Source organism: Struthio camelus, chromosome 13 (assembly GCF_040807025.1).
Source record: "Struthio camelus isolate bStrCam1 chromosome 13, bStrCam1.hap1, whole genome shotgun sequence".
NCBI classification, from domain to species: domain Eukaryota; kingdom Metazoa; phylum Chordata; class Aves; order Struthioniformes; family Struthionidae; genus Struthio; species Struthio camelus.
Window position 1 is genome coordinate 6,390,361 of NC_090954.1, and position 117,347 is coordinate 6,507,707.

Sequence of the window (117,347 nt, forward strand, 5' to 3'; positions counted from 1 at the left end):
ATTTGCTGTATATGAAATTGAGATCCATTTAAATTCCACACCACACCATCAAACTCCGCTGAAAGGCATGGCCTGCTCAGAGCTATTACAGGAAGCGATGGGATTTAGCACAATAAGGCTCTATTCCCAGCTCCACCACTGTCTTGTTTGACCTTGGGGAAGCCATTTAAACACTCTATGCTGTTTAGTCATCTGTAAAATTAGAATATTACTATTTACCTACCTCCAAGAGATATAGTGAAGGTCACTGTTTGTGAAATACTTTGAGACCTTCGGGGGAAAAGACCTTACGTCACGTCCACTGGTTTCTGAACAATACTGTGACCCTGATCCTGCAAATCTCATGTTTTTAACTGAGCCTGAAGGAAGAGATCCCACTGACCCAGGGCAAGCATGCTTCCGGATCAAAACCAGCAGCTGAGATGAATATTTTTCAGGACTGTGAACAAAATAATGTTTCTTGAAAACTAAGCTGAATCATCTCTGCAAGTTCGTCTGTGTTTTAAGTAATGATTTGGCCTATTTCACACTTGAAATAACAAAATGAATAGCCCTGTGACTGCTGAACTCTCCACAGTGTTCATTTTTTAAATGACAATGACACCGAAAAAATTTTAATTGATCTTGCCAGCCATTTCCTTTGGAAATATGCTACAAACTGCAAGACTAATCAAACTCTGCTTAAATGAAAGCAGCCTTGCAATTTGATGTACACAGTGGCTTTTCAAAGTGCACCTCGTCGTACCTATTACTTCTTTACCCAGATGTTCAGGATCTGCTCTGCAACAAGATGCTAATAGATGCCAGTTGAGGAAAGTGTTTGAGGTGGGCTGGACCCTGTGCTGGACAGCCACGTAGCTGGCTCCAGAGCTCGGGGTCCTTTGCCCTGGCCCACCCACCATGTGCTGGGAAAGGGCTTTTGGACAGGAGGAGAAACAGCTGCTCAGCTGGGACGGTCAGGAGATGTGCCTGACCCCAGAGGCTGCCCTCCTGTCCCAGACCAGCCACCACTTGCACTTTTTGGAGTGTCTCCCCGACAGGGCAGCGCACAGAAATGGCCGAGAGAGCTGTTGTACATTAAGCAAAAACTTGTCTGGATTAGTCTGGGATTTAACTGCACTTGGGAAAAGGAAATCACTGAGCGCAAACCAAGTAGAAACAAATATACAACCAATGTGAGCAGACATATGATTAAAAAAAAAACCACAACAATAACTTCATGCTACAAAGATGGGGAATCTTTCACACTGCATTTAGTGCAGCCCACTGATTGCACTGATTTATTTTCAGTGTGCATGCGTAACAAACAGGCGGATGGAGAAGCAAGCTAATAGAGACTGCGATACTGTGATTCATTGCCCTTTCTTCTGTGTATTAAAGGTAGTTGTCTTCATGCTTAAATCTTGATGGCTCTCCTGTGAGAGTATTACACTGATGTGGCATTTCAGCACTACCGATTATTTTCCACCCGGCTTCTCCAGACCACTGGCCAGAAAGAGAAGACTTTCTGAGGGCAGCAATCCTAACAGATTTCCTAACAGAAATCCTAACAGAATAGTTAAAACCAAGCATAGCGATACCAGCACAACGCCGGATTCCCTGGCTCTCTCCAACGCCCACAAAGGTGTCTTCACGCAAATACATCATTGGGCGAAGCAAAAATACACATTTTAAACCCCTCAGCCAAACAAACAGCTGAGTATTTATCTAACCTCATAAATATAAAAGCAGTGACAATACAAGCAGAAGTTACTGCTGGAAGCATCGGTACGGAGGTCCCTTCAGCCAGCAAGGGCACGGACACAGGTCTGAACACGACTGGCCTACCTTGAGTCACCACAGCAGAGGGGCCGCTCTTCTATATGTATATATATGTATGAAGATATACGCGTAAACGCACAGTGCAAGGGAGTCAGGACGCTGTCTCTGACGGGGACCCACCGCACGGCCGGGGAGCGTCGCTGCGCCACCAGCACCATTGCAGGCCATGGCCGGACGCTCTCGGACGTTGCCTGACTCCTCAGGGCTGTTTTCAGGCATCGCTTTCTTGACAGCGCTGAGGTTTCTCCAGAATTTGCTGTATCATTAACCTGAGCTTGGCTTTGAACCAGAGCTTTAAGAGTTTATATGAGTAGTAGCTAAAAGGCATTTAATAGCACACTGCAGCCAATAAGCAATGAATTATTTAGAATATTTTACTAAGAATAATTGCTGTTTTTAAAGAGGTTTTTTTTTCCTCATCCTCCCTGGGGTGCGTAAACGATTTCACAGTAGTAATAACAAGTTAAAAAAAAAAAATAAAGCCACCTAATAATGGCTGCTTGGGATCAACTAAATCATGATGCAGAGGAGAAACTGAGTATCTCAAATGTGGTTTCAGTGCATGCTTTAAATTAAAGTAAATACATAACCACAGACAATAAAGCAAACACGGTGCCAAGAGTCAGGTTTGCAGCCAGCCAGCGCAGGCAGGACCATGCACGCAATCTCCAGGGTTTTTAATATATTCGAACTCTCCTAAAACACTTTAAAAAAGAGAATTCCTTCGGGCCCTGTGTCTGTGAACTAAAGGCACGTTCACTGATCTTATCTCACAGCAGAAGGGCACCAAAGGGATCCAGCGCGGTCACCCCACTGCAGGGCCCACGCAGCTGCGGCCTCCGGACCCCAAAATGGCGGCCGCAGCCTCCTGGCCCCAAAATGGCTGCCGGGGCGGGGGACAGTGTCCACTGGGACCTCCCAGCGGCCCCTTTCGAGAGCGCCCTCCTGGAAACATGGTGGCTGCCTGATTTAAAAGGAGCAAAAGGACCTGCTTCGCCCAGGCCCCAGAGGGGTCCAGCAGAGAAAGGCGAAATAAATCCACCTCCAAGCGTGAGAAACTCAAGTTCACAGACAATCCGGGGCTTTCTGCAATTGCCAGTCGTTTCCTCTGAATTACAAATGCTTCCTCTAATTAATAGTACTCTGCTCCTTGACCGTCTACTAGTGATAAGCTCTGGGCAAAAGACCTAGAGCAAGGCGCCTCGTATTGATTCCTACATTGATTTTTTTTATCTGTTTCCCTGTTGTTATTGTAGATGCAAATGGCTGGTAATGACTCAGCATTATGACTGCTCCATTCAAGTGACATTTAGGGAAAAGCAGTTTAATCAAAGGGCCTACCATGGGTATTTTCCCTCTCCTTTTTTTTTTTTTCTTTGATAAGTGGAAGAGAGAGGGGAAAACAATCTTTTCTTTAGAAACGCAGTTTTATCACATAGGACAGCGCCACAGGAATACCGCCCTTAGCAACAAAGCGCCTGCTTTTTTTCCTTCATTTAAATGATATTTGAAACGCTGCGAATTTCCCTCTGCAGCATGAAGTACCGCACACAAATCAGACCCTTCTCCTCGGGAAACGCGGTCGGGGAGTGGTTGTTATCCCCAGTTCACAAAGACGCGGTGTCTCCTCAGCCGCTACCGCCGCCGCCCCGCAGCCGGGGCCTCGCGCCGCCGCCCCGGCCGGACGAATGCCCGCAGCCAGCCTGGGACCAGCGGCGTTTCCACGGGGCAGCGGGAGCAACTTCCGTCACCTACATTCAAATCAGTGAGTTTCTGATTTTTTGGGGATTTTTTTATTTTTTGTTACCACGATTTTAAAAGCCTGAAAGCTGTCGTTTGCTTCATTTTGCATGTGCGTTTCCAGAATCGGTTTGAAAAAGGACACGTATTTCTTCCTTCTGCTAATTCCACTGCTCTCGGCTTGCTCTGACTAGATAAAATAACTTGCTAAACGACTCCAGTGAGCCCGTAAAGGAGCCCAATCTGCCGCCTGCCCGGAGAAGAGACCCGCGGGCAGGAGGACCGGCCGCCCCAGAAGCGGTTTGCTTTAAGAAATCAATTAAGGGCCAATTGTGCGTGTGGGCTAGCGATACGCATCGCAGGCCAGGTTAACGGCGAGTGAAATTCGGAGGCAGTTGCGTAAAAACCATCAGTGTCAATTCAGAGAGGTTGTGGTGTCTTTCTGGGAAATTTGGTGCGCCTGGAACGGCTCTCTGCCACCCTCGGCACTGGAGCTGCAAGGCGACATACGCCCCACATTTAGTGCCATATTCAGATACGGTCTAAATATCCTGGCAGAGCTAGTAAAGTTGAGAGGGGATGGAGAAGAACGAGAAAGAGGAAAAAAAGGAGAATATTTTTTTCCACTATATTTGCTCGGAGACTGGTGAATTTTGCCACATCCCCAGAAAATACTAGCAAAGAAATACTACTTTTAGTCAAGCCTTTCAGTGATTTTTTTTCTTGCTGTTTGTTTCACTCTGCTCCTAATATACAAACAACACACAGCTGAGTACAGGCTCAGCACGATCCTCAACATGACTTTGTCAACAAAAAACAGAATAAAAAAGGCCAAGAACCCAGAAGCACTAAATAAATTATAGCTGTGATTTAAAAAAAAAAAAAAGAAGAAAAAAGAAAAAATAAGAGAGCCCTGTACAAAATGACCAGTATTAGAGCCTGTGGTAAAGCAGCACACCCTCAAGTTTTCTCTTCTGTCTCACCAAGTTCTGGACAGTCCAACTAGAAAGTCAGAGAGTGTAGGTTTTTTTGGGAAATTCTTGACATTTTCTGTTTCTGAATGGGCCAGGAGATATCCTGAGAACAGCCTTTCCCATGGCATTTTGGTATTTCTCTTCTGGGAACCAGCACAGCACAGAGAGGCAGGGATGCATTTTTCCCTCGCGGCTGGCCCAAGGAGCGCTGTTTCGCACACAAGCCCTGTGCCGCCTCCAAAACTGATCTAGTCCCGTTATGAGGGACGGTGTGAAATGCTCACACTGTGATCCCTGGCTTTGCAAATCAAAGCAAGTAACGTAATTCCTAAATAGCGAGGGATAATATTTTTTTGCCAACTTTTGTGATGTTTCACACATTTATTACTGCAGCTGGAGAGACTGTTTATTTTTCCCCTGAAGAACAGACAAGCTCGCGAGCAGCTGGTTACACTCATCTTAAGCAGAAACCTTCTTCAGAAGAAGCTGTCATATCTCACTGCGCATTTGTGTGCTTGCTAACGAAGCCCATGGAAGAACGGGTGCAGCTTGTGTTTGGAGAACCGGCGCAGCTGAATGTCGCCTGAGGTTGGACCACCAGCTCTCTGGGCACGCCCACCTTACACAGGTGCCCCAGCAATGGCCAGGATGCTCCCATCCTGTTCGCACCAGCACTGTATGAGCCACAGTGGTTTGGGAACAACCCACTTGCTCACCTAGGAACTAGGCACCTGCTTGCAGTTGCTGCTAGTGAGATTAATGACACTAAATCAGGGTCATCTTAGTGTGCCTTAACTTGTGGTTCATGGAAGAAGTTGCCTGTATTACCCAAATATAAGTGACTGTCAGAGGAGGGAAAGAAATTAGTAAAAAGTGGGACAGAGGAAAAGTTCCTGCTTCCTCGTGGTTACAGATCTGCAGGCTCAGAGGCAGGACGAAGGAAAACCAGAGCACCACGGGGTTACACCTATTCCTGCAGAAAAACAGAGCAAGGAAAAGTGAATGTAAGAAACCTAGAGGTGTAACTGCAGAACATACATCACATTAATCTGATGGCTTTCCTAGATGTCTAGACTATCGTTGGAGCTGTTAGGAAGCTGGCAACATTCGAGCTCCTTGAGTCAGTCTTGCTCTTTTTTTACATTGGTAATAAGATTCTTTTCATATTGTGCACTGCCGGAAAGTCCCATTTGCATGCAGACAGCTGCTTTGTTTATAGACACCATTCAAAAAGCAGATAAACATGACAGCTCACTTTAAGTAGAGCAGCAAACATTTGTTAAAAGGATAGTTTCCAGAGGTATTCCTAGAGCTCTCGACTTTACTATTTTGAAAGGCAAAGCCTTGTCCTTAAGCAAAGACAAAAATCCCATATGGAAACACACCTGGAGAAGATTCTGAAAAAAAATCCTTAAACCTGAATAATAGACTGAAAATCAGTAGCTGCCATTAACGTTAACCAGAACTTCAAGTCCTGAACTAAACAGACTGTTCCCTATGAGTGGTCGAGAGGTCGTTTTCAAAGCATAAGAAAGCTGACTTGCCTTTAGCACTGAAATAGTCTGAACAATACCATATTCTTTTTAAATCCTTCCTTTCAGATCTGCAGATTTAAAATAAAGATTAAGGAATTACATCAAAACTGTCACCCATTGAAAACAAAATCCATAAAAAAAGGCAATTTAAGAGTGTTCCTTCCTAAACAGTTTTTCCCTGGTCTATCACAATAGGAGTCATTGTATGGAACAAAACGAAGGGTGAGAAAGTTACCTCAAACACGCATTTCAAATGAAACACCATTTTCACCCCAAATGGAATCCCTACAACCTAAACTGAAAGCAAACAGGTAAACAAAGACAAAAACAGTCAAGGGAGGGGAGAACAAAAGAGGCTTTATTAAAGTTATTTGTATATGTTCAGTAAAGCTCCTTTTGTTCAGGAGCGATGCACAAGCTGCACATGTCGTGCCGCTGGTTCATCATCGTCCCTGCCGCACAGATGGGACCGGCCGCTTCCTGGCCGCAAACACACGCTGCTGTTTGTCGCAAGAATCTGGTTTATGAATCAGCCACTGTCACGCAGACGGCAGAAGCGCCGACGTCCTCTGCTCTCCCGCTCGCACAGACGCGAGCTGGAGGGCCACAATGAGACCTTGTCCTGAGGATAAAGTTGCTCTTGTACAGCAGCTGCCGAAAGCCCGGTGCCGTGGCCATTGCCAGCAGCCCTACAGAGTCATCACCCCATGTGTCCTCGAGACCTAGCAGCAGCAGCCAGAGTGGGGGGCATCTGAAAGCCTTTAGTCATATACTTTTAATTTGGTAAACATTTAAAGTATTGAAATTGCTGGCACCAATATTCAGGGGTAAAGACCCATCAAAAGGCAGAAATCAGAGCCAACATAAAATTGGCACCCAGCACCCCAGTGTGATCAATAGCTCATAAAAGGGATTGCAGATGCAAAGCATGCACGAGGGTCTTGCAGGAGAGCTGCACATTGCATGCGGCTGCACCGCTGCAGGACCCCACAGCAGCGGCACCAGGAACCACAGCCTCAGCCACTGTCCTCCTTGCCAAACCATCCAGCAAACTGCACCCTACGTGTGACCTTAAAAAAAAACCCAGGAATTCACAACAGCTATGCTTTGATTGATTGAACAACCTGTAGGAAACAAAGCATTTCCTCATACCTTCAGCTAATTATTACTACCTGTAAGACAGGTAGTAGCAGGGTGACTGCGTGACAGTGCCAACGAAACCCAAACAGCTAGGCGAGGCGTGTAGAAAAACTTTAGCTCCCTCAGTTCATAAAGCTGCTGTTCTTCCACCTTCGTTTCTCCAGAAAAGAAGAAAAACCTCCCTTCCACTCAGCACAGCAGCCCCACGGCCTCCCATTTAAAATAAACTCATCCCAAATCCACGTTCCTTGGGGCATAGCAAAGCACACAGTGCCCTCTCCTGCCAGGAGCTTCTGCTTTTTAAATAGTTCCCCCATCCACCCTTTCTGCCTTAAATTATTAAAATTAATTCATAGCTTTCTTTTTATAAAGTGTTTATCACCAGCTGCTACCGAGCTTGATAGCATCCTGCAGTTTTTCCTCCCGGGGACTTTGGGCTCCAGGCAGCTTCAGCAGCCCAGCCCCAAACCAGACCCAACTGTGACATCTAGCGGGTGTTTGGCTGAACACTGCGGTTCTGGAGGGAAAAAAAAAAAAAAAAAAGAGCCTCGTTTTCCTTTCCCACCCATTCCTGCATGCTGGCAACATGAAACCCTTACATCTGACAGTGTCTTTCCCTCTTTCCCCTGGAAGGACTCCAGGGCCCTCGCTGAACTCCAAGGTGTGCAGGAACAGCTCCGGCCACCACCGAAGGGGCTGCAGGGGCCGGAGCAGAGCCAGGCTGGGAGGCAGCAATGCCCTGGTCAACTGCAGTGCTGCGATGAGCAAAAGCTCAACATTTCCCTGTTCTTTGCTGGAGTTACAGGAGTGAGAAGCTATTCCTATTTTTCCAGTAATTTGACCCCAAAGCACCTGCCCTGCAGTCTCTGTGGTTCTTTCCAGCTGAAGACCTCCCTATCCACACACAAAAACATTAGGTTAGGGAAATAGGTCAGTATACAGGATTTCCGGCAAGCCCAAAAGCTTGAAAAGATCAAGTTCTTACAGCACCTAGCAGCATACACGTTTTCCTCCTGTATTAGGACGTGACAACATCTCTTTGCAAGAACAAGCATCATAAAAAGGCAAACAATATGATTTAAATAAAACCCAATTAAATTGTTTAAGTGATGAGTGTTTGCTTTTTATTATTTTGTTTCTTTTTTTTTGGTAAAAAAAGAAAACAATGTTATTAGGCAATATAGGCCTGCAGCCAAAAATTTTGAGGAATTCAGACCACTGGACCAGGCAAGCCAGTAAGCACCTGGAACCGGAGTCTGTCAAAGAGCCAAGACCGATTTGTCCAGGGTCTTTTTTCTGCAGGTACAGAGAGAGTATTTTCTTTTTTCCCATTTATTCAACATATCCAGCACAATAAATAGCACAGAGTTCAGGAGGGGAGTTCAGACTAGGCAGTCCTGGTTTTTAGGTATTACCTTTCCCCCCCCACACTGGTTTTCGTTCTTCTCTAGCAGAGCTCGAGAAGCACTTGGCTCTCTGCATCCACTGCACACAGCTATTTCAACACACCACTGGAAGAGCTGTGGCTGGGATAAGGAGATGCCCCACACCTCTTCCATTAGCTATGTGCAGGTGACTGTGGTTTGGCCCTGGTGAGCAATTTGTCCGTACCACCAGGTTAGAGAACAGAGAGTGCTGGTAAATGTGGTTTACGAGAACAGAGCCCAACTATCATCAGCTTTTGAGACAAGAAAGTTACATGCTTTTATCTAGTAATCTCAAACATGTGCAGGCTTCGGTAATTCAACATCCTTTTTGGAACAGTCGCATCTTCTCTGTCCACAGCACCAGTGTTACCTTACAAAATATGAACTGAGTGTACTCTGTTCTCTCTTTCAGAGATCAGAAAAGATGCACAGGAGCAGGCAGCTGGCACAAGACCAGAGCCAAGAAGGGCTGAATCCCACAACTTGCCTGGAGAAACTATTTCCAGCATGTTGAGTTTTAACCGCACATGGCAGCGGCACTGCGTTCCAAGGCGAGGTCATTCCAGAGAATCACAAGTTCCATCCAAAGTCAGGCCAAAATAAGAAGCTATTTTTCAAAACATCCCAGCTCTATGCAAGCCTGAAGTCTGGAACAGGGTTCTTCCTCTGCCTCGGGGGGGGGGAAAAAAAAAATACACAACTCTTCATCGTTGACCTTTAATTTGTCAGGGAATTAATACAAGGAATCTTTCTAGAAAAGCCATGGAGAAGGTGAAAGGAGAACAAGGCATATGTATAAATGCAAATCTGGAGGGGGAGTGGAAAAAAATTAATGCTATGTGGTACTGTGTCTGATTAATGTTATAATTAACATAGGAAGCAAGGAGTCAAGCAGATGCCAGCTGCCATGTCTTATTTATGTTGCGCTGATGTACCCCAAGTCCTTATCCTGAAGCTCAGAAGCCACGAGAGCCACCCTATGAAAAGGTGTCACAAGATCCTCCTCTCAAGAATCACGGGACACGATTTCCGAGAGCACAGGAGGAATTGTAGGCACGCATAGCCTTTCCACACATCGGTGCCAGCCCGAGCCACAGAAGGGTGTCTAAAGTGCACAAAAACATCCACACCTCAGGTCTGTCATCTGGAAACACAGAATGGAGCTTCCTGCTCAAAGAAACTATCTCCTGCAGCCAGACCCTTGTCTCTTCCCACCTGCCAGAACAACCTTCAAAGCAGCATTTTGTGCCATTATCTTCCTCTTTCTGCTCTAACACAGTTTGTGTGGTTCATGCACCAAGGCAGGACTTGTCAGCTTCTGACCAGGTAAGTTTTTCTTCCAACGGGGTTGGCGGTGCCAGCCCTGCTGCCAGCACACTCACCCCCCCCGCCGGGAAAGTAGAAAGGCCAGGTCCTCCTCATCCACTCCCGTTCATTGTGGCAATAGGGCCGATGATTTTTGATTTTTGCTTTTAAGCAGCACCAGCATTAGCAGTGAGCTTGTACATGGAGAGGAGGCAGGAAGGGTACTCGTTTCATCTATACTATCTGTTCACAGCACATCAGCACCAGGTTAATGCCAAGGTGAGCAACAGCTTCACAGAAACCAAAAATGAGAGAGCTCTCTGCCGCCAGAGCGCTCACCAACCTAAGTGTACAAATGAGGCTTAGAAGCGTAAAAAAGGAGACAGGGAGAAGCACTAAAAAGCTAGAAGTTAGGATGATCTTCCCACAGTGGTATTATCACACAACTGATCCACAACTCGAGTGGTGGCATTGCACTTTCCATAAAGTGAGGAAATATCAGAAAAAGTTATTTGTTATCCCAGCGCCAACAGGCAGTTCTGGTGTTAAAGGTACAAGACCATGTCTGACTTTTTCTCAAGTTTGCAGGCCCCTGCTCTCTTACTGAAAACCTGGTCTGGGCAAAGGATGTCCCAGGAGAGGCTAGAAGCAGCCCCACCACTGCAGCTCCAGGGCTGGAGCAGCCCCCCGCTGTACGACAGAGCTTCCAAGGCAGTGGTTGCCACCACACCGTTCTGCAAGCCAGGCTGGATACGTGCTTGTGCCGCTTGAACCCAACATGGCACTGCAGGTGACTTGCCTTAAAAGCAGCTCTCTGAATTTTCCATACCCTCTTATCTCCTTGATTCCCCCCGACATCATCTCCTTGGAGCATGAGGAGGGCCAGGGCTGGCAGGTACTTCCCTGCTCTGAGAGCAGGTCCCGGGCTGCACGCTGCTCCATCGCAACTTGGCAGAGACACAGGAGACCCACGCTGTAGCCTCAGCACTCAAAACGGCTGCGCTGGGATTGTTTCTCACAGGTTAGAGGTGCAAGGACAGCCGACAGGAGTGTCCGTAGGAATCGCAGGGGGAGAAGGCTTTCACGTTTCCGGGAGAAACAGCTGCCAAGCTCCACACTTGCTCCCTCTCTTGTTAGGGGTAGGGGAGAAAACAGAGTCATCAAAGCATCCAGAATCCAGTTCATCAGAAAGCACGGCCATCTGTTAGATTATTAATAGACACAGAACTCAAAGCACTGGCATTAATATTCCAGGAATATTTTTTTCTAGAGGAGAAGCTTTAGATGAGCAGCACTGCAGTGTGTGTGCACGCGTGTGCGTATTTGTGTGCATATATGTAGGGTTAACTCAGCTTATTATTTCACTCCTGCAAAATAGAATTTGTGGGTTTCTCCCCACCTTCCATTAGTACAGCACCTCACTTTCAGAAGGTGGGGGTGTAGAAGAAAAAATTTCCAGCTTATTTTAAATTATCTTTTTTATTTTATGGTATTCATTTTAAGTGGATGCATATTTTACTCTTCTGTTAGTTGCATTCAAGTTATTTCTCTACTGTACTTGATTCCCTTGTGAAAAGAGGCAGCTAAAATAAACACTCCATATTTATTCATGTCAAATAGTTTTTCCAACAGGAATTGAAATATAACTCAAAAGAGCGCTATTTCTCCTTAAAACCTCCAGGTTTTTGCCCTTGAAACATGATGAGAGAAGGAACCAAACTGCCTCACTTTATCTACTGCTATTTGCTTTCTTTAAAACACAATCGATGACAACAGAGATAAGGCAGCACAGCAAGCCATTTTATATTTATTCAAGTTTTCTCATGCCTGACTGGCTGGATACAGTGCAGCCAAATTGCATTTAACATGCCTCTTCCCTAATCTGTGCAAAGCGGAACATAAGGAGCCCCGCATCCGCAGCATGCACGCCAGATACCGTCGTCCCCTGCGAGCGGCCAAAGGACGAGACTCGCACCGCAGAATTCCTAATTCTCCCCTTTTCCACTCAATGCAACTAGTGGACTGTGGACAGCTATAAAATGGGCCACCCACAGATGTCAGTCAAACTACACTGAAAAGAGAGTAGGAAAGTAGCAGTAGTTCCTGGAGATAAGAATAAATCAACCATGATGAGAAAGCCAAGCGGGCAGCAGACTGGCACATCAACTCAAGACCTGTGTACAAAACCCAAGCTGGAGCCTGAAACAAGATCCAGGCTCCAGCAAAATGGACTATTTCCAAGTATTTGAAAAGCTTCAAACAGCTGTGGTAAGGAAGAAAACTCTCACAGTCTGTGACAAGACAGACAGAGAGAGAGACACAAAAACAAGCTCTCTTGTAAAACAGAGAAGGAATTGAGTCTTTGACAAAGCCCAGAGGGCATGAATGGTCCTGGCTGGGCACACTCAGCAGGCTCCCTTTGCTGAACCATGTTTGAAGAAAATCCTTCTTCAACATCTTTGACAGGACTTACCCACCCAGAAGAGTCCCAAGAAGCTAACACAGTTGTGAGTCATGTTTTGGGGGTGCAGGAAAACATAGGACATGTCCCAGCGGAGAACAGCGACAGCTTCCCTTCCTCCAGTGACCTGGCAGCAAATCCAGCTTCGCTGCAGCACCACCTGGTGAATCTAAAGACGATGATGTCCAGGCAGAAGGCAGAGTACGAATCTAAAATTGCAAGGTAAAGGATTTTCAAAACTTTAGCACTGCAGGGAAGGCACCTCTTGGTACCATACACAGCTGCTGCGGGGTCTATGGCTGCTCCTGCAGTCAGTGTGATCCCCAGACGGCTGTGAATGCTACTCGGCATCCAGTGTTGCAGGATTAGGTTAGCAATCGTTTAGAATTACTTGAATGCATTTTCATGTGAGGCGACTGAAAGACTCCAGAGCATATACAAGATTTTTTGGCAGGACTGCGCAGATTTTTTTCTAAAAGCCTCTGGTCTATTGTGTATTTCTCCTTTTTGCACTAATCCAGTATTAAGAATTTCTCTGGGAAAAGCATGAGGGTCCTGAACAGAGCTAGTATTAAGTCAAAAATATTCTTTACAAGTTTTAAGTCATGAATTTTAACAGCTCTGAGGAAAGTGTTTGTAAGTATTTTCCAAATTTCAAAGATCAGAAATTGAATAGAGATGTAGCCATAGCTTTTTAATCAAAGCAAGAAAAAGGTAGCATTTCCAGGCTCCGGTCTCCAAACAGTGCTGCCTTATTATATTCAAAATGTGCATTCCTTCAACTGCACAGTATCATTAGTTAGCTATACATTACAGGTTTAAGTCATGCTAACTGTCTATTTGACTAAAGTGCAATATACCTCAATATGCATTACTTTGTATACTGACAGTGGGAAATCTGCCCTTACAACTTTGCGCCTTGCTCACTGTGCTCTTAAAATTAAAAAATAAATCTTTACTCTAATTTCTTAAAGGGGTTTTCATCCATTTCCGCCTAGTTAATGAACTGCTCCTAGAGTTTCCCCCTCCTCTTCTCAGTCTTTTTACTGTATTCTGGTTAAGTCTTCCCTTGCAATTCCAGTCAGGTTCCTCAGTGTTTCATACTTACCCGCATTTAGAATATAAATATCCGAAGTTAATTGCAAAGGTTTTCAGTATTAATACATAACAGCAAAAACTGAAAAAGCAAGTATGTTGCTGAACAGCGAAGCTTTAACATAAAGCAGGGTATGTACAGACTTGGGTATTAATGAGACCACATGAAGAACTGCATCAGCTTAAGTATGCATACTTGCAGGAATGACCTGTCTCTAAATCCTCTGTGAAAAGCCGCATGCTGAAATAACACTCCACCTATCTCCTCTCCCTTTTCCACAACTGTTGTTACCACCAGAATAGCACATAGTCTGAGTTAGGAGCGTGAACCAGCACATAACGCTGTAGCTCCTTCTCCCACTGCGTAAGCACGACGTAGTTTAACGCTACGTTCCCCTTACAGAAGGGGACTATGCAACTATGAACGAGCTTGGTGCAGTATCACCTCATCCACAGAAAATGAATCCGTTATAAGGATGTCATCCCTCCTAAACAAGGGTTAACACCGGCAACAAGGGGCATACTCTGCAGCCTGCTCTGGGGATGCCAAGGACTTGTGTTTATAGGAACATATGCTAAAAAAAAAAAAAAAAATTATCCAGCTTTGGAACAAAACAAAGCAAGCTATTTTTTGTTTTGTTTTTAAGAAAGGAAAAATCCTCCAATTTTACAATATCTGTCTTTCAAACAGCCTGGAGCAGAGAAACAGAGCGCTGCAGTTTGAGATTAAGGAGATGCACTCAAAACTGGGACAGCAGCGTAAGTGGTACAGCCTTGTGGAGATGAAAATGCGAAATGCAGAGAGAGCAAAGGAAGATGCAGAGAGAAGAAATGAAATGCTTCAGAAAGAAATGGAAGAATTTTTTGACACCTTTGGGGAAATTAACAAATGGAAATAAAAGGGAGCAAGTTGTTCAGTTTTTAAATTGAGCTTGACCCTAGGAGAAGGGGGGGAAAAAAAGCCATATTCTGGTTACAACGTCTACTGCCATTTCAGGGGTGAAATGACAATCCCAATAGTAGAAACTAAGTTGTCAATTACCCACTGAGCAAGCAGTTGATACAAACTTGTTGGGATGCCTGAACTCTAGAAACTCTCTGCACCACCCTGCTAATGCCAGGGATGTTTTGTCTTATCACTGGAAAAATGTTTCAGTCATACTTGCATGATCAATTCCCAAGCCAGCCCATAGTGCCTTGGGGAAGCACCCTGGTATTTTTCAGCTAGCTCCGAGTCCTGTACTGATGCACTAAATACCAAAGTGGCTCAATATTTTTTAATCAAGGGATGTCATGCTTGTTGGACTGTGTTTTTATCAGACACCCTAGAAGTCACACAGGTATAAAGTTTAAGGAACACTGAGTTTACATTTGCATCCAAAAAATTCAAGTCAGTTGTTCAGTCAGAGGCAAATATAAAGAAATAATATATTTATACCTACTTATAAGTTAACAGCACTACCCTCACATGGTCCTGTGGTTGCGATCTAAAGCTTCAGTGTAATTCCTGTCCGCTCATTGACAGGATATTCATTTACAGAGGCGGCTCCTTAAAAAGCCCTTTCTCCTCTGGATTATAATTAGCCTCCCATCAAGACTCCCAGATGAGGACGTTAGTCATTACAACTGTCACTGGTAGACTCCCCCACACCCATCTCTCAAGCAGAGCTCTCTACACAGAAAGTGTTTAAACTATTTTGATAGCTGGGTTAGTGACCTGTAAACAGTTAAGCATCAAGAAAATAACTGCTCTTTTACCCACTGCAAAAGAACCGTTTCCTTAAGTCTGAATATCATCATTCATGGTAAGCTTCTGCATATTTAAAACTGTTGTTCATACAAGCATATGAACTGAATTTACAGTTGCACTGTATGAGAAAAACATGGTTTATTATTAGATCTTCAGAAAGATTAAATGTAACAGTAGCCATCCATTTGCTTACCGAATGTCTCACTGAGAAAGCTTATGAGGTATAAGCTGAAGCTGCAGACATTTTGTCTTCCTCCTCAGAAAGGAGAGGACAAGCAGATTCGGAGCAGATATGAGTAAACCCGAAAATACCATCTTACCCCACAAGATTCATGGAATGAAGCAGCTCTGTCCCATTCACTGCCCAAAGGTCGTCATGGCAGTCCTGTAGACCATTGTTTGCCAGCACATACCACCTAATCAGTTCTGTATGTTCTCTAGTCTCCAGAAGAGCATCGCTGAACCATAACTTGTCTCTTTTGCCTTCTTACCTTCACATGGAGCAGTTTTTGAATTTGAACTCCATGGACTTACTCAAGGTCTTTTCCTCATTTCTTTTTCCCACTCTTCCCTTTGCTTTGCCTCTTTTGGGACCTCATTACTATGAAAAAACACTCTGCTTCTCCCGAAGTTTCACTTCCCTCAAAAAAAATTTGGATCTTTGTCTCAACTCTTTCTCTTCTTACCTTTCTAAACCTGCCCCGCCAAATCAAGAGCTTGCAGTAAATATAAAGATAACCTGTACCATAAAACAACAAATGCACTTTGATATGCTTTGTAAAGCCCTTTGTTGCATACACACAGGAGGGCTGCTTTATTTTCTTTGTTCTCTTCTGTTTAATGAACTGGGTCTTTCTCCGTACCTTCAGAAGCAATCTGAGAAGTACCTATCAACAAATATTAGGAAGCTTTAGGATCTACTGTTCATCTCTGCTTCATCCAGATACTCCGTTGCAACGCTCTGTAGAGGAGATAAAACTACAAGTCCTCCATGCAAGAAATAGCAATATTCCTGTAGAAAGGCATTTCAGTCTATCATAAGCGAAGCTTCTACAATGCTAAAGTCTATCTAAAGAAACCTACCCCTAGCCATGGTCGACCTTTCATTTTGTATCAGAAAACCCTTATGAAAGACAATTAGATCAAAGTAGCAGTTAAGTTTTACTTCAACTAGCCCCATATGAGTTACATAAAAGAGCTTTGCAAAAGAAACTGAGGGAAAAAAAAAAACCAACAAACTTACTACGTCTTCGCAAGAAAATTTACTTCCTCCTCCAAAAAGGACAGTGAGGCAGTTTTTTTTTTTCAAGCTAGCCATACATCTTTCTTGTTCAGTGAGAACAAGCTTCATCATTTGAGCTCAAGGTGAAAAGAACGCTCTTCCAAAGTTCTTTTAAATAAGCTGCTGACTATAAATATACACATAAACCTTGCAAGGAAGTCTGAAAAATCTAAATATGACCCTCTTAAAGAACATGCACGTGAATACAGATCTGTCAGCATTACCTGGCAAATTTCTACAATTTAATAAACAAATTTCAAAATATGATTGTTACATGGCAGTAAAACCAAGTGCTGTTAACGTGTCCAAGTTTTCCAGTTGATTGGGAGAAAGGAGCTTCAACCAATCCCTTAAAACTTATTAATTTATTTTTTATACTAACACTTGCTTTTTGGTTAACTGAGAACTAAGGCAGTAACAAGCTTTATGTTTTAAGATAACAAAAACATGCACCCTTTTAATTAGGCATAACATTCTACTTCAACACAAGAATATCAAGAAATACAAAGCTTATTGCTATAGTAAATGAAACAGACCGCCCACATTGTTCAAGTATACATATTTATTTGTCATTTTACAGTGGCTTTAGTACTGCTGTTTTATGACAAGATTTTTGGAGAAAAAAACAAAAAGGTTCAGAATGAGGCTATAACTAGCACTTCAGAATTAGTTATTGACAGCTTCCCTTATGAAATTTCTACTTTCCATTTAAAAAAAAAAAACAGACCAAAAATAAGAAAGTATGACTGCTGTCCATTAAAAAAAAAAAAAACTTTCTAGTCATCCTGAAAAACAAAGTCCAGCATCAGACAAAACAGCCACTGCACTGGAGGGAACATGTTCCCATTGCACAAGCATCAAGAATGAGCTATGACAATCATAAAGCCTAATTTCATAGGCAGAAGAGGCCACATGTATCTATATAGTTAGACTTCAAAGCACATCTTTCTTCTGAAATCATATACCATACTGCAAGTGAAATTAAGGCCATAAACTCAACACTATAACAAGTGATAGGGCTTGATGCTACTTTTTGTGACATTTGGTAAACCAAATGCAGAAAAGAGGGAGGCCAAAACAAGATATACAAAGAGTTTTGAAGGGGGTGAACACTTGACGGCCTTGCAAAATAAATTCTTAAAGAACAGATACTTTCGGGGGGGGTTATTTAAGGGATTAGGTAGAACTGGATCTCACAACAAATGACTCCAGTGACTACTGTAATCTTTTATAGCATGTGTTCTAGAATACACTACAGAACATATTCCCTGGCATTAACATTTATATTTGTATGAAAAGTTATTTCTGTTATTCCCTCTCGAAAAGAGCTGAAATATGCATAATTTGTGTAAGTTATTTTAACGATCAGATAGGCTTCACTGTACTGAGTTAACTACATACAGGTAACTATGTGATTTACTTTTATTTAGGTATCTTGATTACATTAAATTGCTAAAACATCTGTGGAACCCAACATGTCATGCATTTTAAGGAAAGGGAAAGTAGTCATGTATTGCTATCTTTTCTAATTTGTGTTCATTTTATTAGTGCACAAAACACCCGAAAGCAGTAGTTCCAAAGAAGCAGTAACTGCCGTGGAAGGTGAAACACTGTACTTTAGAAAAATCTGGGAATTTTTATCTGATGAGGCTGAAGATGCACATTAGTCATTTTATAAAGTTCGGTTTGCCACCATTTAAGAAAATATAGATATCAAAAAACAGACAAATACACTGCTAACCATCTGATAAGTTTTCTTTTAAAAAAATTAGCACCAATTTATGCATCTGATTCCATAGAAAAGCTAGTGACAGTTTTGGTTTTTCAAAAAAAAAAAACAGTTTTTCCCCATTAGAAGACAATACAACAACATATGCTCATGGGTATTAATAAGCTTTCTTATCAGTAAAGAACAAATGACTACTGTTTCAGGTAGTGAATATAAAATGCAGTTCTTACATGATTACTTTCTCCCCTGCTTTTGTTATCCTAAAAGACTATGAGGCGCTGAATTAAGGACCCATTCTGGGAAACAAACACACACGTACTTAAGCGAGGAGACCATAGGAAGTATCAGGGTTTCAGTCTAGTATTTTGGAGCAGGGACTGTGTCTTCCTACGGCATTCGTGTAGCATCTATTACAGTAGAGTCCCAATCGAATGCAGATGTTCTGGCCTTAGCATAACATATACACCAAGCTTATGAGGCACAGGCAAGAGTTATTAAAAGATTTTGTTTAAGAAAAAAAACCAAATGCTCACAGCTGATCTTACTATTAGGGCAAAGAAACTTTGTTATATCTTTACATAATAGACAGCTAGGTAGTCACATCGCTGCTCAAATCATCCCACAGCATTTGAATAGAGATGTTTCTCAAATGACCTTTTACTGTGTATTGAATTTAATTGCAAATCTCTGAAAAGAGGTTTATATTTGAAGTAACGTGCTGACCAAATCTATCAGAACTGCAAAGAGCACAACCAAAATTTAAACAAATTAGATGATTTTAATGTCATTCCATTCAACCATATGGTAGTTGCATTTAGAAGAATCCTAAAGTGCTTCAAACCCATCAATTAAAGTTGATTTCTGTTGTGCAAAACTGCAAGCACCTTCTAAAAAAATAAGCAGCAGCATTAAGGAATAAAAACTTAAATAGCTAAATGTATTTTCTCTTTTTTGTTTTGAAATCTTAGATCAAAATAATTTGCCATATTTTCAGTAACAAATCTCAGAAGAGTGCATTTTATTATTTTAATTTTATACTTGACTTGTTATACATTTAACTGTTTGAAATAGCGGACCCAAGTATATTTATATGCACAAAGCAAGACTGTGGGATTGAAATTCAACAACTGAAGTTTTAGCTACAAAAATAGTCTTTTTATAGAACACCAATGGAAACAATGGTTGTCTCTCCACTTTTCTCCAACAGTAATATGAGAAAAGGTGGTTTACTTAAAACATTCTTTTAGCTCCAGACACCTTTAGCATGCAGAGTGGACAAAAATAAAACTGATTTAATAAGCTGTGTAATAAGCTTTAGAGCATTACTATTACTCATGTAATAGACAATCTAAAATATACGTAAAATAATCAGCCAGAGTTTTTTTTTTTTTCCTGTCAAACTTCAACAAGTTAAAAAAAATTCAAAGACACTGTGGAAAAGCAAAGAAGTTAGAGTCAGGGATTCATCTTTGGGAACTTCAGTCCAAATTCTGCATCTGGGTACAGGTGTCCCTAGATCAAAACCAGTTTTGAGCAGGAATTACAGCAATACGCATCCCAGAAAAGAATTTGGTTCCCAGTATATAGTATCACGAACTTTTAGCATCAAGCCCTGATAGAATCCATATGACATACGTAGAATATACAGACAGAGGCTGTTCAGCTTCCCCCCCCCAACACACTGAAAGTACTTCCATTTCAAGTGTCACAGTTCAAAGGAAACACTCCACATAAACTGTATTGCTGCAGGACTGAACCTGTATTGCAAAAGAGCGTTATGTTCAGTAAAGATTTGTCTGCACTTGTAGATCTGAACTTCCAGCGCGCACCAAACCAAAGGAGCGCACTTCTGCCAAAAAAGGGGCCACTACATACTGAGACTCTGAGAACAGAATGAAGCTGTTTTGAATGTTTAAACCTACTTCATTCATAAAATTATAATTTTAAGCCAAATACAAATCAGATCCAGAAAGGAAACTGATTTAGCATTATCATTTAGCATTTAAGGCCCTTCCTTTAGGAAAGGAAAATTAAATATATGGAATCACTTTTTAAACTTAATTTTGCATAAACACATGTATACTCTGTTAGGACTTAAAAAGACAAAAAACCCCAAAGCACTCTGGTCCCTAACAGTTTTTGAAACTTACCAACCAACTAGTTAATAAGAGTTAAACTCAAACTTTACTAGAAATTATTTTGATAAGGAAATGTAAACCCTTATCAGAAACATAATACAAAGAATTTCAAAGGCTGTTTGCTTTAGTTTCCAGTCATTAGACTAGTTTATTTTACCTGATCCGTGCAGACAAAGCCTTATTTTGACATGTTTCTTATGTTTCATCATTTTTAATAAAAAGCAAACCTTTCAAATCACAGTATTTCCTCAAAGCACACTTACAGGCTGAGTATCCAGATTAAAAAATGGCTGGCTTTTCTAAGTTTTGTTTTTTGAGGAAAAGTGGTATGAGCACAGATGAAATAACTTTTTTAAAATCATACTCCATTTCTGCAATGCCATTCAGCTACTCAGTGTTCATATTTAATAGAATATCTCTGGTAAATAATCTGGTTAATAGCCTCAGATCCCTCTTTTTTCAGGTGAGCAGTTAAGAATACAGATTGCATCTATGTTGACCACCACTTATTTTTAATCATATATTTCATAAATCATTTATGTATACTGCAGTAGTGTTAACACTATACAGTCTCTCATACAGAAAAGTAACATTGTTTACAGAACTAAGCATTTTTATATATATATGTATATACACATACACACACTCACATAATCTTTAAATACATATAAATATTTATAAATGACAAAGTGCAAAAAATGGTCAATTGCATTACTTTACATACATGATTTTAACATTAGGAATAAAAGTGATTCTATTGCACACCAAACTCTCTAAACTTTTAAACCCTTGTCAAATCACACGTGCACTTTGTTTTCCAGCAGTGATGAGGTTCTTACCGCATTGAAGACCATTTCACAAAATGGGGCACTGAACTTAATCTGCAGTCAGGAATACAACTAAATGTATAAAATCTGCATGCAGTGCATTTATAGTCTATATGTGCACGCTGAAATAGCATGGAAACTTTAGCACGCGTCTATTCGGCATGCATTTTTCTGAATACAATCTGCATATCTGTCATCTTGAGAACTGGACATTTGTTCAGTTACTAGCAATTTTTAAAAAGTTATACTGGAATCAAAACCACAGTATTCACAGTCTTTTCATTTCATGCATGTTTCCAAGACAGTAGCAGTTTTGTAAAAATCTGAAGCATCAACGAATGCCATAGCAAGAAGCCTTTAAAAAAAAAAAAAAAAAAGAGGCTGCTTTTCCTACAATAAGATTTACAAGGAAGCTCAGTCAATCTCATAGCGGTTTTTACTCCAAGAAAAAGTTATATAAGAGAAGATCAGATATCAGTTGCAACCATGGGGATAGATCGGTTATGTATGGAAAAACATTAAAGACAAATTTGAATCATAGAATAATTTAGGTAGGAAAAGACCTGGAGATCATCTGGTCCAACTCCCATGTTCTACACAGCTCAAATCCAATATGACAAATTTAACTCTGTACATCCAAAACATGTAGAGGGAAAAAAATAATGAAAACTAACCAACCCCCTCCACCCCCACACACACTTGGTGGTATTAAATCTTCTAAAGCAACAACTGTTTAAAAAAAAAAAAAAAAAAGTAGCACAGCATATTTAACTTGAAAGACCTACCAAAAAAAAAAAAAAATCAATTTTGAAAAGTGAAATGCAGTACATTACTTCCATGGCAAATCAAGATTATCAAAATGGTCAGCCACAACTTCTACAAACAGTGGTACAATACAACTAGCAGAAAGTTATTAATGGTCTAGTCACTTAGCATGCCAGTAAAGCAGTTGCATTTGTTTTGCAGTTGTTGTAGCAGTAGATTTAATCAATTGCTAAAAACTTTAGTCCCTCATGTTTAGAAAAAGAGCTTTCACAGAAGTACAGGATGAAGTGTTGTAAAATATGGTATTCTACTATTCTGCAACAAGATTCTTCATCAAAAACAAAATAAAATGGTCTTTTAAAAAGCTAGGCAGTAATTTCAGATCAGCAAACTTTATAGGATGCTTTTTTTTTTTTTTTTTGAAGAGAATGCTGAGCACCCACTGTCAGAAAAGTCACCTCCTTATAAAGTACTATGTGTTTAGCACCAGTGTCACCGATATCTAACAAACAGCTTTACCTCAAAAGATAATTATGCTTTGCTGATTGTCCATATTACTATATTCAAAAGTTTTCTCTTTATTTTCATTCTATAGTGGCTGCAGCTTTTGCTAGCCTGTAAAGGACTGAAATAAATCATAGCCAATCTGAAATTGCTAATGTTCATTTTTAATAGGTGTCTAACTCACACAAATAACAAGGATTTAAAAAAAAAAAATCAGCGACTTGTATTGCTTTAAGATAATAGGTATTAAGTGTTTGTTCCAGTGACAAAACGCACTAAAACCATTTCACATATACCATCAGTATCTAAAGATAAACTAAGGCATCTGTAGGATTAAAACCAAACAACAATAAAAATCTCCAAACTCCTGCACTTCAGCTAAATAGAGTTACAAAAATCCAAGATGCCAGATGACCATTCCCACATTAACATCATATTACTTTATTAAGTTTTTGCCTTCTGGGATATTAAATTCTAAAACTGAATATATTTGCTACTGCAAATTGAGCTATTTTAAAAAGATATGGGTACAATCTTAATAGAAAAAGCAATGTTTGCTTTCAGAGAGATTACTGCTGTTCAAATCTTAACAACAGAAATGACAGGCAAATTCTCTTTTCTTTTACAAGAGCGTACTAGACATCTCAGTAATGCAGTGGCTTGCTAGGCAAGTATATTTTACAAGTTCTCTTTAAATACTCAAGTCAACAGTACCTAGATCAACAGCTAAATACAGTGCCTTTAAGAAAGTGGTGTTTTACCTCATCTTGGAGACCTCTTCATTGCTATTATAGTAATATAGTTTAATCTCATACACGTGCACACACACACAAGATCTTTTAGCAAAATATTTCACACATCTGTGTGCTCTAAAGTGAACATGCACAAGTACACAGATGTATAGTATTTGGTAATATTAGCCCTACACTACTGCAAACACATTTTCTAAGAGTTCAAACTATTGTGCAACGTAAGAGGCAATGTTTGTATTATCTGATCCTGAAGAGTGCATTGATAAGCCTGTATTGAAACAGCAAATAGTCTCCTCCTGTCCTCTGACGTTGTCTTTAGAAAAGGTATTTATGTATGTTTTCCTCCCCAGTACAAACAGAGAAGTTTCCCTAATTTGGGAATACTCTTTAGCTATATTAAATAAATGGTCTTGCTGGACAAACTTAGCTGACAAATTCTTCAAAACTACTATCATATTGTTTCTTAAATTCACTATATAGAATGGACCCATTAAAAATTGGAAAAAAAATTATGCAGCTCCTTTTCAGGTCACTTAGGCTGCAAGTCTCTCCAATTCGTCTGTCCTTTCAATCAGTTTGCATGAACGATGAAATGAAGAGCATGACAGGTTTTATTTCCCTTTTTGTTTGTTTTTGTTAAAGGACCAGTATCACAAGCCAGAAAGGTACAGAACAACTTAGCACTCTCCCCTCTTCTGAACAGGCACTGCTTCACAGATAAGTCACTCAACAAAAATCCTTCCTTAAGATTGAGTTAAGCCACTGTATCTCTCTTTCATGTTTTAAGAGCTGAAAGGAGTCAGAGACACATACTCATATTCATAGGTAAAATAGGAAGCGATGGCTATGTTCTTTAAAGGTCATGTTTCTCTCTTCTACAAGAAGATAGACAGAATCATTGGGAAGTGAAGATAGAAAGGGCTCAATTTTAAAAAAAAAAAAAAGTGCTGTGTGGAAGAGTAACTGCCTTTTAAATACAGTACTGAGAGCGCTCAATATGAGAGTTAACACTCACATGTAACACTCCAGTAGTTAAATAAAGCAAACTGCTGCAGTCACACATTTAAACAAACTTCACAGAGACTATACATTCAAGAAAACCTACTGATAAACAACACTGTACTAAAATGTAAACAACCATTTGCATCATAGAAGCCTACCAGTTGGGACTGAAAAGTCATAAATCCACTCAAGAGGAGTTATTGGCTATAAGTCTATTATAACTGCTCACCTGAAAGAGGTTGGAACAAAGAAAAGCCTATAATAGTATCTAAATTCAGATTTTTTTGTTCTTTAGACATTGATTTGCTTTCATTCTACAACACTAAGCAGGCAGTTTTATAACAACTGAGTAAAAAGTACAGGCATTACTTTAGCAGAACATGCAGAACATGGAGTTTTTCTACTTGGTTCCATTAACTTACAAGCAATTCAGGCCCAATGGAAGCAAGAGTTCTTTTCCAAAGTTAAGTCTGCAATCCTGGCTGATCATCGGCATCCTTCAAGGGGTCCTGTCAAGGCATCGAGGCTGCTGTCTGTATCTGAAGCCAATGTTTGCTCTGTTGACATGGATGAAATGTCATTGATAGATGATGACTGGGAAGGGCTGGTGTTGCTATTCACTGCTGCATCTGTGCTAAGTAAACCAAACATAATAAAATCTGAGGCAAGACAATATTGCAAGTAAAAATAACCATGGTTCACGACTCTGAGCATCATTTTCCCCACAGAAGTCCTTGTGAAAATAAATTACTAATATAAAAAAAGCAAGCACCAAGTCCTCTAGGACTTAAAATGTGATGTGGATATTAAAAGATTCCTATTTCTCTCCCCACAGAGGGGAAAAAAATATATACACACATACACGTGCATATGTGTGTGTGTGTGTGTGTGTATTCACGAATATATATATACACCTATGTAAAAATATTTATATATAAATCTATATATAAAGTTGTCTTACCTGGTGTACAGTAACCTGAATATCAAGAGATCTAATAGGTCTAGCTCACAGGAGATCATACAATATTCTAACTACTGAACCAAGATAACAGCAAACATCAAGAATTCAGTAAAGGATAAATACTTTGCACTATTAACCGTTTTTAAAATAAGGAGCCCAATAAATGCTAAGCCCTACATGAAAGGGACACATTCATGCAGAGCCCCACAATAAGCATTCAGCATAAAAGATATTTATGCAATAGTTGATGCCACACATCTCATCTGATGATTGAGCCCTTTGGGGAGAAGGCAGTGAATATACAATGCAGTGCATCAAACACGCAAGACTCCAAGAAGGTCTCGTACAATTTACTTCCTAACAACATAAAACTACTTCACATGGATTTCCAAAGGCAGATCAGAATTGGCAGCCTTGAACAACAAAACTTCTGCCTACCTGGATTAACAGGGAATTCTTCATTTCAGTAACGCAACCGATCAACCCTATATCTCATAGTTATAGAAGTTAACTGTTGAAACAATGACTAACCTGAGGGCTGATCTTTTACCACACCATTCTTGCTTCTTTCTTCCCAATCCATTACTTCTTTGTATATTAATTCTTAAGAGAAGGAGGAATGAGAGAAGAGACAGAAAGAGCACTGTAAAACCACAGACAATTTGTAAAGAGTTTACAAGCGTATAAAGATACAATAAAATGGTTACGTGTCAGTCTGTAACTTGTATAGGTATTTATTTTCCTTTTTACAACAGCCCTAATGCAATGATTAGAGGATTCTGCAGATATTCTTTATGCATCACGGAAAGATACTCTGCTTTACAAAAATCAACATTTTATAAACAGAATAGCCAATCATTTAAAAATAACAAAAGGAACCTGAAAAACTTTATACATGCCTGAGATACACTGAAATTAACTGCAAAAAAGAAAAACAAAGATTTAGATTTAAAACAGAAAAAGGTACTAGCAACCTCTAGTGGAAACTTTAATTTCTCTGATAACAAGAAAAGAATATCAATAAGTGTCTTTATTCTGAAGGGAAAATCTCCATGGAGACTTTCAGGAAAGTCTTGAAATTCTGAAGAGGATTAAACTATCAATTAAAATATTGCATGAACACTCTCATTCACAATCAAGAGTAGCCCTAGGATACAGGCACATGAACAAAATACCAGAACAGAGCTTTAAAGTTACAGGAGCATCCATTACTGTTTCATTTGTCTGTAGTACAGTAGATGCAAGGCGGCTTACCTCACCTGTCTAGAGCAAAAAAATTACTACTACTACTAGAGTATCATGTGCACTTTTAGCTATACCTCCAGTTAACTCACAGTAGCTTACATTAAGACTATGGTGTATATATACAATTTAGAGTAACAAACTTCTGTAATATTACATAGATTAAGACTCATTGAATTCTGAGTAAAAATATTCACAAATGGATTCAATTAGATTTAACTGATCATTTTACGCTTTGACTTACTCCAATATAATTTCAAGTGTACCTGCACAGACACGCCCTATAGAAAATATTTGTAAACCAGAATTAGCACCTCAAATTTATAAAGTTATTTTTACAAAAAGAAGTGACTTTCCAAGTATGTGGAGACGTCTATCACCCCTGTACCTGTAAAAGTGTATGTTTAAAATCTGAACTGCCTCACCATTAAATGTTTTTGACTAAACTGTAAAGTGTAATTGATAGCAATATCATAATGCTGTTTATTCTTTTGTTTAAATCAACAATTTCTGCCTATTCAGCTAATAAAGAATGTAAGCAAAAGAGGCTAAAAAACCCAAACCAAGCTTTTGCCCTTTAAGGCTTCTAGAACAAATGCAACAGTAGATACTGTCAAGAGACGTGGCCTTAATAATACATAGTGAAAGAGAGGCACGTGTTTCTGCTTCAGATTTTTCTACCAATAAAAAAAAATGCCATACGATTACAAACACTTGAGAGAGAACAAAATATTCAAAGGAAGGAAAGGGAAAAAGATCCGAGAAATGAAAAATTCTGACTTTTTTAAAAATATACTTCAGGGGTGCATGGGGGTGGGTGGGTGTGCGCACGTGCATGTGTGTGTGTGTGTGTGTTTTAACTGTATTTACTCCAGATGGTATATTTTTCCATTACTAATTTCTTTTCCTCTTGCCACAAGCAGTACTGTATAATTTGAATAGTGGGTTCCAGTCAATGTCAATATTGTCAATGACACTAAATGTCATTGGTCATGCTCACTTCTTACCTTTCCATTCCTCAATTGCATGCTCCCTTTCTTCCAATTGTGCATCATAGATTTGAGGTGGAGGCTACAAAGAAAACAAAGTCTATAGTGAACTTACTATGTCAAGTTAACACAATCAGTCATAACATGAAAAAAGAAAAATGACATTTTTCTCAGCATTTTGCTACTTTCATCTTTGGCAGTCTATTCCTCAAAAGATTATAGCTAATTCCCTAAAATTACAGCTCCAGAAGTTCTGCCTCCACTGAAAGGCTGTTTAAAAGCATCAACTAAAAATTAAAAGTCATTGTAAAGCTTGATGTGATCGCAGAGAAAGTTCACTTTTCAAAAAGAAGTGGATTATCATCATAGACAACTCTTCCCCTAAAGGGAACTACCACCAACTGCTTTCAAAACTGTATGAATTCCACCTTACTGGCTGTTTTTCAGGTGGTTCTGCCCCTGAACTTTTGCTGATGGGGCAGGATGGCAGGAAGCACCCATCCACACTGACACCTTAAAATTTATTTTTAATAAATGCAAACTTACAGCTTCTGCTTCAGCTGGATCATACCAGACAGTGATATAAGGATGACGTAAGGCTTCATCTACAGAAATTCTCTTGTCTGGATCTACTACAAGCATTTTTGATAACAAATCTCTAGCTTGACTGGCTAGAAAAAAAAAAATCACATGAGAAGAGCTGCAGAGGTTAAAGTCTGACACAGAAAATATATTAGGAATAGGCAACATAAAACGTAATAGATTTATTAAGCAACTAAGCCTTTCAACAAGTTCCATTTGTTGATGACAGGGTTGACTTTTGATCCTATAACATTAAATAGGCCATTTAATTCCACTGCGTGGTATTAAAGTTCCACATCTTGCCATAAGCATTAGCTTACACCTTGTGAGGGCAGGCACAGAAACCAAATCTTTCCTATACCGCTATGTATATGTATATACAAACAGAGGTAGGGAGTGTAGGCGTTTTATTTTAAAAATAAGGTCACCATCTTTTAATGTAAATTTTGTTTTAATATAGTACAAGACAGACCCCGCAACTGACCTCAATTAACCTCAATTTTTAACAGTTCTGCTGTACACATGGGTCACAGTTTATGTGAGCATGAAAGACTAAAAATTGTTAACAAGCTTTTGAAAGTACATTTTAGTACAGTAAAAACCTAATTATGTGAAATCAAATTATTCTTTCTTTACAAAGGGTGTGTCATATGGTTATCCATTTTTGTAGTGGCATTTTCGTGACATTTCTGTTATCTGAACAATCACTATATAATAGTCTTTAAACACAAACATACATATAAACTACATAAATATATTGTACTTATCTGTATATTAAACACATAAAATGGTAATATAAATATATAATACAATACAGATAGAAATAAAATGCAACTTTGTGTAAAATAATTTAACTATCTAGACAATAACGAGCCTTTTTTCCCCTTTAATGGAAATCAGCTAAAATCAAGGCATATACGAAATGAATTATATGCCCACATCAGCTAGAAAAAATTAATTGTAGATAACTTCCACAACAAGTATGACTATCAGAAAACACTTAAGTCACAGACTAACATATTAGTATTAAGCAGAATTTTAAGAACAGGGAAATATTTCTGCATTTAATTACTACTACTAAGACAATTCCAGGAGACATCTCAGGATATGCCATAAAGGAAACAAACAACAGATAACGCAACTTTTAGTGCTGACACTTATTGCAATAGACAGTGGTAATTTCAATTAAAAAGTATTAATTATGTGTACTGTAGGCATTTTAAAGGAACACCTTTAAAAAGAGAGAAACCCCTCTCCTTACTTTTTAACTTGTCACGATCAGATTCCGATGGAAATATCCAGTCTGGGAAGAGCTCTTCAAATTTAATACCAGGATATTTTGGCCTGTTTTCTACATAATTCCTCACTGTAGGCTGCAGTTTCTTCATAAAGTCTGCTGATGGCGTTCCTAACTGTTCAATAACTTTATTCCATTGATCAATATCTGCACCATATCTTTAGGAAAAAATCAGCTGAAGTATCTCAAGTCTGCACTACATAAAAATATCGCTTACAGATATCTGAAAAGCTAACAAACTCAAACAACGGACACAAATACAAACTTCATTCTAGAAGCAACAGCATTCTGAGCTGCCATGCAAAAACTTAGATTGATATCAAAGTGTAAAATTCAGGTTTTGTAATCCTAACGTAAGGATGGGCTAGAAGTGCTGCATAACGCGTTATTAAGATCTCTGTTGCTCATTAATATCTGTTGGTCAGTTCTGAGTACAGTACTTCAAAGATTCCTAATGAAGTCTTTATTTAGCAATTTTATCCACAACAAAAGAACCTCGTTTGATGGAGGCTACAAAGAGAAAATAAGAAGGGCTGCTTTTGAGTCTTCTGAAGTACACAGAGCACCACCACAAGGACTATTTCCAAAGGTAGGGAAAAATACATGAAAAAGCCCAAAGGATAGATACATAATCTTCAGAGTAAAGGATTCTTGTTGCATCTTTCCTAAGATAATTGGTTTGTTTTTTTTTCCAGTTAGGAACTAATTGAGTGGTTATTTTAAACTTCAGAAAAGTTCAATAAATTATAAGCAATGCTGAATACAGAATCCAGATTTCTGTAGGTTTTTATTAAAAAAAGGAAAAAAGTGTTTCAATTGCAGTAATATGCAAAGACTATTTTGTTCTTAAATCCAGATTTCAAATATTTTATAGGAATTACACTTACAGACTACAAACTGAAATAGCGTTTCACGCGTCTTCTGGATTGTCCCTTCTCTCTGTCACCTATGAGCGTTTCCCCTTTACATACTGAAATGTGGTATGGGTACCAGACTTTGCTCTGAATGACTCTTGTCAGGCTAACAAAACTAAGAGAGAAGATATATTTTGCTAGTATTCCAGATATTTAAGTTTGCTCAGATTTACACTTTACAGTTTTTCTGATTAAAAGAATACGCACTTCCAGCTGAGTCTAACCATCCACTTTGCTAACGCTCACATCTAAATTCATAACCTAGCATTTTAATCCATCACACCTAACTTATTCATATAGACAGGTTCTGTAACAAAAAACACAAAACTTGCTGCACTATCAGTTAAGATGCATTTAAAATGTATTGATGATAGAAGGGTTTTATTTCAGTTAACGTGCCAAAAAAACAACTAAAACATATGCATATTCACGGCTTCATGCTAAACCTTTAGACTTTAATTCAAAGCTTAAAAATTATATTTGCTTATTTAATACATTGCAATGAAAAAGGGATATTAAAATCACACTAGAAAGAAGTCAATAGTGTTAAACTCTCATGCTAAAAGAAGGCACATATAAACAAACTTTTTAACACGTACCAGGAAATTTTGTTCCTACTTGGAAAATTGATTTCTGTGAGATCTCCACCAATCTAGATTCAAAGAGAGTCTTTTTCTTTTGAATAACAGCAGTCTGGTTAGTCAGCTAATTAAAGTCCATTCTATTGTGGTCACAGCATTTTTTTTTTAAAGGAGCAGGAAAATTTAATAATTAAAAAAATCTCTCAGCTGCATGCCTTCAAAGCACACTACAAATACTGAAAATTGAAAAAAGTATTTTCCACAATATAAGGTTGGTCTTTAAATAAGTCATGCTCATTAGAAACCCAACCGGGAAAAAAACCACTTCAATGTCAATGTAAAACATGCAGAACATGCCCTGTGAATAACCTGGCAACCTGTGGACAAAACTACCCTTCTTGTTCCAGTAAGAGAATCCAAGAACAAAAGCAGTTCCAACAGTTTAGTCCATACCAGGTGTGCCTACCTAATTTTGGGGACTTTGGAAGGAGAAAGGGGAAGAACAGAGTCCTCATACAGTTACAACAAAGCATGTGTTTTTCCCCTAAGAAATTCCGAATGCATCCAAAATCCTCATGCTTTTGCATTCGTCAGGCAGGTTTTATTTCTCCTTCCTTCACTACATGGGCATCAAGACCATTCAAAACGTTCTCTGGTGCTGCTAGATCGCCCGTTGTTTTGTCTTAATTATCTGCACTCTTTTTTTTTTTTTTTTCCCCTCTCTCTCAGTTTTTCAATTCTAGTGCAATAGCAACTGTCAGCAACTCGGACCATAACCTAAGAGTCTCGTTCATCCTCCACAGCACCAGTCAGGAGCAGGCTCCATCTATCCATCACTGAGACAACGCAGAGCATCTCAGCCCAACCAGAGCACTGCTGCAAACCTCTAAGAAATCCCTATCCCTTTTCGATACCAAAAAAAAAAAAAAAAAAAAATTAAGGGGGGGGGGGGCGCGGAAAGAGACAGACATACACACCAGCATCCCCCATAAACTACACACTCACAAAACAGCGTTGCGGTCGAAGTTACTAAAAAAAGGGTTAATCTGACTTAAGCAGGTATCAGGCAGGAGAAGTTTCAACAACATAAATAGCTATTGGTATCTGACATTAAAGGGAACTAAAAGCCAAATCTTAGAATAGGGTGGGAGGGGGGGAGAAAAAGCAAAAAACCCCACCACTACAGCTACGCGTTCCACTGACAAGACACAGGGAGACACTCCTTGAAATATAGATGGGTGGAGCTTCAGTGACCCCTAAAGAACCATAAATATTAACTTGCATGTTAAACAAGTATTGACAAAATTTCCTTCATTATTCATAAAGAAATCAAGATAGCCCATGCTAACATGCAGGTGAAAGACACACAACATACATGAAGAATTGTGTTAGGTTGGTCTGAAGGCTTCAGAAGATAAAACAGTAAGTATAGAAAGGAAGAAAGGTGGAAAAACAAAAAGATTTATTTAATAATTAATCATTTGTATACTAAATAACGCATGATCGACTGCTGAAGATTAGCGTCATGAAATTTAGCGTTCAAATTGAAAGTCCACTACTAAGATACATAGATACGTAAGAAAAGACTTTGTGAACTCATACCTGATATTTTAAAGTGGTGTGCCAAAACTTTTGTTTGCTGATGAGCAAAAATGCTACGTTTTCCTCAAAATCTTGGACCACAAGTATCTGTGGCTTCTTATTACCCAGAGCCATAAACTGGCAACTGTGGCTTAAATTACATCTTCTGGACACTATTTATTTACTGATGAGTCTTGAATGTCTAGTCCTATAACACTTCTTTACAAGATTTTCTTTCTTCTTTATAAAGGATGGTAAAGTTAGCTTTGCTCCAATTTTTGTAAGTGAAACTTCACAGGTAGTCAGACATTTTAATTTTGTTTCCAGGTATTTTGAAATATATCAAATACATTTAAAAAAGAATATATAATTTGTCAAATGATCATTTCTGTTCACTTAACACAGTGCAACGACTTATCTCTGACCCAGTAATGTGTTACTGAGATTTCACATATCTAACTTATGAAGGCATATATGCATTTCACAGTAAAATTTCCTACAGTTATTACTGTACAAGAAAATAGAATTTTCTGAAGACAAATTTGGGTCAAAAAAATATTGGAGGGGGAAGGGAGGAATGAGAGTCTTCTAGAAAAAGCCCAAAATAAAATTTCCATAAAATGAAAAAAGAGTTTCAAAAGAAAAGAGCTTTTCTTTTTGTATTAAATAATAAAAAAAGACATCTCTCATGCAGTGTTTTTGCAGTGGGGACACTGCTGTCCAGCAAATGCTAATAAGCAAGAAAAAAAAAATTTGATTCAAACTCAAAAATTTGTACAATAAATAACAACTCTACTGTTCAAACAAACTGGAAGCAAAATCCATGCATTGTAAAAAGTAACTTTAGGCTTTTGCTTATAACACTTATCTACAAAGAACAAGAGTGAGAAAATACATTTACTGCTATTTACCTTTTCTAAACCTATCAGGATCCTTTTAAAGCTACAAAAATTGAAATTCTTAATATAAATTCTACGGATTCAACCAGTACACGTTACATTAAATACAGTCTGAGAAAATTAAATGGGAAGCTCAATTTGGTTAATGACACTAATTTCAAATATTACAGTAGACCTACTAAAACATTAATGCAACTTTTTTTTCTTTTTTGTGCTTTTACACCTATACAGATCAAAATAATTGTTTCTGTTGGAAGTGGAATGGGATTCAAGGATGACTAGGGAAGGATACGATCAGTGCCTTGGAATATCACACAACCTTTCACCAATTCTCCCATGATGCACCCAACTGACCAGATATCAACTGAAAGTAAAAATGAAATGATCAAATTATGAAGTATCATGAACAAAAGTGAGGAAAAAACAAAACAAAACAAAAAAGCCTAGCATCTACATCAAAACACAACAATGTGGAAAACCAAACTACTAACACGAATTTTCAATCAATTCAACACCAACTGACTGTCATTCAAGTTTTGTATTGGCATTTTGTAAAATACAACGAGCGTTTAGATTTCTGAAACCACCATGAAGAAGGATACAATCTCTTCCTGGGAACAGGACTTTATGGAGGACCATTTCTGCCATAATGCACCCAACAGACCAGATATCCACTATCATTTGTTAGGTGCAACAAGGACAAAAGATTAAAGAATTTTTTAAATACCATAATTATCTTTATTGGTAAGTTCACACTGCATATCTACAGCCCTGCAGATAATTTATTTTTTGTCCCATCCAGAGCAGTCTCTACTAAAGTTCTCATCCACGTTAGCGCTTAGTGTACGACAAGCTGCCCTGTTCATCAATGCAAATTATCCTGACCACTGGCTCAGCAAGGTCCTGTGCGTGTCTTGTATTACACAGCCAGAGTTAAACACACACACACACATTATATATATATATATATATATATATATATAAATAAATACATATAGCATGCCCTTCCCAAACTCCTGCATAAGACGATAAAGCAAACAGGCATAATAGGGTACATGTCCAAAGGAAGCAGCATATTACTCCACAACTACTGAAATCAACAGGTACGACCCCAGTAATGCAGCTGAAGGACAACCTCCTGGCCACCAATTTTATTGGCTGGACATTCAATATATTCTAGTTACACTGGTTTTAAGAATATGGTTTTAAGAATATAACACCCAGCCTCTCCAAGTGCTATGCACGTTTAAGAGAGTATAAGACACAGTTTGTGCTAGGGATCTGAAGTACATTTGAACAAAGTGAACCAAGACACAAAAGAGGACAGATGATGGAAGGAAGATGCTTCACAATAAAAATGACATTGGTAAATTGTTAATTGTTTACATATGGATGGTTATATTTTTAGCATCATCGAGAGTAAGCATTTCAAACACCACTTTTTCCATAGGATAAAAAAATGGCAACCGGACAACACAAGAAAAAAAACAAAAATAGTGGGGGAAAGAGAACAGTAGAAGTGAAACAAAGACATACAAAGAGCAGAAAAGTATTAATACACTCCAAAATGATTAAGAGTGTAATTTTTGTTATTTCCAATACCATGATTAACATGTTTTAACAATAGACATGGGAGGGACCAGCCCTCACCTTTTAGAGCTATGTTCTGAGACAGATGAGCTTCAGACAAAAGATTTAAGATGTTAGTCCAGTAACTTACCATTCTCTTTATACCCCATTCCAAGGATCACCTCTGGTGCTCTGTAATACCGTGTTACTACATATGGAGTCATCATAAAATTAGTACACGCTGTTCTTGCCAGTCCAAAATCAAGGATTTTGAGTGTACAATCTGATTTTACTACTATGTTGCTGGGTTTCAAATCCTAAGGGGAAATTATTTCAGTTAACAGAAGGATCAACATACTGAATAGCACATCCCACCTCCAAGGTCAATACATGTCACCAGTTCATTTCACATTAACAACTTCATATTCACGCTCTAATGTATCTGCTGGTTTCTACATACACATACACAAGTAAATTAAATGTTTCACAGCTAAGTACTTAAAAAAACGCAGAGAAAACTACAATCAAAATCACCTACGTAGTCTTAATTTATCCATTTGTGCACTGACAATATAGTCAGTTACACAATGTATGTACATACTGTGTGCATATATATAAAATCTGCTTCCTTTAACACATTAAGTGGACCTATTTCGGGTATAAATAATAGTTGCATAGTGAAGGAGATTGTTGCCTTTAGTATCTGCACCCTACCAACAATGGCAGAACATGGGACGCACAGTGTTGACGTGTCAGATGGCTGTAGGAAAAGGAATGACCTAACAGATAAAGCATTAACAAATTTGTTACAGACAGATAAGCCATCTGCATTATATCAATTAGCCAATTTCACAGAGCTATGATGTAGCGAAAGTATAAAGCTACCAATGAGAAAGGAGAACAACAAAATATTTTAAGAGACATGCCCCATGGGAAAAGTCATTACTGTAGCCAAAGGAATACACGGTACAGCAAAAGAAGTATTACTCTAGTCTTTTTATTCACATATTATCACAAGAAGCTGAATCACACAGGTACAAGCAAATTCAATTCTGTTACAGCCTAAGTATTTTACTTGGCAAATTCAATACTATTCTTCAGAAGATCTGGTACCTTCCTAAAACAGCCAAGCGTATGTCAGCTACATATATGTCCCCATCTCATTTCACAAAGGAAGTTCTAGATCCGAAAACATACTTTCCACCACATAAACCATCAGCTACACTGGAGATTCTAACGCTCTGCCCAGACTTTTATCTTGAAGTAACAAAATAATCATTTAGTTGATAAGGAAATTTGTTGTTGTTATCTCATCTTGCTGTAACAGTGGGCCATGGGATTTCAATATGCTTAATTAACAACAGATGTAGGAGTCATGTACATTAGTCCAAGCTCTGTTAGTCATGAACTCTTCTGCTCATTCCTACTGTCCCATTCCTCCTAAGCTACCCCAGTTCTGACCCTTTTCTACTCCTGCCTTCTTTTCAAAACCAAATCTCTCATCTAATCATGAGTTTCCACTCCTGGATTTCAAAGCTCTTTTTGTTTTAGCTTTTTTCGAAAACCCATTCTCTACTAACTTGAAAGGTCCACTGTTGCTCATGTTTTTTCTTTTAATCGGTTCAGCATGAGTTAAATCATATTATTGACAAGACTTGCTGTAAATGACATTCTACTACCCACAGAGGGAGCATGTTTTAAGTATTTAAAATAATGATAAATTATTTTATTATCTTAACACAATATAATAAAAATATTAAATTAAAAAATAAAAAAATAAAACATCCATTTACAGTATATGAGTATTCATCTTTGAGCTAGGAACAGTTTTCAGATTTAATAATAATAGCATTATTATTACAGTAATAAAAACAGTAATAAACACTAATAAAAACTTTCAGTAATAAAAGCCCTTACCCTCCAATAGTTTCATAAGAACCTCTGTCTTCATAAAGAGTATTGTTAGTGATCAAATAGTACCTACTCTGTGGATGATACCAGCTGAGTGGAGATGTTTGATACCACATAGCATCTGGTAGAGAAGGTAGGACATTCTTTCATGATCCAATTCCATATGAATAACCTGGCACAAATTTGCATCCATAAGCTCCATAACCAAGTATCTACAGCAGAAGGAAAAAAAAAATTAAGAAAACTAGAGATTCACTTTTCAAATCATGTTTAAGCCCAGCACGAGTGATGTTTAATAAAAGCTGCTGCCCCCCCTTCAATCTTTACCAAATAAGCCCATTTAGAAACCACAACACCACATATACTTGGATAAGAGGTATGGATATCTCGTATTAAACTACCATGACTGATTGACAAATCAATCCCACCAGTACCACAATATCTTTGGCATACCATCTAGATTAAAAAATGGTATTAAGTTATCCAGACCAAGTTATTACCCTGAAATGACCCATTTAGCTGAAGGACAAGTGCACAAGTCAGATATACGCGCAAGCTGCAAAGCATTGCAGACAGCCAAGTAAAAGTCAACCAATCTTATTTATTTCCCATTTTTCTTATGTAGGTTGTTCTTGCTTTTAGTTTTCCTTAAGAAACAACAAGAAAGCCTAATCAAAAGCCAAATTCAGCCTTCAGCTACCATCCTGTTTTCAAAGCGTTAGGTCTGCAAGATCCTGGAAATATAGGTCTAGGGCTTAGGCTAGTTTGTCAAGAGAATTATAAAGAAAATCTAGTACTTACACATCCTGAAATTCTTCTAGTGACTTCTGCGGTGTAAATACATTTAATAAACTAATTATCTATAAAGTAAAAAAACATGAGAAGAAAAATTAATTCATGTAAAAAATCCACTACTGCAGAAAATATTATTATTCAAAACCATAAGTACTCTGACTATATGCAATATTATTTGGTTTCACTTAATTCACTTGTGCTAAAAAAAAAAGTTGAAGACTGCAGCATGTATCCTGATAAGGCCATGACCAGTTAAACTAAAAAACAAAAAAAAACAAAAAAAAACAAACAAACAACCACACCACACACACTTATCTCCCTCTCCACTGTCCAAAAGATATCCCATTTTTTTTCAACACAAGGGCATAATAACCTCTTATTTAACAGTATGCAGTGTGCAAGGAATTTTAACCATGCAACAGCATGTACACAGAGGTGCTCCGTGTCACCCCATTCAACTTAGATGATTACCTACTATTTCTAGAATAACTGCTAAAACTACTGTATTGTCATCCTTAAAATTACTGCTTTGTTTCTTCAGGACGTCACCAAAAGCTTACTTAAATCAATCATAAACAATTAATTGATTCCATGAAGTGTGAGACCTCAGCACACAACCTCAATGATCAGCAACGTTTCCAGTTCATGTAAACGTCGGAACATGACACATTCACGTAATCTTTATATTCTTGTACTTGTACAAGAGGTATTGTTGAACCTTATTGAACAAGGTAGAACAATAAGGTATTGACCCTATAAAGCTTCATATTTTAAAAGGTTTAATGGTTAATACATATTGTTCAAAAAATGCAAGCAGCATAGTATTTTCACCTCTGTTTATAGATAAAATATCAGGCTATTCTGTCCCATGTTCCTGTCCATATTCCCCCACCTTGCCAGTTAACACTGGTGTTTAGTAAAAAGAAATCACGTCTAAACTCAAGCAATTTAAGTACAGTGCAGCTAGAATAGCTAAAACCATAACCAAAGCCTCTGCCAAACGGGTTCTGCTGCAAAGAGCTTAAACAGGCCAACGCACTACAGCAAGACAAGCTTTACAAAGTATAGGCTGATGGGCAACCCATATCAATAATGCTCCAAAAGCCCTCTCCTCATGGCACTTCGTCCTCCAAATGCCAAGCACCCCACCATGAACTTAATCATACATTGTGAAAAACTGTATTCTGGCAGTAAATCTTTCCAATCTCTCTCACCACTTTTTCCATTACTTTGGTCACTAACAGTAGGTCTGAGAGCAAATCCAGAACTTTTTAAGACAACTTACACTCATGAGGGAGGGAAATATGCAGCCAAACTTACATTTTTATGATTGACACATTTTAAAAGAACAAGCTCTCTGTAAGCTCTTTTTGCGTGGGTTTGATTCTGAAAAGGACGACTCAGCTTCTTTACAGCAACATTTATTCCAAGGACTGTATCAAACGCAGCACTAGAAGTTTTCAAAGACAAACAACTTAAGTAGAAATCTGTTTGGGGGAGAGGAGGGGCAAGGGGGAGGGGGAGTGAGGAAAGAAATCGAGATTTGCAACAATGCATATCCACAAACCTGATTATATTAACATCTTCTAATTTTCATTTAGAAAATAAGCATTTAAACAGAACCTGCACATCCTTTAAAAACAGGAATAAGTTAAACAGAAGCCACTGACGTTCTTATCAGAAGTCTTCTGTGTCCCTTCTGTAGAACGGAATCTGCTGACTCAAGACATACCTTCAGAAATCACAAGATCTAAAAATATTTTAATTTATTTGAAATTAAAAAGCACCTCAGCTGCCTAATCTGCATACTTTGGACTCTTTTTTGGATATTGTTGCAGACTGACAGCCATTTACTCTTTCCAATAGAAATTTCTTTTTTCTAGAGGATAGTCACAACAATGCAAGCATCCACTCTGCAGGTGTCACGATTCCTGTACGAGAGTCGTTTACAGCTCTAAGCAATAATACTGTTTAGCAGAAAATTACATTCATCATCTGGTTCCCCTCCCACCCAAAAATCTACAGACATGAAAAACATGGATGATAGGGAGCAATATGACAGCCAAAGTGAAAACGACCATTAATTTTGTCTTATTTTTTAGTTGTCTTTGTTCTTTCCTTCTACAGCTTGAGAAACAGGTATAAACTTGCTTTAATAGCTAGAATCTACTCTTAGATTGCTATTCTGGATATCCAGAACAAGTGAGAATATTCTTCAGTACTAACACACAGACTTTATTCAGTAAAATATATGTGAATGCCTGTCCCAAGCTAGTCAGGAGTTCCAATCTTTCACCTCTCTAGCTTTAAATAAGGATTCCCCCGTCACTCTGACTTCACTTAATGCTTCTTGCTTAAGAAAAGAAGGAATTTGCACTCATTCATATATATTTTCAAGGCATGTTTTAACCTCTTTGCGAGCTCCTTCTCCATCCCATCCAGATATGTACAACAGTAGACCTAAAGACCATCCTATTATTGTATTCTTTACAAAGTATAGCTTCTCTGTAATAACAATACTCAAATTATATAAAATTTATCAACCACAGGTCACTGCTTTCCCTACTGGAAAAAGCAATACCACTGCCAAGCAGGGTTCGCCCAGAAACCACTGCCAAGCAGGGTTCGCCCAGAAGATGTGCGCTTTCTTGAAGACGCAGTTATATGTCTCAAATTCAAATCATTGTGCCATCGCCACTTAAAGCTTGATAGCATTTATTTTAACTTAGTTCTGTGAAATACATAACAAATCATTATTCAGTAATACAGTCACTCTCAGAATTAAAGCCTTTCTATCTATTCAAAAGAAAATACAAAATGGGAGGAAGGCAACCAGCCAAAACCACTGGAGAAATTATTTTTCTCCCAGATGTGAAAGCATTAATGTTTCAGTATTTACTTCACCCAGAAGACATTATACGAAGAGTAAAAAGTTTTGCATATGCTAACGATTTTAACTGCCCTGTGAATTAGCACATAAAGCAGCAACTACCAAAGGTGTATGGATAAAATAGTCATTCAAGTCAGTCATAGGTACCTGGGCTGGTTCAGCAGTGGATGCACGTGCAACGTTAGGCAAAATAAATGTCCCTATGTAATCTGACAAATCAGGTATATGTCAAGACTCAATCTTAGTGCATACAAAACACCTCCACCTGATCCTCTCATTTTGCTCATCTACATGGGAGTGACTTTGACGTTGCATCTCAAAAAACGGGAAGCTGTGTCTGCTACCTTCACAGTCCAAGTGGAAAGATTAAACACAACAGACTAGTAGGAGAAAAAAAAAAGTAGATGGTGTGCATACATTCATTTAATTTAGGAAAAAGAAAAAGACAGAATGTAGCCTGTATTACCACCAAGAGCTCAATTCTAAATATTATGTAATTTTAAACAAAAAAAAAAACATGGAGATAATTGGTATTAAATTGATTCTTCACCTAGTAAGCAAAGTATTTCTTTCTCCATCCTTACTCATTTGAATTCAAAACAGACTTTTTCATTCCAGCTATATGGCAACTGTATCAGGCACAGATTTAATAAAAGCAGATTTGCCAGACTCTATCTGATTATCACCTTGGCTACTAACAGGAAGTCTATACATCATTTCAGCATTCAATATCATCGAAGCATCTCTTACAGATGTCCATCCTCCCACATAACAGCAATTCCAATTTGATCGTGGGGAACTGCAGCAAGGCCTTACTGCACTGGTAATAGTTCTGCTACACTGCATGCTGAGCCAACATTTAACATCAAGACTAATGATGCTACATAAACGATAAAGTTTTTAAGAAAACATTATGGGCTAAATAACTGGAGGAAATCATGCTTCATTTCTGTAGACAAATGACTTTTGCTTTGTACAGCAGCATGCTACTATGAATTCCTGCATTGCTTGTTCCACTTCATTGACTCTTTCCCTACAGTCTAAAAGTTTGCAAGCATTAACACAACTTCTTCTGACTGTGTCATCAAGTCCAATTGCAAGTACAATTATCAGCACAGTCAGAGCTCAAACAAGCTCTCTTTTCATTTATAAGATTGTGGTTTTGCTGCACTGCAGGACAAAAATTTGCTGGGACAGACTCATGTTCACTAGGAAATTCAAGGAAACTGAGGACAAGAAAGGAAAAAGGATGCCAGGAAGTTTAAGGTGAACATTATCTCAAGAGAGTAATTCTGGGCAAGTGACTATTCAGTCCTAAATATATTATGTCAAAGACATTAACCCTCAGGAATAAAGAGGTGGGGAAATTAATGCATAAAAGATATTTTGTATATAAAATACAAAAGGTATATCCATCTTCTCTCTCTCAGGCTGTTGGCAGAGTGTAGGTTAGAAATACTCTCTATACAGCAACCAAATTCTTTTTTCATCTTTCTATAGCTTTCACTTGTATTTCATCCATTGCTGTTCTTCAGTATCCATTTGGAAAAAATACGTACGTTTTTTCTAAATTTTGATATCAACGAAAAAAACTAAATTGAAACAATACCAATCCTTCACAAAACTGAACACATTGAGTTTCCCATTCATATCTTGAGGAAAAAATAGCAACACTCAGACATCTCCTAGCTGAAGTGACACACTTGGTATTAAAAATCCCTCAAACAAAAAAAAGTCTTCAGATGTTCCAGATGAAGATGACAATTTATGCTGTTCCTTAAATCAGGCATCCTCAAAACAAGTCAATATATCAGATCATCCCTTCTTCCCAAGATGCTGACCTTAACACTGCCCTATCTTCTTTTTGACGAAACAGCCTAGTTTGAGACAGAAAACAAGTTATATAGTTCTAGTCAAAAAAGGAGCAAGCACAACCACTCTGAATTCCTGGATGCCATCTACAACTAATAGAATGTTAAGAATATTTATAGCTGGAAAACATTAGCACTACATTAAATCTCACCCAAACACTAATAACAAAGATCTAGTGTGATCCCAAACACCACTCAACCCATTAAAGAAGAATGAAATATGGTGCTCTAATTTCGCTCATTTCTCATCTATTAGCAGGGCAATACAAGTATCAAAATCATTTAGAAATAGAAAAGTTATATTCCTAGGAAAAAGCACTTTTTCTTGTGTGTATATATATATACAATTTTTAAAGGTTATGAAAAGGCCAAAAAGACATGGGCAGGTGACGTACAAGGAAGTTGCTCATAGCGTATGAGTCATCCTACTTATTCTGTAGGATTTACAGACGAACCGAAACTGCAGACGGCATTTAAAGCACAAACAGCCCACCACGTTGTTGTGATTAAGTCACATGAAGTCACTCAGAGCGTTCCTGACAATCTTTTTGCTCCCTTGTTGTAAAACTGTATCAATAAACATTTCTGCTGGTACCAAGTAAGTTTTGCCCAACAAAAGATGGGCTGGCACTAAGTTGGGTAGAACGGATAGCCGCAGTCTAAAAAACATTTGAAAATGTTTACCTTTAGCTGGCCCAGAGGTGTGGTGCCATACAAGAGACTAAGTTCAGGATGAGACTAACGACTCTCACGTCCTGGGCCAGTGGAGGCTGGACACATAGCTGAGGTGACACACCAAGGAAGAGACGGCCAGCCCAACCCCTCACAGAGCATCCCTTTCTGGTTAATCCATGGAGTGACAATGACATTGATTTGCCTCATCCTGCCAGTTAATGGCAAGGCACTGCATTGATGGCTCCTAGAAATGGACAGGAGTGATCGGGAATAAAAGGGGGGGAAGAAAGGGGCCATGATGAAGAAACGAGTAAAACCCAGAATCTCTCACCATCTCATTGTCATGCCTTACACTGTAATATCGTAACTACATAGGGAAAGTGAGAACTAGAAACAAAAATATAAGTGGTTAATGAGAAGGAAATTTGTTGACCATCTTAAATTAGGTAGTTATCCAAATATTATTTTTTCCTCCTAAAAACAAAACAAAAGAAAAAAAGCACATGAACTACAGCAAACAGGTATTTTAGAAGCTATTTAGTCCATAACCCTGTAGCAAGAGATAGAGAAATTGTGTTTGATATCCTGGCACTGCTTTATTTTGTCAGGCATACATTCAAATTTTGTTTTGTTTTTACAGCTTTTTATGTGTAAATAAAGTATTTATTACTCACCAAACAATGCCCTGTGCCCCTGATCCTATGGGCTTCAACTGCTGGTAACGTTTTAGTACAGTGAATGTTGAATCTGCAACTTGAACACTGTAAAACTGACTATCACATTTACTGTCACTCATGGTGTAGTGTCATGTAGTTTTCTCTCTCAAGCACCTGGTATAGTTTTCAAGATCTTAAAGAAAAAGAAAGAAAATACATGTTCAATTTCTCTCTAGTTCTAGGCAGACACGTTAAAAAATATATATATTTTAATACATAGGAATTTTTCAATATTGTACAATTAAATAAGCATTCTTTCAACTTTGTGTATTACCACCGCTATTGAATAATACCCACAAACAAGACAACAAATAATTATAGCCTTCACAGCTTTATCTAAGTTTGTATCTCTATTCCAGTGCCCCAAAACAAAGAGTAGTTAACTAAACAACTGTAAAAACAAACAAAAGAAATCCAAAACCAACACCTCTTTCTCTATTCATTAAAAGATACTCCATAACATAGAATTTCTACTCTGGGCTAGGACTGCATTTTCTGTAACATTACAGTAAAAACCATAAACAATGCCTTTCAAAGACAGAGAAAAGCATCAGCAGAAGCCACATGGAGGCCAATGACACAGGAAGCAAAATGCAAGATGTAATTAAAACTGCAAAAACAGTTTTGAAACAAAACAGTCCCAGTAGCTGCTGCAGTTTCTTCAAGTCCCACTCATCTTCCTTCAAACTAGTTCACAAGTATCAAATTTCCAGCAGGGCATTACCTCAACTCTGCCAGGTGACCCTCCTTTGCCCCATATGTATTGCCACCCACTCTCCTCTTCCTACCTCCCCCTTTAAAAAAAAAAAAAAGCACAACAATATCCTGTATTATCAGTTAGTGTACTTACAGTCCTACAAGAATTATATAGTAACTTTCATGTCATAAGGAAAAATAAGTTACATCCGTATGCATTATAGTATTTGGGAATAGCTTTTGTTTGTTAACCACTACTCTTTAGACGCTCACTAGGAAACTATATGCAAAAAGAAACACCATTTGTGAAGTTATATTCTGAAGTCAACCTCTCTTAAATACTTCCCAAATACTTTCGCTCTCAGAACTTCAGCTGGACAACTTCAAAGACCTGGGCTGAACGGAAAGAGTCCAGAGAACAGAAAAAGAGCCTGATTAAAAGCTAAGCGACCCAAGAGAAAAAAGGTCAAATGAACTGGGGTTATTTACCCAGAGGAAGAGGAGATGAGGAACGTAACTTCCACATGCACAAAGACTAAAGAAAAGAGGAATGAAATAATCTGTTCTCCACATACATGACAGATGTGATAATTTTAGCAACAAGCTACAAAGATTTTGATTAGCTTTGAAAGGGGAAAGGGAGGAAGAACAAACAAAATCAACTTGTAAAGGTAAGAGCAGTGAAGCACTAGAGTAGATTCCCTAAGGAAACTGTAGACACTTCTTCATTGTAGTTTTCTATTATACTAACATCTGTCAAGAACGAATTAGATGTAGGTAATTACATCACAGAGCAAGGTAATGGACTAAACCTCTTTAGCTCCTTTCAAACCTTACAGCTCTACAGTAACAGGAGTACAGACATCCCGTTTCCAGTGCACCCACTCTCTTCAAGCCTTACAAAATAATTACCCCAGGAATTCCTGAAAAAGCCTCCAGCAAGTTTTCAAATTTTTGTTTTCACAATCAATACGGCAGAGACATTATAGCCCAGAGTAAAAGGAATAGTCAAGCGTTCCTTAAAGCAGGAAATGAAACTGTATCACCTTCCCCTTAGGCAGCTGTCCTAACCACCAGTCTGTACCCTGTCTTTTTTAGACAAAAGAGCAGTTACTGTATCTCTCCCTCTCACTGGCCTAATGAATATTTGTGACTCAATGCAAAACAGAAAAGCCTCAAGAGCAACACAGACCTCCATCTGGGAATGGCACAGAGCCATAGGAGTGGCTTTAAGTTACTTCAAGCAGATGAAGTAGTAAAACCTGGAACCTCTCTCTTCCTACATGACAGCTGTGTGAGCAAGAGGGAGCATCTTTTTCATGGCCTACGCCAGAAGATAAATTCCAAAAAAAATATCATTTTGGCTTTGCAAGTAAAACAGGAAAGCTGTAAATCCTAATAGAGGCTGGGTTTAAATGAGTAATGGTTAGACCTAAGGGATCCTCAACATTCTGAAGAAACATCAAGAATCCCTTATAAATTCCAGTATCTCAAAATTGCAGTAGCATTGAGAAGTGATATTTAACTTTGGGGGGAAGGGGTGGAGGACTAGCAAAAAGGACAACGTGAGCTACCAATTCCCTGCCTGTGCCAGCAGTTAACTGAGGGGGACGGGCAGGGAGGAAGAGAAATGCAAGTCTCCTATACAACACTTTCAGGTGCAGTCAGATGCACAGGGAGTTGCATACCAAAGCATTACGTAGGCACTAATACCATTTACAACATCCCCTGCATGGATAAACTCTAGGAGGATAGTCTTCCTTTAAGCAAAAAGCATAAGAAACTCAGTTGGTTGACAGAGTATTAGCTGAGGAACCCACCAGAAAGGGAATCACATGCAAACACAGATTTTTTTTTATTCCAAAGCTAACTCTAACGTATCAAATTTTTTGATTAACAGTCACTGAGCAGCTTTGGTGTCTTCAGTAAATCTTCACACATGGGAAGAAAGGTATGACTGGAGAGGCAAGATAAGAAGAAAGGTCAAGATCCTACCTTTGGCAAAGATTTTCAGAGGGGAAAAAAGTATAAAGTTTGAATAAGCTGGGCATCAAGTCAAAAAAATAGTTATTTATGTGAAAAAACAAACTGTACTTCTTCATGGGTTAATGAAGCACTTTCTTGTTACAGAGATAAAGTTGGGTAAAAGGAAGTTACCCTGAACCAAGGAAACTCTCACTTAGAGGAACCTTGCCTGTACAAAACCATCTTTCAAAAATACTTCATTTAGAAAACAGGATAAGCTCTTTGGACAAGACCTAAAGAGAAATAACGTGCAGCTTTTATGTATTTTGACATCCTTTCGAATTCACAGTGCTGACTACCCAGCTTCTCCACAAAACATGCAAGGGAAGAAGCAAGCTGAGTCCTAATTCTTACTTGGGCTGCAAGCTGTTCAGAAGCATTAGGACATATGCTGTTTCAGACATACCCATCAGTGGAAAGTTAGGTGCGTAGGGACTGTAGGTGTTCACTGGGCTTAAGGCAGAGAGTCTATTTTGGGGGCCAGACCCCTTGAGTAAAAACAGATTTTCCATTGCTCAAAAGCCAAGCCCTGAGCTGTAACTCTCCTACCCAAAATACTTTGATTCATCACTCCTGTTAACAGGACACATAACAAATTCCATGCTTCTCCTATAGAGAAATCATTTGGAAGTAGACGTATTTCAACTGCAGAAACACACATTTTCAGTTACAGCTTCCTAGCTGCAGCTACAAACACGATCAGCACCAAAGTGCAAAACATTCATTCATAGGACGATCAGCAAACATACTTCTACATATTGATAACAGCATGTTACTGAATTAAAATGAGTCAAGATTGAAAGAATCACCACAAACCTAATTCAGCACATCACATGCAGTAATCGTAAAAACACCTACAGGAGTTGTTTTCAACCTGCAGTCCGTGAAAGATAATTAGAGAACTAAAAACCCCAAACCTACCACAGTAGGCTTATGAGTTGTTATACAGAATTCCACTTCCCAGTGGAAAATCTGGGGCAGCCAACAAATTTAAAAAAGGCTGAAAGCAACTGCACTATAGTACACATACTGTATTAAATAGTCACTTCTCTAAGAAGCTTTTATTAAAATGGCAACTTCTTATTAACCAGATCTGTCCTCTGGATATCTTCAAGTCAAAAGCTTCTGAAACAAACAGGTTGTAACAGTTGTGAATACATTCCCAGCGTTGTTTTGGTTACAGAGTGGCATTAATGACAATGAAGGCTAAATACTTAGCTAGATTTTTAAACCTTGAGCTAAAATTCCATCACTGGCAGTGAGAAAAGTGTGTATAATATAAACAAATAAATACATACACATATATATATTTGTAATCAGGTGGACTGTTTCTAAACGAACTGGATGAAGACACTAGGGGGGTATGATACAGAAAGCCTGTGTGGAAAAATCTCCCCCTTCCTCCATTCTCTTATTCACATTTATAAATGCATTTCAAATTAGGACGCCCTTTTCTAAGGCACATTAAGATAAAAAGGTAAAAACCGCCTTCAATAGCAATAAATCAACAGGTATAAATCCAGCTTGCAGAATCATTACAATTTACCCCATATCACTTCACTTACCAGCCTGGAACAAGTCTGCTACAGAACATAAGTGCAGCAAAACAGTAACTGACATTAGTCAGTTACAGCAGTCTAGAAATACTCCGTATCAATTTAGCACTTTGAAAAAAAGTTTTTTTTTTTAAATTTCCAAAACTACTAGTGACGAAAGTCTTTGTAAACAACTACCTGTTATAGCATTATCTGGCTGTCAATAAAACGCTGAAGACAAACCCTGGATGCACCTCAGCTCTCCTGCTAGCACGACTTGGCAGAAGGAGGAAAAAAAAAGTTTAACCGTGCATCTGCTGTAACAAATCACGCTGTTTCAAGATTACATAAGAGCCGCATAACTAAATACGAATACTTCTAAAATCGCCTCCGCTGCGAAGTTGCTCTGGCTCAGCAGGAGGCTGGCGCTCGCTGCCTGAGAAGCACCGCATCGGCCTGGCCCCCGGGCCGGCCGCATCGTTAGGCGGCGCGGGGCAGCGGGGCGAGGAGGCCGGCCGGCCCCCACCTCCCACAGGGCCGGGCCGGGCCGGGACGGGGGCGCCGCCGCAGCCGGCAGCCGCCAAGGCAGCGGGCAGGGGCCGCCGCGGCCGGGCGGCGCTGGCGATGCGGCACAGGGGAAGGGCGGGGGGCTCGGCCAAAGCGGCCCCGCGGAGGAGGAGGAGGAGGAGGAAGGGGCCTCTCGGCGGAGGAGGAGGAGGAGGACGAGGGGGCCACGACATGAGGGAACTTCCCGCCCTGCCGCCGCGGCGGGCGGCGACCCGCGCGAGCCGGGGGCTCCGCTCACCACACGGCCGGGAGGCGGCCCCGCCGCAGCCCCGCGCCGGCCCCCTCCCGCGCCCCCGCCCCCCGCCTCGCTCTCACCGTCTCCTCCGCGGCGAGACCGGACGGGACAGGACGGGGCGCTGCGTTTGCGGGGCCGCAGCAGCCGCCCTGCTCCTCCAGCGCGCGGGGCCACCCCAGCCACAATGGCCTCCCGCTGCCCCTCACAGGCCGCGCCAGGTCTGCGCCCGCTGACAGACACCCGCCCTGCCCAATCGCGCCTCCCGGGGGCCGCACTCAGCCAATCGAGCTCCGGGGGCGGGACCCCGCTCGCCGCTCTACGAGGGAGGGAGGCGGTGACGGGGAAGGGCCGCAGTGGGGACAGGTTGGCTCCAGCCAATCCGGCTGCGGCCCCGCCCCCTGGAGTGAGGTCATCATCCCATGTCAGGCGGTCACCGTGCTTATGATGTCATCACCGCCCAGAGGTGCCCCGTCATGAGATGCTGTGGCGCCAGCCCCCACGGCCGGGTGACGGCAGCATTTCCTCAGAGCGGCCCTGCCCCAGCAGGTGGAGGGAGGCACGCTGCGAGGTCAGCACGGCCCTCAACAGCCCAAGATGACATCACACGTGGGCAGCCCCTCACCTCACCTCCGTGCTCAGGAGCTCCTGGTAGGACCCGTGACAATGTGGGGTGGCCAAGCCTGCACTGCAGGGTGGGAGGGTCGGACAGGGCCCCAGCAGCAGCAGCAGCAGCACCCTTATGTCCCCTCGCACCTGCAGCAGTACCAACACCCACCAGCTCCACGCAGCTCTTCCAGCGAGGGCTGGTTCGGAGGCCAAGGGAATATTTATCTCCTACCTCACTCAACTGTTTTTGTCCCCTCTCAAAAAAACATAAGCTTTCTATACATCTCTCTACCTTGACCTTAGGACTGCTTGTTTCTTAAAACAGGTGGTGACCAAGAATAGACTTGATGTGTTTTTCCTGCCTCTCCTAGGAAAAGAGAGCAAGCTTTCTTTTCCGTTCTTTTTATTCACGCATGAGATTTAAAAAAAAAAAGCCACAGTTTTATTTTGCAGTTTTATTTTAAATAAATCAGTTCAGCTAGCCTCTGAAGTGCACTGCTGTCAGCTTCCTGTAATAGCTCCTCTATTAATATGAGGAGGATAGTAATTCTAGAGAGTTGGAGGCACCCTTCTGTTACCTACTAAAGCAGGTCAAATATTGAGTTACATGTCCTGGGCATCTAGGTCAGATTATCACAGTGCTTTTAGTTATGATTGGGGTTCTTCTAGGTAGTTATAAAAAGTAATTATCAGAAACGGCTCTATTACAGCAAGCTAGTGTACCCCTTTCAAATTATTAACCTACGTTCTAAACATTTCAGTTTAGAAGCAAACCTGCAGGGGGATGTCTTGTACATACATAAAGAAAATGTTTAGTCAAGGATTTAGATGAGTTATTAAACAAAAAACAGAAATGAAAGAGATCATTCCTGATAGTTACAAATGACTACAGACCCTCATGCATATATCTACCTTATTTCTTTGAGGCCTATTGATGCTTCCTGTTGCTAGTTCACAACTAAAAAAGTGTGCCTTTGCAAATAGATACAGTTTGAGACCTGAAATCTTTAAGTAGGGCCTTTTATATTAACAAAATTCTTATTTTTCCTTGATTAGTACTTGCTTGAAGGTGTAAACAATATTTTTGTTGCTATTGAAATAGTTTTTAATGTGCCATTATTTGTAAAGTAGGTACTCTATTAAAATGCAAGTTTATTGCAATTTTTTTCTTGGCCTAGAAGGCAACATTATGACCACAGACAGCAAGTGTAAAATATAGACATAGCTTCCTGTTTCAGCTCTGGGAAAGTTCTTCCCATTCATTTACATCAGAGGAAGGCAGAATACAAGCCTCAGTCACTAACTAGTATGAACTGTAGTCAGAACTATAGCCAAAGATTCTACTGCCGTTTTATTAAGTGTCTGGTGAAGCTTTTAGCTAGGAATGTTGTACGGTTAAATTACTCCGAAGAGTCACCTAGCATTTAAATGAACTCCATCACACCAACTACTAGTATTTACGTCTACTAGACTAGCAAGACTTACTCATTTTCCTCAATTTAAAGTCATTTTCTTCCAGTCATCACAAATAGGGAACTGAAACCCAGATCCCCAAAGGGAGGTAGTGGTGGGGACACGAAGGCCTGGTCTACCTAATTTTTAGCATGAGATTCTACTAGTAGCATTCCTAAAGTCTGAGTTAAGGTACCCAAAAAACAGAGCTCACAACATCCAGCCTGCTGAGCAGGGAGAGCTAAAAGAAAAACTGAGGAGCAGTCACCAAATTCTGCTTCTCCTGTACTCGTGTGCCTGGAAAAAAGCGTGATATGGAGCAAACTACCAAAACCCAACTCACTGTTTTGAGATACAGCTGCTGGAGAAGGAGAGTGACGTGTGTTCACCTTTGTAAAAGAACACGTGGCTAAAAAGAGATCTGTAGGACACAAAAACAAAACAAAGTAACCCACACACGCCTACCTCAAGCAACAGAAGAGAAAGAACTCTTGATACCAGGGTTTAGGCAAAGCTAGGGGAGCACTGTCTCTCCTACTGGCATAAGAGTATTGCAGTATTGTATCATGTTCAGACTGAAAGGAGGAGGAGTCAGATGGGAAAAGAAAAAAACAAACAGCAAGAATTTACATCATCTTTTCTTTAATTGCATAGTAATTTCATCGTAAACTCTTCAAACAGAAGTATCGCTTGAAAGACATCCAGTTCCCTTATTTTGTTGCACTGTACATGTTATGCAAATAAGAGCTGGGGCAGCATACAAAGCAAACTGTTGCTCTGGCTTTTCAAATAGTTCGTTGAAAGAAGCATGACTTTAAGACATAGCTGGCAATTTACAGCCACAGAAGAGCTTTGGAACAGACTGGTTAAATACAAACACAGATGCAAAGTGGGAGGGCAAGCCGAGGAGGAAAAAGGACAACAGATTTGCCGTTTGAGGCTGAAGCAGGAAAAACCTAACAACCAGACACAAGTGTCAGTGTGCTCAGTATTTACATTCTGAGCATTATCAATGCTACAAGATAAGCAACATACTTAAAAAAAATAACTTAAAAAAGCTATACAATTGTACTTATAAATACTATATCTTTAAAACTAATTAAGTAGTGAAGGCTAAAAAAAATGTTCACAGTTGCTCTAATGAGAGCTCTATATATATATTGCACAGTAGAAAACTTCATTCAGTATACCATGTGTAAACAATGATTTTTATCTTCTCCTTTGGCAATTTCAGAACTTAGAGGAACGTTTGCTGTGAGCAAAAGCACTTGGGTACAAGGCACATCAAAAGCTTTTAAAGCTGCATAAAAAGAAGATAAAGCCTTCTGACACTTTCCAGTTAGCATTGTCATTCTCTTTAGAAAAATGTGTACCTATCAAGTTTAAAAAAAACACCACACACATTTATAGAGTTATAACTTAGAGGTCTGGTGACAAAAACATCCACTTTTCTTGGCTGTTATTCTACGGTAACAGATTTGGCCAAATTTCTTGGAAAGTCCACCTAGAATGAAAAGACAGACTTTCAGTATACGACAGTAAAACTAACATTCTTCATCTGACACTTAATTTCATATGTGCTTTTTTAGACTTCCTAATATGTCTAGATAGAGCAGAACTCATGAACACACACTGGAGACTATTGATCTGCAGATAATGACTCACTGTTGAAGTCATCCTTGCTTCCAAAGCCCTGCTAAGGTACCCTGTGCAAAACCGTGTTTGTTAGGTACCTTAGGTACAGGGTACCTTTGCATTCTTAAAGAGTCAGAACTAAGCAAATTATATTTCTGAATTTTTTTGTTTTTAAGGATGCCAATTACAAAAATAGAGCTGAAGAATTGGCACTAAAGTGTCACTTCTACTATCACAGTCACTACCAGTACCCCTAACTACTATCATAGTTCCTTGTTAGAGATGCCATATAACTATATCTTTCACTTTACGCTGGTAGGAGGAAGTTCACAACTGCTCTAACTGGATTGCCTAAATATAGAAGGCACTTACATCGTATCCTCTGAGAACAGCCAGGTGGAACGAAAGCAATTGGAGGGGAATAACACTCAAGACTCCTTGAAGGCAGTCAACCGTATGAGGCAGCTCAATTGTTTTGTAGGCAAACTTTGAGCTTTCTGTGTCTTCTTTGGAACACAGAATGATTGGGCGACCCTGAAGATGAGATTTTAAAGAGTTAGTGAATATCTGGGTTAGAAATACTTTGAGATACTGGTTCACGGCACGTCTGTAATATGTTTGAAGACACTCGATAGTAGACAAGAACAATGTCAGTCTTGCACAACAGCGTGAGTGACAAAAGCCATTACGTAAACGAGACTTGAATGTTTTCGTCCTGTAGATTTTTAACATTTTTCCACTTGCTTCAAAACCAAAACACACTCACATGCAGTCAGTTTTCTGTTACTGGTGTCAACCTTTAATGACAAATTGTGATGCAGATGCAGCACCTTACTTGCAACTTTCTAATTAGAAAGAAAAAAAAAAATCCTATTTCTGAAGCACAGTCAACAGCAATACATTTCAATGTGCACATTCTCTTTTCCTATAAGGACAGCTTACCTGTCGAGCCGTGATCTGTTGCAGAGCATTCTGGCATTTGGTGAAGCAAGGATCCTTCATTATCACCATGATAACCGGCATTTGTTTATCTATTAGGGCTAATGGCCCATGTTTCAGCTCACCAGCCAGGATGCCTTCAGAGTGCATATAGGTGATTTCTTTGATTTTCTAAAAAGCAAGTTCCAGCAAGTTGCCCATAAATCAAATGGGAAATAAAGGCCAGAAGAAGCCAAAAAAAAAAAAAAAAAAAAAAAAACCCAAAAAACCGAGGCTACACATTTGCTGCTTCACTACAGATATATGGTATCAAGTTGACATTTTCAAAGATCATTTAGTGTCTATAACAGACAAGCTCATACGCTGAGATTTCTAAGCGGCGTTTGCCCATGCACTTGCATTTGCAGATAAGCAAGAAGGGAGTAACCAACAGGAAGTTTACTAACCTAACACCCAGCACAAACTTCAGTAATGCAGTCTGCCTTTACCTTTTCAATCTTCTGCGAGACATGGATAAACATCTGTTCCACCAGGATGTTCATTATATAATTTAGCAGTTTCCTGCATGAATGTCTCATTGAAACACCAGCACAGTGTTTTTATGAGGATTTTCAGACAGTGCAGCATTTTAAGGTTTTATTTTAAAATACATTTATTAAACAGTGCATTTATTATGGGAAAGAACCAAGAAAGTGATATTGTATTGTAAGTAAGGTTGTTCATCTTATGTATGTGTTCAATCCAATAGGACTAACTGCTCTAAGTTAGAGAACTCAATTTTATGGCGGCAGAATTAAATATTAGAAATAAACTATGTTGCCAAAAGCTCAAAAGCTGATTTTAAATAACATTCAGAGATTTCAAGAGGTTCATACCAGAGCTCCTTCCAGACAAGTGGCGTAATTATATCCACGACCCATAACCAGCAGTGATCTTTGTTTGTACAGTTCAAGAGCCAGATCATGTATCTTCTCATCCAGGGACAAGACTTCCTTAATCATCTCTATCAGATCACATAAAAAGCACATATAAAAGTTTCTATCAATTGGAAGAAATAGAATTTACTAGTTTGCTTGTAGCAGGATGTTCAGTGATTTATTATGGCAAACATAAATCAGCTGTTAATTCTATTTTTGTAACTTCAACTGTGGTTTAGTATGCCCTGTCCAGCCTTATTTTCAGTAACAAATTTTCCAAGCAACTATTGGTTAAAGCAGTGTCCATACATCCCATTTGTTCAAAACTTGCTTTAGAAATACAACTATCTTAAAGTCAGCTTGAATTAATTTCCTTTTATCAATACTGATTTGAAGTGAAAGGCTCTAAAAAGTATAAACTATCAAATTAAGTCAACTCAGATAAGGAAGAAACATTTCTAAGGATCTCAGAGTCACTTAAATTCTTCAAGAACTCCCCCCCTCCCCCACTCCTCTCTACCCCCAAAACTTCAATATACCTGGCAATGATTGTAGTCCGCTAATGATTTCCCGTCTTCTTTTTTGCAAGGAAATTCTGTCTTCAGACATCATTAGGCCAAACATTACAAGAGACACAAACTGGCTGGTATAAGCCTGCAGACAAAACAAAACATTTAGCAGCTAAGTCTATAGAGAGTTAGCATGTTCTCAATCTGAAGGGCCACAATTAAAATTTTAATTGGAATCCACCATGGTAAAAGCATGAAAGTCAAACAGTGAACAGCAGTTACCTTTGTGCTTGCCACACCTATCTCAGGGCCTGCATTGATATGTACACCGCAGTCAGTCTCCCTGGATATTGAGCTTCCAACTGTGTTTGTGATGCCAACTGTTAGAGCACGACGTTCTTTACAATACCTCAAGGCCATAAGTGTATCTGCAGTTTCGCCTAGAAAGCATGTATTCACAAGTTGACATTTAAGGCTGTATAGGATAGTAATGGCACCCAAGCAGCTTAAAAAAAAAAAATCTATACAGGATTACTCTGTGTAGCTCTAGAAATCACATAACTGCATTCACACTTACAGAAATGCAAAATACAATTGAAAATAATGTTCCAGCACTCACTCATTGCCTACATATTTGAATCAAATCTGAAACAAAACTTGCATTCAAGACAGAAAACAGATAATCTGTTAGCCGCTGTCCCTCTTTGCAACATTCTGACAGGAATAAATTGTATTTGTTGGGTGTTTTTTTTTTCCTCTATGATTTTCATCCAATTGAAGACAAACAGTAGAAACAACTCACCTGACTGACTTATAAAAAAGCACACGTCATCTCTGAATACAGGTGTGTTTCTATCCAGGAAGTCACTAGCAAGCTCCACCATCACAGGTAACTCAGTTAGTTCTTCCAGTACTTGTCGAGTCTAAATTCAATCAGCACACAACATTTATTAATATTGCCACCCATATGAATCTTGACATCTTAAGAGTGATAATGTAATGAAGATCTAATTGGATCTTATTTTAGAAGCTGATCGTTACAACTCACCAATCAGAGCTTCAACACCAAGATGAAAAGACTTAATTTCTAGGACAGCAGGTAACAACAGAGAAGGATTAAGAAAGAATGTAGCATAAAAGAGAAAACTGTAATAGAGTATCAGACCCCCAAATAAAAGGCCAAGTATGAGATTTAGAAAGGAAAAAACAAACAAACATCTGTTGTCCAAAAACCCAGCAGCTAGATGTTATATATGTATCTTAGCTAAGGCTGAACGTACAGCTACTGCAGCATGAAAACTGGTCCCACAGCCAATAATGATCAGTCTTCTGCATCTTCTGATTTCTTTCAAGTGATCTTTCAGACCACCCAGCAGAACTGTAATTATAAACAAAAGGAAAAACATGTATTAATGACGTGTTTTATTTTCTAGTTATTATATTTCAATTTTACTGGCTTAGAACAAGCATTCAAGTTGCACTAAGTTACCTGTGCTGCTCGCAAAATTCACCCTGCCTCGCATAGTATTGACAACTGATTCTGGTTGTTCAAAAATTTCTTTTTGCATGAATGCACTGAAGTTACCTGTTTAGAAAAACATTACACAGTCATGCTTATTTACGCAGTTTGTTATTTCAAGTCTATTATAATTACAAAGATAATTTTTAAGATGACCTAATGTAGCAAGCTGATTTAAGCTAACTTTGTTAGCTTAAACAGAGGTTTAGGAAGAGGTGAGAAGAAAGAAGGGACAGGTAGTTTGCTCTGTTAAGTTGGTTTCATTTTCCCAACACTAACAAGGTAATGGAAATTCTTTTTAAAGAAATTTCTCGGTTCCATTTCCATCTCAGTTCTTTGTTTACAATCCAAGTTTGGTAACAACATGTTAACATTATTTAAGTTTTCACTCAATATTGAGATCAAAGTAGTACCTAGGACTCTTTTCTGAGACTGAAAACGGGTAGGGTCCCATAGCGCCCATCTTCTCCTCGACTGCAAGCCCAGGAATCGCCAGCTCCCAGGACAAATAGCACAAACGTCAGGTCTATTTACTACATACTCAGTCAGTAGTTTCTCATCTTTGACTATATTGAATTACAAGTGTTTCAACCCACCCTTCATGATTTGCTGCAATTCCATCTGCAAGGTCTGGATGGCCCGGGAAGGATCATCACTAGCTGAACGTTCAAGCCGATGGATTGAAAGCTTCCCATCAGTTACTGCTGCAATGTCGTCATCTTCTAAGAAAATTACTCTGTTGGTGTGCTCAATGACAGCACTATGGAAAGAAAACCAAAGTGAGACAAACCTGCCATTTCAGTAAGAAGTGGTAGCAGCACTCCTCAAAGCAAGTTTGCCTCCATACCCACTTCCAGCCTCCCTTCTATGTTCCTCTTGGACAAAACTGTAGGTAGAGCCATCTTAAAGGAGATGGCTCCATCTGCTGCTCCTCCTGCACTCTCATAGGAACCCATAGCAAAAGGCTTGGGGAACCACTGCCTCTCACAGCAGCAAATTCCTGCTGATCTTGCCTCCAAGTGCGGCAGGGGCTTCTGCCAAGTCTTGAGGTCAGGATCTTGCTTCTGAGAGAGAGAGACGGACACCGAAGGAAAATGTGTCCCTAATATCCAATTCCTGCTAAGCTGGAACGCCCTCATTGTTTCCTCCTCTGAGCCCTAGATAGCAGGATTAACATACCAAAACCCAGACTAACCTGTATTCTGCCCAAATACTGTGCTGATAGTGACCATCTGTACTCAGCCTGCCTTCCTGCACTGAATGTATTTTACATGGGAGGCAAAGAGGTTAGTAGATTAGCAGGTAGCGCACCTGCTTCCAACTCAAATACTGATGTCAAGCCACCGCATTTATCACGTATCTTAGCGTGTGGGCTTTATAAAGCCATCTAGAGAAGCAGCTGTCCTATCAGAGAATGACTGCACAGCAGCAAGACAGCTTAAGATTTCCAGAACTATGTCACTTCTAGACAAAAACAACGTCCTGAGAAAGGAAAGTTAAGTACTTTACTACCTTGCGTCTGAGGCAAAGAAAAATTCTACGGCCTTATCCCCAACGGCATGCAGGCAGGTAGAGCTGTCCAGCCTTTTCATTCGGGAATTACATATATTCTTTACATTCTCAATATTGCCTATTATAAAAAAAAAAAAAAGATTGAAATGCAGAACTAGACCATTCAAGTTAGATTACAGACTGTACAGATTCAAGGTATCACAGTTGCATAGTATTTCTGGAGGGGGGGGGTGAAGGGAGGATGCAAAGACTGTTACATGAGCTACACATTCAAAAGTACAAAAATAGAATATCTTTGTTACTAATTTGGGGCATCATCTGGCAGTTTTATAATTCCAAAACCAATTAACCTCACTTCTAGTCATAAAGTAGCAATAATTTTAGCTCTTAGAAATAATATAATTGGGTTTATCAACTTACATGTCCTATATAAAACAGGAATCTGTTCAGTGGAAAGCTTATACTTGCTTCTAACCCCAATAAGCAAAGGACTTCCTCTCCTACAAAGGGAAATTCACAAGTTTATGAAGAGAAAGCTGCATGCAGGAAAGTCAAAGAACATCTGCAAAGCTGAAAGACGATATCCCGTCTGGCTGCCTAAGTAAGATGAAGCTCCTCCACCCTCATCCTAACTCCATTAGGTGACAGAAATTATACAAGTTCAGCTAGTTCTGTAAAATTCTCCAAACCTTACCTGAATAAATGCCATATGCCTAGGCGACTTCTTCCCCCACCCTACGATCTACGTTCAGGTGGAGGGACATGAATTACATTTCCTTCCAGTAATCACTAAACAGCTTAGCACAGGTGCCTTTTTTTTAAATAAACATTCTTCCTCTGCCTGTCAAGTGAGCCAACAATACACCTCATCATTCTTTACTTTTAGAATACTATTCCACCCTTCAGCCTTTTAAGCTCAGAACCGTCAGCCTTCATTACTGCACCTCTGAAACTCTGGAAAAGTAAGATCACTTATAGAGTTACGAGTCACATTAAAGAACTTTTTTTTTTTAAATGAATAATTCATCCCCCCCCCCCCCCCCCAATAACTCAGATTACAAATTTAGCTTCTCTTAATCCCTTCATCCCCAAACTTGTGAACTTTACTATTCTGTATGTGGTACAACACGTTCTCTGATTAAAGTGCTGTTACAACTCGCTTTTTCACAGTTTTAATATATTCCCATCCTAGGGCACAGAAGCAATAGGCTTTTTTATCTTAGGAAAAGGCAACCTTTAATTCCAGTGCTGCCTCACTTGCTACTTTAGTATCCTTACATTTCCTGAAAGTTGTTTTCCAAGTCATATATAAAAGCACAATTTACATAGACAAAACTCATGAATGGCAGCCAGAGACCACTATTTGTATAAACTTTAACATGATGAAATTTTAGCCAAGTTGAACATACTTCTCCCACTCTTTAGTCAAAGTGAAGTAAAAATGCAACATACTCTCTCTTCACCTTTTTCTACATATCAGAAACATTAGCATACTCCTAACACAACTCTGTTGAGAGGCTGTTACAGATGAAGGGGCAGACTACAGGGCTGAGTTTGTCGGTAATAAATTATTCTGCGAGTGTCAGCTGGATGATCTTCAACTAAAAGTTTATTTGCATGAATCAAGAACACATCATCCGTTTTCTTTTCACTATGGTGCTTGCATCCCCAAGAGTGACAGTGTCCAATTTATTAACCGGAAACAAGTGAAAGATTACACAGAGAATCAATGTTTTGTGAAACCAATCCATTGCATAGGGTCACTGGAATTCTGTGATTTGGAGTTTGCAGAGCTCAAATTAAGTTATATTTAATAGCTCAGTGGAGCTTTTCTGGATTTCACAAGGATTCCAGGAGTGCAAACATCCACCTACTGAATTTTAGTTAAGCAAGTACTTTTTGCTCCCTGGTAAGCAGACTTGGTCACACCATAAGTCTACTTAAAAATAAGATATTAAATTATTGAGATTTTAAGGATAAGAGATGTGAGCAATAGCAAATATTTATTACTTTCAAGAGCATGAATTATACGTAAAAGATTTTTACTCACCTGGTAGCAACAGCTTCACCTGGGTAATGGATGCTCTTGAAAACCAATGCAAAAGCACCTTCCTGAAAGCCATGCAGACAGATGAGGAGAAAATCCTAAGCAACTCATCTCAACGAGTCATGTGTCATTAAACCAGGGCCCCTTTTCCTGATATGCCTCTAAGGGAAAGCTCATTACTGTTATCAGGAATTCTCTTCTTGGAAGGCAGACTGCACCTTTAAAGGAATTAGTCAAGAAGCAGAACAACCTAACCAACAACCTAACCTACACATACAATGCAACAGCTGAAAGCTCAGGAAGTAAGCAATCAGGCAAGGCACTTCAGCCTCTTTTATAAATAAAATAGCTTCCAATGCAAGAGATCTTAGTGGTAATCAACATAAAAATTGTTTTAGAAGACTGCTTTTTAATAAGAACATGCAGGTAGGTTTTTCCTCATCATGCATCTTAGGCTAAAATTTTGGAGTTACTGCTTCTAATTTAAGAAGGAAACTCTCACAAAAGAAAAAAAAAAAAAAAGAGCCCTCCCACCTTAAAAACAGAAAAGGAAGGGAATATTTACTCCTCTTAAAGGGACTCCAGTCTGGGACTACTCTGCACTTGTTCTGTAGTCAGGTGAAGTCACCATTCCCCTCACTAGGTTTCTGAACTATGCACTCTGACCCAAACAGGCCCGCCCTTCACGTGTACTCCCACCCTGCTCTAGGAGGGATCCTATAGAACTGCTTTAGAGAGGAGAAAAGGGAGTTGAAAAGAGCATGTGAGACTGCAGGAAAGGGGGGAGGGGAAGACACATCTGCACGGAGACTGGGGCAGAAAACAAAGTAAGATTATGCCAAGTTTGCAATGCATCTATCAACATTTTTTTTAAGAAGTTAACTTACTAAGTAACTGTAGATTCCCATTTCACAGTCTGGGAACCAGCTAAGCCCTCAGTACAGCTTCTTGGATCTAACTCCAAACATGTGAGCCAAAGCATATTGTTAGTCTAAGCTATTAGATAGACTTGAATCATAGTAGTGTTTTAACGTGATCGGAACAGCCTTTAAGGGCACACCGCCCTTTATGAGAGAGATTTCAACCCACAGAGGCCCCTGCCAAGTTTTTTTTAATTAAGTTGCTTCATAAAAAACTGTGATAACCTCTTGCTTTAAAAAAGGAGGGAGGGAGGAAGCAAAGAAAGTATTGCTAATGCAATTTTAAATTTACCATCAAAAAGCCTTTGAAGTTTCCAAAGTTTTATTCTAATTCCTTGATCTATTAAACATAATTCAAAAGCCAGGAAGCATTATTTGCAACACCTTCTAAGGAATGTTGCAGAGGATCCAAATGCATGAATGCAGAATTTTAAGGAACCCCATAAATAGTTCCCCCTTTAGCATGGGGGGAGGAGGGAGAGAGGGAGGGGGGAAAAGGACCTTCCCACTTACCAGCTGTTGAATAACTCTTTCTACCAAGGCTGAGAAACTGGTATCCTCACTCTCTCTGTTGTCATATACATATTTGATCAATTTGGGGATCGTTTCTGTATCCGTTTCAGACTCGAATTCATAACCTTTGCTCTCCTGAAATATCATATAGGAAAGTAAGAGGGGTTTTCATCTTCAGGCAAGAAACACAAAAGAGCCTTTCAATTGTCTCCTACCAGAAAGGGCACAGTAAAATAGACTGCTCAGAGCTTTACATTGGACTGGTACATGTATATCACAGTAGAGAAAATAAAGACTTATCTTGTCATAGCTTAGTCTTTTGGAAACACAGCAGTGAGACTTACTTAGCTTCTGTTAAGCACCAAGACCCAAGGGAGCCCAAAGCATATACACACACACTCAAACAGTTTGAGCACAATGCTGTTGTGATCATAAGCACTTTGCATTCAGGAGTGCAAGAACACATTGCACTTCACCAGCTCCCAAGTATCTTTATGAGGCAGCCTCCTGCATGGTACTATTTTACCGCTGATATACTGAGAAATTTGAATTCAGACCCTAACAAAGGCATGAAACATCTGAAAGTGGGTGGTAGGGCATTTACTTTATAGCTTTATAATTAAGTTGCCACAAACTCACCAGAAATTTTCTCAGGTCCTTATAATTTGTGATGATTCCATTATGGATTACGACAAATTCTGAAAGAAAAATTCAGTAATAGAAAACTAAGGTATTTAACTCAGTGCACAGGAAGTTAGAGAAAATAGCTTAGAAGTACACTAGGGATTACTTGTAACAGTTTTCAGACCCCAGTTTATCATAACACATATGAGAGAATGCAGAAGCCTGGAAATTTTGAAGGCATATAAAAGGCTGTTCCTAAGCATCAAGACAGTTTTTAAACTATATCTAGCAGAATAGCACCAAGTCATCTCTCAGGTGAGAGACCATAAGAATCTCCCTTTTCCAGCCCAGACAATTTGATGCGCTTACACTCAGTTTTCTGAAGTCTTACCTTTTAAAATAAGAATGTCACCCACTGACTAACTGGAAACAATTTTCAGAGAACAGAGCTCATTAGTCTTTTACAATGTTACTTTAGCCTTGCAAGAGATTCTATGTTATCATAAGAGCGTCTGACCTGAATAGAATTGCAACAGCTTAGCCCTAGTATACAGAATAGATACCATCATATTAGTAAGAAGACAGGCTATTTGCACTATGTAAATTCAACTATTTCAAATTCACACAATTCAAGTGCTACAGAGAATACCTACCGTTCTTTTTATCTGATCTCTGAGGATGGCTGTTTATTGCACTGGGTGCTCCATGCGTCGCCCAGCGAGTATGAGCTATTCCAAAGTGTGTTTCAAAATCTGCTTTTGAATCCAGGCTATCTTGTTCTACACACAAGAAATTAGTTTTACTGAATATTTAAAGTTGAGTCTGCCTCACACACAAACACAACTAATAAAACTCCAATAATTTTCACAGGCAAAAATTTAAAAGCTATCTTCCACCCTCTCGTTTTAAACTACTTGCTTTCTTGACATTACACTTCAGATGGTTCAAGTTACCGTGATTAAAACTTTGCCATGAATCAAGCATTTGCAGCCAACAGTAACAGATAGGCTAACAAATCACATTACTATAAATCATAATATAAATGCATTAAAATACAACTTCAGTTCTTCATAGATGGAAGCACTGTGTAAAACACTCTGTGATGACAGCCAGCTGCTTAAATGCTAGTGAATTCTTTCAGAGTCCATGCTCTGACATTTCAGCTACAAAGTACAGAAATCCTCTGAGTAATATAGCAAGGGAGCCCAGGTCTTAAAGAACACAGAAGCAACCAAAGAGGGGGAGCAGGCCAATAATTTCACAGTTCCATATCTGAAGATTAGCTTGCTTTGCAAGTGCAGATTTTGGGGGGGGGGGGGGGGGGGAGGAATGACACTAACTGTCATTAAATTACACAATGCAGTTACTACTACTGGTATAAAGCCCTAACACTAACTTCACAGTTTGACTTTCTGCTGAGATGCAGATATGATATCATAGGAAGCCAAGGTAAGGGGTAAATTTTAAGATACTTACTGTACAACTCTTCTTCCAGGGCCTTTACTTTTCCTCTTTTCTTAACTAGTTTGATGAACCTTTCTTTATCTTCATTATTATTTCCATCAATTGCCACACCTACAATTTAGGACACAATTACAAGCGTTATTTAAACCATGAAATATATTGGATGGAAAGAGGTGGAGAAAATACAGACAAGCACACACAAATACTACAACAACAACTTCAAAATCTTCCTCCAAAGGAGTATACTTGAAGTCTGACACTAGATTTGAGTACATACGTGCACTAGTCAAACTAGATCAAGCCTATATCCACTGCATAGATGAAAACATATACAAAAGTTATCTCAAATTTTGCCCAAGGACACACTGATATACTTTGCCTGATGACACTAACTAAGTCAAATTAAAAAGCAGATTTAAGCTTCCGCATCTTCTTACTAGAAGACACATACGCAACAAGGCTTGAGGCACAAATCACACGACCATGCCTGAAGGTGCTCTTCCTCACACTGTTTGCTTTGCTTATGGGTACTAAACCTCAACCACCATCTGATTAGACCTAAACACCTGACTTTAAAGTCCAAAGAAAAGTTGGAGAGGAAACTTCAAGAATGAAGATAAGGGGCTCTGATCTTTCAATTGGCAGTAGTAAAAACAAACAAACAAAAGAACAAACCCCAAGATGCAGAAGTTAAAAGCCCACGAAGAGTCACAACCAGAAGCTACTGGTTGCTAACATTAATTTGTCGATTAAGTTTAAATACCTGCAGAGTCATAGCCTCTGTATTCCAGCCTCTGTAATCCTTTTATCAGAGTCTCAAATATTTCCTTCCGAGTCCGGGGCACTCTGTAGTTCAGATAAGCAAAAATTCCTGTTTAAAGAGGAAAGGGGAAGGGAGGGGAAAAAAAGAAGCAAAGATTTTTAGTTTGTATCCCTTCAAACTGCATTTAAAGCCTTTCTACATTAGCATCACAGAGGCGTCCCAGGAGAACTCCACTTCCCACTTTAAATGGAAAGAAAAATTGAAATACAACAGATGAATGCTGACCATCGTTTGCTTCAAACAAACACACACAAGCTTTCATAGCCAGTTTCACTCTTCCTATGTTACCCACCAAGAGTTAAGCATTTGAGAGAGTTTAAAATTCTACTTTTCATGAAAGCCGCAGCTGAAAATGGGAACACTGATCTATTTTGTATCCAGATCTAAAACTAGACATTCAAAGAAGGAATATATTCACTGGTACTAACACAAGGAGACTTTTGTAACCAAAGTCAAGGCCCTGAATGCTCAAGGGTAGGTAGCAGGCACAACATCTATTTCTGAAAGGCTCCAGCTTAATCTGATACGCACCAGTCACTTCAGCAGGCAGAGAGTAGACATGAAAATATAGAGAAAGGGCAGAAGTCAAAAGGGTAGTACAACAACGGGAAGAAAGAAGATACAGAACAGGATCACTCAAAAAAAAAAAAAAAGCCACACACACAAGCATTCACCCTTTGCAGTTTCTCAGCACAACCCTGCCTGCCAATCCCAACGCAAGAGACATAAGATCCATTTACCTGCCCCACATGATTCAGGCCAGCTCTTACAGAGGGATCACAGAAAAGATGTGAACTCTTTGCTTGCCTGCTTTGCAAACAGACAGTCTAAAAGAGTCCACAAGTCCGATACCTCTTCTCTTGAATAAGCCAGTCATCACTAAAAGGTGATTTTATTTTTTTATAGTATTCTCACATTTTTCTTCTTTTTTTTTTTTTAAACTGAAGTTTGGGGGGATGCTGTTGTAACATTAAAAAAGGTATAATAAGGGTCAGCTGCAAAGAAAGACACAACCATTACTTTCCTCTGTTTACTATTCTTTCTGGAACTTGTACGTTTATAAGGATAGATTAGGCCTTGTTATTAACTCTTATCAATCTGTACCGCAATAGAACAGAAACTAACTTCACTGTTTCAACAGTTTCTTCAATCAACAGACCAGAGCAAGTCAAACTACTGGAAAAAGAAGAAAAAACAGACTTCTAGTGTTCAATAGATAGTAGTTCAGGAAAGCAAATTTTTTAATAGAAAAAGGCTTCATTAGGGACTTAACAACCTTCTCCCCTCCAGTTAAGGATTTTGAACTGTGACTGGCTGCAGGAAGAAGCTATTGTGATACACCAGTAACTCTTATAAATATTGTTGTGAAAACTTTGTTGTTTTTTAAGCCATTAATACTGTTAATTTGACAGTGAGACTAAGGGTATTACACCAGTCCTGGAATATCTCTTACGGGTATGGAGGGTGGAGAAATCCTTTTCTGCTACAGAGGTGAGATTTATGAGGAGACTAGTCGAATCGTTTCCAGAGTGTCCAATATTAATGGAGATATCAAGACAATAACTGCATTTAAAGAGCTGTTTAGGTATTTGAGCACCTTCTAAATACTGTTCTTCATGGATGCTTTGAAAATAATGCCTCCAGTTATATAAAGCCACCTTAGATGGAGAGCTTGTTGATCATTTTTCCAGACCGACATTTACCGTTCTCTGGCACTAACCACGAACCTCAAGAGCAGCATTCTTCAACACAAGTTTCTCAACATCATTCCTAAACATTGCTACACATCTCATTTCAGATCCAGCTCTACTTTCTAGGCCAGATTTCACAATGAATTTAAGACACATCACGCTTGTACGTTCCATGTGGCATCTTTGACTACATAGAGCTCCAGGAAAAACCTTCCTTTGGGACTGTCTTTACAATGCTACCAGTGTGCTGCAATTGTTAAAGGATCCTTGTTCCTAGGGAACTCTAGCTGTGCTTGCACACATGCGAACGAGAAGACTCAGAAGTCACTAGAGGCCATTACAATGAAAGCAATAGCTGCAGCCTGACTTGTCAAATATATTACAGACTCTTTCAGTTAAGGGAAATAAATCTTCCTCTCAACACGGTTTCCTCTAGAACTTTTTTCTGTTTCATGATTTACCCACTTGCGTATTTTCTTCCCTGCTCAGTCATCATTTTGGCTAGATTTAGAGCACATTGCTTAACTCATTTAGAAGCCATATTTGATAAAGACCTCTTGTAGCCTAATTCCTTCTGGAACCACACCAGTATGACTGATTCTTAGTTGAATCATACTCATAAAGAGATGTCTGCGATACCAATAAGTTACTTTATAATGGCCTCCCCGAGCTATTCGATGCTCTTTCCAACAGAGCTTGCATTCCTCCTCCCCAACAGGAATCTCAAGTTCTTTGGAAGCTAATGCAGTTCTGAAGTGATATGTATTAAGGTAATTTTTTATGGGTCAGCACGGTATCAGCAATGAAATACTTTCCCAACTCATACATACAACAGAGACTCCAATGAAAGCATTTAAGAAGCACTTTACTAGAGCACTGCTCTCTTGACCTCAATGCTAAATTTACTGTTTACCTTTCCACAATCACAGGGTTTGCATAAAAGCATCGACTAGATCAATCATGATGTATAGCTTACCTTTAGAATCAGATACTCAAAACAGAAACAAAGGGTCATCAGAACACTATTAAAACTAGCTTTAATCAGGTACAGAAACTTAAAGTAAGGCTCTCCCTTTACGTGCATACCAAGACCTTAGAGTTTCCCTTTTCCCTTCCAGGACCGCAAGCTCAGTGTCAAAAAGAGGAAAAAAGTTCATTGGGTATTTTTGTGGGAAAATTCCACAAGAATACTTGTGATTGCAAGATATCACCAAAATCAAGGAGGGGGCAGCCTATACTTAAAGGCTGAGCAAGAGTAATGAATTTTTAAAGTAAAAGGAAGCCTCTGTTCAGTACTGGGGTAAGCATGTTTATGGTGTCAGAAACTTAGTCCCAGATTCAGCTTTGTTTCCTGATGAAGTGGATTTTGATTTAAAACTGGTAGACGAGTTTTTTTTTAAAAAAAAAAAAAAAAAAAAAGGAGGGGGAAGGAAAAAAACCCACCCACACACAGATAAAACATTGTCAAACCCTGCATCACCTTTGCTATACTGCCTTTGTACACGTAAGCATGAAAATATTTCAACTGTTTCCTAAAAAGTATACTTATGTCAACGTTTAATGAACAATGTATTTTTCCAAACAGAAAACTTACATTTCTGACATCAGGTAGCATATGAAGACGACGACGACAGGGTCAAAAAGTAAAACAGTAATTTAAAAATTGTTGGCTGCACAGAGAACCTCAAGAACTCCTGCACTTTCTACAGCAGATTCAATATAACATGAAAGATATCCTGTATCTTCACGCTAACAACCTCATGTAAATCAGCCTGGATTTTTAAAAAGTATCTGGGAATTGGAGCAGCGACTCCTCAAAACTTTTTCTTTCAGTAGCATTTCAGTCCTAACGCTTCTTTGGAACCCTTACCCGTTTCGCTGTCACTGAAGGTGCTTGGTCTCCAAGTGTTGATGGGAATGCAGTGCTGGGAACAAACACTATTCCCACTGCACTTCATAAATTATCCTTTGCCGTTTCGTACTCAGCCAGTTACTCCACCCCAGGCTAGTTGTTCGACTAAACTCATTTAACATTGAGAACATCCCGATTTCTCAATCGATATAAGCCCAAATGTGTTAAGCTTTTGCTACAGCCCTTATACATCTCAGTGCTTAGTGCTTGCAATCAATATCTTCTGTTTGCGTAGGCAGGGAGCCAAGTCTCTCACCTGAAGAGATTTTACTCAGGAGACAAACTCAGAAAGACCTTTGTTTGTTTTGTTGATAGCAAGTTAAGAGTCACCCAGATGCTCAAACAATATTATCTCATGTTTCCATTCAAGCAGAAGCCCCTTGCTAGATTCCTCGCTCTTTCTGAAGTCGAGATTAGAGGATGCGAAGGCAGGGAAAAGATACCTAGTTCATAAAGTATGTTTTAAGAGCAGTAGCTAGCTCACTTTCAGTCTGCATCTCACAAAAGAGCTTTCAGCATAATTGCTAAGAAATATAAACGCAGATTCCCCCTTTTTGGTGGAAGTGTCATTTCAGACCTGAGAGGAAGTTTAAGTGAAGTGTAAACGAAGGGATAGGTAAGTGTAAGTGAAGGGACAGGTTTTTACTAAAATTTCCTCCGTAACTAGAATATATTCCATTAGCAGCCTTTGGATCCATACTTTGATTTTTCTCTCATCCAGAGCATATCTAAGCATTTGTATGCATGACGTGGGTATTACCTTCACCATCTCATCTTTATTAGGGAAAGGAAGGTACATAAACTCGTGTCAGCTAAGAAGTAGACTCCTCGACGACCTTTGTTTGAAAGCCACAAAGCGCCTATCACTGTAGTCGGGACCCGAGACACAACGAGTCCCCAGTACCCGGGGGAGGGGGTCAGGAAAGAGAGCAAAAAAGCATCAAGAAATCCGCCCAGAACGGCCCCCAAAGCCACCGAGGGGTCAGAACAACACGGTTTAGCTCGCCAGACCTAAGGGCGAAGCCACCAGCACACGGAAGAGTGAGGCTGGGGGGCGCGGGGGAGGGAGAAAGGCAAGTTTCCGAGAGGAAACGGGCGGGGAGCCTCGGCGGGGGCTTCGCCTTTACCTGGCGCCACGCGAGGCGCCGAGAGCCGGCCACGCGGCCCCACCCCGCCGCTCCCCGTCCCCGCCGCACCGATGCGGCCGGGACAAGCCTCCGCAACGAGCGGCCGCCAGGAGGGGCAGGACGCCGGGAGCCTCGCACCTCCCCGCTGTCACCCCGAGCCAGGCGCTACTAAAAATAAAAATAAAATAAAGTGGCTCTTGTGTCTCCCTCCCCCCCGCCCCGCTGCCCCGCATCCCGAGGGGAGGGCGCGACCGGCCCCACACACAGCCCGCTTTGTCCGCCAGCACCTCGCCGCGGTGGGCAGCCCCCCGCCTCGGTCCGGCCCGCAGGACGAAGGGCTGCGGCTCCCGCAGCGCAGCTGGGAAGGGGGCTGCCCGCCGCTCCTTCATGCCTCCCCTCCCGGCCGGCGAGAGGCGCCAGCTGCGGTAGAGCCGCCGCCACTCACCACACATGGTCGCGTCGCGTCGCCTGGCCCTTCCCGCTGACAGGAACCGAGCGCGGCTCCCACCCGACGGCCTCACCCGGGAACTGCCGCCGCCTCTCCGGCTGCCCCGGCTCTTATAGCGCGGCCGGGGCGGCCCCCGCCGCCGCGCTCATTGGCCGCGGGAGCGGGGGGCTGCTCCGCCCGGGACCAGACCCGGCCGAGGAGGCCGCCCGGGGGCGGAAGGCCGGCCGGCCGGCCGCGGCCGTTTCGCGCCCTGCCTCCTCCCCCGCTAAGCCCTGCCCCGGCCTGGTCGGCTCCCCCCGGCCCCTGCCGGGCTGGAGGCGCCCCGGCTCGCCCCTTGCAGGAGCCGCGGCCGATCCCCGCCGCCTCCCCCGCCGGGGCTTCGTCGACCGCGCCGCGGCGGCAGGAGGTGAAGCGCGTCGGTTTTGTCGGGCACCACAGGGCGCCGTCGGCGCGCCCGTGCCCAGGCCGCTCCCCTCAGGGCCTCGCGGGGAGAGATGGCCCCCTTTTACCCTGCCTCTTCGGCCACAAGCGTTTAAAACACGCGCTTAGCCGCCTTCTTGATTTGCATTGAGAAAGGCCAAACGCACCTGCGTAAGCGCCGGGTTGAACAGGGGCCCAAGGCGAGGGCCGTCGTCCTCCGTCTGAGGGAGCGAGTTTCCCGGCAGGAGCAGATCGACCCCTCCGCCGGCCGGTGTGCTCCCTCCTGCCATGGCCATCGCTCTCCTCCGTTGACTTGGAAGAAGGAAACTGGAGACCAGCTCCAGGAGCCTCCGTTGGTGCGCTTCCTGGACTGCTCCCCTCTTTCGGGAGAGGCCCGCGGACCCGAGCCTGCCGCCGCCGGCGTCGCTCGCAGGGCGCAGCCGCGACCGGCAGAACGGGCTCCAGCTTTATCTTCTTTGAAAGAGACTTTTGATCTCTTATCTCAGGAGGTCTTGTCTGTGCAAAGGGAATGGAAACGAGTGACTTTCAAAGCAAGGGCCTTGCACTGCGTTGCTGGAGGATGCTTATAGGACTGCTGCGCTTTCACTCACAAAAGTGGTTCAGGACGCTGTTCAAATGAACAAGACTTTTTTTTTTTTTTTAAAGCACAGAAGTTTCATAATGTTTCAGCTTTTGAGTAGTTTGTGTTGCCTTTTCCCTTCCTTATTTAGGAAAGTATCAACATATTTTGTGGAGATAACCCACGCTATTCCTTACATAGCAGTACTGGAATTCAAGGGCAAGGCATCTTATTTAAGCTGCTGTGTAAGTGCTCATTTTCTCTTGCATTTAGTTTTGTAATTCATTTTTCATCTGAACTTAAAGAAGTGACTGCTTTGAACTTTTTTAATCGTATGGTTGAATTAAGAAAAACACTTACAAAATCTTGACACTTACAAAAAAAACCAAAAAAAACCTTTGTAAATCTCTAGTATCACTTTAAGAATTGGAAAATACATCTCAATCTTAGTTCAAAATCTAAATTTAGAATATTTTAGTCATAGAATTAGAGGAAGGAAAAGCAGTTTATACTTGGAAACTCCTTTAAATTAGTTTATGAGAAGGAATAGTTAAGTATTTTATACTGTTCATATTAGAGAGCTCTGCATACCATACTCAATGCAAACAAGTTTTTGCTTTGTTTTTTTCCCCCCAGAACAAGACCAGACAGGTCCATGATTTGTCACTGTGCGCTAGTCCCAGCTCTGTCACTGACCTGCTGTTGACATCAGGCAAGTCATTTTGCCGCTCTATTCCAGTTTGTTTTGTCTGTTTAGATTACATTGCTCCTCCTCTGAAGCAATCTTTCATTATGTGTTTCCCCCATTCCCAACCCAAAGGGAAGGAATCTCAGCTGTGCGTCAAGTAGTATTGCTATTTATATTAAATTGCATACAATAGAGATAATAGTAGCTCTTTTTAGTCCTTATGCAACATGGATTTTAGAAACAGATTTTGCATTGGATTTGTTTGTTTTTTAAACAATCATACCAAACTAATGATCTTTAGGGTAATCAGTTTAGAGGCTAAGAAAACTATGTAAATACAGAGGTACAGAAGTTTTAAGATTTTACAGCTTTCAGCTATGTCCCCCCCACACTCCGCTCAAGCTTACCACCTTTGCAGTAGCAGTAGCATTTTAGGCAGCCCATCTCCTCAGCTGTCAGTGTATGACATTAAACTACTAAGGATCTCAGACTGTTGCATGAATTGCCAAAGATCATGAATCAGAGCCCAAAATTTCACTCAAGCAAGACCTTTCATGTTTCATGTGACATTCCCATGGAGAAAACCAGAAAAATAAGACCCAGCTGTAAGTATGAACTGCATTAATTAGTGGTTAACACGTCACTTTGGGACGTGTTGACTGATGTTTTCAGACTCATCTATCTCTATTGCCATTTGGCTTTTTCGTTAGTGCTTTTTAAGTGTATTAGAGAACACAGTCATATTTACAGATCAGTTTGGCTTGAACCGATAGATTTTACAGCACACACATGAGATGATCAAGAGGATCCCAGCTTACCTTAAATCCTTTTGAAGTGTGAAAGCCAAAAATAAGTGAAAGTAGTATCATATACAACGAAAGCAGGATATAGCAATTCTCATTAGTAAACAGGGACAGAAGAAGTAACAGTGGGTGTCAACAGCAAAAACAAAAGTTTGGGATACATATTAGGAAAAATTTAGGAGAAGCAGGTATGCAATAGAACAGACTGCAAAGGCTGGTTTATGACCCTTTCATCGGTGACACTCACCACTAGAGTTGACACTGACATATGAGGCATCACTAGGGTAATGAAAGTGATCTGTGTACGATGCAGAGAATGCTGGGTGACCAAATGGAAGACCCTTCCACCTCAAGCACTTCTGTGATTATAGCTGGGTTATAAAACTCCTTGTTAATTACCTTTTTTTGACTGCTGGTTGAATTGCTACTACTATTTTTGAGAACTCATAACCTGTAGCTAGATTAGTACTGAAATACACATGTTCTTTCATTAACAATAACAATTCAGCCAATTAATGCTGGCAAGTTTAAAGAAAATGCACTGTCCATCAACAAAATGCATAACTTAGTGTTCATGGATTTTCTACCTTGTTTTGTTTGTTCTTCCTCTTATATATAAGCCCCCCAAACTGGAGAAAAGGAACACTAGAAAGGATTCACTTGAAGAGTTTTTCTTGCTTCAAAGTGTAAAAGTTGAGAGACCAAAGTCAGCCATGGTACATTACAGATCATCATTGCCCTTCTCAGCTGGATTCCTTGCCTGTGCTGGTTCTGTAATTTTTGCTACTTCCAGTGAAAATATTTAAAATTTTGTTCTGAAAAACTGAGCACTCCCATCAGAATCACTATAATTTTAACAAAATGAGGCTGAGGAATTTCTTACCAAGCTTTCAAGAATATTCAGGCTGCCAGCTTCATTTGGATTTCACCAATACAAGTGTTAACCAGGAGTCACTCCAGTGAAGTTAACGAAGTTCCACCAAGAGAAAAACAAAATCAAGGGCCTGTCTTGCTGACATGAAGAAGGTCAGACAGTGCATGGCATGGCATGTGCGCGCTTCAGGACAGGACATAGCAAAGTACAAAAGGCAGACAGCTCTCTGCATCCACTTCAGCACCACAGTGAGTTTGAAGGGAGAAGAAAAAAAAAAAAAACCACATGACTTGGAAGTGGAAACAGCAACACCTGCCTTCTGCTGTGCAGGCAGTAGGCTGAGAAGCTCAAAGGAAGAAAGCATGTTTGTCATGTTGACAGTTCTCTCAGGGGAGAAGGTGTTAGCTAGCAATTTGCCTAGGACTTGTTTGGGAACAGGGAGTTGATATTTTCGGTTTAAGAGTACGTAATAGTAATTAATAGCTTTTCATTTAAGAGCAGGGAAGAGTTCGCATTCATCGTAACCAGTCAAAGAACTGGTATTGAAATACAAGAAAAGAAGTTTTGGATAAATATGTATTAACATTGCACCTATGATCAAGCGCAAAGTAATCAGGATTTAATTCAGTGATGGCTTTTCAACAGAATTTCCATAATGGGCATATGTAATGTAAAACCAAACAGGCTAATTAACCAGATTTGCAATACTTTAAATATCCTAAGGCACATTTAAAACTTAATTCATCTGAAGCATTATGTTGTAAACAGCATTGGGCAGTTTCCTGAGTTTTTGATGTAAATGCCTCATAACGGGAGCTGCAAATAAGTTAATGGGATGTGTCAGTGAGGGGGAAAAAAAAAAAAAGGAAGTGTTTGGCAAGTTTGTAGATTTTGAAGTAAGCTAGCTTTTGATACTGGATTAATTTTCTCAGCCTGTTGTGTGGTCCTTCAGGTCAAGAGCGAGGCAAGCTGATAGAGCAATACAGACATCTGTATACCTGCCCTCCCTGTTTCTGGGGATCAGGAGAGCTCCCATGACTATCCACTCAGTATTTTTCATAAACACAGGATTCTCACGGGTTATGTGGGGTTGGAGGGAACAGAGCTAGCTACTCACAGTAGCTGGGAAAAACATGCTGATATGAAAAGTCAAAAAGCTTAAATCCCAGGGATTAAAAAAAGCTTTTCAAAAAATCCTTAATTCTTTCCAACAGACATGAATTTATGGTTAGGGGATTCACTGAAAGCACTTGAACAAGGTATGATTATACAATCAAAAATGTACCTCACTTACTTTATATGGCTAATGCAGCTGCATTTAAGTCGCACCATAGGACAAACCACAGCATCACCTCTTACTTCTCCACTAACGAAAAGCTTTATGCTCCTTCTGCAGTTCCCATGGAGCCCTTCTGGCAGCAACCACGTTGCAAGTGTGATAATTCACCGCTTCACAAGCTACACTGGCACACTCAACACCACAGAGCACAGTGAAGAGCAATTTCTGCACCACGTTAATTTTCACTTCTACACATACAAGCCTGGCTTGCTATTTTGGTAAGAACAATTTCATTCCATTCTCCTCCTGATTTGTTTTCTCAGCTTTAATATTTCAAGGATTTAAACTAGCCTTTGAAAGAAACACCTTTGAAGCCAGAAGATAGTTTTGCTGCTGGCTGCCCTCCGGCTTGCCCTTTAGACCGTTCTCTGGCAAGAAGCTTCTGATTCTGCAAATCAAAACCTGCTGTTCTCCAGAGCACATACCAGCATTCTCCAAGAAACAGGAGCAAGGCAAAGGGGTGCCAAATAAAGATCCAGTTTCTCAATCTTCTCACCCCCCTCCAAGTACTGCTTTTGCCACCACGCACTTTTTCATCACCAGCTACATGCAAAACTAATACAATTCTTGTGCAATTCCTCTGTATGAGAAATAACGCAGGACATCAAGTTGTTCACTGCATATATTGCATTGCTGCAGGATGGGGTGACAGAGATTTCTTCATTTAATTGAAGAAGGTGCCTGGGGAAAAGATGTATTTTCACTTTTAACTCCGCTTACTTAGATTTGTGTGCTGAAATTTTCACAGAATTTTTCACAGAATGGTTTAGGTTGGAAGGGACCTCTGGAGATCATCTAGTCCAACCTCCCTGCTCAAGCAGGGTCCTCTAGAGCATATTTCCCAGGATCACGTCCAGGTGTGTTTTGAATATCTCCAGGGAAGGAGACTCCACAACCTCTCTGGGCAACCTGTGCCAGTGCTCTGTCACCCTCACAGGAAAGAAGTTTTTCCTCAGGTTCAGATGGAACTTCCTGTGTTTCAGGTTGTGCCCGTTGCCTCTTGTCCTGTCGCTGGGCACCACGGAGAAGAGACTGGCCTCATCCTCTTGACACCCTCCCTTTAGATGCTTGTATACATTGATGAGATCCCCTCTCAGTCTTCTCCTCTCCAGGCTAACCAGGCCCAGCTCTCACAGCCTTTCTTCAGAGGAGAGATGCTCCGGTCCCCTCATCATCTTTGTAGCCTTACATGCTGCACTCTCTCCAGTAGTGCCATGTCTGTCCTGTACTGGGGAGTCCAGAACTGGACACAGTGCTCCGGGTGAGGCCTCACCAGGGCTGAGTAGAGGGACAGGATCACCTCTCTCGACATGCTAGCAACGCTCTTCCTAATTTACCCCAGGATCCCATTGGCCTTCTTGGCCACAAGGGCACACTGCTGGCTCATGTTTAACTTGTTGTCCACCAGCACTCCCAGGTCCTTCTCTGCAGAGCTGCTTTCCAGCAGGTCAACCCCCAGCCTGTACTGCTGCATGGGGTTATTCCTGCCTAGGTGCAGGACCCTGCCCTTGCCTTTGCTGAACTTCATGAGGTTCCTCTCCGCCCAGCTCTCCAGCCTATCCAGGTCCCTCTGAATGGCAGCACAACCTCCTGGTGTGTCAGCCACTCCTCCCAGTTTAGTATCATCAGCAAACTTGCTGAGGGGGCACTCTGTCCCTTCCTCCAGTTCATTGATGAATACATTGAACAAGAGTGGACCCAGGACTGACCCCTGGGGTCAGCTACAGGCCTCCAACTAGACTGCACCACTGACCACAACCCTCTGAGCTCGGCCATCCAGCCAGTTCTCAATCCACCAAATTGAGCACATGAATTTCTTAAACACTTGCTACTGCTTCTGTAATTTAAAGATAATTAGTACAACCCGGACAAAATTTGAGGGAGAATATGGGGGGCAGGGAGAAGAGGAGAGTTGTCAGAAAAAAATCAGAGTATACATATATATTTTTTGAAGATCTTAGTTATATTTTAAAAGGAAGTGTTTTCACTCTTGAAAAGTTATTTTCCTCCTGTCATAACATTTAATTTTAAGTCATATCCAAAAGCTTTTTGTTAAGCTGTACATTTTGCCAGCAATCCAGGCAGTTTTCACTTCCGTTGACCAAAACTCACTGGCAAACTTAAAACCAAAACAGCTACAACCCTTATTTGTACAGCTGTGTGCACCAGACTCCTCCACCCCCCATAAATAACCATGCTGCAGAATATCAGCTCTGCGTGGAGGAAGTTACCACTGGGCCTTACTGCAGGTCAGACTGGATGATTGCAAGTCTTCCCTGGCTTTATGTGCTACCAAAGTCCTGCCCCTGTTGTCAAGGGAAGTCTAACCACAGAAATGTGCACTCTGGTACTTGTACAGTTACACAGGAGGCATTGCCATAGCCTAAGGCAGCAACTCAATTCAATAGTCATTTCAGGTTTACAGCTTTGCCTCAGATGCATCATTATAATATGGTTTCATTAGTTCAGATTTACTCAGACACAGATTAATATTAGTTAAGGTATGAAATGGCCAACATTTAAGCAGAGTATGTACATTTATAAACCCATCGGGCATGAAAAAATGAAATTACTTCCAAGCAACCTAAATGAATGCAGTTTTAACCTGGAAGTGCTGAAAACATCATACATTGATGAGAAACTTCCAAGTAGTCATCCTATTTTATAATCACGTTTCCTGATTTCTTTTAGTGCTACTTGCTGTAACTGAAGGAGGACAGGACAGCTTCAGAATCTGCCCAGTACCTGCTGCTGCAGCTAGAATGACAATTTCAGCGCTGGGAACCAAAGGCAATGCTTTTTAGGGAAGATTATCAATTCATGTGGCAAGCAAACACCCTAGCACTAATCAACAGAAACTTGCTACTTTAGTTTTGCAGTGATTTGTTTTCTGCAGTCATTTGTTTTTTAAACTGTGTCATGCTTAGGAAATCCCAGCTAAGAGACTTTGCCTTTTCCAAGAAAGGGAGGATTATCATCTGCCACAGTTCCATGTTCCAATTTACAGGAAGAAAAAAGCCAATTTCTTTTTTTCTAAGTCATATTGTTTGCCGGCTGCCTCAGAAAGAGGAGCACAGATGTTAATTGAAGTAACAAGCAGCAGCACCTCCTCTACAACGTCGATTAGAAATGAGGGCTGCCAAGGGGATGGTCAGTAGCTCCAGCTGGCAAGAGCCATCATCCTGTCCCGATACGGGCAAAGCTTTTTTGTGACATGAGATGTGCCTGCAGGATGCTAGGACACGTTGCATCTGCTCCCCTCCATGCCTGTATAGGAGGATAGAACCTAACTCAGCTTGGTAATCCTTGGTTCAAGAGGACTAAGAATGAGAAGCGGAAATGGGATTTTTTTAAGCATGTGAGTCTCCCAATTCCAGAGACGTTTACCTAACACTTTTAAAGTCCCCGGTAAAGTAATTCTGTTAGCCTGTATTTATATAAGGCTCAAAGGATTTCAAGAACTGTAGGTGTGGGTAAACCACTTCAGTGTTCGTGAGCAATACAGCTTTCAGAAGCTCATGTTAAAACACCCTTTGTATCAGAACCACAACATGTACTCAAAGATTCTAGAAACAGAGGTTTCACATACACATTTTTTTTCCTCTTTGCTTCCCCTTCGCTTATTGAAAAGTAAGCTCTCCAAGTCTTTTTTTTAAAAAACACTGTTCTGCTTACGCTTGTCAGAAAGCCTTTGGCTCTGTACCAGCCTCTCCCCCAGCAAAGGATGAGGGGAGTGTAACAAGATAGGAAAGCACTTTTGGGAATAGGAATATTTGTTGTATAAAGAGAAATAACACTGTGAGGGGAAGGTTGGCTCCTGGGACAGGCTGAGGCGCAGGACCTCAAGGAAAATGGCCTGCCAAAGGTCCGGCGGTGATTTGGCAAGGGGGAAGGAAAAAGCTATTGCCCCCCCCCCCCCCCCAAAGAGCAACAGGCCTCTGGAACAGGTCATGACAGAGTGGGAACGGGTGAAAAATCTGCAGAGTGAAAGCAACAGAGACAAGGCCCTGAGCAGGCAGGGCTCAGAGCAGGACTGAGCCAGTGCCCTGCAGGATTCATGTACTTTCACACCTGGGAAGAACTTTTCACTCCCCCCACAAAAAAATTCCACCTCCAGTTTGTTCTAGGTGGCTGCCTTGCTGAAGTGCTACAGTTTGTTCTCTGTAAGGACCTAGAGAACAGACTCATCCAATAAAAAGGCCAAGCACAAAACTCAGCTGTTCCAAGACACAGCACCGCATGCCAAAACACATAACTGAAGAGCTTTGCTCCCATCTTAAGTTGGAGCATCACAGGTTAACATTCACTGTGCTGTTTTTATTTCTATACAGAGTTCCAGTATGTTTTTTGGAGAAAGAGAAGAGGAGGAGAGGAGAAAGAGACCCTTGTAGGGAAAAGTAAGTAGCTTGAACTCTTCAGTGAATAAATTAACATTGCTTCTCCTGTCTCTTCCCCTTTCCTTTAAGAGGTTAGTACAACTACAGTCTTTAGTAGCGAGTATCTTGTTGATGGCCTTCAAACAAATTTATATTTCAGAGAAGCTATTAAAATTCTCAGTAAGGGTTTTCTCTCATAAATAAAGCAAACCAAAGGGGAAAAAAAAAATCCATACTTACAAATGTTTGATTTTTCTGTTGACTCACTTTTTTGGTTAAAGAGCAAAAATTCTTTCACGCTCCTCACCATGAGTTTTCAGCTCCGTTTGCTTTGACTTCTTGCAGCTAAGCTAAGATCCAGCCAGGGAAGCGGGGTGGGGGGGGGGGGTAGAGGGGTGGGAAGATGGCATCTGAAAATTTCCACTAATAAATTCCAGACTTCTGGACTGCAAAACCATCTCCCTTCTCCCAAGTCATGTTGTCAACAACCAAGCACAGCTGTATGAAGGGCAACAAAATATTATACAGGTACTTGTGTTTATACAGCCCAACATTTGCAGGTTTACTGAAATGCGTTAGAGAAACCATCACAGTCAGTGCAAAACTTTATAGCTACATTTACCTTTGTAGAAGCCAGCAGTACTATTTTGGTTACATGAGGCAGACAGGTAACACAGATGGTCCATCTTCATTATTTTTAGGAATGAACATTACTTCAATTAGAATGTCAGCTGATGGCAAAGCATATGGCCAGGGCTTTTATCATCTGATCTGAGGGCCAGAAGTTGGAATGCTGCTCATTAATGATGTCGAATAGGCCAAAGTCTCTCCTGTTGCACCCGGGTGGCCCAGCAGCTGCCAGGGAGACAGTACATTTGCAAACGCAGAGAAGGTCCAATGAGCTTATGGCCTCTCTCAAACCAAACCATTGCATAAGTACTGCAAGTTGCTGGACAAATTCCTTTGTCCGGCTCTGAGGCTATCATTGACATCCCTATAGAAGTTCACTAGCAACCATGAAGGTACAGCATAAGGGCAGCAGCCTGCTTGTTTGCTCACCCCAATGCGCTACTGATGCCACAGAGCATTTTCTGTAAGAGCAGCAGCAATCACCCCACAGATGATCAACACTTCTCTGAAGCAAAGAGTTGACTAAGGCACTAGGAGTGAACCCCTTCCTCTTTTGAAACCTAGTATAGCGTCTTCAATGACTTCAAGGGGATCAGGACCGTCTGTGTCCTACCTGCAGGCATCAGCCCCAGCAGCATAGTGCTCCTGATCTCTGGACTGCTGTTTTGAGAGCAGTACATCAGCATGGAAACTCAGCTGCAGAGGGACTGGCCTATGTTGGCATCCAGCCTCCTCCAGCCTGCTGTCCCGAATGCACAGATACCCACAGCAAACCAGACTAGGCTGCCTGAAACTCTTGCCCAGCGGCGCATGGCATTTGTTTTCTGCCTCTGCTATTGCTTCTGCAAAGCAGTTTCTACATGAACTTTCTTTGAACATGTACAACTGAAATGATTACTTTTTACATTCAGTCCAACACAGGTCATCCTTTTTCACTTCAGAGAATCAGATACACAGTGAGAGAGCTCATCCCTAGGCAAATGAAGTTATATCTAATATATAGATCTTGGAGAACTCTGTCCCTAAGTACAGCTTCTTCCTCAAAGAGCCCTAGATGCATTTGCAAACTTTTAAGAAACACAAACTATTTAGTCAGTGAAGTTAGTACAGCAATTTCAATGCACTAATAAAAGAGGGACAAGGAAAATAGACACAGCATGCAGTATGCTTCCTACCTATTCCTCTTCTCTCTGGGCAAACCTTTATAATGTTTTTAACCTGCAGGTTCTCTCACTTCTTTAAAAGGAAGTGTGAAAGAAAAAAGGAAGAGAGGCTTTGAGATAGACGTTTAAAATCTCAAACACATGTATTTAACATAGAGCCTGTGAAATGTTTGAAGTCAGAAACATTCAGCAATGCCTAAATAGCTTGTACGTAGAGTATTACAGCCTACCTACATATTTTTTTTTTCCAGGTATGCTGGGAAAAACACAACTCACAGCACATCTTTACTCCTGTGGACAGAGCTCTATCAAATTCCATGAAAGGTAGTAAAAATATTTCAGTTATTTTACAGACTAACAAGATCCAAGAAAGAATCCTGTTATTCCTCACTTTGCTCTGTTAATGGCATAAACCATCATTTATTGGATGTCTTAAACCTGTAGGTCCCCATTTGGCTGCTGATACCGAAATAAATTAGGCGTCCTCCTAACCCTTTAAATTGTCAGATGCACATGTGCAAAAATCACTCCTCCACAGGCATAGCCAGCCAAAGGCAGATTAGAGGGGATGAAGACTAGAGCCCTTGAATAGAGCTGAGGGTCACCGGCTAACGACAGAAGTTCAGCCACATGATAGAGGAATTTGCATCATCTGCACCAATGAAGAGCAGCTGGGTTAACTTACAGATGCAGAGTATAACCGTTTGAAGGACAAAACCCAAACACCCAGCTCAGTTCGATTTTCTGTACAGGTTGCTTAGGTATTTAGGAGGAGAGCTGAGCTTTGTGAGCATTGCGTCAGTCAGGCTCTTCTGAAAACTGCACCTTTCTGTAAACTGGCTCAAAACAGAGCAGCTCTCATGGAAAGGCTCAAGCATAGGCTGGCCTATGCTGCTCTCTGCTGCAACAACCATCTGTCTTTGCCTTGTGGCTAGCAGCACCTGGCCCCAGGGTTATTCTCAATATTATCCCTTGTGCTAAAACACAAGGGAATGAAGATGAAGCCTATTTTTCCTTTCTTGTTCAGACTGCTGCTTTCTTGGGTTTTATTGCTTCTTATCAGCTCAGGACCAGGTGGTCACTTACTTTACCCAAGCCTAATTGCTGACTTCAGGGAGTCCCTTCCCACTGCTAATTTGCACCCAGTACATTTGTGTCTGTTTACACTCCTGCCTGCCCGTCTTCCTTAGATGGGCAATCAGCTGCCTGGAAAATTCCTAATAGGGAAAGTCTTTAGGGGTGGAAGCTGCGAAGCACAAAAATGTAACGCTGGGAGCAGCGTGCATACCTGTTGCTTGGGTCAAGGACTGTCTCTTATAGGTTATGATTTCAGATCTGTGCACATGGTTTTCAATGTAGGAGGGATTATTCACAGCAACTGCAATTCAACAGTTGATTTTGGTTTTAGCAGGGCCAGAATCTGCAGAGGAGATTAAAAAAAAAAAAGTGCATGTTCTTATTCCTAGTCATAGGGTAAAGGGCTTTCCAAAGACCCCTGTAGTATCTCTGTCCCACCCACAAGCCCATGTCAGTTCACAGCTGGAAACAAAAGGCAATGAAATATTTTACTTTTTCATGCAAAAGATCTATCTCTCAGATGATTTAGACAGTTAGATGTGTCCTTTGTGAATTTAGCTTGTGAAGAATCTAACTCTTCTTGCCTTGCAGTGCTTACTCTAAATTGTTCTGCTACTCAGCACATGAGAAATGTATTTAAGGGGACATGCACCCAACAAAAATAAAGAAAGAATTCCAGTACCCCTCTCCTCGTTGCCTTTTCTTACTGTCCTGTGCTATGTGTTGCTAGTGGAGCAGCAGAAAAATACAGTAAAAATTCCCTCCTTTGGTAACCTCTTAGCAAAAGAAAGAGCTAAAATTACTCACGAAGTTACATTGGGTTCTGTTTCTCCTTTTATTAAAAGATTACCTCCAGTAAATAGCTTTTGTTTCTCACTTTGGTGACAACTTAAGGGAGGTTTCAGTAATGCCTCTCTTTAACGGCTCTAAGCTCAATTCACTGGGCAGAAAATTTGAAAGCATATCTGCAAAATTAACAGGAAATGCATCCTTTTATTGCATGCAAAACCACAATTCCTTTCTACCAAACTTGGCTTAGCTTTCACAAAGCATGTTACACAGATGGACATTCTTTCAGAAACAAATTAGCCATCCCAAGTTATCTAAATTTTAATGGTGCTGGTAGGATAGTTAGATGCCAAATAAACTATCCATAAATATTAGTTCTATTTTCTCTCTTTTGTTGATGATTTGCTTGCAAGTGGATTGTTTTTTATGTGGACACAGTTGTTATGAGAAATCATAGTACAATGCAAACAAAGTTAAGCCTCCGAGTTTTTGAAAATGTTTCTTTCCACTATTTGCTGTACAATATTTGCAGCAAATGGCTTCTGTGCAATGCCTTTTGAATAAATTTCAAAATGTTAGAATGCAGAAACAGTAAAATTACAGTATGACTTTTCCTGTTTGAATTTTCTGATGAAGTATTGTTTGTACTACTTTGAGGAATCATAAACTTTTCCAGAAACCAATGCTCAGCCATTCCAATACTCAACCAATGAATGGTCTTATTTGTGCTAATAGAAACCGAGTGAATTCATCCCACCTATTTGATAAGATTTTGTTGTGTTCATTCAGCTCTAGTCTTTATGTGTGTGGAAATAGTTAGATTCCTCTGAGTTTTCCTGATTTTGATTCAGGAAAAGAAAGAAGCCAGTCTGTTTCATCCTCTGCTACTCAAAATGAAACTAAACCCACAGAACATTTCTAACAATTTTTTTATGGTAAAGCACTATCCTCACTGTTTGCAAGAAGCCTTTCTGATTCTTTCCACAGAGTGAGACTTCAGAAGACCAATTCCGGGAGAGCAACCTAACGAAGGGAAAGTGTCTTCAGTGAAAATGGTTCCCCTCTTCAGACTATGTTTAGATATCTAAAAAGTTTCCAAGGAAATGGCTTAGCACATGCATTATATTCCCCATCACCCCAGCTGTTAGCAGCTGGATGCAGTGTTTCAGCAGTCGCTCTTGTAGGAAATATAACAGCAGTTTGCAATAATGGACAATAAGTATCCATGGATGTAAACTAGGCATCTAATTTTGCGATATAACCGCCTCCCATGACTTTCCTTTGAAGCACAATCCCACAGATGTTACTAGCCAAAATGCTGAAGCTTCCAGTCTGTAAACTGTTCAGAATGGGCTCTGAGCAGCTGATTTCCTGACCTTCAGAAAGAGCTACAAGGCGGAATGTACCTCTTAAGGCACATGAAGCACCTATCAAGTCTACTTTCTGCTTACAAGTGTCTCCAAGGTGAACCCTAGACGCTCAGGCTTGTGGCATTTTCCTTTAGCTCTAAAGTATTAGTTAGACCAGAGGAAGGTGGTTCACAGCCTAGGTGTGATCATGGGATTTAGCAGGTCCTATTTTAATCTTATGCTCCAATATTGATTTTTTTATGTAAACTCAGGTAAGTCACTTAAGTCCAGATCATTAAAAGTAGCTGGGTACTACTTTGCTTGGTACTGTACTGCCTTGTGCCGAGGCAACTTGGGAATTTAAGTCCTGAGCCTCTAATGGCAATTCAGCAGCTGTCTGAGCCCTAAGTAGCCACGCTTTCAAATGATGCCTGGGAGGAGGGCACTGACAGAAGGAAAGATGTCCTCGGGGAAATAAACTCCACTGAGCCATTGAAGCTGCCCAGGAATGACCTGATGTGAAAGAGGTTCAGATGATAAAGCAGCTGCTGTTGTATGCCTGTCTGACAGGAGGAAGATGCAGTTCCCTCTGCCAGAGTAGCTGTGAACCCTCTCCCAGATGGCCGTGTATTTGCACCGTAACCCTTCCCGTCAGCTGAAGCCATCTCATGCTCATGCCCTCCTGTAGTGCCCCTGGTGAGCCTCCAGCTCTTCCTTGTGCAGGTGCCCTCCGCTGTCCCTTCTCCAGATGAGAGAGGGATAGCAGAGAAACTGGACCCAGCTGCTGACAGGTACCTGCTATTTCAGTCCCCTGGGGTCTCACAGGGAAAATGCTACAACATCTTTCCTCTCTGCATGTTGCAAGCCTTAACCCAGAACCGACTCTGAGATACTTGTTTACTACAGGGGTCATGTGAGTGGTTAAGGGAGGTTCTACTTTCTGGTCTTTGCCGGTGAGTATTACCCTGTCCCACCGCATATGAGCTCCATGGTCAGCTACTGAAGCTCCATATGTACAGAATGTGTTGGGCAAAGGGATTTTACCTGACTTTTGCTGGGAGTTACTCCAGCTCTAAAGCCAGGGTGAACTAATCTATTCTTCACAAAGTCATCTACATAGTAAATTTATGTCCCTGAATTTTTTTTGATGCTTTGACTGAAATCCAGTCTGGAAAACACTTTGCATGGCCATGCCAATAGCATCTCTAAATATCCTTTCTAGAGAAAGGACTGACAGAAAATAACCTAATTTCTTCCTAACTGCTCACTCTAATGTCTGCCTCTCTCCAGTGCGTAGAAACTCAGTCAAGCGATGGGATAATGTGCATCTTAGAAACAAATATAACTGAGGTGTTGCAGAAAGAAGTTGTATTCAACCTGGAAATGACCCATTGAAATTGTAGCTGTCAGGTCTTGCACCAGCAGGAATTACATCTCGTAGACTTGTGCAGCAAACAGAAGCTCCAACATGGAGTCAGCTCAGCAAGAGGGAGGGAAAAAATGACCTAGGAAAAATCCAAACCATCTTCTAACTAACCAATTTACATTAGAATCAGTAGCTTTGAACTGATGAATAGGATCTACCAGATGGAAAGATAAGCATGCAGCTACAAAAGACCCATGAAAGAACCACAGAAATATGCAGACTTCCATGTTAGTTTGCTTGAAAATTACTTGTAGTCATGTCACGGAATTGCCTCTAGATCATCAGGGCAGAAAGATCCCATTAGAGTCCAGCCGATTACGTGGTGAGGATGAACTGTCCCGTGGCATCTTCCTGACTTCTAGCAGGCATGACTTGATTGGGTTTGCGCTGCCTACAACTGTACTTTGGGGAACCTGGCTTATCGTCTGAGTCCTCCTTCTACCAAGTGCTAGAACTGTCTAAAAAGATGGACTGGTACTGTAGCTGGGTCACACTAGCAGCCTAGATTCAGCCTTGTATTAAGAAGACATCCCTGCAAGTAAAAGCATTGAATAGCACAATTTGGAAAAAAGTTAAGGCTGAACATTATGTTTTGTTCTTTGTATTTCCAATGAAGACAAATAGTAGAAGGCACTTAAGTGTCTGTATGATCTTAGTAGGAAGTGATGAGAGGTTTTGGGATTCTGCAGCAGAAACATGTCTTAGCACGCGGGAGGTGATTTCAAGTGTCACCTTTTTTAGATGCCCATGCTGAGTAGCTTTCCAGAGGAAAATGTCTGTGTAACACCTGGTCTTTTGTTATTAACTGTAGCAAGTCTCCAAGATCATCACTGCCTTGACAAAAACAGGTCTTTAAGATAACAATAAGAATCAACTTTTTAACCAAGATGGCAGAGAATAGTAGTAGATCTGAAAAGCTTCTCATACAGACACTAGGTTTATAGCACTGTAAGCAATCTTACCAAACACTAATGGTAGCAGGGACATAATGTCTTACTCAATGCTGTTGTACACAGAGCTAGATTTTTGGGGTGGGAGAGCCTGCATTATGACTGTTCCAATGGCCTTCATTTGCAATGCAAAAGCTATCAGGATTGTTTGTTTATTTTTTTTAAACTGATACCACAGATTACACAGCAGTTTCAACCCTCATAAAAAGAACTTTCTTCTTAATCTTCTCCATTCTACTGAGCCTCTCTTAAACTGTCCCAGCAAGACTCACTGATGAAAACAGGATGCGATAGTAAGTTCTGCTTTCTGTACAAATCCAGACTTGCACATTAGCTAAACCATATTTGCTGAAGAATTGTTTTCTTCTTCTTTCCCATCTGTTTTTTCTTTTCTCTAGGGCATCCATTCTAACATCTAATCCTAACACCCTGAGCAACAACATCAGTGCATGCATGACGCCACTAGTGAGGTAGGGCCCTTATCAGGAACATCAGCAGCAGCCAGGACTTCAGCCTCTAAGCAGAGTTACTCAATGGCCATCCACACTGAATGTTTTCTTTTTCGACTTCCACCAAAAGTGTGTTTGTTTTTATCTGCTCCTTTTCTTTCCTCAGTAGCAGCAGAGATATTTTGAAAAAAGCAAGGGAGATACTTCTGATTGTTTGGACTGTGTTCAGGAAGGACAGATTTATATGTTTACCCTGGAAATGACTTATTGAATCATACTTGTGAGCAGAGCCAGGGAGCCCCTTTGCCTCCACCCCCCCCCCCCCCAGCACAGTCCTCAGGGCTCTGCCACAATGTGGTTTTAATTATAAGCAGGAGCCGCTGCAGCATTCTCCTCCTTACTACAGTATTTTTCATTTTGCAGGCAGGAGAAGGACTAGGAAAATCACCCTCTTTTAAGAAAAGAGTAGATTAAAACTACTGGGGAACAAAAGTGCTTTTAGATTCATATATGTATGGTTGTGCTAAGGACACATGATGATGGAAGGTATGCAGAGATTTAACCTGTTTCTTCAGCAGAGCAACATGGCTTAATAAGGATTTCTTGACAATGGACCTCAAGACCCACTTTCTGGCTTTGCTGTTTCTCTACCCTAGGTTACTGCCTGTAGTTTAGGCCTGTTTATTTAGCCTGGTGACTTTGGTGGGGTGATCCTACCAAGGAACGCTTCAGCCTGCCAATACATCACCTCAGTGCTACCCCACCCAGGGCTAGCTGAGCAAAACTGATAAAGTGCTTCTGGAAAGATGAAGACATTGAAGAAATTCCCCTTTAGATTCAGCTTTCCTTGGTGATTATTTTTTCATGTCTTCAGTACATGAGGTTTAATCAAATCCAGGATACTTCTCTTGTTTCTAGCATGTCACTGTAACGCAGTCAGGAGGAATACCAGGCTATTCACTCTAATAGCTCTCGTTCTAATTCACTCACCAGGCTAACAGTCACTCTATTGTCTGGAGGGAGAGAGGAGAGAGACCCTGTGGATGAAGAAATAATTGCCACTTTTTGGTGACCAAAACATTCATCCCAGTAACTTGCTGAGTGACCGTTCCTTCTCAAGGCATTTGTGCTCATTGTAGTCATATCACATTTCCTCTGCCGTGAGGGATTAGAGGCCAACTGCCTCCTCTGCAAACCATTCTTGTAGTTATATTACCTGGAAAAAAATCTGTGACATGAACATTTCATTCCCTGTACTTCTCAGCCAAAGCACAGCAACTGTACCCCTACCACAGAGAGATCAGTCTTGCACCTGTCAGCTGTGTTCGCCCCAGCTTCCACCCGTGCTCGGCCAAACCAGCGCAACGAAGTGCAGGCAAAGGAGGCCGTTTCCTCCACTCCACCTGAGTCTGTACGTTGCTGTGTGCGTTTCAGCACTTTTCAGTCTTTTCCCTCATGAGATTGTCTTAATAAATCCCCAAGTAGTATCGATTCTTGGAGGGATTTCTACCTCCGGGGCCCCTCCTCTAGTGTTTTAGAGGCTGATGCATTGTGAATTACTGCTGTTGGTATCACAGTGGAGGACAAATTTCAATGAGTGACAGAAACATCTCCTATTACCCTCTTAGGGGACTTTAACATGTCAAGTTACAGCCACAAGAGGTTGTCTAAATCATCCACTGTTGATTTGTGTGACCCTGGAGGTAGACACCTGTTCCTCACAGCAACTTTTCTTGTGCATTCCTACACATTTTTTCAACTTTCTCCTTCACTCTTTTATCTCTCACTCCTTCAGTATTGGTTAATTTAAAGGAAGCTTTACTGAGTGTTATCCTGTTTCATATGTTTTTACTTTAATTAGGATGAGAGAATTAATAGATGATGAAACTGAGCAATGAACAAGTCTATCTGAACTTCTGAGGTTTCAATGGGAATTTCTGCTCCAGGGTTTAGGCACCCTTCCCATGGCAGGCGGTCATGAGATAGTCTTTGATGCATGAGACATGATAGAGTCAACTTTCCACAAAACGAGACGTTCCCAAAGTCATAGATTTGCTCTTCCAGTGTTTGGATTTTCTTTTCGACTGTGGCTTTGCATGAGACAACCCAATTCTGTTGTTTTTTAAAGAAAGGACAAAAACTAGCACATATAATGATCTAGGATATTGAATGAGGAACAATTTACACAGTTGCAACCACCTGAGACAGTCTCCACATGTACCTAGAGCATCCCTACCATGCTATATGACACTTCTGAGGTGGAGAAGACCAGCTACCTTGTCTTTCTGACAGAAATAGCACTGCAGAAGCTCTTACAGAGGCGTTTTCAGTCTAATAGCAAAGCTTGGAGCAGTGTTACATTTCTTGCATTGGGTGGGACAAATGATATTTCATTAATCACTACTCTGGAGTGACATCATTGTCTATGAAATTGAAAAAACAGAGTATGCTGCATAGTTTTAATAGGCTTTACCATCAAATTACGCAAGTCTTCTGTCGTAGGGGAGGAAAATATGCCACCCTCGTGGCTAATGCGGGCTAGTCCAATATGATTTTTTTGTGCTACCTAATGTCTTTTTCAAGTGAAAGTGGCTATGTCTAAATGACACTGAAAATTTCACAACTGAAAAATTGTCATTGACTACACTTTGTACCAATGATATTTGCAGAATATACAGTCTGTCGCCAGAAAAGGAGTTTTTTCTCAAGTTAAAAATAAGACATAGAACTGATAGAATGAGATCTGCTAAAATTTGTCAGTGACATTTTAATAAACAATATTAGGGACTTTTGAAACTTGCAGCGTTTCTAAATGGGAAATACTGAAGCAACGCTCTACAAACTGCAATCACCTTCCAGGGTTACAAAGCAAACCAGGCCATTTTCAACTGTCATCACTGCCTACTCCTGGCTACTCTTCAAATATAGTAAAATTAATACCAAAAAATGTACAAATTCTTTGAGGAGTCTGAGTCTTGCACCCCCAGCTGCGCTGACTGCCCTCGGCAGTAGGGGGTCTTTGTACATGTGAGCCATTGTGGAAGAAGTAATTCTGTTTACACAGCAGAAGCCAGGCTCCTGAAGTAGATGCTGGAAATTTCTTGCCAATTTTTAATCTGGAGATGCAGCCTGAGCTTTTGGAGGTTTGGCCAGTTCTTATTCCTCTTGAAGTTAATAGATTTTGGCATCATTCTCAATGAGCAGTATAATCAATCATCTTCTGGGGTGAGGGGGTTGTCTCCCACTTGCGTGATTAAGTCTGTGTACAAGCTCCTCAGTCAGTATTTCAATGGTCATTTCTTTAATTGAGCTTGTACTTTTCAGACATACAAAACAAACATTGATTTCCTTTGTTAAATTGAGAACAATAAACTTGGGTTACATACTTTTATTATTAGGAAATAGTACAATACTCAAAATTCAAAAGTGTGCAGTTTAGTATTCTGTACTTCTAACCACGGGTTGGTATCAGAAGAAGCCAGACTTTGCACAATAGTATTCATTTGTATATGTATTTACATTCATACATGAAGCAAGATGTGGCTAGCCCATAAAAACGTGGAGAATGATAAAGCAAGAGAAACAATATATAAAACAATAATCTTGTCCATCTACAATATTCAGCTACATCTGTGTTGGATCAGAGTTTGGCTGCTGAGGATGGATTTCAGAAGATGTTGTTCCCATTTTCACTTCTTCAGGGAATTGGGGAGCTTTTCCTCTGAATTTTCATGAGCTCTTCTTTTTATATTGCAAAGAGCTGAGCAATTACAGAGTTATGTGGTAGATACTTAGGCAGGATAAAATGTTATCTGGCATCTTCTTGTTCACATATTTGTAAACTTCATGTGCCCACAAAGACTTGTGCAGAAAGCTCCTTGGTACATAACCATTAGACGGCTGGGAGGCAAATTCCTTCCCTCTCTAAAGTGGAATAAGTCAAGACTTCAGCCAAAATCATCATTAGTGACTATTGCACAGAACTCCTAACCCCAAGACTCCAATTATCAAGCATAGAGAGTTGGAGACTTTACTGTCACACCAGGAACGGAGCTGGGCATTCCCTGTAGCGGCCTTTTAGCGGTAGTGTCTATCAAGAGGAAAGGGTTGAGGTAATTAAAGAGTTGGAGACTTTACTGTCACACCAGGAACGGAGCTGGGCATTCCCTGTAGCGGCCTTTTAGCGGTAGTGTCTATCAAGAGGAAAGGGTTGAGGTAATTAAAGAAAATCTAAAAGCTAGGAGTACAAATGGCTGGCTATATTTTGAGATTTTAAGATCGAGACTCAGAATACATGGTCTATTGTATAACGCTTCATAATGAATTTATGTATAGCCCAGTTCTTATCCCACTTCGATCAACCATCATATAACAAGTACAATGTCAAAGAGCTCATTCCATGGCATTTGTTTTCCACTGATGTGAAAATAGCTAATACTGACTGTGTCAGCTCAAGCCTTTCAAAGAATGAGCCTGTAACTGCAGGATGGCTAATTCCTGTATGTTTGAGGGTCCTCTTTATTTCTAGTTACATATTTGTATGGCAGTTTGTGCAACTTAGTAATGCCTGCCAGTCCCAACCTGAGTCTACAGCATCTTTTCAGACTGTTGCTCCCAATAGACGTTTCAATGCCACAAAGCAGTGTTCCCAGCGGCCACATTAAAAGCCAGGAGCTTTTTAATTCCAGATCCAGCTTCTTCTCCAGTACCAGAACTAACTATGCTAGTGCATAGAAGACCATATCTAAGAGACCTCACTTTGTACTGGGTTAGCAGTCTACAGTAAGCAAAGGCGCATAGTAGCGATGCTGGAAGTACCACACTGCTGCAGTGGTACACGCTACTGACAGTGACAAAGTGGAAGTGGTTTAATCAGTAAATGCTGTCATTATCCTAATGCTGTGGGGCTCTAGGGCTAACAGTGCAGCTCAGGTAACGCTGTCTACCTTTCCCTTTTCTTACTGATATTTTTAATTCTGTTGTTGCTGTGGGAGGTCTTGGTAGGATGTTCCTGGTTTGGGAACTGGTGCTTTGCATCATTTCCCTTCTAGAACAGATTGGCTCTCTCTGTTGTGGTAAGCAGCGAGACATTATAGTAGTTCATATTTGTTTAGATTTGTGGATTTTTTGATGGTAACTACTTACACATCCTCTTTTGTAGCAGCTGTTTTTCTGTGACTTGCCTCTGTGGCATGTTTTTGAGGCCAGGAGATAACAGTTTTGTTGCAGCATGTACGTCGTCAAGATTCATACTCAGTGAAAATCTGCACCCCTTCAGAACACACCAGGGCTTATTTGTTTTCTCAGTTTAAATATCCCTAACTGCTCACTTGCGGGCTTTAGTTTGGCACAAATTCTGTGGCAGGATCAGGGGTTTTGATAGCTCAGGAATATTTGAATTACTAAGTCATTGTGGGAGTATTTTACTCCTGCAACTTGGAAGGCAATAAAGTGAAAAATTATATCAGGCTGCTATTCAGTTTCTTCTGACATTTACAATGTTCAGTTTTGGCTAGTCTGTCTTGGTAAACTGCAGCATAGTTTTACCCATGAAAAGCATGGGTTTGGATATACTCCTGTGGCAAAGCCACAGAAGAGCCAGCCAAATCCAGACCTCACTCGAGAACTGCCTTCCTCCTCTTGCACCTCTGAAAAAGAGTGAAATTCAATCCTGGCACCTGGGCAGTTCCCTTCTATTCATTAGCCATATTAGGTTATACATGAGAGTAGCATACAACAGTACACGTGAGTTGACCTTGGCTTGTGTCTACGAAGAAAGCGATGTTTGGCTCTGCTGCGCTATTCACTCTCCCCAAGGCCAGCACGCTGTATTCTGGGTGATTTGCTATTGCTTTACAGAATATCCAGAGTGACTGGCACAGAAAGCAGCACCTGAGAGAGACAGAACACAATCCTACCTGACACACGATATTTGACCCACTCTGAGCTCAGATTTCCGGATGAAGAAAACTGTGCTGAGCTCTCTAAGCCCCCCATTGAAGCCGGCCTGGTTCCTAGGGGGCTCGGATCTATGTCTGCCCCCTTCTCTTTGGCTCAAGGCAGCTGTGAAGCAGGGATGGGCACATCAAGTCCTCTCTACCCTCATACATGGACTGAGCCTCCTACTTCTTATTTTAGTATTTTGAAATTAGAATATTCTTACTTTTCCCTACACAAGTCTTCCTTGCTCTCTGCTGTCAGGCACCAAACCCCTCAGCTTGGCAGACTGGGAGAAAGGGGGAAAAGGGTAACTAGAAAGTGTGAGGAAGGCAGAAATAGTGAGTTTTAGGAAAGAGTCTCCCTCACTAGATCTGCAGCTTCATTTAACCTGTCAAGACCCAAAGACATCCAAATGTCATTCATCAAAAAGGAAACCTATAGGGAGAAACACAGATTTTTTGCATGTTGCAAATCCAACAGAATGGAGGATTTTCTTGAATTTAACAACCTAGGGTATTTTCATTTTGCTCCAAGCCTAACATCCTTATATTTTTTTGTATCTTCTGGAAGATGACCATATCTATCTCCCTCAAATCTCTCCTTTACCTTTAAAAATTTTACAGCTAGTTGATTAATAACTGCATTTCACAATGGAGCAACCATTGTAACACCTGACTGTGTTCATGTCAATACGTATTGTGTCAATACGTATTGTAGGTTATCAAAGGTAAACCAGGTTACACTAACAAAATCTTCCCTTGGTACATGATTTTCTAAACTAGACAGAGATGGTAGACGTCAGCTGCCAAGACTTCAAAAAAGCCTTTGCTTAGGTATCACCAGGAAATTCAGATAAATTGGAGCACATGGTGATTAACAAAGAACTGTTAATTAAATAATTTCCCCCAGCTAAAGACAAAACACTAGTTCTGTGTTGAAGAGAGAAATACTGAACCAGCTGCAGAAAAGGGACGTACTGGCTCCCCAGGTCCCAAGGGCCGCTCCTCCAAGACAGATTCTGAGAACTGACATGTTCAGTCTACACAACCAAGAATGGGTACTGTTTGCTTTCTATAAATATACAGGAAAGATAACACCTGTGAGAGAGAGGAGCTATTTGAGAGCAATGTTGGCACAGAAACAAATGAGGTTCATGGGCTTCTGGTGGGGCTGCTTTCAGTCTCCCTGCAGTCCTTTTGGCTAGCTGGGCAGTACAAAGAGGTGAAAAGCGGCTGCGTGTCCTTCCCCGGCAACTCTGGCCATACAGCCTCTTCCAGGTGTGCTTTTCATGGGTGCTGCACACCTGGGAACAGTGGCTGCTTTTTGAAAAGGCAGGAGGAGGGAGGTTTCCCTGCAAAGCGTATTTATCCAGCTGCTACACAAGAGTCACAATTTGACCCTTAAAACTGAAGAATGTGAAGCCAACTTGCACAAATTAGGGATGCTGGGGGTTGGGGTTTGAGGGTTTGTTCTGTGCTTTAACGATCCCACGGTCACGGAGGAAAAAAATGCACCAATGCATTCTGATGCTCTTTCGGCTTCCAGCTCAGCTAAGGATGATTGTGGCACAATCGATTCCAGATGCCGAATTTCCGGCAGTGGCTGACACACACGCACACACACACAGCTCCAGAATGCCTCAGCTCCGTGGGTCCAGACATAATCACAGACTACTACAGATGGTGGAGACTGACACCATGAAAAAAGGAGACATTACTAACTCCAGAACTCATTTCCCCATGGACCCAGACTAGCTCACTGGCTAGTAAAAGCTTTATATATTTTTATTGGTAGGATATTAGTAAGAGCACATCCTCCTCCTGTGTTATGTACAAAGCAGCTCTGTTCACTGTGCTGGGAGCACCCGGTTCACAGTGTGTGGAGCAATGTCACTTCTAGCCCCATGTCATTGCAAACAGTATCAGACTCAGGCCTCCTGAGTCTGAGGTGTAATTCAGTAATAAAAATGGTTGGTTAACCTGTTGCTGGTTGTAGGCACAAAACTAATGACCTGTTTCCAATTACAAATATCCCAGAGACAGCTAACGATGATTAATTTGTTGCTGCGGAGTTAGTCTTTTATGACGTGTTACTATTGCAGGTATGAGTGTGGCTCACTCATGACACCTGTTCCTCATGATAACATCTATCACTTACTACATCTTTGTAAGTAAATTAGAAGGGTAACCATCACATATAAGTAATACTTATTCCACATTTCAATGTGATGAATGACACTAGGGATCAACTGCCAATGCATAATCAAGACATACAGGATCAAAAACTCTGGATATGTTTTGTGTCTTATGTTTTGTAAGACTGCAGCCTGGTATCAATAATGAGAAACAATGACACAGTAGCATCTCTCTAGTGCGTTCAGGAAGACCTTCTCTGTTACTCCCACACAATACAAATCAAAGCCTCTGCTGCAGACAGGAGATCCAGGAATACCCACAGGCATTACATGTAAAAGGCTCTAGCTGAGACTCAGCACAAGGTCAGAGCAAAACTAATTTTATTAAGAATGTTTATGGTTTTTTACTATGAGGATATAACTTGTAATAAAATGTTAGCAACTGCTTTAGGCTGGGATTTTCCAGAAACCTGAGAGGCAGTAGGTCCCCAAATCCCATTGAACTGGTACCCAACTCTTAGAGGCTTCTTTGAGCAGCCCAACCTTCACTCTGATTCATTATCTGTTCCACTTTGTTATGTCTTCATAAGCTTTTGTTTAAGTTATTATGCTCTTAATTTCCTGTTTTACAATCCTTTGGACTTGCCAGCAAAAAATATTAATGCAGATTTCTGAATTTGCATTTGAACATTTAAAGGATTAAAGTTAACCACAGCTTCTCACTGGCTCAAGTTGATCAAAGGTTCAGTCTATACATTTCGGTTTGATCTTTCTCCCAATTAACTGTCATTTACCAAAGTCCAAGTAAAAAAGGCAACTGGATCTTTACCAGCCGTGTGGACGCTGGGGCAGATCCAGCTCTAGCACAAGCAGGTGCACCACCATTAAACTCACTGAAGATCCACCAGTTACACAGTTGTTTAGCTTGACCCTTAGCAAGGAAGTATACAGACCAAACTAAGGCTGCATTCACTATGAGTAATAAAGACCGGTAGCTCAGATGTCTGACTAATGGCTGCTTTATCAGCACGGTCATTATTTCGTCATACGTGAACAATATTTTTTTCAGTGAGAAACCGTTTCTCCTGGTAGATAGAAAAAAGTAGGTGTAAAACTAGGCATGAGCAAAACATCTGTCAGCGGAAGTATGAGGTTTTTAGGAAAGGCTTGGAGACACTCCGACACCAAAATGTACTTTTAACTGCAGTGCGCCTCCAGAGTCTGCATTACGCAACATTTCTCTGCAGAGTGCCCAGGAGCATAGAGGTAAAAACCCAATAGTTCTGAAGCACCTAGGCTACCAGGAAACATCTAATTGCAGAGTAGATCAAATGTCTCCAGTGAGACATACAGAACAAAAGTGACATGACCAAATCCCACTGGGCATACGGCCAAGCTGGAGTGAAGATCCCAGTCTCCTAAGCCCCAAACAACGCCGTGTGTCAGCAGCAAGGATGCTGCGCCAGCCGCCAGCCATCCTCCCCAGCCTGGGAATCACTCCCTCTCTCCCAGCCAGAGCTGAGAAAACAGACAGCCCCACACCGAAATGCAAGAAGAGAACAGATCTCTTCTAGGTCATGCCCCAGCTGCGTGCATCTCTAGCTAAAATGTTTCTGTGCCCAAGATGGATTTATCTAGAGTTCTCTGAGCAGATTTTGCCTCTGATTTATGCACTGTCCACGCTCACCAGTTTAAGTAACAATGGCATCTGGCTCTTTTATTCTTATTTCCATCACAGATTAGCAAACATCTTAGAAAAGAGTCTGGTGTCAGGATGTTTGTTGGGGTTGGTGGTTTGGTCAGGTGGAAATAAGGGAAGTTAATTCTCAAGGAGGGGGTGCGTGTAGTCCTAACTCTTTGTAACCATGTGTCCGGCCAGACAAATCCACAAACATGCAAGATGGTAATAACTGTAGCCAACAGAATTTTTCTAATTATTTTTCTGTGCAGAAAATCTAGTGTTTCTTTACCTCAGATTTGGTCCAAAGTACTTTTAAGTCAGCAGAAAGACTCCCATTGCCTGCAGAGGGCTATGGATCAGGGCCCCGGGACAAGAGGCAGAGCAGTGGCTCCATTTACTTTAGAAACTCCATCTGTGAATGCAACGCTTGTTGAAGAAATCCAATTCCTTCAACATGAAACAGTTCTTACTGCTCTGGTCTGTTGTTCCAATCAGTGCTCCAGCTAGTGACATTTTAGGTGCATAAATAGTTACACAACTGCAAAGCACTCCTGGTGCTGGAAGCAGCATCCCCTCTGCCAGCCTTCCCTTACTCCTATTCCCTTGCGTCTAGCACTGGTTGACAGACCTTTTTGTGAGCTGTAGGTGTGAAAAACAGCCTCGTTCCAAGGGCTGAAGTGGAAACTGGAAAACAAACCAAACTAAATAAAATATTCAAACGAAGCATTTTGTGCGTCTGTAGAAACATGTGCTATTACTCAGAAAGTTTTGAGTTTTTCCTAGACTCTAGGTGGCGAGCACCTTCACTGATGACAGGAATCAGGCAGACCATGCTCTACTGTTGTACCCAACACTGGGGTTTAGACACAAAAGGACCAATTGTTTGCCAGCCCAGACAACATTTGTTACCTCCAATTCTTAGTGGTGGAGCATTTCCATTTCTCCATTTTAGGAAATGTCCTGGAAAGTGGTGACTCTTGAGTTCCTAAAGAGGGGAAAGAGGTCTTTTCAGATGCTGGTGCTAGAGAAAACCAGCTTTGCTGGAAGTTATGGATGAGTCCCAGAAGGGCAGAAGCTCTGTCCAGCTTATACCTTGCGGGACGCACAACAGATACTCAAGGTATCTCGGCGTGAGCGAGATTCATCATGGAAATGGCTATGCTCTAGAGCATAGATTTAGCCTCAGACCTAACGGACCTGCTTGCATTTAATCTAGCCACAGCCCAGGCAGGTGGTCTGGGAATGGCTCTGGGCATACACTTCCCTCCCACAAAGCAGCAGGAGGACAGGGGATGGCCTTGGTGCTGCTTTAGGGAGACTGATAAAGTTGTGGATGGCAAAGAAGTGATGGCCTGGCCAGCCTCGTTTAGGTCCAGAGCTGTTACAGAAGGCAGCAGGAGCTGGATGCCCTCTTTCTGTTTGGACAAAGAAGTGACAACTGAAAGTGAACAGAAGGACGAAGCTGCCTCCAGCAAAGCCAGTGGCAAAGCTTCTACAGATCTCACTGCATTTCATAAAAATTTCACTTCCATGGCTTACATCCATAGCTATTAAAAGCCAGCTGTACTGCTCGTTTTGAATAAAATGTGGTAGATATTTAAATTGATACAATTTGTTGCATTTATAGTATTAATAAAGCTAAAGACTATAAAAAGAAGCCGTTTGGGGAAAATGAAATCCTTCTGAAACTAACACAGGACAGATGTTTCTTCTCCTACTGACAGTCAGCAGTTCATAATAATGGAATTTGTTCCCTTTTTAATTAAAAAGGCTAGTGTTTGTGGAAAGGTGAACAAGAATGGACGTTTGGCAAAGGATCTTAAAGTGTTCTTTGAAATAGGTCTGTTTTATTTCCACACTCACAGCTGCTCGTAAGTCTCAATCTCTGAACTGACTCTGCTGCTTTCGTAATTAAATACGATATATCACCTTATCTTCTCCCTTTGGATATCACTCAGCTTTGAATGCTCTGTTATGCAACTTAGTCTGCTCATAGATGGGTGACTATGGGCGACACGGGCCCGTCCGGGTTGAATGCGTTTCACTTGCTGGAAAGCAACTGGGAACAATTTCCTATTCGAGGGTTACCCACTGTCATTTTGCATCAGGCAGAAGCAGGCGACTCTCCCTGCTGAACATCCCGAGGGTAAATGAAACTAGTCCACCCTGAAGAGTGAATATTGCACAGGGGCCTGTGCAGCGTTTCCATTCGGCACAGTATACGTTTTAATGTATTTATAAAGGAGACCGAAGCATCAGGCTGCGTGAGTAAGGAGCGTACATCACCGTAAAGGAGAAGACTCATTTTCAGCATCGCTCCGTCAGCAGCAGGGGAAGAAAACCATGAAACAAGGCTGCTTTCGGACACGTTCGCTGCCTTTTTGCGCACCTCTCCGTGGGCAGCCGACGCTTTCCAGCGTTAGGCAGGTCAGAAGGACTGAAAGCGTCTATTCACCCCCTCCCGCCACCTTCCCCTGCAAATCTGCCCCCAAGGAAAGGAGTCGAGGGAGGAGATTTCTCGAAGTGTGTGGGCGCATTTCGCATGCAGTGGAGCAGAAGGACCATCGCAAAAGTTTAAAAACCGGAGGCCAGAGGAGAGCCTGGCAAGAAGCGTGAAGGTAAATGCGGGAGAAGTTGAATGCCGAGCAGTGCGAGGAGGGTTTGCAGTTAAAGGCTCAGCAAAACAAGTGGGAGCCAGTCCCCTGGCGTGCCCTCGGCGGGGGGCGGCGAGTCCGGGTTACCGGTCGGGGAAGGGGAAGGGGCTGCCTCCTGCGGGGGCGCGGGGGCTCCCTGCCAGCTTCCCCGAGAGGAAAAACCCCTCCGAGTTCCCGCACCGACCTCTCCCCCGCGGCCGCCTGGAGCCGGGGCACGCCGGTGTCTTCCCCACGCCAGAAAGGATTTTCCTTATCGCACAGGATTGGGTCACATTAGTTTCCGTTTGTTTTTTTAACTTAGGGTTGGCTGGAAAACAGCATTGCTTTTAATAAAAAAAAAAAAAAATGGAGGTTTCAACATTTGCTTTCTTTCAGCTTAGGGATGAAATTGAAACTGCTGAACAAAATCAGTGACCCCCCTCCGCAAGCCACCCGAATCAGCCCTCCAGCCGGCTCGAGCTGTTTGGTCAAAAACTATCAGCTGAGGTGGGTTGCTTGTTTTTTTTAAATAAGAACCATAATCAAAAATTCCCGATCTTTTTTAATTCGGTGGGGTTGGGGGAAAAGAGGCAGAGGGGGCGTTTTCAGACTTTTTAAACTATGCCTAAAGTATGCAGAGGTCTGGAAGTTACCATATTTCCTTGGTGAGAGTCAGCTTTCAGCCCAGCCGGAACCAGCTGCGGCCGGAGTTATGGACAACAGATAGTGACAGAAACGCTAGTAACAGATGGCCCATATATATATGTATGTACGTACACACACATATGTATGTATGTGTGTGTGTATACATACCAGCCCTTACATTTATCCACTTTTGCAGAATGTTTTGTGGCCCTCAGACCAACGCTGATGTTTTAAGTGCAAAATATTATTATTGCTTCATTGCGCCAGGAAAATGTTTCCATCCTGAGAGCTTTACCATTAGCCAATGTGGAACAAAAATAATTTAACTGCTTATTGGAAATGAGGAAATTCATTACATTCAATTTCTTCATATTCCTAGGGAGAAAAATCTTTAGGTATTTTAACAGCTTTAAATAAGATGGACGGCCAACTACAAACAGCTGAGCGCGGGAACAGACGGTTTGGTGCAGGGCAGGAACTGGCCTAGGGCTAGCTGCTGAAATGGCTTTTATTCCCTTGCTTTTTTACAGGTAGGACCGTCACATAGGAAGATGATGAACTCCAGCACCTTATAAATCTGAAACTAAAGCAGTACCGAAAAAAGAGAAAGTGCGGTGAACGTCCTTTTAGTGCCTCTTTCTGTTCTTCAGGGATGAAATTCTCTCTTCTCTACCATTTATAGGCAGCGGGAGTAACTCTGACAGCTCGCCGAGCCTCGGGCTCCAGCGTGGCGGCCGTCCCTCTGGCCGGGATGGGCAGGGCAGGCTCCCAGCTCTTCTCCCCCAGCCTTATCACCGGAGCTGGGCTAGCTCTCCAAAACATATTTTATTTACACTTCAGTCTTCAACTGCACATCAGAGAGCCTCTCACTACATCTGGGCTGCTTCAGCCACTGCAGTCCATCAAACGTTTAAGAAGGCACAGAAAGATAAGAAATTATGTGGGCGAGATGCTGGTCTGGGAGCCTGGAGGCCTTGGGACCGCTCCAGCCTCAGCCGCCGGGTCTGGGTAAGCCCCTTCCCTGCTGAGCTGCTTTCCGCCTCTTTGTTTCACCTATTTTGAGCGTGAAGCCTTTTGGGAAGGCAGCAAGTCTGCGACGGCCGCGCGTGGTGCAGAGCTTGCAGGTCGGCTTCTGGGCACCTGCGCAATATAAGCAAGGATAAATCTCCCGGGACAGCGATACTCCTCTTCCTCCTCACCTCCGTTAGCTGGGTAGCAAACACCACCTGAAATCTCTGCAGGGCTTTGCCAGCCCAGAAACGCACCCCGAGCCACCTGGAGCCCCGCTAACGCTGGCGCAGGAGGGCAGCGCTGCAGCTGTGCCGGCAAGGTCAGCAAACCCTGGCACTGCTCAAACTCAAACTCACTCAGATGCCACGACCTCTTACTGCCTCCTGCAAACACTGATAGGAAATTGGGTTTGCGTGTGTGCGTGTGTGCGTGTGTGTGCACGCACAGATGGCCACAAAAACACATAGGAAAAAAACATATAATGTGTTTGTGTGGGGCAGAAGCAGGTATTTCGCATAGCTATTCTTGCTCCTGGGGCTGCGATACTGCAGCCTCCAGAGGAGATGTCTGGCAAAGGAACGAGACGGAGAAGGGAGGAATTTAAGAGATACCTCTGTTCATTTATGAAAGAGGAAAGGAATTAGGGTATGAAATGAAAGCTGAAGGCAGGATTAAGGTAGATTGAAATAAAGGATAAGCATGTTGAGTCAAGCGCCTTATTCCTAAAACCTTCTCCAATATTTTTAAAACAAAGTTAATAAAAATCTTTCCAGCCTTAATTCTCTTCAGATCTGTATGTTTCTCCCGTGATTTGTCGCATGCCCCAGGGCAGACCTTACTATTTTTAAGAAATGTGAAGGCAGTGGGATATACGTGCTTTATGAGTACTAACCCTCAAACCTTTACAGGACTTTCCTTGCAGAGAACGTCAGAACATCTGTTTGTTTTATCAAGTCCAATTGCCATGGAGATGCGAACACTCTGTGTTATTCACAGGAAGATGACATAGCTATTCTTCTGCAAAACACAAATTACTTTTTAAGTATTTCCAATCATAAATCAGGAAAACACCCAAAAATCCACATTCCACCCATACCACACCCTATTCTGTCAAACTGAAAATAAATGCCTGTGATAACCTTACGTGCGATTTGGACTTGTCCATCACTGAAAAATGTCAGCGAGGCCCCTTGGCCGCTCTGTTGCGGTCACAACTGCTCTCTGAGTACTGAAAATATTCGCCAGGGTAACCCGGCGCTGGAAGCAACGCTCATCCCAGCCAGAAGCGTTGCACCGCCTGGACTTCACACGGCGACTGTTGTCCATGAACAAGCCGTGGCTACCTACCAGGCCATGACGGCTCTTAGACAACCTGTCTGGGAGAAGATTACTGCAAGTTAAGGAACAAGATGATTGCGATTGCTTTCCAAGCAGAAAGCCGCTAATGGAACAAAATACATTAGGTTACACGAACTATTCGCTAGGCTCTGTCCTACATGAAATCCTGCAAGTCTGTCACTAGCTAAGTGTTTTAGAAATAATGTAATGTTGTGTACCAAAGTGCTTGGCGTTTTAGCCCCAATGCGTGCAGTCAGTGAGCTTCCCCACCGCAGGCCTGCCCATGAGCTGCGAGCCACCGGTTTTCCTCTCCGTTTCCATCTATCTGTCAGCAAATCCTCTTTGCATTTTCACTCGCCCCTGCTGGCAAGAATATTAGCTCATCTGACCCCTGTGTGCGCGTCCAACACAAATAAGCCTGAAAACACTGCTGACAGGTGTACTCTGACTTCACCCCGGGACTTTCTGCTTAGCAAGATAGGTGAAAGAAGGGAAAATGAGACACCATCAGCTGGCGGCCGATAGCAGACTATTGGCTTTGTCCTTTTGGGAAGGGAGTGCATTCAAAATACATGGAAAAAAGGCTAGAAATTGAAAACTGCTCTGCAGAAACCTCATTTTTCTGCTTTCTTCTTATTCTCTACTCTCTGCTATCTCAGAGCAAGTTATGTCCTCCTACATGCATTATCTAAAGAAGCTGATGTCCCATTTTTAAAATTAAAAAACAACAGACCCAAGCATCACTTAGTATGTCATTACGGTGCCAGACTACGCTGACTGAGGTGCCACCAGTGGTGGCTGCGGCCACAGCGTACATAAGAGCATGTTCGGGAAACATCAGTGTACTTCTTTGCAGTGGCTTTGCAGGCTTTAGTGGAGCATGTACCACGGCCGGGTGCCCTCATCTCTTTGGCTAACTAGAACTCAGCTCTATCAGGAATTAATTCAATGCCTTCGGCTCTTGCAAGGTTACAAGGACAATTGCCAGGCAAGATTTTCGTTATAAAACATAGCTTTAGTCTCAAAATCCCAGTCTGATACTCCATCCACCAGCTATTTCCCACATTTTATGATTAAAATAGGCTTTCAATTAACTCTTCTTACAGATCGGATGCCACCTTCGGATTCAAATACAAACAACAACGACGACGACAAATGGAAGGTTGCTCAGAGAACAGAGAAAATCCTGCACTTTATCACCAGTTTAAATCCACCGGAGAAGGGAAGCTGTCTCTGAGGAGGTGACGTTTGGTTTCCTGTGCATCTGCCATCTGGCGTACCTGCCATAGCCAGGCCCGTACGCGCGGCACTGCTGAATTCGGAAGCAGTATGGCCCACACAGTGCAGCGCTCCATAGCAATGTGCTTTTTTTTTAAGGAGGAACACTAGAAGCACTTCAGGTTTTTCATTCTAAGAGTTATTTTAATAAATAACTTTCAATCTCTTTGTCTTTTGGGTTTTTTTCTGCAGGATGTGAGCACGCATTGACATTCCCGGGCTGTGCTCCCTTCTCTGACGTGTTGGGGAGCGAGAGGGATCTCTACCCTCCTGCACCTTCATGCCTGTGGGAAAGCAGCCATTAGGAGCTAAGTGAACAGATAATATTACAAGAATAAAACCACACATTTCTTACACATTTCTTGAGTTCCTACTGATATGAAATGAAGCTGATCTGTCTCACTGCGATTTCTGCTGGATTACACGGTGGGCTCCTCTACTGGCAGACCCACCCGGGGGTTCCCAGCTGAGCTCCCTGGGGCCCTCTTGCAACATGGGACAAGACTTGCAAAAGTTCATGGGATAACTTATCTGTTCTTCTGGGGAGGATAGTAGGAAGGTTTTAGAGGACTACCAGCATGCAATGTAATGTTTTCTAGTGTTGTTCAGCCTCTGGTTCGCTAATCTCTAGGTTTTACAGACCATTACTACGTGATCTGCAAGACACAGATGTAAATCTCTGCGTTCTATTCTGCAGTCTACATATGCGAAAACGGTATAAAAGTCTGTATCTCCACTAGAGGAATTTTAGGGGATGACCAAATTGAAAGGGTTGAAAACCATCTCTCTGTGTCTTAACTGCAAGTCACCACCGTAATGGAAAGGAGCGTTGGACATTAACCCCTAGCTGCGGCTGCGCCGAGTAAGCTGGGATGAAGCGGTGACTACGCCGCAGACGACAGCAGCTTCCTGGCAGCCTCTAGTGGCATTAGTCAGGCCCTGCAAGACTCTGCTCACGTTAAGTCTGAATTCAACTGAGAAAAACTAGGCCTTTTCAGCTTTCAAGGTTTTGTATGCTTGCAAATTCCTACTTTGACTGCCCTCATTTCAAACGCAATTCAAGATCTCATACAAAGGAAGGGTCAGCTGCTGGGCAATCTGGTTGCTCTTTTCAGACGACGTACCTTTATGTGTGCGCATGCAGTTTGCTGGTAAACAGCGTATTCATGCCCAGCAGTCGCAATGAGGATCAAATCAGGATCCCGTTGTGCTGCGGAGCGTGGTTTTCTGAAGAGCTTCAGATTTGTAAATGGTGACTGCCAAGAGGATGGATAGCATAAAACATAACGTTTTTAAAACGTCTAACATTTATGGGCTTGGGTTTTGTTTTTTGGCTTTCTTTTTTTTCCAAATAGACATTAACTCTCCTTCGACCTTTCAGCAGACGACCACAAGCTAGCCAATTAAGAGACACCGCAGCAAAAAGGAAAATCAAAATGGGATCTGAGAGCAAGAGGTCTTCTGAGTTAAATCCGGGCAAGCGATCAAGTTACAAGAGTCAGAAGAGAGGCAGAAAGGTCTCCGAGGAAGAAGCTGCCTCGCAGGCCACGAAGGGCAGCGTCGCTACCGCCACCGATACGAAACGGCAGCAGAGGGAGGTGCCGTTTCACAGAAGGCCCTGGGAGGTGGGTAGGCATGCGCGTGAATAAAGGCACTTTCAAACATTTAATAAGCTGCTAAGGAAAAACTGTTGTTTGAAAAGTAGGTATTTATCCCCAAACCATCTGACTTCCAAATGAGACGGAAACGAAAAAAGAATCTGGCGATAGCTATTAAGTGAAAAAACCTTGTACTGGTGTCGCAAAACCCACCCAGTTTCCTTGCAAAGGCAGCAGTGACAGCAGAGCTGCTCTTCCTCTCCCTGCGACAAAGGCTGCTGACTGAGCGCACAACCTCAGGCGACCCGCGTCGCGCCCCGGCCTGCGGCTGGCATGTTCGAGCCCACCTGCGCGAGGGCTGCAACGCTCTCGGCGCCGCAGCCACGGCGGGCAAGCTCTGCAGCACCGCGCGCGCCGCTTAGCCGAAAGCCTGCGCGGGCTAGTCCTGCTCGCCCTGGCCGCGGTGGCTGGAAAGGGGACCCCAGTATTTGCAGGATGCTGCGTGAGATATCGCGCTGGGCATCTATCCTGCGCTACTGCGTGGAAGCTGTGGGCAACACGAACTACAAAATGCAAACAGGGCAAACGGCTTTAGACTACCTCTTTTTAAATCGCTTGTTCGCTGATTCTCAGCTGTCTTGTGGAGATAGGGAGCGCCTGAGACACCTTTTTCTCGATGGCTGGGACAGAGGAGTAGGCACTTGGAGGTGTTACAGCTACTCTGGGGCCCTGTGCCAAAGAGATACAGCACGTTACGATGCCCTTTCTAGTGCCGTTAAGTGCACGAGGACCACTGGTAGCGCAGTTACCGAGCGATGCTATCAGCACAGCTGTTGATTAGAGGGTTTGAGTGAACAATAACGAAGCCAGTGAAGATTTTGAGCTGGCATTCGGTTTGGGTCTCTGCTCAAAACAGAGCTGCCCCCGCCCTGGGGAGCACCCAGCCTCCCCCGGGTCCCCTGGGGGCCACGGCACCGGCGGCAGCGCAGGGGCCGGACGCGAGCGCAGGGGCTGGACAGAAGCCCCCTGGTGAAGTCCGGGCTTTAGCGTGCAAAGCAGGCAGAATTGGACAATTGCTTGGTTCCCTATAAAATGTATTGATATACCTTCTATACCTTACTAGCCCATATATGGGACTGTGAGAAGTTGAGATTTCTGTGTTCGGCTGCTACTTGTGACGAAGCAAGGAAACATCTGAACCAATTCAGGCACCTCGGGGAACAACACAGCACAGAGCTGATGCCACGGGACTGGCAAAAATTGTATTTAAAAAATCTGAATATTAAGTTACATTTTATACATCAGTTTCTGCGCATTTACGAATACGAAGCAATGCCTTTAAGCACCAATTTTTTTAAAAAGTGAGTCTTTTATCAATGCATATATTGATAAACACTTAACCGAATGCTAAAAACGAATTCAGCTTTTGTACAAGTTATTTCTATAGAACGTCATTTTTCCTGCACACAACAGCGCAGCAGCTGAAAAACAAAGGTCTTCTATGGACATGCTACAGACCCTTCAAAATACTGTCAGACATTTCTCCTGCCAAATGAGAACAATTTTACATTATATAATATAGTGTCACACACCCCGACACACCCTATGACGCACCGAGTAGTACTGCGTCATTAACACAGTTACTGGAACTGATGCTCAGAGAAGTCATTTCTTTTAAAAAATATGCGCCTTTGCCCTGCATTATCTGCTTCGTTTCGTCCGACCCGCAGAGGTGGTCTGACCAGTCGCATCTGAATTCAGGCCACCCGCCGCTGACGGAGGAGTTTCTTTTCTGGAAGCACGTCAATGTTTCCATGAAGTCATTTCTTTCTTTCCTAGAGGCCTCTGTAACCAAGCAAAGCCCTCCAACACCTAATTTTAAACACACAAGTGGTTTCGCTGAGATCAGCGAAACTACCCACGCGCTCACCGTCACAGAGGCACCGAAACACTTCGTAGGGTCAGCGTGAGCAATGACAAAATTAGTATGAACCGGATCCTCTGATCTGAATCTACACGTCTTTGACCTTTGAGAAAGCAGGATGGAGGCGGCTCTCTGCTTTTCAGTGATAACTGACTGAATTCCTGAAATCCCCCATCCAAAGAGGATATTTTTCCGGCTTGGCTTTAGCATCGCGCGGGTCAGGAGCAGATCTCCGCTCCGCGTTCCTGCAAGCTCACCGTCCCCGCTCCCCTGGCCGCCCGGCCCCGGCCCCGGCCCCAGCTGCTCCTCCTTCGCTTCCAACGCTTTTTTGGTGTCGAGCCAGAAGCCCAGGGCATTATATCATGGTTTTGTTCGCTCCGTTCTGAACGCGATCCCCCGAACCGCGCTGGTCCCACAAGGGGCCCTCTCCCGGCCCCACCTGAACGCCGCACGGCCGTACTCGAGAGCTGTTGAGTGAGAGGGAAACACAGAGCTGGCCCGAAGCTCTTCGGGCGAAACAGCTGAAAAGCTTTTTCCTGACAAAAACCACGCTTACAGGCTCTGCCGTCTTTTGGGAAACTGGCACCAGAATCCGCCCCCCGAAAGGCAAAGCCGTTTGCCCGGCTGGCCGGCGCTAATCCAGCAAATCGATAGCACAAGTTGTAAACAGATTTTCGGCCTGGCTCGGCTGTGCGAGGCCGGAGCGACGCTGCGGCTCCAGCGCGCGCCAGGTTTGCTGCTTCCCTGGCCGAAACGCTTCGCAGCCGAAGCCGGACGTCACAGGCCGGTTCACGGGCCCTGATCCGTTCCCTGGGATTTTCCGCAGGAAGCTCCCGGCTTGCCGCTGCATCTGCCGTGGCAGGTTGGCTTCGTTACTACTGTGCTCCCTCGCCCCCACCTGCGCGCGAGAGCAGGACCCCGAACGGGAGACGTCCGCTGCCTCGGCGGACGGACCGTTGACTCCGCTAAGCAAAAGGAGGAAGACTGCCCCGGGCCTGCCTTCGTGCTCGCGGTTATTCGCAGCGCGGGTCCCTCTGTTGTAAGCCACAAAAGCCACGTTATAAGAGAAGGGATTTGTTTAAGCAGAGCCCGGTCCAGCCCTCGGGGCAGTCCCCCAGCGGGACACGGCGGGAGGGAGACTCGGCTCCAGCTCCCGCCTCGTCCCTCCCGCCTGTGCCTGCAGCCCCGGACACCCCTCCGCCACCTCCCCTCCGTCCCAGACGGCCGGTGCCAGCCTGCTTTTCCCTGAATTTCCACAAGCCGGAGCGGACGGGTGCGTCGGGAGGCGTCTGCAGCGGCGGGAGCCGCGCGCGCTCCCCGAGCGGCGTCCCTCCGCCGGGCCGCCAAGCGGGCTGCCGAGGGCGGCTGCCGGCGGGACCCGGCGGCCCCGCAGCTCGGTGCCAGGGCGTCCCTCGCACGCCCTCCGGACGGGGGTTGTACCAGCTCCCACCCGTGTTTCTGCAGGCACCAGCCTTCGGGAGCACAACGTTGCAATTACATGTCCCACTCCGGCTACGTTTGAGCCATAACTGCGTTATCGGTTGCTGCTTTTCCGTCCATTTATTTAAGAGTAAATAACTGAGTATGGCCAAACCCTCCTCTCTTCCGCTTACATTTAAGAACTGTCTTTCGCAGTATGGTTTGTTAGCTAGTGTATGTTTTCCTCAAAATAAAAAAATAGCTTAGCAACGCGTAACCTCACTGAAGAGCCGTTCCTGCTGCTAACATCTGGCTAAGATCGACGACGTGACTGGGACACAGAATTAATATCCAGTCTTTTAGAAGAGCTGAGGTTTGGCATAGCTACCACTCCAGGAAACAGGAGGACTGCAAGGAGAATTCATGTTCTAGGTTACCCAGATGAGAATTAATGAGCTTTCACTGGTAAAACTCTAATGAAAGAAAAGCTAATATTGCCACGTACTATAATAAGCACCTGCCCAGGACAGGTTTATATTGAAAAATAGGTGACACAGTGACTTCAGTGTGTTGAGAACTAACTGAAACCATGCAAACTTCTGGAACATCTGGAAGTTTGCCCACTTCTTCTGAGAACTGTTACTGTTCCTACACTCCAGTCAGGAAAGGATTCCAGCATGCTGCTGCAGAAGAGGGGCTCTGGCTCATCAAAATCCGGGCAGAAAACCTCAAATACACTTTAATTACAGTAGGCTTCTGGTTCAATCCTGCATAAACCCTACAGGATTCAGAACAAGCAGGGCCAGACTGGGCCACGTACTCTTTTTGAGAGCATCCATTTCCTACGGCATGAAATGCTGGCATTTCTGCTGTCGTAATTATAAATAAATATATACAAATATAATAGATGAGATACATAATATTTGTCTGCAACCTGCTACACCTGAAGATACACACCACGAAGGAGGGCTGAGACTTCTGGGATGCTTCAGCTATGCTCTGGCCCATGTCTGGCTAGGAAAGATCTTCACTAGTTTGATATCACAGTGGCCAAACTGCAGATGGTGTTGTCCAGATTTAAGCATTTTAGAGGGCAGTGTGAAAGCAGTTATAAACCTAGACAAGTGAGAAACCTGAGGTCTGGTTGCCTTAATTTCATCTAAGAACACGTCATTGAAGCAATGCTTTTCAGGATCTGAGACCCAGGAGACTATCATGACACGTAAGTTAATTATGCAGCTCTGGTTATTAAAAAAAAAAGTATGCAGCCTTATGGAGCTGAAATATTTCCAAAGCCAGCAGTAAACAAAGTATCTGCACTAAATAAACCATAGGACGTATATATAATTGACACAGGAATTAGTTGGGCTGAATGCTGCAAAACCACGTACACATCTTTCTCCAGTCCAACACAGACTTTCTCACAAGGCCAAAACGAAGCACCATCTTAGCCCAAAATTTACAGGGATACATGTCAAAAATAGTCTACGTTGCTCCCGTTGACTTTCTGCAGGGTAGAGAGCTGTATCTGATTTATGTGCCAGCTGGAGGGCGACGTAACCAACTGGCCAGCTCCCTCCTGGTTAAACCCTACCCTGGCTGTGTCACGGCTCTGGCCGTGCCTGGTGCTCGTGGTCCTCTGGGGCTGGACGGGATTATTTCCGTTCAGCAGAGCGACTAGCTGATACAACCAGTTTAACCCAGCTCTGCCACGCAGGCACGGAGAGCCCCGCCGTTGCAGCTCGCCGCCTCTGCTCGGCCGGCGCGGTCTGCACGCTCAGCACCACCTGCGTGCTCCCACGGCAAAATTCATCCTTTAGGATATTGCTCATTTAAGCCAAGACTCGGTCTTTCAGGAACGCAGTGAAGGAACCCGCTGAGGACCAGCAACGGTGGAAACGTCAGAGGAGACAGAGGGAGTGGCCGTAGCTTTCCTGGGAGAAAAGAAGAACTCGGGAGCAAGCCAGGTACTCATTCCCGCCAGAAGCAAGGTCTCCCCCTTTCCCCATTTTCTAACGTCAGATAAAGCTTTGCAAAGCTTAATTCTTTAAAATAAATAAAAGAAAGTAATGACATGAACGCGTGCTACCACCTGCCGTCCGTGATTTGCAAGAGCAGCCACCCCAGCCCTGGCGCAAGCGCGAGCTCCAGAGCCTCCTTGAGGCTCTCGCAGCGGTGCGTGAGAATTACGGCTCTGCCCAGGAAAGTCCCCCTCCTGCCTCAGCACATCAAGAGGGGCTTGAGTCCGTGCAGGAACACTGTCAAAAGTCAGGAAAGAGCAAAAGTCAAGAGACAAAGCTGGAGGTTTTTTAAATTTGCAAGTCTATTCCGTAATGAGCAACACCAAGGAGAGAAGGAAGAGAGCAGGTTAAAAGGAAAGCTCGGAGAGGTCCCAACAGCTTCACGCGTATCTCCGATCCAGTGCACGTGGATCTACAGAGACGGAGACAACAGCCGGGACGCACACCTGCAGGTTGTGTGCTGTGCGGGGACCGGCTCGCTGCCCCGCGCAGGGCAGCCGCCGTCACCCGCTGAGAGCCCTTATGGCAAACGGCAGCAAGAGATGCACTGAATAAATAGGAGTTTAAAGAAACAAACTGCTGTATAGTCCACTTAGCTTCTACACATTTCCACCCGCTCATCAACTCCGAACTAGCAACTGAGATTAGGAAAAATAAATTCTGTGAGGTTGACAAGTATAACGGGGCCTGGTGCTCACAAATAGGAGGAATGTACTTAATCCTTTGCTGTTGCGGTGGTGAGCAAGCATAGCGGGCCCGGCACATCAGGCAGCAAAGGTCCTGGCCCTTCTTGTGTTAACATAATACCTATAATTAGCTGTAAAATAAAAAGGAGGCCACTGGACTCAGTCTAGCTACTTAGTATTCACTGCAGCCGAAGGACTCTGAGGAATCATTATCTTCCACAAATCTGACAAACAGGTAATTAAAAGAGAAAAAAGATCTGATTCCAGCCATTGCAACCAGAATAACATATGTCCTGAACCCATAATTATAAGTAAGACGTTATAGGAGAAAAAGAATGGGAAACCCTTCTGGACAGATCAAAAATCCACTTTCATCCTTCTCAGTTGGTGCACAGGCTTTTATGCATGCAAGGGTCCTATGCATAACAACATACACCTCACAGACTCTACATCTGTTTCTTTTGCAATATGCCACTGGTCCACAGTGCCTCTCGTCCAACCCTCACGATACACCTCTACCACTCCTTACTCAAGCACGCTGTTTTACAGAGGTGAGCCAGCTAGTCCCTCTCACACACCATTATGCAGCCAAAGCAGCAAACTTCAAACACTAACTCAGGGCAGAGACGGTACAGATTTTTCTCGAACAACTTATGCACTTGATTGTCCTCGCAAAGCTCACACGTGGAACACTTAGGAACAAGAAACTGGGAAAGATATTACGTTTTCCAAGAACATGTATGAAAATATGGTGTGGCTAAATTTAACTAACAAATTACTTAGATTTAATATTTTGATCAGTTGCAACACAAGGTTTGATTGCAGCACAGCATCTCATCAGTAACCTCCCTGGTCTCCCCAAGCCAGTTCCTGGTTTGCATTGAGAGCAAACTTTCATCCCGTTTGTTTGAAGCGATCAATCTTATAAGCGTGTTTGCCCCAGTTTTTTTCCTGAAGCCATCTCTGTTTAGCCAATGTGCTGGAGCAGTAACTGCCAAGGAACAAAAAGGTCAACCCAGCATCAGCATAAAGAAGGCAAAAGGTGCTCAGAAAAAAAAAGAAGGGCAATAATAGCAGTTCAGGGTTTACAAACGTTTCAAAGGTCATCTCTTATTTTCTCTTTACCAGAAAGACAAGAGAAAGACCATTTAAGATGAAATAAAAATGAGGAAAGGAAGAAAACAACGTGATGTAGACCCATTTTTTCAAAACTTCGATGGCAGGCAGAGTCCGTGGCACTCCACTCCTATCCGCAGGCTTAACCTGGCGAGCGGGTGCTGGTTTGGTTCACTCCCTTAGCATGAACTCTTCCTCCTCACTATTCGCAAGCTGTCGCATTCAGCAGTCACATGCGAACATGACTCACTCTGCCAGTTGTCTCCGGGTTGCGCTAGCTGAGCATTTGCCAGTTCCTCAGGAGCAGGCGTTATACCAAAAGACACACTTTTGGAAACATGATTTAGCCTGCATTAGGCTCAAACACTTTTGATTATTTTCCCTACAACTTTTTGTCCTTTTTTTAAATCTTGCAGTCCAACAGTTCTGGACACAAAGGAAGCAACAGCAGATTAGACTGGTGCCTGGTTCAGCCTGGCATTTTGCCCTTACCGGAGGCGTTTATTGGAAGTGCCTAATATTTTGGAAGGGATGGAAAAAGCTTAATGCACCAAACCAATCGCAAGCTGTAAACGTTAGGCATCATTCCTTCCTGTCACCTGCCGTGATCGCTTCAGAAGCAGGCAATTATTTTTGTCCTTTTCTGAGCAAACATAGTTTAGTTGGGCAGCCTTTCAGAAAGCAGGGCTACAGAAACCAGTTCACCGATCTCCCTTTTGCAATAGTGAATTTCCAGCCTTTGTTCAGCTTCCTGAAGTCTCCCAGGGCTTGGAAACGAACCTTTGCAGTTTCAGCCTCGGAGTTCCAACACGAGCCGTCGAATCCTTGCAATGGCTGCAGTTCAAAGAAGGCACTCGCCAGAAATATAAGAGATTTCAGGGCACCTCACAGAACCAGGGCAGAGAAGGAGAAGAGAGAAAGAAGTCACAGTAACAAGGATGGGCGGGCCGACTTCCTGGGAGAGGGGAACGGGAAAGCCGGGCAGAGGTCTCTGGGGCTGGAATTCATCTCAGCCGGCTTTAGGCATGTACAGTACTGAGGTTCTCAGTGAAGTCATCTCTCTTTCCAACAACATGGAGAAATAAGCACTGTCAGGATCGCGACTCGTCTGACCCAGGTTAGCTGTCTGCTTTAGGAGGAAGTAAATCGTGCCTTGAACTTCACGGACTGCAAACGGAACCTATGGCCACCAGCTCAGACACAGATGCGTACAATGCATGCCTGCTCTTCTTCAGGTGAATCCAACCCTTGGGTGTCCCAGAGTAACAGACCCAGCTCTACAGCAGAGAGGTGATTTAATGTGCATCTCCAACGGAAGTGCAGGTTTTGGAGTTTTAATATTTAATTATTCCACCCATGAAATGTGTTTCACCCAATACTGTGCTGCTTCCTCTTGCTCTGAATCAGGTATCCTAAGGACATGTTATTGGTTCAGAAGAGGGAAAAAGGTCACACACAAATACCCAAGCTTGACTTCTAGTTAAGGCATCTTGCATTTTTTGTAACTACCAATGGAAAAAAAAAATATTGGTGCCTATGCCATCCACATGATTAAAGCATACTTTATAAATTCTGTGATTTTTTTTTTCCATTAGAGGTTGTTCTTAGCCAAAAGTCCTTCGATGATGATCTATTATACAAAACATTCAGCTATGAGGAAAACTGAACATCTCGGAACCGTGCAGCAGGTAGCAAAAGGAAGATTATGTAGCACTGTAAAATGGAAATTGTATGAGGCCACTTACTTTTACATAAGCACAACTTGTACCTAAAGTTTGGTGCAAGATATAAGGAAATTATGGAGAATGATTATAAATGCACGCAAATGGAGTTTATTGTTATTCAAAGTAATTAAACTGAGTTAATAATTTATAAAGAGTAAAGAGAAAATATCACTCAGTCTGTATCTGAAATATCAAAATATTAGTCATGCTAATGATAAATGAAATTTGCCAAGCTTTCTAAAAATGCAGCCAATGGACTTTATATTCGGGAAGACTCTATAACTTCCCCTAATTACATGGATAGCTGTCTAAAAGCATATGGTTTGTGTACAGACTGCATATGCCATATGCAAGTATCACTTCACTTGCCACTGAAACAGTTGTGTCATGGGTGGAATGTGGCAACTCTACCCACACTCAGTAACGCGATACAACAGATGAAGATAGTGGAAAGCCGTGAAACTGCACAGAGAAATTTAAGTAGGTAAGAGTCGAGTCCATCTCTACTTCAATGGGAACCAGATCAGGCCCCGAATGAGAATTTATGCATGACAGCTGGATTAACAGATATATTTCCTCAAAGATAGTACCTTTACAAGCTGAAGAGTTCCATACTGTCCTACTGGAGCATTAGTTCAATTTTTTTATTAAGAGAAAACCCATCACTTCACCGTAATTTCCTCCAGGATATGGGCTTCCTTAGTTATCTCTTGAGTCTTGATCCTACTTACTTTGCAAGGTACAAGACTGCAGCAGGAACGGCTTAAAGTACATTTGAGTTACAACCCCCCCCAAAACTCTGGCTTATCAATAGGAAACAGCACAAGTTTGAGGAGCCCATTTCAGTTAAAAATTTAGAAGTTTTCCATTTCAGACCTGTCAAGGGCTGGGGACAAGAGATCAAATTATTGTTGTAGCTTCGCCTTCTTACGCAGGAAAAGCTGCAGTCTCTCTTCCTCTGAAACCCTGCCCCAGGGAAGGTACCCTGCCGGTCTGCAAAGCGGTTTGAAATCTTGGCACTTCTGCGCACCGGACCTTCCTCGCAGTCGGATGAAACTAAAGCAGACATGCAGTGCCGCTGCAGGCGGAAGCTCTGCAGCGCAGGAGCACAGATGGGATCAGCTTGCAAGTAAATATGTTTCTGTTGCTAGAGGAAAAGGGACAAGGCAACAATGAATAAAGATGAAAAATAAGATGCTGATAGAACAAAGGAAAAAAAAACCCCAAATATGGGTACAAAGACAAGAGAATACTGTAGAAAGGACCAAAAAAGTAGATTGATAGTTTGAGCAGTTGGCTTCACTAATGAGAATCCTTATATTTTGCATCAATAATGCCTTTATTTGGCATTTGACTTCTCGGTTGTGACACCGTAATAACTGGCCATTCAAATATTCCATTGCATTTTTTACTATTCACTCACTGAACTCACATACATAAAAGCTCTTGCCCTGAAAAGCAAAGCCTCGTTCTCCCTTTGCGATGCTTTCAACGCGAGCGGGGCTTCTCCCTGTGTGATGAACGCATGCAGTTCTGGCCTTTCACTTTTTCTTTCATGTCATTATTTCAGTTTTAATATGAGAAAAGGGTCATCTGCTAGGAGAAAATTACCCAAGAGGTGGGGAGGGGAACTGAGAGACAAAAACCTGTGAGAATCAATCGGTACCTGAAAAATGATAATCAGGAAAGCAACAGTATGGTTAACAATTCCAAGTCAGCTTCGTAAATGTGTTCAGATGTTAACAGTTGATTGGGATGAGTAAGAACCATGGGATTTTTTAGATCTATTGCTTTACTACTGCAGTATAACCCAAATGGACACACTAGAAAATGTTAACGACTAAATGTTCCTCTAGTCCTGCAAGCTTAAGGAAGAGAATAAGATTCAACATGCATTTTAAACTGCTATAGTCCTGATAATGAATCAAATATCTAAGTAATTATACCAGTCATTTAAACACAGTATACAAATATCTTGGGTGGTGGTAGAGCTCAGCATTAGTATCCCTAACTGACAAAAAGGAGTTAGAAATCCCTCTCTTATTACGGATGTCTTAATATTAAAAGCAGATATTTCTAGAAAGAAATAGCTGAAAGCTTTTTGTCATGTTCAATTTCTTCTTAAGTATTTAGGCAACTTTTGTATAAATACAAACATATGTAATAAAGTAATGCTAGGGTTGCAAAGCTAAGTACCTACAAACTATGGCATCCCAGGATTCAAATTCTTTAATTCAGCTCTACTGTGAATATGCGTAAGGGCAGTTTTCAATTATCTTTTCACACACAAGTCTTCTGGAAGCCGCCTCACTCCATTCTGTCCAGAGGAAACCAGGAATATTAATCTCCTCAATGCTTTTTGTATGGGGCTTTCCTATACTTTTAATGCTCAATAAACATCAAAGATTAATCTTTACCATCCCACTATGACAACAGATGCTATTATGTTCACTTGATAAATGGAGAACAGGCCATAAAACTAAAGGCTGAAATCATGAAGCGTGCAGTGATTCTAGATGTCCGATGTGAGCGCCCCAAGACCTAATTTTTCAGAGTATCTGTGTTTGCAGCAACGTCCCATGTCCAGAGCAGTGATCCCACTGATCTCCACTGCCTTGGAAGCTTCTCTGCAAGTCAGACCCTGGTCTCTCTACCTGGATATACTGAAAATGTAGAAGATCAGGCTTTAAGTGATCTCTGCCCTCCTGTCTGGGATCCCTCACCTGCTTCATTCACTCCCTTCCTTCCTCCTCATTATCCATCCTGCTTCACTGCAATGCTGCTCTCTTTCTTCTCTGCTCCATTTCTCATCCCCGTACATTGCAGTTACTCTGCTCCTCTGTCTTCACATTTCCCAGACACAAAGTGGGAGTGCAGCCAGCACAGAAAGTCTCCTTGTTCACCTCTTCCGTAACCAAAACCGTAAGAGCTTTCCCAAGCCAGGACAGCTCTGAGCTTGTTTTCTTTCAGGATGGGGAGATGCCTCCTGCGTTCGCTCATCCCATATGAGTCACAAAGGATGAAGGACTCTGTCTTTTACTTCAAAGAATTTAGAAGTCAAGCAAGTCTTTACTGAGTCAAGCAAGTCTGTATTTCAAATGATTCTAACTTTACCAAATTTGGCCATTTAAACAAGGGCAAAAGCAAAACGTACCATAACTCTGCCACAAAGGCAATTCTTTACCACAAGTTTCACATCCCTCTGTCAATGCATAGAGGCAATAGGTTCTCAAAACAGCTGTAATTATTTGCAACGTGGACAATTACCTTCCCCACCCCCCTCTCCTCCACACTCCCCAGCTCCTACCTTGAATAAATGCATGAGGAGGGAAGATGACAGAGAGAGTGGGCTGCTAGCAGTTTTTGAGCTAGGTCACAGCAAATGCTTATAGCTCCAGGTGTAAGATCAGAAAGACTGTAGGACATACACCTTTGTCTAGTGGGACACTTGCTTGTGTGCCACAAGCTAGGTTTGGCCTAAAGGCGGCCGCTCAAAGACTCCCATTCCACAGCACAAACATGTATTTATGTACTATTTAATTTATGAATGAAAACTTAAGCTCAGACTATTTTGAATTTAACTTTTCTGCACTCATTTGACTCTCTTTAACAACAGTACTGGCCTGAGCTCAGGACAAGCACGCTCCATGTGACACTGCAGCTCCTGAGATGTATGGAAACTCTCACGGGCAGGTAAAAGATTAATGGGAATGGCTCTCTTTTGATTGATGAATCTGTGACCTTGAGCAACAAGAGCGCTTGCATAAAGTATATCTGCCATGTGAGACAGACAAAATGAAAGAGGCTCGTATTACACTCTCAGATCTCATTAAGCACCCAGACCAGAAAC

At 41.8% G+C, this 117,347-nt stretch overlaps 3 protein-coding genes and 1 long non-coding RNA gene across 10 annotated transcripts; 2 read left to right on the top strand and 2 right to left on the bottom strand.

Moving 5' to 3' along the window:
- The first annotated feature begins 11,268 nt into the window (after window positions 1-11,268).
- Window positions 11,269-14,960, top strand: LOC138069093 (rho GTPase-activating protein 24-like). The gene is made up of 2 exons (XM_068959455.1): window positions 11,269-12,625; window positions 14,190-14,960. The coding sequence occupies exons 1-2, from the start codon at window positions 12,372-12,374 to the stop codon at window positions 14,395-14,397; spliced, it is 462 nt and encodes a 153-aa protein (XP_068815556.1). The 5' UTR covers window positions 11,269-12,371; the 3' UTR covers window positions 14,398-14,960.
- A 3,817-nt stretch (window positions 14,961-18,777) lies between these two features.
- On the bottom strand, window positions 18,778-49,029 carry MAPK9 (mitogen-activated protein kinase 9). Of its 7 annotated transcripts, none has more exons than XM_068959448.1 (13): window positions 48,859-48,993; window positions 48,175-48,252; window positions 43,679-43,853; window positions 38,889-39,018; window positions 37,575-37,633; window positions 36,847-36,985; window positions 35,014-35,179; window positions 33,586-33,657; window positions 29,283-29,465; window positions 27,986-28,110; window positions 27,458-27,521; window positions 25,740-25,811; window positions 18,778-24,876 (listed from the first exon to the last, which is right to left on the bottom strand). In XM_068959448.1, exons 3-13 carry the CDS (start codon window positions 43,798-43,800, stop codon window positions 24,734-24,736), a joined length of 1,275 nt encoding a protein of 424 aa, XP_068815549.1. In that variant the 5' UTR covers window positions 43,801-43,853; window positions 48,175-48,252; window positions 48,859-48,993; the 3' UTR covers window positions 18,778-24,733. The 7 variants fall into 7 exon arrangements, with proteins under 7 accessions (XP_068815549.1, XP_068815553.1, XP_068815548.1 ...); XM_068959452.1 differs by having other exon boundaries at window positions 18,778-24,881; XM_068959447.1 differs by lacking the exon at window positions 48,175-48,252 and having other exon boundaries at window positions 48,859-49,029.
- A 2,434-nt stretch (window positions 49,030-51,463) lies between these two features.
- Window positions 51,464-69,654, bottom strand: GFPT2 (glutamine-fructose-6-phosphate transaminase 2). The gene is made up of 19 exons (XM_068959504.1): window positions 69,434-69,654; window positions 64,199-64,306; window positions 63,448-63,546; window positions 62,625-62,750; window positions 61,987-62,045; window positions 61,348-61,482; window positions 59,918-59,979; window positions 58,288-58,367; window positions 57,868-57,985; window positions 56,952-57,115; window positions 56,326-56,421; window positions 56,117-56,214; window positions 55,639-55,759; window positions 55,119-55,276; window positions 54,867-54,981; window positions 54,286-54,413; window positions 53,414-53,581; window positions 52,844-53,005; window positions 51,464-52,340 (listed from the first exon to the last, which is right to left on the bottom strand). The coding sequence occupies exons 1-19, from the start codon at window positions 69,438-69,440 to the stop codon at window positions 52,296-52,298; spliced, it is 2,049 nt and encodes a 682-aa protein (XP_068815605.1). The 5' UTR covers window positions 69,441-69,654; the 3' UTR covers window positions 51,464-52,295.
- Window positions 69,655-98,615: 28,961 nt separating this feature from the next.
- LOC104142374 (uncharacterized) lies at window positions 98,616-103,175 on the top strand. Its single transcript, XR_693702.2, has 4 exons — window positions 98,616-98,722; window positions 99,134-99,244; window positions 99,913-100,390; window positions 102,838-103,175. It is a non-coding gene; the product is annotated as an uncharacterized lncRNA (long non-coding RNA).
- Window positions 103,176-117,347: the final 14,172 nt, after the last annotated feature.

Excerpts from the sequence above, each read along its gene's own strand:
- LOC138069093 (XM_068959455.1), top strand. The coding sequence starts at position 12,372 with ATGTTTGAAGAAAATCCTTCTTCAACATCTTTGACAGGACTTACCCAC. Across the intron at positions 12,626-14,189 it reads TACGAATCTAAAATTGCAAG|CCTGGAGCAGAGAAACAGAG; the intron begins GTAAAGGATTTT and ends TCTTTCAAACAG.
- MAPK9 (XM_068959447.1), bottom strand. The coding sequence starts at position 43,800 with ATGAGTGACAGTAAATGTGATAGTCAGTTTTACAGTGTTCAAGTTGCA. Across the intron at positions 25,812-27,457 it reads TGCAATTGAGGAATGGAAAG|AATTAATATACAAAGAAGTA; the intron begins GTAAGAAGTGAG and ends CCTTCTCTTAAG. Across the intron at positions 24,877-25,739 it reads GGTAAAAGATCAGCCCTCAG|ATGCAGCAGTGAATAGCAAC; the intron begins GTTAGTCATTGT and ends TACTTAGCACAG.
- GFPT2 (XM_068959504.1), bottom strand. Across the intron at positions 61,483-61,986 it reads AGGACCTGAGAAAATTTCTG|GAGAGCAAAGGTTATGAATT; the intron begins GTGAGTTTGTGG and ends ATGATATTTCAG. Across the intron at positions 55,760-56,116 it reads GTTTTCATGCTGCAGTAGCT|ACTCGACAAGTACTGGAAGA; the intron begins GTACGTTCAGCC and ends GATTGAATTTAG.